The sequence below is a fragment of the Peromyscus leucopus genome, chromosome 15, assembly GCF_004664715.2.
Source record: "Peromyscus leucopus breed LL Stock chromosome 15, UCI_PerLeu_2.1, whole genome shotgun sequence".
Taxonomy (NCBI): Eukaryota; Metazoa; Chordata; class Mammalia; order Rodentia; family Cricetidae; genus Peromyscus; species Peromyscus leucopus.
In genome coordinates this window covers 60,229,361-60,373,539 of record NC_051076.1, presented here as the reverse complement: position 1 = coordinate 60,373,539, position 144,179 = coordinate 60,229,361, and the positions used below count along the sequence as shown (strand labels likewise).

The 144,179-nt window shown below is 45.7% G+C and overlaps 1 pseudogene; it reads right to left on the bottom strand.

The window, feature by feature from the left end:
* Window positions 1-72,028: 72,028 nt before the first annotated feature.
* On the bottom strand, window positions 72,029-72,128 carry LOC114696976 (annotated as a pseudogene).
* Window positions 72,129-144,179: the final 72,051 nt, after the last annotated feature.

The window sequence follows — 144,179 nt, the reverse complement described above, 5'->3', positions numbered from 1 at the left end:
TTCTCCGACTTAAGACAAAGCGGGCACAGCTTGAAAAGTACTATAAATGGATCCTGTCTTTCTTAGTCAAGGACCAGTCTTTCCAGTGTGCTCCTAGCAAAGCGAAACCCCTCTCCACCCCTCCTGGCACAGGTAACATGGAAAGACGGGCAGCACAGGTGGGAAGGTGCTACCCACTCTGACTGTGGCTAACGAAGCCCAAAGCTAGCCTCAGCTGCACTTCTGTCCCTGGGGAGCCACTGACGGAGCTTACCTGTAATTACAATCTGTACTTGAAACATAATTCTCAGGATTACCAAAACCTAAATTATGTCTCCAGACTGGCACCTGAGGCAAAGCCCTAACAGCCAGCGATTGTGAGGCGGTACATGTGACATTCTAGTCAGTTGGGATTAATAAACAAAAATAACATCACTCAGAATCTCAGAAGGGGCAAGTGCCCAAGAGGTCCCTTGACTTCTGTAGTGTGTCCTAATGACGTGTGCCCTGGGCTCTGCAATTTGCCCTGGCAATGCAGAATCAGCCCATAGCAGAGATGGCCACATCAACAGTTCGGGGATTTAAAGCAGCTTTCTGGGCCAGTAAGATGGCCCAGAGTGTAAAGGTGCTTGCCATCAAGGAGGACCTGAGTTCAACTCCAGGGACACACTTGGTAGAAGGAGAGAACCAACTTTAGAAAGTCAAGCTGTCCTGTGACTTCCTCACGGGCACGGTGGCATATGTGCACATGTGTACACACACACACACACACACACACACACACACATACACACTAAATACATGTTAAAAAATAAAGCTGCCTTCTTGGTGTGTGTGTGTGGGGGCATACACACAAACACACACACACACATACACACACACACAGACACACACACACACACACACACACATGCACACACACCAATGCATGCACACACACCAATGCACACACGCATATAGAGCCAGAGGTCAACCTCCAGTGTTGTTCTGCAGGTGCTGTCTATATAGTATCATCATCATCATCATCATCATCATCAACATCATTATCATTAATTAATTAATTTGGAGACAGGGTATCTCCCTAACCTGGAGGCTAGGCTGCCTGCTAGTGCACCCTATGGGTCTGTCTGCTACTTTCCAGTATTGAGATTCGAAGAGTGCACCACCACAGTTAGATTTCGTTTGTTTGTTTTGTTTCTCGAGACAGGGTTTCTGTATGTTACAGCTCTGGCTGTTCTGAAACTCACTTTGTAGATCAGGCTGCCCTCGAACTCACAAGATCTGCCTACCTCTGCCTTCTGAGTGCTGGTATTAAAGGCGCGTACCACCACTGCCCAATTGACACTTAGGATTTTTTTTTGCGCAGGTTCTGAGGTCTGAACTCATCTTCATGCTTGTAAGGCGATCACTGCACTGACTGGGATCTGATGCTACTTTCTTTTGTCTGTAGACCCTTTCGTCTAAATTGTAAGAAGGATTCAGCTCATGGCTTTTATTTTATTTTATTTTTTTTAAAGAAAATTATTGTTGGCCTGTAAAGTAAATAAATATTCTTCAGGGATGAGGGAGGGAAATGCCATTCCAAGTAATTTAAACGTTCAATAGATGATGACTATTTCTGCAGTTGTCTCTAGTTAACAGATAATTCATGGGTTAAGGAGTATATAACACAAGCCTCACGGAATCTGGGAATTAGGGAAATGTTTTTGACCCACGGAAATAATTGAAATAAACTGGGTGCACCTGTTCCTAGTCATGTCTTGGGAATACGTGAAACCCCAGCACAGGATGAAGGTCTGTGAGTGTCAGTCTAATAACAACAAAACAAAGTTGGCAATGGACTAGGGAAGTCCCTGGGGTGGGGGAGGGGGGAGCCACCATCCACAGTGGCTAACTGTGTGTTGATGCCTGTCCACCAGGAAAAGGAGGCTAAGGCTTCCAGATGACTTCCCCCCTCCCTCCTCACAAAGCTGTTGTGAAATAAAATACAAATCCTTCCTGAATATTTCCAGCTTTCCTTCCTGGAGGAAGCTTTCAGTCAATGGGAAACAAAGCCTTATTCAAAGGATTAAAGCCAGAGTCATTCCATTGTGTAAGGCTTCAATAACATGGCTTTCCTTCCACTGGCAGAATTTTCAATTCACAAATCATCTCAAAAACAGGAAATTTTGGGGAAACACGTGCTTATGATAACAAACAAGGACCTGTCCTGTGGTATGGAGGGCCGTGAGGAGGCGCTTCCAGTTGTGCTGAGGGTCTAGCACTGTGCTGCATTCTAGGAAGAACGTTCCTTAAAAGAAAAAGCCATATGGCTTGGAACATCAAACTTCTCCATTCCCACCCCACCCCCGAACTGCAAGGAGGAGAGGGGAGACGATCTTGGTCAATTTTTCATAGTCTCGCTCCAAGGCAGTACCACGGAGAGGTAACAAGAGGTTCTCTGAAATACTGTCTCTTGCTGCTCTCTCTGAGTCTCTGTTTACCCCTCACACCTCATCCAAACATCCCTGGTCATTATTTAATAGACAGAACGAGTCAGGCCAGCAGGCCTAGAGAGACTCCAGCAGGGTGTGTGTGTGTGTGTGTGTGTGTGTGTGTGTGTGTGTGTGTGTGTGTCATTGCCAGGTAAGGGGCGTAGGGAGCGATAGAAGGTTAAAGAGATTGTAGAAACAGACACCACGCTGCAAGCAAGGTTGATGGGCTATCAGGGTAGAGTGCCATGTCTGAACTGTGAGGAAACTCACTGTGCAGATCTGTACTAGCCGCTTCTGAAGAAACTCCTGGGTGGGGTGGGGAGGGTGGCCCAGGAGTCCAGAACGCTTGCTGATCAGAGGCCCAGAGTTTGGATCCCAGCTCCCATGTCCAGCTCCAAAGGATGCAACCCTGTTTTTGCTTTCTCCATGCACACAGGTGTAGGCACACAGACAGACAGACAGATAGACAGACAAATCTTTAAAAAGAAGTAAACATCTATGACCCCATGGAAGTTTTTGTATTGGATCCTCATCTTGATGACAGTCATTAATCTCTGATCTGTATGTTATAAGAACCATCTTTTAGAATTGAGGGCTTCTAGGAAAATAATTTTCTGTGTTCACAGTTCTTCAACATCATGTTTCCTCAGGTTCTTTAGTTTTGTTGCTGTTTCCAGAAAGGGTCTCATGTATCCTAGGCCTACAACTTGAAATGTAGCTGAGGGTGATGTTCGGGTCTGATTCCCCCCTCTGCCTCCCCAAAAGCTGGGATGACAGGTGTCTGCCACCACATCCAGTTTATGCAGTACTCTGTTCTCTTAGCCTGGAGAGTTTTTGCTCCATCTCAGCATGGCAGATTTCTTTTTACTCAACAGTGGCTTCAGCCTCATCACTCCACAGGAAGAGCCACCCCCATGGTGGTTTGAATGACACGTCCCCATCGTCCCGGTGTTTGAATACTTGCTCCCTAGTTGGTGGCTGTTTGGAGGCTTAGAAGATGGGACCTTGCTGGAGGACTATGTCACGGACGGTGGGCCATTTCACACTCCATCCCTGTTTCCTGTGTGTGGTTTAAGATGTAAGCTCCGGCTGTTCCTGCCGCTGCCTGGTGCTTGCTGCCATGTTTCCCTGCCATGATGGTGATGGACTCTTGCCTCTCTGGAACCATAAGCCCGAAGTAAACTCTTTCTCCTATAAGTTGCATAGGTCATGGTGTTTTATCCCAGCAACAGAACAGTAACAAACACAATCCTCAACTCGGCCTTTCTACCCCATCATTCTGTTTTCATTATTAATTAAACATTTGAGACAGGATCTCAATGTGTCCTAGGCTGTTCTCAGAATCACTCTGTAACTTGGAGTGGCCTTGAACATCAAATCTTTTTGTCTCTCCCTCCTTAGTGCTGGGACTATTAGAGGTGTGCTCCGCCATGCTCAGTGGTACCAGGGATGGAACACAGGATTCGTGAATCTCAGGCAAGAATTCTACCCATTGAGCTACATTCCCAGCCTTCGTTATCTGAAGTTATTTTATTAGTTCTTGTTGGCTTTGCTTTGTTTAGGGCTGTGTTTTCAGTGCCCAGAATAGTTTCTGGAATGTTCAAAAGTGCACAGTAAAATATTTACTGGACTAATGAATCAGGTTCTGGGGATTAGATTTAGGTTTTATGTGTGCTAGGCAAGCACTCTACCAACTGAGCTATCCAATCGGGTATGCAGCTCAGGCCAGGCTGGCTTCAAGTTCCCAGAGACTCTTCTGCCTCAGCCTCCCAGTTACTGATCTTACAGGGATGAGCTACCATACCCGGCTCAAAAGCAAATATTCTTTATTTGGTAAAACAGGTATGTCGCAGAGTATGGGCCTCAACAATGCATAGCAAGTATGGTCGTATATTTCTGTCACCCCAGCACTAGATACGGAGACAGAAGGACCAGAAGTTTAAGGTTATTGCCTACTAAGTGTCAGGTCACCCTGGATTATATGAGTCCTCATCTCAGAGGCAAACAGAAAAGAATGTATGCTTTATGTTTCTATTAACACACATACACTGTCTTTCCTGCTCCTTTGATAGTTCTCAGAATTAAGCCCAAGACCTTGCACATGCTAGATGAACGCTTTGCCACTAAGCCTACCGCCCGATCTCCACTATTTAACACACTCATAGGTTCGGGTCGGTGAGAGGGATTAGCTGATAAAGGCACTTGTCACCAAGACTGATGACTTGAGTTTGATACCTGTGACTCACACAGTGGAAAAGAGAGAAACAACTTCCAAAGATTGTCTTCTGACCTACACACACACACACACACACACACACACACACACACACACACACACGAAAAAATTAAAAAGAAAATAAATCTTGGTGATAGAGAGATGCCTCAACAGCTCAAAGCACTGGCTGCTCTTGTAGAGGATCTGGGTTCTATTCCCAGCACCCACCTGGTGGTTCACAACCATGTGTAACTCCAGTTCCAAAGGATCAGTGGATTTTTGGCCTCCATGGTCACTGCACACAGGTGTTACATGGACATACACACAGGCAAAACACCTACGCACATAAAATAGTAATAAGTAAGTCTTTTAAAAAAAAGAAAAGCCTTGAAACATATCTATAAATAGGTCCTATTCCTCTTACATATGTGATCGGTCTCAGAGTCAAAGGAAAATTTTACTACAGGGTCTCGTATATTCCAGCCTGGCTTTGAACTCACTATGTAGCTGAGGATGACCTTGAACTTCTGATCTTCCTGCCACTGCCTACCAAGTGCAGCAATCTTAGCACCACTACACCCAGTTTACCCAGTGCCTCCTTCACTCTACCAACTGAGCTACATCTTCAGCCCCTCTCTTTTAAAGAAATGATCTTATATATTTATACAGCTTATAAAGCTTCTTTTTTAAAAATATTATTTTCTTTATGCAAGAATACTTTGGCTAGGCTTGGTGGTGTATCCCTGCAGCACTCTGGAGGCAGAGGCAGGTGGATTTCTGTGAGTTCAAGGTCAGTCTGGTTTACATAGCGAGTTATAGGGTAGCCAGTGTCATGTAGAGAGACCCTGTCTCAAAAAAAAAATACTCTGTAATATAAAAAAAATTTCTAGCTTAGCTAGGCTTACTAATTTAAGGTGTGTGTGTGTGTGTGTGTGTGTGTGTGTGTGTGTGTGTGTGTGTGTGTACACATGTGGAGGCCAGAAGAAGGCATCAGATCCCCTGGAGCTGGAGGTTATGAGGCACTTGACCTGCTGGGAACTAAACTTGAGTCCTAACCACTGAGCAATCTCTCTTACCTGTGACCTTACTCTTTATGACAATGTCTTTAAGTTTTACTTGTTTCAAATCTAAGGTTACTTAGTCACCAAGTCCATTTTAGTTTCCAAATCCCAGCCTTCCCTTTTTACCATTAGCAAAAAATAAATAAATGAATGAATAAATAAATAATAAAAAAGTTAAAAAAAAATCTATGGTTAAGGTTTTTGTTTGTTTGTTTGTTTGTTTGTTTTCCGAGACAGGGTTTCTCTGTGTAGCCCTGGCTGACCTGGAACTCACCTTCTAGACCAGGCTTGCCTTGAACTCACAGAGATTTGCCTGCTGAGTGCTGGGACTAAAGGTGTGCATCACCACCACTGGCCCAGGTGTGGCCCGGGTTGGTCTCCAACTCATGACCCTTCCACCTCCTGCAGCAAATCCTACCAGCGTGCGCCACCACTACTGGCAATTAAGTTTTAACTTGCAGAAAATTTTATGAGCACAAGAATTTTTAAAGTCATTTTTATTGGCACATATAACTTGCACAAAATAATGAATTTAATCACGGAATTTTAGTGCGTGCACATAACAGACTTTGGTTTTATTCGTGTTTGCTTCCCTAAGAATTTTAATGCAAGCAACCGGTATGAGGGTAGTGACGACTCAGTACAATGCCCAGTGTCAACCCAGCCAAAAAAGTTCAATCCTAATTCGGCAAGAACACTCACTGACTCAGTGACATGCTGAACTGTATCTCAGCAAAATCCTAAGCTACAACTTGGTCAAAAGCCAACTATGACTACAAAATGTCAAACCAGGTTCAGCAAAAAAGTCTAATCCCTGGACAGTGGTGGCACACACCTTTAATCCAGCAATTTGGGAGGCAAAGGCAGGTGGAGCTCTGTGAGTTGGAAGCCAGCCTGGTTTACAGAGAAACACTGTCTCAAAAAACCAAAAAAAAAAAAAAAAAAGGCTAATCATGATTCAGCTAAACACCAAACTTCACCTCATGGCTTAACAAAACCCACCAAATGGTGGATCAGCAAAAAAGAGTAGGATTGAGTAAAAAGCCAACTGTGAGAAAACCAAAACAACCAAATAAACCAAAAAACAAACAAAAAAGCAAGGCTCAGCAAGAAGCCAAGCATGACTCAGCAAAATTCCCACCCATGACTCTGCATGATGTTCTCTGAACAGGGGAAAAAAAGCAGAAATCAAGCCACCATGACTTAGCTCTGTTAATAGAGGTGGTTAAATAAAAACTGGCTCAGGATCACAGAACCTATAAAAGAGCACATCTTCTCCATTTTATTAAAAAAAAAAAAAAAGAAATTCAAATACACAGCAAGATTAAGAAAGGACTTTGGCAGGGATGACCCTCATACCCCCGTCTGTGAGGCCGAGCCATGCTGCTCTTTGTTCCTGAAGCCAAGATCCAAAAGCTGATTATCTGCAACAAATATCTTGAGAGTCGATTGTCGATTGTCGTGGTCCCTTGGAATCTGTCATTCAGACCTTTAAGTGACTTTAGGGTCTCTGGCTGATCGAATGACTCGGGAGATCTTGCGGAGCTGACTCAGTCTGTCCACGGAGGCTAAGTTGGGGAGGCGTGAACTGTGTGGTTCCTAGAGGAAATCAACTCCTGTCTGGGAACAACAGCTGGAGTGAAATCCCAGAAGCCAGGAAAAACAGGCACACAATCACCGTGACAGGTGGCTGGTGTCAAAACAGAGCTCAGTCTGGCTGCTCAGCACCTGCTCTGCGGTCACAGCCGGTACTGTCACTCCGCCCGGTCCACTTCAGGTCACCCCGGCCACGCTGGAAGGAAGATGAACTACCTCTCAGAGCAAAGCTCAGTCACGGTAGCTTAGAGGACTCTCTGGTGGTCACCCTCATATTCCCTGACGCATAAGAAGAGAGAGCGAGAGAATTTGGAGGCTAGAAGGGACCTTGGCAATTAACTATTTCAACACCTCTTTTTGTAGCTGAGCAGGGCTAAGTCCAGGCAAATGAAGTAAAAAACTTACTCAAGAGCACAGGACCTATAAAAAAACACCCTCTATCCCCTTTTTTTGTGAGAAAATATTAAAACACACGGGAAAGTTAGGCAGGAATTCCCCTATACCGAATTCTTGGATTCTGTCGTGAACATCTTATAAATTCATTTAACTACATATCTGCTCATCCTTGTATCATTTGATGATGATTTGAATATAATTGGCCCCCATAATTTCATAGGGAGGAGTGCTTTTAGGAGGTGTGGCTTTGTTGGAGTGGGTATGGCCTTGTTGGAGAAAGTGTCACTGTCGGGGTAGGCTTTGAGGTTTCCCAGGCCTAGCATACCACCCGGTGTCTCAGTTGACTTCCTGTTGCCTGCAAGGTGTAGGACTCTCAGTTACTTCTCCAGCACCATGTCTGCCTGCACGCCGCCATGCTCCTCTGTCATGATGATAATGGACTGAACCTCTGAGACTGCAAACAAGCCACCCCAATTAAATGTTTTCTTTATAAGAGTTGCTGTGGTCATGGTGTCTCTTCACAGCAATAGTAACCCTAACTAAGACACATCCCATCTTAAAAAAAAAAGACTTACTCAAAATATTTAAATTATGTTTCTGAGTATGTGTTGTGTGGATATGTGCACATGAACGTAGATGCTCACAGAGGTGGGAAGAGGGTATCAGGAGCCCTGGAACTGGTGGTTAGCTGCCTGACCTGGATGCTGGGGACTGAACTCTGGTCCTCTGAAAGAGCAGTACATATTCCTCAATGCTGAGCCATCCCTCCAGATCCTTACGTTACTGTTCAGATGGCTGTCAGAGTGAACTGTTGACATTGGCTTCCTTTCCCTCAAAGCAGTTGTTTTTAATTTCTTCTCTTCCTCCCCAACGTCTTGTTTTTTAGTAAAGCCCTGGGTGGTCTGGAACTCTTAACAGAGATCCACCTGCCCCTGCCTCCCAAGTGCTGGGATTAGAGGTGTGTATCACCACACTCAGCCTGTTAGACTCTTTCTTTCTTTCTTTCTTTCTTTCTTTCTTTTTTTTTTTTTTTTTTTTTTTTTTTTTTTTTTTTTTTTTTTTTTTTTTTTTTTTTTTTTTTTCTTCTTTCTTTCTTTCTTTCTTTCTTTCTTTCTTTCTTTCTTTCCTTCCTTCCTTCCTTCCTTCCTTCCTTCCTTCCTTCCTTCCTTCCTTTCTTTCCTTCCTTCTTTCTGTCCTTTCTTCCTTTTGGTTTTTCTTTGTGTAGTCCCTGGCTGTCCTGGAACCCACTCTTTTTTTTTTTTAAAGATTTATTTATTTATACATAATATAAAAGTGCAGGTTTGCCTGCAAGTATGTCTGTGAAGTGCCAGATGCCCTGGAATTGGAGCTACAGACAATTGTGAGCTGGGAATCGAACCCAGGTCCTCTGGAAAGCAGCCAATGCTCTTAAACTCCTGAGCCATCTCTCCAGCCCCTACCTTAACGAGGGAGAATTTCAGAGACGTCAGGAATCCTGGCCAACAGGTGCTTCTGGTATTTGCCCCCTCTTCCTGGAAATATGTTCTTTGCCTTCCCACCCAACCGTTGACCTTCATTCCTCCAAGAATAATCTCAGATATCTACAAAGCCATGACTTCTCTTGTCATATGCTCCTGTTGTGAGATTAAAGGTTGTCAAGTTCTCTAAAATGCTACCTTCTTTCCAATGCCCCTGTGTCTTTTCTAACCTCAGACTTCTTGTTTGTTTGTTTGTTTTCTTATTTATTTATTTTTGTTTTTTGAGACAGGGTTTCTCTGTGTAACAGCTCTGGCTATCCTGGAGCTCTCTTTGTAGATCAGGCTGGCCTCAAACTCACAGAGATCCACCTGCTTCTGCCTCCTGAGTGCTGGGATTAAAAGCGTGTTCTACCACCACCTGGCTGGTTTTAATTTTTTTTTTTTATTAAATTTTTAGGTTATCATACAAAGTAATGGGGGTCATCATGGTGTCTTTTTGCTGTTATTTTGTTTTTTGTTTGTTTGTTTTTTTTGTTTTTTTGTTTTTTTTTTTGAGACAGGGTTTCTCTGTGTAGCTTTGGAGCCTGTCCTGGAACTCACTCTGTAGCCAAGGCTGGCCTCGAATTTACAGAGATCCACCTGCCTTTGCCTCCCGAGTGCTGAGATTAAAGGTGTGCGCCACTCCCCGGCAGCCATGGTGTCTTTAAACATGTGTGCCATTGTGCTTTCTTCTTATCTGTTCCCCGTTTTGTCTGCCTCCCCACTCTGCCCTGGTCCAGCTGGGCTCCATTCATCCAGTTCTCCCCGTCTTATGCTTTCTTATTACATCATACATTACATACCTCTCTATTTCCCACTCCCTTAGGATCACTTCCTTCTGTGACTAGAGAGATGTCTCAGCAGTTAAGAGCACTGACTGCTCTTCTAGAGGACCCAGGTTCAATTCCAGGCACCTACAGGGCAGCTCACAACTGTCTGTAACTCCAGTTCCAGGGGCCTGACACCCTCACACAGACATACATGCAGGCAAAACACCAATGCACATAAAAATAAATAAATGACTTGAAAATATCTCTTCTTTCCCTCTTATGATTCCCTTTTTAGTTTTATGACCTACACAGACACACACACACACACACACACACACACACACACACACACACACACACCTATGCTCATACACACACATAAATTTAAAACATGGTAAATTTCTTCCTGACAATTGTCTGGATTATTTCACTTAACACAATAACTTCTAGTTTGCACCCATTTTCCTGAAAATGCCATAATTTCATTTTTTTTCCTTTACAGCGGAATGAAATTCCATTAGCTATTATTACCACATTTTCTGCAGCCATTCATCTGTTGATGAACCTCCAGGCTGGTTCCGTTTCCTGCCTATTGAAAACAATGCAGCTGTTAATGTGGATGTGCAATGATTTCTGTGGTTGATTTAGAGTGCGTTGGGTATATCTTTACCAACCTTGCACTACCAACCTTCATTTATGTGAAGTCTTCATTTACTTGAAGATCCACAGCTCTGATTTGCCCCTTCTCCTTTTTCTCTTCTTTATTTGTATCCCAGGCTGACCTTGAACTCAATAAGTAGCTGAGGATGACCTCTACCTCTGGAGTGCTGCAATAACACTACCTCTGTGCACTGCTATGCCTGGTTTTATGCAGCACCGGGGATCGAACCCAGGGCTTCAGGAATGCTAGGCAAGTGCTCTACCAACTGAGCTGCATCCTCACCCCTCTGCCCTCTTTTTTTTTTTTTTAAAAAAAGGATTCTGTTAATTGTGTGTGTGTGTGTGTGTGTGTGTGTGTGTCTGTCTGTCTGTCTGTCTGTCTGTCTGTCTGTAGGTATGTGCACGAGAGTGCGGCTACCCTTGAAGGCCGGAAGGTATTGGAGGCTTGGAGCTGGAGTTACAGGACATTGTAAACTACATCACACAAGTTCCGGAAACCCAGTTGGGGTCCTCAGGAAGAGCAGCATTTGCTCTTAACTTCAGAGCCATCTTTAGAACCTGCTCTGTCTATCTCTTGAATGGATCCCAGATAAAGAAAGGTGTGGTGAACAAGGTGCGGTTCACAGTGGGGTGTGGCAATCAGGACATCCTCATCACGGGCTGCCTCCGACCACTCCTGCTGTTGCCACCAACCCCCAAGTTTCCCTTTGTCACTTCCTTCCTGCCACCACCAACTGCCAGCACCCTGTGCTCCTCACTTTCCAAGGCTGAGTCGGCTCCAGTGTCAAGGTCTTAAGGAAGAAACTGCCTAAGGGGCTGGCCAGTTGTGTCTGCCCTGGTCTCCATTCACAGTTCTGTGCCTCAGAGTGGAGGAGCATGCTCCCACTCTGGATTCTTAAGACGGTCTGCAAAGCTGGCTAGCAAGTTGGGCCCGTGGTTTGAAGTTCCGTCTACCTTTGATTTTACAATGAGCCCAAAGTGAAGTTGAGTAACAGGTCTCTTGCCCAAGCAATAAGGGTCACCACAAAGCATTCGAAAGGCAACTGGTGGTTGGTCCATCTTCAAGGTCAAGTATCTCTATGCAGGAAGTATGGGCTGCTGTTATCTATGCTGCCTGAACTTAGAAGAATGTGTGTGTGTGTGTGTGTGTGTGTGTGTGTGTGTGTGTGTTTGCATGTGCATGGGTGGGTACACACGTGCTTACATGCACATGTGCAAATGGAGGTCAATACCAAGTAGATTCCTCATCTCCAGCTTACTTTTTAAAAACAGACTTGCTTGGTGTGCTCGAGTGTGCGTGTGTGTGTACGCATGTGTGCAAGTGTGCACACATGTGCATGTGTGACGGAGTGCCCATGGTGGTCAGATACCTTGGAGCTGGAGTTACAAGTGTTTGTGAGCAGCCTGATATAGTTGTTGGCATCTGAACTCTAACAGTAAATGCCTTAACTGCTGAATCAGCTCTCTAGCTCAGTGGTTCTCAACCCGTGGGTCAAGACCCCTTTGGGGTCAAATATCAGATATCCTGCATACTACATGTTTACATTATGATTCATAATGTAGCAAAATTACAGTTATGAAGTAGAAAGGAAAATAATTTTATGCTTGGGGGTCGCCATAACATGAGGACTGTATTAAAGGGTCTCAGTGTGAGGAAAGTTGAGACCCACTGCTCTAGCTCAATCCAGATTATTCTGAGACAGTCCCTTAGTGAACCTGGAGCTCACAGATTTGACCAGCCTCACTGGTTAGCAAGTTCCAGAGGCTCTCCTGTCTGCGCCTCCTCAGCGCTAGAATTACAGGCACACATTATTGTGCTTGGCTTTTTCTAGGCGCGTGCTTGGGACTGAACTCTGCTCCTTCTGTTTGTGCTGTAAGCAGTTTCCTGACCCAGCCATCTCCCAGTCCTTCTCCACCTTAATCATTATTGTTGTTGTTATTATTTAGATTCGGATGTATGTGTACCACGTGCATGCCTGGTACCTTCGGGAGGTCAGAATAGGGCACTGGATCTCCTAGAACTGGAATTACAAGTGGATCACCATGTGGGTGTCGGGAATGAAACCTGGGTCTTCTGCAAGAGCAGCCAGTGCTCTTAACCTTTGAGCCGCCTCTCAAGCCCCGCCTTATTGTTTGACATCAGGTCTCTGACGGAACCTGAACCGATGGATTTGGTGAGGCCAGCTGGCTAGCAAGCTCCTGTCTCCACTCCCCGGAGCTGCTGTTATCTGATAACTTTTTCCTAAGGTTCTAGAGATGGAACCCATACTTTCCTGTCACGCTTTTGTGTGGCAAAGCACTCGACTGGACCATCTCTGAACCCTAGGACGTTTTTCAGACTCAGGAACTCACTTTGAATCAATCACCAAAAGGATGGTGTTAAGAACGACTAGGGACCCGAGAGCTGTTTATTAGGCATTAACTGCTTTATGTTTTGAGTACGGGATGGGTGAGATCAGCTTTTCTGAGTTACCCCCAGACTAACCGTTTACAGCTCGACAAAGATTTCTCTGTTGCAGTGGTTCTTAAACTTTAGCAGTTCTCAGCTTTCGCCCCAAAGGCTCAGATTTCTGAGCTAGGTACGCTGATACTTGCCTATAATCCTAGCACCCCACATGTAGAGGTAGGAAGGTGAGAAGTTCAAGGTTAGCCTCTGATACAGAGTGAGTTCCAGGCTGTCTGGGCTGCAGGAGACCATGTTTTGAGAAAATACAACACAACACAACAAAACAAAACACAACACAAATTCTCCACAGATACTTGGTTCTCACTCGGAGTTTTGAGTTTCTTGGTTAGTGAGGAGCCCAACCTGGACCATTTTAGATGAGTGGCTAGATGCTGCTGCTGCTGCTGCTGCTCCAATGAGAACGTCTGCTCAAGAGATGCAAAATGATAGTTCTTATAAGGCTACTTGCCAGGTCGCCTGCCTGTCTCCTTCTTCCACTGGGTAGCAGTGGTCCTCAGCCCTCGCTGCCCCTTAGAATTACACGTGAAGCTTTTAAACACAGGGTCTCAGTGGAATGGCCAGACCCTACCTTAGACCAAATTAGGTCCACAGCTGTGGGGATGGGCCGTGGGTCTATTTTAACAAAGATTCCCCAGATTGTGTTAATGAGTGGCCAGGATGAGCGAACCCCAGGCCTATTGCAAGCTCTGGCTCTGGTCGGCGTTAACATATGTTTTTCATTTGACAGATAGATGTTAAGCACTTAGTATATGTCTTGGTAAATGATAAAGTATATATGAGAGAAATGGTCCCTGACCTCAGGCAGGGAGAGTTCACGTACAGGAATATTTAAACAGAAAGCTGGTGTGCGATGAGCGCCAATTAGAGGAATAAACCATTATCGGAAACAGAAGGCTTGATGATCCAAGGTAAGTCAGCAAAGCGTCGGGTCCCCGCAGCATTGTTTATGATAAGTTATGTATGCCTCTGCCACGCATGAGGCATGTTCCTTTGGTGTGGGAAATTGCTCATTTGTTGGTTCATTGAGGACGCTGTGACTGATTCACCATGGTGGGTCTGATTGAACTGTGGAAATGATGGAACATTCAATCAATAGCTAGTCAGCTGGCCACTGTTCCTTTGCTAAGGATGCTATTAAGGCGGTTTGCAAAGTCCCGTGCTCAATAGGCTCCAATCTTTTCAACAGAGAAACACGACACAAATTAGGACTTTAATTTCTGGATTTTAGTAAACGTTCCTTAAATATGGAAAAAAAATCAAATTTACTTGTGACTCAAAAGACAAAAATGATTTGCAAAAATCAAGCGTATTTAATTCACTTTTATATTATATCCATTTTAAACAGGTAATTGCTTAATAATATACTTTTATAACTCAGTGGGTTTCACTGTGGTATTTCCATATGAGCCAACTAAAAGTATGTTCTTATTTGCATGCATTAGAATATAAAAAAAGTTAATGATTCTCTAGCAGCTGGCCTACAAAGGAGAGCGTTTCTAGGAAGGAGGAAATAGACTCTGGTGTTACTGCTATATTAAGGGCACTATTTAATTCACTGTGTTGTGTATTGGGTAACAACTTCTTTTGTTGTTGTTATTGTTGAGATTTTATCTTCATGCCAGGGAACTTTCTCAAGAATAAGAGACCCAGCAACAAAAAAGAAAATCATTTTGAAGAAAGCGAAATAAGTGCTTTAAAAATCGCGGCATTTATTTTCACTCAAAAACACTGGAGGCATCTTGTCAGCCGTCGAAGGGAAGAGATGAAAGGCAGAAGAAATGCAGCTTGGCAGCAGGGAAGGATGAAGTGCCCACTTGAAGCAGGATATTACACGTGCCTTTAGAGAGGAAAGCATTTGAGATGAGCTTCCAAAGAGCTAAAAGCAGAGCAGGTCAAGATTCTGAGAGCCCAGGATAAAACAGAGGACTGGAGTTCTGGTTCTGAGCATTACTGCGTGGCCAGTTTTCCAAGGCCAGCTGTTCCCAGTCAGATGCAGGCCCAAGATGAGGGGAGGCTCGATCAATAAAAAGATCAGGCCCACCCTTCCCCATTTGCTTGGAGATGCAGCTCAGGATCAATAGTTTCACAATCTCAATCTAGGGAACGAAGTCAGAATCACTCCAGTGGCACTTTAGTTCACATCTTACTAACACAATCTAGGTTGAGGGATTTTCTGCGTTAGCTAGGTGGCCACTGATATTTGATAAAAATTTAGCCTCGTTGTTTATCAAGTAAATAAAAATTAGACTAGTAACGAATTGTTAATCTCTTAAACCAATGATTTTAAATGACCAGCAAGGTGTGGGGGAGGTTTGGCGCACCAGGCTTCTGCCTGGAGCACGTTCCCTGGTTAGTTGTGACTGGAGGGCTGTGCATATTCCATAGCCTAGCGAGGCTTCCTCCAGAAACCATTCTGAAGACACAGTATGAATTCGCACAACCCTCCTCCCTCTCTTAAAAAGTGCTCCTAAAAGCTTTGCTTCTGATTGGGAAATGAGTAAAGATATAAACGCCCCAACCATAGAGTAATACATAAAGAGTGTTCTGTGCCAGCTTCCGAGTATACCATGGTTGTTGCACTCTTGACTGCAGAGCAACTGCAATTACCTGCACAAGACTGGGCCCTCCTATCCCATCCCCCCATGAGGATCTATGGACAGTTAGTGGTTGCTGGGGGCACGGGGAGAGATATTGTCTTTGCAGTATAGCATCTGGGTAGTTGCTCACACTCCTGTAAATAAACCCCTAAGGAGCCAAATGTAATTCATGGGTTGGGGAGAAGAAAAGGAAGGAAGGAAGGAAGGAAAGAAGGGAGGGAGGGAGGGAGAGAGGGAGGAGAGGGAGGGAGGAGGGAGGAGGGGGGAGGAGACATGAAGTAGAGGAGGAGCTAGTTGGGAAGAGGAAGGGCATCAGTATGAGGGACCAAGAAAGGGTAATGGAGATAAATATCAAAACACACTATATATGTGTATAAAAATGTCATAACAAAATCCATTTTAGCATAATCAATAACAAAAATAGTATTCAAAACATTGGAAGGAACAAAAAGAAACTGCCCAGTGACCTAGAAAAGCGTCTTCCTGAGTTTTTAGGTACGTCTGTCCTTTCCGTTCAGGTTGGCCTCCCCCTCCTCCATTTCCTGCTCTCCAGATGACCTGTGCTCTTGGCAGACAGGCTCACTTGCCGAGTGTGCCCTGTGTATGCACACCCCGAGTGTGCCCTGTGTGTGCAAACCCCATGTGTGTGTCCTTGCTTCCACGCCTTTCCTCACGTTTCCTCATCTGGACGCCTTTCCTCCACCTCTGACATCTTGCTTCTCCACGTCCACACTTGGTTGGTTTTTAAATGTCTGTGGGTGTTTTGCCTGCATGTGTGTCTATAGACGACACATGTGTCTGGTGCCCACAGAGGCTAGAAGAAGAGGACATCGTTCCCTGGAGCTGGATTCCAGGCAGGCTGGGAATCGAATCCCACTCCTGAGGAAGAGCAGCCTGTGCTCTAACTGCTGAGCCGTCTCTCCAGCCCCTGCCGTCTAGGTTCTGAGCCACTTTACATGTTATGTAGAGTTCCTCTCCTTCCTCCTCTCCTTCCTCAACCCACTCCTGTGTCCATCTAACAACTTACCTTCTCCGGTTTTCTCCTCTGTATAGAGTAGCCCGAGCCTATGTTCTATTTTCTCTTACCGGATTTTGAACATGTTTAGATCCATATATCTCATGGTTATAAAGCATGTGGGGTAGATGAAGTGAGTGGCTGGGATCGTCTGGTAGACTGGTGCCAGATGTTAATGCTCTCTGCAGATGCGGAATGAACGGGGCAAGCACCAAAGCAGCTTTGATTTTTGTGGCGTCTGGGGACTCAGGCTGAAACTTCCTATCTGATCACACGTGGAGATGCAGAGAGACCAGGAAGACCAGGACTGAGAAAGAAGGACCCTGAGACCAGGGTGGGTGGTACAGTGAGCTGCAGGGTTCCGTTCCTTCAGCCCTCACATCCCCAACAGCTAGTGGAAGGAGAAAAGTTAGATTAAAAAAAAAATGGAAACAGAGTCTCACATAGCTCAGGCTGGCCTCAAGCTCTCTATGTAGCTTGAATTTCTGATCCTCCTGCCTCCACCTCCTGAGGGTTGGGACTACTGGCATGTGCCATCACACCTGTTTTATGCAGTGCTGAGGAATGAACTCAGAGTTCCATGAATGCTCAGCAAATGCTCTATCAACTGAACTATATTCCCAGCCCCTTGGTTACTTTTATATATATATATATATATATATATATATATATTATATATTATATATATATATGTGTGTGTGTGTGTGTGTGTGTGTGTGTGTGTGTGTGTGTGTGTCCATATATGTGCATATCCACACACACATATATATAGTAGATGCTGTTTTAATGCAGTTATATGGCATGCACTCGTGAAATCAGTGCCTTAAGATTTCCATTTTGTTGATGTCTATATTTGGAGCCTGTGAGCATCTCCCTTCTACGTCATGAATCATGTAATAGATTATTGTGACTATAGCCATGATGCAATGGAACACTAGAACTTATTTCTTCTAGATCAATTGGAATTCTAATCATGAAGTGGGCTCGATGGGGGCTGAGGGCAGCACTCAGTTGGTTTTGTGCCTGCCTGGCATGCATGAAGCCTGGGGTTCAATCTCCAGCACTGTGGAATCCGGGTCTGGTGGTGCATGGTTGTACTTAGAATTTAGGAAGTGAAAGCAGGAGGATCAGAAGGTCAGGGTCAATCTTGTCTGCACTGCGGTTTGGAGGCCAGCCTTGGTTACATGACACTCTAACTCAAAAACAACAGGAAAACATAAAAATAAGGGGGGAAACCAGGAAGAAGTGGACTCGATGGAGCTCACTGAGAAAAGAGCGTGCACATGTGAGTAGCTTCAGGCTTTAAAAGGACTCAACGACATGTGTTTCAAACAGTGGGCCCGAAAGACAGAATATCTGTCCATACCAAAGAGATGAGAATGATCTTTAGGGAGCAAAATCAGAGTATGAAGGCCTTCAAGATGGCCCAGTGGGTAAAGATGCCACCAAACCTGAGGATCTGAGTTCGATCCCAGAGATCCACCTGGTAGAAGGACAGAACTGAATCTTGTCTGACTTTCACATACATGCCACAGCACGTGCCCACATAGATAGATGGACACACAGGTGCAATTTGTTTTTAATGCAAGTAAGTTTGTTCTTTTGTGGGCACGTGTGGTGAGTATGTATGCGCACTTGTATATTCAGATGCCCGTGGATGAGAACGCAGAGGCCAGAGCAGGACATCGGGTATCTTCTTCTATTACTCTCTGACCTTTAGACAAGTCTCTCACTGAACTAACTGGACACTTTCCTTTTTGCCTAGGCTGGTTAGCCAGTGAGCCTGTCTGGGTGTTGACTGTCTCCAACTCTCAATGCTGGGGTTATAGGCACGCATGGCTATGGCTGGCATTTACCTGAGTGCTGGGGATTCAAACTCACGTCTTCAGGCTTGCACAAGTGTTCTTACTAAGCCATCTCCCCAGCTCAAGAAAGATGCTTTCAGTGAAGAAGAAGCAACTGTGACCAGTTTAACAATGCACCCGGATCTATATGTTGCTTGAGTCGATACGAAGCACCCAACTCCATTTGTGTTGATGGCCTTGATATTCTCATCGAGGTTGTTATTAAGCTGAGCAGCTGGACTAACTGTTCAAAATCATCAAGCTTAAGTCTTGCTAAGGCTTGTTTTGTCCCCATCTAGCACAATCTGTACCTATGTGTCTTACGTACTCAGCAATGCACCTGCTATGGTCCCTGGTCCTTCAGGAAATGCCTCTCCTTCCTGAAAAAAAAAAAAATGCAACAAACTTCAACACAAAATACCACTACAGCTGGCTAATTCCAGAATGAACTTTGGCTCCTATTCTGACAGAGTTAGGTTCTTAGTAATTATGAACACCCTCACAAAAGAAGTTCTTATGCAAATATGAAGAATATGTGTGATACGGATTCTACTGTATGTACGAATCCTTTTACGTGGGTTGAAGAGATGGTTCTGTGAAGGGCCTGCCACTCAAGCGTAAGGACCTGGGTTCAGATCTCCAGCACCCTCAGAAAGAGTCTAGTGTAGTATGCACGCCTGGAACCCCAGCACTGGGGAGCCAGAGACATGCAGGGTCCTGGAGCTTCCTGGCTAGCCAGTCCAGCTGACTCTATGAGGTAGAGAGTGACTGTGGATGACACCAGTGTCAGTCTGTGGCTGCCACATACGTGCTCGTGCACCTGCACACAATGCACACAATACGAACATGTACAAATGCCACACAGACAAATCCGTTTCTTCTTCTTCTTCTTCTTCTTCTTCTTCTTCTTCTTCTTCTTCTTCTTCTTCTTCTTCTTCTTTTCTCTTCTTCCTCCTCCTCCTCCTCCTTCTTCTTTTCTTTTCTTCTTCTTCATTTTTCTTCTAGATAGGATTTCTCTGTGTAGCTTTGGAGCCTGTCCTGGAACTTGCTCTCTAGACCAGGCTGGCCTTGAACTCACAGAGATCCACCTGCCTCTGCTTCCCCGGTGCTGGGATTAGAGGCGTGCACCACCACCGCCCGGCAGACAAATCCTTTTATGTATGCATAATTTTTACTTTTTTTTGAAAAAAGTTCCTCACTGCGGTAAGATAAAACCTCATTGGAAACATTTGGAAAGAAACAACAACAACAAAAAACCCCTTTTCACCAAAGTCCCTCTTTCCTTCTGCCAAGTAGCAGTCACTTACAGACCCAACTGGGAGTGAATAGGAAATACTACACTCCAGATACGGGTAATGAATAACCTCTGAGGGCCTGAACTTCTCTCTGTTCCCACAGACTGCTATCCATAGGAGGAGGGTGCTCCAACCCCGAAGGGGAAGGATCTGCCCCGGTTTGGAAGGAAGTGGAATAAATAGCAGCACAAGTGGCAAGGTCACCTTTAATATCGGACCAACAGCTTCTCAACAAGCTTCACAATTGCCTTGTTTCTTCCTGCCCCCGGCGCTATAACAGGCGGAGTGGGGGCAGACTCTCGGAGCACACACCGCGAGCAGAGGAAGCTCCCAGAGCCCCGAGGAAGGGGAGGCAGCAGGGCTCCCTGGGCCGGGGGAGGGGGGGACCACAATTGTGTTATGGTGCTGTGGCCAGAAGGGAAAACCGCTTGTTTGGAAAGGAAGGAGTTATATTGTCTTAAATTCCTGTGTATAAAATATAGGACAAACAAACTCCGGTGGGGATCTTCTATTGGGCTCTGTGGAATATTGTCTTTCCCCTCGGCTTGTCTCCTGGTATCACACGGTGCTTATACACACAAAAGCGAGACTTGAAAAAGCCCTTCTGGGGACTCTGTTCAGCCGCTGTCGCGAACACAGGGTGGCCTCAGGCCTGGGCTTCTGCAGCAGAGAGGCGTCCTCCCTTTCCACTTTTCTTTCTTTTCCTCTTCTTCTCACTGTCCCTCATCCCTTTCTTGTTCTCACTCTTCCTCCCCCGCTTCTCTTTTGGCAGGGTCTCTAGCCCAGGTTGGCCTCAAATTCCATAGGTCGCTGCAGATGACCTTGAATCTCCCAATCCCCTGCTTTCACTTCCCACAATCCCACAACCCCGAAGATGGATGACAGACCCATACCCCTTTAGCTCATTCGGTGCTGGAAATGGAACCCAAGGTCTGGTGCTTGTCAGACAACCGCTCTCTCCTCACTGAGCTACATCTCATCTCTAGCCCCGCCCCCTCCTCTTATTCTCTTTCTCTTTCTTGGCTCCTTCAACCTATAAGTCCCTACCTCTCCTTACGCTGTGCTTCCTCTTTAAATGTCTCCTCGTTGAAGGGAGCAACGATAAGCTAGGAAATATACAAAAGACTTTCAACCTTTCTAATGCTTCGACCCTTTAGTTCCTCGTGTTGTGGGTGACCCTCCCAACCATAAAATTATTATCATTGCTACTCCACAACTGTAATTTTGCTACTCCTATGAGTCTTAATGTAAATATCTGATATGCAGGCTGTCTGATATGTGGCTCCCGTGAAAAGGTCAGTCAAGCCAGAAGGGTCGAGACCCACAGGTTGAGAACCACTGCTCCAAGCAGTCTGGATGCCAAAGAGTTGGGCAGCAGGTCTGGAATTTCAGTGCCCTGGCTTTCAGGAATTCTTAGAAAAGTCCAGTGTCTCTTTCTCTCATCTTGGAAGGCCATTTGAAAATAGCACTATTATTAAAAAGAACTGCATAATTTAGACTGGGTTTTCAGTTTGAGAGAGCTGGCCTCATATGGGCAAGATACAGGTAATCAGACATGTAAACAGGCAAAGTCAAATTGGATTTTGTAAATCCATATTGATTCCCTATACCCAGCAAAGGTGTTAGACCCTTATTGTTTATTAACTTTTTTTTTTTTTTTTTTTTAGTTTTTTGAGACAGGGTTTCTCTTGTGTAGCTTTGCGCCTTTCCTGGATCTCACTCTGTAGCCCAGGCTGGCCTCGAACTCACAGAGATCCGCCTGCCTCTGCCTCCCGAGTGCTGGGATTAAAGGCGTCTGCCGCCGCCGGCGCCACCGCGCCCACCACCGCCTGGCTCTTATTATTTATTAACTTCTGTTTGCTGTGCTAGAGATTGAACCCAGGGCATTACACATGCCAGGAAGTGCTCTACCATTGAGCTATAACCCCAGCTCCCTGGTACTTCTTTTCTTACTTATTTATTTTCCTGATGAGATCCAATGTATCCCAGGCTGGTCTCGACTTCTCTATGTAGCCAAGGATGACTTTGAAACTTATTATTTATTTTAGTGTTAATGTATGTGAGAGACACTGTACCTCATTAAGTAGTCCCTCTCTCTCTCTCTCTCTCAAGATGTTTATTTTTATTCCATGTGTATGAGTGCTTTGTCTACAGGTGTGTATTGTATCATGTGAGAAGGCCAGAATTGGGCATTGGATCCCCTGGAACTGGAGTTACAGATGACTGTGAGCTGCTATGTTGGGTACTAGGAGCTGAAACCAGGTCCTCTGCAAGAGCAAGTGCTCTTAACATTAACTCTGAGCCGTCTCTCCAGCCCCAGGGTCTCTGTTTTTGCCACAGTTTGTACTCCAGGATAGCTTGCCCTTGAACTTCTGGGCTATTCTACTCCCCACCCCCATCTCACTATAGAGTGCAAGGATTGCAGAGGTATGCCACCACCCTGGGATTTGACCTTGAGTTCCTGATCCTCCTGCCTTTACCTCCTAAGCACTGGAATTACAGGCATATGCTACCAAGCCTGGCTTTTCTGCAGTGCTGGGGATCGAACCCAGGGCTTTGTGCATGCTTAGGCAAGCCCTCTACGAACTGAGCTACATCAGTTATTTACAATTGCAAAATGGTATACATTCTTAGCATGGCCTATGATGGGTTGGAGTGAGCTCCAGTGGAAGCTGCTAGATGGAGCCAGTGCTGTTTAGTGGCCAGCTATTTGGATCAGTAGATAACATGTCATACATATCAAGAGATTCCGATCTCTGTCTGGCAAGTGTGTTAAATTAAGAGTCTGGGGAGCAGACATTGTGGATTAGTCTAAAAGTTCTAACAGATGTGATCTACCAGAGTGCTGTGTTAGCGTGGATCTGATGTTAGGCTGGGTAGACTCCACTGTGCCTCCTGCCGAGCAATAGCTGGAGGACATTTCCCCCAACAGTGAGAAGGGTGTGGTGGGCAGAGAATGAGCTCCTGCCTTTGTTCTCTGGTCACCTAGAAGAGTATGGCTCATTTGCTTTATGGAGCAACAAGGAGTCTCACAATGTATCGGCCCTGAGGTTGAATGCACACAGACACACAGGCACAGGCACATTCAGTGTATACCCACTTCAGAGCTGACATTTTCTTCACATTTAAAAATTGTGAAAATATGGTCTGGGGAGCTATGCAAAACATAGCTAGGTCATTCTCGTGCTTGCCTTGCAAGTCGAAGGACCCGAGCTTGCTTCCCAGAACCCACCAAAAAAGCCGAGTGTGGTGATGAGTGCTTGTAATCTCAGGATCCAGAAGGTGAGGAAAGACAGATGCTTAGGCTTGCTGGCCACCTAGCCTAGCCTACTTGAAAAGCTTCAAGCCAGTGAGAGACTATCTCAAAAACAAGGTAGATGCCCCTGCCTGGGGAATCAGACCCAAAGTTGTCCTCTGACCTGTGCATGCATGCATGCATGCATACATACATACAACAAGCAAGCAAGCAGCTAATACCAACTGAGAAATTTGCCACATTATCCAGTCCAATCCAATATTCTGTTTCCTCCAAGGACAGCAGGACCCCATCCAAAGGCATCAGCTGCACAGTTGGACTTTCATTTCTTTTCTGACATAGCTACTTGACCTCTATTGATGATGAACCCTGGCTTTTCCCCCCTCCTTCTTCTTCCCTTTTCCATTGTAGTTCTGTGTCTGCAAAGATTCTAACACCACTTGCTTCTTGGTCAAAACCTGCCCCAAGTCTATGCTATGTGATTGCATGAGCTCGATCCTCTGTTCATTAAGACAGCCCCATGAAACAGAATGGATGAGTGCTCAGGGGCCATTTGCAGCATTTGCGATCCACAGGCATCAGAGCTTGATGCATGACCCTCATCTCCGTGGCCTCCTGCACAATGATGCTCATCTGTCTTAGTTAGAAAGTCAATTAATCTTGACCTTGGCCCCTGGGGTGTGGTTCTCCAGCCTCTCACACGTCTTCAACTCTCTTTCTTCGCAGAAGCGCTTCTTGTTCGAGTCCATGCTCCCCCAATTTCAATCACACCCAGCCATTTGTCTTCAAATTATATTGCTTTGATTTTATACAAAATCTATATTTCTAGTGTTGTATATTCCCGGAAGTTCTCATTCTGAGCTGTAATTTAATTATAAGGATCATTAAGGCTCTGACGAGTGCTAGCGGGCAGAAAGGGAGTCAATAGCACGTAAGTTATTAGGGATTACACATCGCGGGGCATTTCGACATCTCTCCTAGGATGTGGGCACTTTGTTGAAAGAGGGTTTGTTTTGAACAGTGACAGTGCAGAAGACACTCTTCTTTCTGGTTTGATTTTTGTCCTTGCGGTGTGCATCACGATCATCAATTACATTAGCTAGGCAACAGATTTAGCAAAACTATTGGCTGGGCATGGTACACGCCTTTAATGTCAGCACCTGAGAGGCAGAGGCAGGTGGATTTCTGTGAATTCCAGGCCAGCTAGGACTGCATAGTGAGACCCCGTCTCGAAACAAAACCAAACAAAAGCTATCAGTAGAAAACTCAATGTATCAGGCAACCATTTCAGTCCCGCCACTCACCTGTACGTATTTCATTTATGCTTTCTCTGGATGTAAAGGTAATTGATAGTTCACAATGAAAGCAAAATTTCTAGGAAGGAATGCTTTTTAAAAGTTGTGTGTGTGTGTACTAGAGAGATGGCTCAGTGGGTTAAGAGCATGTATTGCTCTTGCAGAGGACCTGAGTTCAATTCCCAGCACCCACCATCAAGTGACTACCAACCACCTAAAACTGGAGCTTCAGGGGATCCAATGGCCTCTTTTAGCCTCCAAGGGCTGCACATATGTAGCACATATGTGGCACACATACGTATGTGCAGGCAACACACCCTCTTACACAACATGAAAAAAAACCTTTAATTAAAAAACAAGGTAGTTGGCGTTCAAGGCTCCCTTTATCCTTCACACACAGGCACACACATATGCATATAATACAGACAGGTCCGCGCGCGCGCGCGCGCGCACACACACACCACACACACACACACACACACACACACACACACACACAGCTGGCACCCCAAGGGCGTTCCTACACAGTGTGCCCTAATATAACCAACTTCATCTAGGGCACTTCATGGGAAGATGCTGGCCAGGAAGGAAGGAACAGTCCCCAGCCTTCACACTAGCCATTAGTTCCACTGGATACTGTTACAAATGAGTCTATGTCAAAACAATGGATTTGTGGAGATCATTAATATTGAGTTGCAAGTCATGACTAGTACTATCCAGGCAATGACTGAGTTCTATGCTAACGAATTACAGAGAGGAAAGGATGCACATACACGTAATGACATCTAGGGGCGCTATTACAGGCCTGGGGAAGGCTCAGAAAGGGCTTGCTGTGAGGACTGGAGTTTGGATCCCAGCACCCATGCACATGCTGGGCACAAATAGTGACCCATCTCTAATCCCAGTGTTCAGGAGGCGGAGCCAGAAGATCCCTGGGGCAAGCTGGATGTCTAGACTCACCACATCAGCCAACTCTGGGTTCAGCAAGAGACTCTGCTTTAATATATAAGGCGGAGAGTACACATACATGCCACACACATATAGGAGAAGAACATATATTTTGTTTTTACAAGTATTAATGGTTTTGTACCCTCTGGGTACATGATAGGGGGGAAACAGGGTCAATGGGGATGGGAGACAAGGCAGGCAGGGAGGAATCCAGAAGGAGAGCAAACTGGGCAAAGTGGGAGATGTGAGGAAGAGGAGGGAAGAAAGACATTACCAAATGCCAAGGGGTAAGTGGGACCGGGAAGAAGAGCATGCCTGCCATCCCCCTCTCCCTGCCTTGCTTTCTGTGCCCCACCCCTTGCCCCTGGATTTCAGGTATCCCTGGGCTGACCTTGAATTTGCTGTGTAGGTGAGGATGGTCTTGAACTTCTGATCCTCCTGCCTTTGGAGTGCTGGGATTATAGGTGTGTGCCACCATGCCCACGTTTTGCAGTGCTGAGGCTGGAACCCAGAGCTTCCTGTGCAGGCTAGACAAGCACCCTAACAACTGAGCTACTTCCTCAATAGGAGAAATGCTTTTCTTTTTAATTAGAAAAATCAGGTCCCTCCTAAGTATGAAAGAAATAAGAAAGAGAAAAGAAAACACATCAAAAGATTGAAAGAGCCAGGCATCGGTGGTACACGCCTTTAATCCCAGCACTCAGGAGGCAGAGGCAGGTGGATATCTGTGAGTTTGAGGCCAGCCTGGTCTACAGAGCGAGTTCCAGGACAAGCTCCAAAGATACACAGAGAAACCCTGTCTTGAGAAACAAAAAAAAACACAAAACAAAACAAAAGTTGAAAGAGGCAAAGTGAATACAGCCCATGTCAAGTGACTTTGAAAAATTCCTTTCACTGACTAATGCGCATGTGTGCTTGAGTAGTGAGAGGACAGCTTGTAGGAGTTGGCTCTCTGCTTCCTCCATGTGGGCCCTGGGGATCGAACTCAGGTAGTCAGGCTTGGCAACAAGCCCCTTTACCCACTGATCCAGTGTGCCAGCCTTGAAGTAACTTTTAATTGAGTGAAAGCTTTCATTTATTTTACTTATAACTTATCTCATAGAAAAAGGTCTCTGCTGTATCGATTCAGTGACGGAAGAGCTAATTGAAGACAGTTTCCCTCTGAGAAGGCACAAATTAAACACTGTCTTCTTTCCAACTGAACTGGTCTGATCCAGCCATTTAAAACTGCACCAGAGGACTATGCAATTTCCCCCCAAATTCAAAGTCCTGTTGAACTACTTTGAGGAACCGAGAGCATAATTTTTATGAAGTCTATGAACTAGGGTAATTTGTGGAGCCCTGCGAGGGAGATGTGAGTTGGATGGCATCTCAGCTGGAAACACACAGAGCAGAGCAAGAAGCCACAATCATAATCTCTCAGTCATTAAAGGAAGTCACACCACTTGAAAGACCCCGATGTATGTGGGGACTGGAGGAGACAGGTCCTTCCCTCCAGAGAAGAAAGATAGAGGGAGGGTCAAGACGGAAAACAGTTCTGTGTATGGTGCTCAGTGACTGTCTCATTGCGTCTTCAGTTCTGAGCTTAGAGGCCATTGATAACCCCAATCCCAAATCCTCTGACTCCATTCAATTGTTGAAGCCAGAGCTTGATTCCTGCATGGAGCTCACAGTGAAGGTTCCTGCTACCAAGACTCACAAGAGCAAGCAGGGGGAGGAGGTGAGATCGACACTGACCCACAGGGAACCACTGTGTTGCTTCCTGGTCAATGGCTCAGATCTTCCAAGGGAGATCTTCCCCACCACCAAGTACTCACTCCTGCTTGTGGCTCTTGCTTTGGTTTGCAGCCAATTGTTCCCTCTCTGCTTCCTCAAATCCTGCATACAGGTGCAGGCCATCTCACCCAGTTGATGTGGTACTAGGAACCAAACCCAGGGCTTCACGACTTCTAAGTAAGCACTCTACTTAACTGAGTTATATTATCAGCCCAACAAATTCATTGTAAACACTGACTATGTTCCCGGATCTTGCTAAATGCTGGGTATGGATTGCAGACCACAGGGAGGTAGGTAGTCTCTACCTTTTGGGAGTTGACTGGTGGAGATTGTTATAAAGCAATTTATCAAAGAAAAAAGTTACCGTTGACAACTTATCTTAAGAGTTATGAAGGGAAAGAATCTTTGGCTTTCCTGAAGTCCCAGATCTCATTATATGGAAAAAAAAATACTCAAGGCAAAAGAGAATGTGTACATGTGCTCCTCCTATTATGTTTAATAAATAAGAAGAGTGCTCAGGCTAGAGGTATCTGCAAAGCTGACGAGCTGCTGATTCCTGTTATGCCTGAGCACATAATGTTCTCTGATATCGGAGAGTGGTTAGCCCATTCAGTTAGCTAATGAGGTCAAGGTCAGAGGTCAGCATGGGTCAGTGAGCGTTCTTCCTTTGTCTGGTTATCTTGCACTCTCAACCTCAACTATCTTACAGATGTGTGTGCTCACAGGAAGAAGACAGTGTGGACAGAGGGCAGGTTCCAAACCTGCCCCAGACAAGAGCATCACTGATCACAGGCCTCCCCTGGCGTCTTTGCATACTCATGGCAGAATGCAGTGTGTTGTCCTGTCTTAGTAGGGGGACCCTCCTCGCAGTTTTGGCCAATGTGGCCATTGCTCTGTACAGTTATATTTTTTTCTGTTTGAAAATATGGAAATCAGTAGTCAGGGAGATGGGTCAGCTGGTAAAAGCTAGGTGCAAGCAAGAAGACCTGAGTTTAATCCCCAGAAACCACATTAAAGGCTGGGCATGGTGCACCTGTAATTCCATCCCCGGGTAGGTAAAGACAGATCTCTGGGCTCACTGACCAGCCAACCTAGGCTAAATTGATGAACCCCTCATTCAGTGAGAGGCCCTGTCTCAAAAAACCTGGTGGAGAGCCATCGAGGCATCCACTTAGCCTTTGGTGTTCACATGTGCATGAGCATATGTACCTGCACACACACACACACACACACACACACACACACACACACCCCAAATCTTAGTTGCCCAAGGGCACAACTTGCTAGAACTATCTACTGTTTAAGGCACTTCATTGTTTTCAAGCTCTCCACAAAAGCTTCTACCCCCTTTTAAGTAGTAGGGAGAGTATAAAGGAAAATTCAACAAACTTTCATTTTGGAATATGCATGAAATGCTCCGAGAGATGGACCTAATTCCATGTGGTGCAGACCTGTAGCAGACTGTAGCTCAGCTGATAGGATTCTTGCTTAGCCTGCACGAAGTCCTAGCTACCATCCTTAGCACTGCACAAACTGGGTGTGGTGGCATATTCATACAACCCCAGAACCTGGGAAGTGCATGCGGGAGGATTCTATGTTTTTTTTTTTTTTTTTTTTTTTTTTTTTTGGCTTTTCGAGAGGTTTTCTGTGTAGTTTGCGTTTTGAGCTATTGGTAGCAGGCTCCCGCCCGGACCGCCTCCTCCCCCGTCTGATAAGCGTCCCCCACCCCCTTCTATGGTATTCTTGGTATATAGTGAGTTGAAAACCTGCCTGAACTACGCAAGACTGTCACACGTACACACACACACACACACACACACACACACACACACACACACACACCTCAAAATGCAACACAAACTGTCCTCAGAGCACAGAAAACCTGTCCTTTTTATGGAGGATCTTTTAGTTTTATCTTCAACCTATTCTCCCATGTGCAATGAGTGCAGAAGAAACCATTTGTGTCTTCTTGTATTTATTTCTTCAGTAACAAAGGAACTCCTCCTCCTGCTGCCCAGCAGAGACCTAGTCTCCTGGGACACGTCTGTGGAACTTGTATTGATCCTCAGATGATCACAAGCTTGGGACTGCCAGAGACACGGCTTCTCTGCAGACATTCCGTAGTGTGAGATGATGAGAGTCAAAACCTCCCCTATTGCCAGGATTCTTATAGGAAAAGACGCTAACAATGTGGCGATCTTCACTGCTCAGAGAGAAGAGGCCTTTCTGTGGCCATAGAGCACACTGGGAAGCATGCTCAACAACAACAAAAAAAATGCTTCAGTTCCTTTTTTCTTCAAGTCCTTTGGTCGGGTCTGTATCATAATGTTTGGCTGTTTAGATGATTAGTGTAATTAACAGACATATGCAAGCACAGGGAACCACATGGGTTCCTTTTTACCTCCTTTCTGGTTCTTCTACGAAATATAGGTCACTTTACTAAATGAGACTATATTTATTGAGACTTGTGAACAAGAGTCCACCATTAGAGTGCAATTTTGAATACTGAATATACATATGTGTATCCCAGCCCTTTTCATTACATACATTTTTTATCATATATTATACATAACAGTGTGTTTCATTAGGACAGTTTCATACATGTGTATAATGTGTTTTCATCATAGTCACCCACATTTATCTTTTCTTGTCCCCTCCCTGCTCCTGTGGATTCCCCTCTTTCCAGCTAGCTTCCTACCTTCATATTGTGTGTGTGTGTGCGTGTGCATGCGTGCATGCGTGCATGCGTGTGTGTGTGTGTGTGTGTGTGTGTGTGTGTGTGTGTGTCCCAGTGAGCTTCGTTGGAGTTGCTCCCGAGAGCACAGGTGAGGAGGTTTTGTGGGTGACTTTCCAGTGGCCACACCATTGAAGAAAATGTCTCTCCCTTCCCCAGCAACCTTTAACTGGTCTTGGTAAGACCTTACATCCAAGTTAGAGACAGGGCCAGGACACAAACCCAAGTTTCCTACTTTTCCCAGATGCGCCTTCCTGCTTCAGATGCTTTTAGGAAGTCACTGGAGCAGAAGCCAAAGACATAAATCTGAAGAACAATGTAGGGTCTGCACGTAGATTTATTCCTCAGTTTATTGAAGTAGTCAGTCAATCAATGAATACTCAATTAGCTTCTCCTGTGTACCTAGCACTGTTTTACATAATGTAAAGTAATTTAATATTTACTCATTGGTTTAGAGTTTTTTGTCAGTGAACTGCTCAGGGGTGAGCTGGGTGCTTCGTGCTGTGGAGTTAACCCTTGCAGGTTCGCTTGAGAACGTTTACTTTTTAGATGAAATTAGTTATGGTTAGGGTTAGTGTTCAGGGTGGTATGGCTTCTGACAGAGCTCTTATTTATTTATTTTCAAGTTCTGGGGTGGGATGGGGTCAGAGAGACAGAGACAGCACTCAGGTACATTTGTGCCCCGGTGCACATGTGGAAGCCAGAGAGCCATCTTAGCATTGGTCCTTGCTCTTCACCTTCTTTGAGACAGGTTGCTTCTTGTTTGTGGCTGCTGTACACCAGTCTACCTGGCCCTCGAGCTTTCAGGAATTCTCCTGTCTCCACCTCTCGTCTCACCATAGGAGCATTGGGAGTACACACGCCCGCTACTGAGTCTGGCTTTATGTAGGTTCCGGGGATCTGAACTCAGGACCTCAAGCTTGTGTGCAAGAGTCTTACCTATGAGTCACCTTCCTCGCTCCTCGAGAACTTTCGCTTGTGACAAACTCTGCCCATTGGAACTCTCCGATTCTTCTGCCTCTCTTGTCTCACATCCTCCATATTGAGTCGTGGCCATGACTCTTTCCCAAGAGCCTCTTACATCACTTTTCTTTCCTCATTTGCGCGGTGAAGGCCCCATTTCCTAACTGCCACCTTTGGTCTGTGGTTGAGACTCGGGCCCCTTCCACAAGGGATTCCCCAACAACGCTGACATGCCCCTCTCCCCTTTTCTGAAAAGCACAGTTATTCTGTTTTGCTCCTTTAAGTTTTCTAGGCAACTGCCATCACCATCCTTTGACCTTTCTAGAATCTCTTGGCCTAGATTCTTTCCAACCTCTCCTGATCAGTGGGTTTTTGTTTTTGTTTTTGTTTGTTTGTTTTAGGTTTTTGGTTTTTTAGAGGCAGGGTTTCTCTGTGTAACCTTGGCTATCCTGGAACTTGCTCTGTAGCCCAGGCTGGCCTTTGACTCACAGAGATCTGCCTGCCTCTGCCTCTTGAGTGCTGGGATTAAACGCATAGGCCACCACCCCCTGGCTTGTTTTTTCTTTTCCTTTTTCCTCTTTGACAGGGTCTCGTGGATGCAGGCAGGCCTCTGGGGGATGATCTTCACCTGATCCTCCTCCTCCTTTCAACTCCGACCTTCAACTGGGATTACAGATGTACCCCCTATGCCCACTTTACGCCAGCGCTGAAGGTGAAACCCAGGGCTTTGTGCATGCTACTAGGCAGGCAAGCACTCTGCCAACTAAGCCACATCTCTAGAACCCCTAATTGTTTTGATTGCAGCTTTTCTTCACTTTATCTGCCTTACTCACGGCTGCTAAGTCTTTTTCTAGGCCACCTGTAGCATCCACTATCTTACATGCAACTGTCCCTCAAATCCTCCAGGCAATTAATACATGCCTCATTTGTCTTTTCATCTGTCTTACTGGCACAGATGAAGTCAGGTGTGGTGGGCATACCTGTAATCCCAACCTTTGGGAGCTTGAGGCAGAAACACTTGAGTTTGAGGCTAGTCTGAGCTACAATACAGTGAGGCATTGTCTCAAAAAAAGAAGTTGGATGCTGGAGAGATGGCTCAGTGGTTAAGAGCACATGCTGCTCTTGCAGAGGGCCAGAGCTGTGTTCTCATTACCCCCATCAGGAGGCTCACAACTGTCTGAAAATCCAGCTCCAGGGCATCTTCTGGCCTTCATGGTCACATACACGGCACACACCTCTGGCTTTCCCCAACACACATGGCATATACTTACAGATGCACATGCATACACATACACAGAACTGAAAACAAGCCTTTTAAAAAAGCTGAACAAAGATGTCTCTAAAATAACTCTTTTAGTTTCCACATAGGCAAAATGGGGATACTGATTTCCTGGGGTGGTTGTGTGAAAGTTTCGCAATTAATGAGAAAAATTCTAAGCTATATATTATTTGATTTTCATCTAGTATTTAATCATCATTTAATGCATGGTGGCTTTAAATTATTTTTTAGCCAAATAGTAAATAACCATGAGGAAAAGCCAATATTTTGGGCTTCCCTTCCAGCTCTACCCACCTGCCTAGCATGGGCTGGGATCCCTCCAGGATCATAGCAGTATCCTGGCTCACTCTCAGCATTGGGTGGGACCACTTCCAATGGCAGTGCATCTTCACAGATGGGTGAATGCTTTGCCACACGATGGACAAATATTTGGACATCATACCTACTTGACTGATACAGCAACTGCTGTTTGAAGTAGACCAGTTAAAAAGCTAAATGGCTAGAGAGATTGCTCTCTTGATAACACGCTTTCCTTGAAGCAAGCTCGAGGACCCATGTTCAAGGTCCAAAACCCACGTATCGAAAGCTGGGTGTGGGGTTCAGAGCCTGTGATCCCCACACTAGGGAGGCAGCAACAGGCAGATCCACGGGGTGTGATGGCCAGCCAGCCTAGTTCACGAGGTGAACTCCAAGCTAGTGAGGGACTCTGTCACAAAGCAAAGTGGGTGGCATCTAAGGAAGGACAGCTGAGGTTGTCCTCTGGCCCCCACAAACACACACATATGTGTTCACAAGCATGCACACTCATGCACAATTAAAACAGATAAAAGACCTCTCTCTCCTCTCTCTCTCTCTGCCTCCTTCATTACAAATGCTTCATTAAGCTACAGTCCCACAGTTTGAATTCTTTTTGTAACTTACATTGCTTTCTTGTGCTTCAGGTTTTAACAGCATCTAGTGGGAGGGCGGTGGGGATAACGGGAGAAACAGAGATGGCTGGGAGGTTGCCCACCCACGGTAAACTTGAATTTCTGCACTGCCACTAAATGTTGAGACACCAGCCAACGCCGGCGCTCCCACTCCTGGGCTGTGTGTTGAACCCACGTTTTTCTCACTAATAACACTATTGAAGGTGACAGTGAGCTTAATGTTATCTTCACACCCTCATCCCTCAGCAAATAAGGATTATTAATTGAAGGATGTAGCAACACTTTAATCCATGTTCAAGAAAAACTCACACATTGGGGTGTTCTTTCTTTAGAGGGAGGAAGGACCCTTTCCAGTTTTTATACTCAATGGCTTCTTGGTGTGAGTTAAAAATTTCTTTTCCCGGAATCCAAACAAGACGCTGAACACTGAATCACAGAGTGGAGAGAGATGGGTTAAATGTAACTCGAGGGTGGAGAACAGGGAAGCGACGGAGATACAGTCTTCACCCTGTGAGTTTGAGGGGTGGGCTGACACCAGAGAAAACCTTTCAGTCCTCCACGAGTTCCATGGCAACCGCAGCCTTGGAAACTTGAGAGGCATGGGGGCGGGGAAGGAGACTCGGCTGGGATAGAGATAAGATGACTGAACCTGCTGGCATTTGATGCATCGCTCTTGGGTTGAGAGTGAAGGGCGCGGGTGGGGGAGGACTGCCCACATCAGCCACAAGAGTGACCTCATACCAGCCAAAAGGCTAGCCAGGAGCCTGGCAACCAGCTGGCGGATGGACCGGGTAGAGAGGCAGGGGTGCTGGGGGAGCTCGCTGGCGCTGGGGGGGAGCTCGGCCAGAGGAGTCATGGTCCTTCCTGGGGGGAGAAAAACCGCATCTCTATCCACAAAAGCTCTGGGTCCAAATAATGGCCATGCATGCAATGCAACGCAAGCGCGGTTACTACACTGTGTCAGGAACAGCCTTTTGTGTGAGCGACAACAATGGAGGGGGAGAAATCAGGACACGGTTGGTTCCCAGGGCAGACTGGCTGGTGCGGATGTGTCTCCAGGCTGGCTGCAAAGTGAGCTGTAAGCTTAAGCCGGGTCGTTGCCGGGCAACCAGACGCTACGCGCTTGCGCCTGCGGAGCGCACTGAAAGCTTGAGGCTCCGGGAAAGCCAGAATACAGCGTTCACAGGACAGGCTAGGGTACCAGGAAACAAAGCGTAGGGGCTGAGGCAGCGGCTACGTGAGGCTAGGGAAGGTCTGGTATCCTAAAGGGGAGGTCATTAGGAACTCGCTTTCCTCCACGGTCTGAGTCAGGACCCTGCTCAGGGCCTGCGTGTAGACTCCTTGCCCAAGCACTTCCTCTGCTTGAAGCTTACAGCCCAGATGTTGCATTCAATTGTTTGCCTATTGTGTGAACCGCGTCAGCAGCCCCAAACAAACAACAAAAACAAACCCTCTTCAAGTGGCCAGCTGAAACTCATTTATTCAGGCCGGAATATTTTCCAAAGTAGGGCTATCCTGCAACCTTCCCTCGCACGAGTCCTGTAGAAACCTCATGGGTGTTCGGCGAACAGTGCTCCTGTGCGCGGAGAACAGCCAAGCGCAGAGACGCCGTCCCGCGACGCCCGAGTACGCGGAACGGAGACCCACATGTACAACGAAACTAGACCGTCGGAGCGCCGACGGCGCACAAAGGCTCAAACAATACTGCATTGAGTCCAATGCGCGCTGTCCTTCTCCCTCCAAATGGTACTCTTTTAGTATGTTTTACATGTGTAGATGGCACACAATTGTAAAGTACAGCTATGCTGTCGTTCATCTAATGTGGCTTATTCTTCATTTAGCTGTTGCTGGGGATTAGGGCGCTTATCCTAGAAAAGACGGTTTTTTCCTTCAGTGTCTTACTTTCCTGAAGCTTTTCATCCAGGTTAAGCATTGGTGAGTTTCCCCTACTAGTTTGCCTTTCTTGATCTGCAAAATGAAAGAATGTACTTTAAAACATGTACATTTGTATATGTATATTTGTTTCCCCTTTGTTTAAAAAAAAAAAAGAATAGGAAGCTGGGTTGTGATGGCACACCTTTAATCTCAGGTCAGTTCTGAATTTCAGGACAGAGGACTACAGGGAGAGATCCTATCTCAAAACCACTGAAGAGGCTTGGGTGTGGGAGGCTTGGATTGACTAGTTTTTTTTTTGTCGTTTTTAGTTTTTTATTTAAGGTGTTATACCACCACTGCCTAGCAATTTGTAGTTTTAGAAGTAGGAATCTTGACAGGTAAAGATTATTTTGACTTGCTCTCCAGATCTCTTTGGAATAAAGTTTTAGAAGCTGAAAGTAGAGCAAAAGAGAAATGCTTATTAAGTCTCTTACGGTGTGTATTAATTAGTATATGTTAAATCTGCCAAGGTATTGGGTAGTTTGGTATATTTCTGTGTCAGCTACTCTCCAGGGTCTGTTATAGAAAATCAGGGGTCTTGTAGTTTTTGAAATTATGTGAGCCTAAGAAGACAGTGTTTCCTGCAACTTCCAAAAAGCAGTGAGATGATGTTCCCCTTAGGTGGGTAGTTGGATAGATCTTTATTCTGTTTGTGTTTTATCTATTAGGTCCAGGATTTCATATTGCCCAGCATAGCCTTGACCAAAACAAAAAAAAAAAAAAAAAAAACCTTAGATATCCACCTGCCTCTTACCTTCTGAGCTCAGAGGATTTAAGCGCATGTGGCCACTACTCCCGCCTTTGTGCGTGTTCCTACCCCCCCCATATGGTTTTGAGACAAGTTCCTGAACTCACTCTGTAGACCAGGGTGGACTCAAACTCGAGATCCTCCTCCCTTGCCTCCCCAGTGCTGAGTGCTGGATTAAAGGCATGGGCCACCATCAACTGGCCTCTTTTTTTTTTAAATGTAGAATTGATTTAGGTAACTAAATGCCATTCTGCATGGTTGCAGTTATATTGAATTTAGTAAAGTTCATCAGCTTGAATTTTGCAATTGAAGCTTTAATATTGATCACAGATGTTTCCCCTAAACAGAAAAGAACTGAGCAGATAATAGTTCATTTAGGTTCCAGGAGGGAGAGTTCTTGGATGTCTTCTTACTAATATTGGTTGGTTCAGTAGTAGGTTTACTGCCTACTGATTTTTTCTGTTTGAATCTGTTTTGAATCTGTATTTCGAAAAAGTATGGAGTTTGCAGATGCTGTGAACTGTCCTGTGTGAGTGCTGGTAACAAGCACAGCCCTTTGGAAGAGCAGCGAGTGTTGACCACTGAGCCACCTCTTCAGTCTTTTTTATTTTAAAACTTTTAAAGGGAGTTTACCTTTCAATCATTTGAGCTTAACTAGACTATCAGAAGTACTTGTATTCTATATAGTGTTAGTGTTGTCCTTTCAGTGTTAAGTATTTAATTTTAAGTTAGGCTTAAAATTAAAGCTAACTTAAAGTTCTGTGCATTTCTCTAGCTTCAAAAATAGGCCCTTTAGCCGAGTGTCGATGGCCCACACTTTAATCCCACACTCAAGAGGCAGAGCCAGACAGATCTCTGAGTTTGAGGCCAGGATCTACAGAGTGAATCCAAGACAGGCAGCAAAACAACATGGATAAACCCTGCTCAAACCAAAAGGAGTGTGGAGGCAATTTAACAATTTAATTTATAAGTATTTAAGAGTGTTATGTCATTTTAATAGGAGTGATACATTTTAGGTTTAACATTACTTGCAGTCTCAGAAGTACTACTGATTTTTAAAAATGTAAATGTTAGTGCAATTAAAAGATACAGAATGATTTAAGGCCAATCTGGTCTACAGAGGGAGTTTCAGGGCAAGCCAGAGTGTTGAAACAGAGAACCTTCAGGAGAAAAAAAAGATACAAAATGACTACATTAAAGCATAAAGTTCTAGTTTGCATTCTCTTAGCTATTCATGCATATGTATGTGTTATGAACTTTGCTTAGAAGATGTCTTAGCACATTGTGGATCACTCCTTTAATCTTTAACACTCTCCAAGCACGGTCTACCATGGTAATTCCAGAACAGGAAGGGCTATATAGAGAGTCTCTAAAAAAAAAAAAAAAAAAAAAAAAAAAAAATAAAAAAAAAAAAAAAAAAAAAAAAAAAACTATTTGAAAACCCAATTTGGGCTGAGTGTTGGTTTGCACACCTTTAATCCTAGACCAGAGCAGAGGCAGGCAGATCTGAGTCCGAGCTAACCTGGTCTACAGAGAGCGATCTCAGACAACCAAGGCCATACAGAGAAACCCTATCTTGAAAAAACCAAAAAAAAAAAAAAGAAAACCCAATTTGATTGATGTATGCCTATAATCTCAGCACTTGGCAGGAGAGGCAAGATCAGGAGTTTATTAGATTCAAGACTGCCTTGGGATCTATTGAAAAAGACAGAAAAAATAAGACTTGGTTGGATATAGAACTCAGTGAGTAGAGTGCTTGCTTAACATGCATGGTAAGGCCCTCCATTCCCTAGTACCACAAATTTTTATCTTTGTGTGCTACTGTAGAGCAGTGTCAACTATTTCAGTGAAGTGTAGGTCCCTTTTTGTTTATGTCATGATAAAGTAATGATAGTGCCTCTTCTGGAGTTTTGTTTTTGAGACAAAATCTTAAACAGTATACACTAGCTAACATAAATTCACTTGCCTGTGCATGTATCACAATTCCTGGCCCAGCTCAAATCTTTTAAGCATTAAATCCTGAGGAGTCGCCTTGTTTTAACTATGGTAGAATCAGATTCAATTTTTTTTTCTCTCTCTGCTCCTCTCTGTTATGGGGACTGAAATCAGGACCATAAATATACTAGGAAGGTAAAGCTTCACTTCCATTTAAAGCTGGGTGTGGTTTGTCGCATTTCTCCATTCTTCTCGTGTCTGTGATGGACATTTGGATGCTTCTACACTAGTTATTGTAAGTGATATTAGCCTGAGCATTGCTGTAGAACTATCTTTTCAAGACCCTGCTCCAGTTCTTGATTTTTGTTTTGTTTTGAGAAATACTGCTGTTTTCAAAAGCAGTTTTACATTGTACTACCAAGAGTGTACACAAGGATTTGGGTTGGTCACCTCATAGTTTCTGTATAATAGTAGCCATCCCATGGTATGAGATGGGTGGTATCTTGTAATGTAATTTATACTTTTTGATGATGACTAATTTAGCATCTTTTTATGTGCTTATATCTATTGAAAATTTCTAAGACTTGGCAAGTTTTGTGCCTTCTTTTTTTGTTTTGTTTTTTTTTTCAGCTGTCTGTAGCTTTGGCTGTCTTAGAACTTGCTTTGTAGACTAGGTTGGCCTCAGACTTTTCTGATCCACCTGTTTCTGCCTGGAGTGAAGGGGTGAAGGGCATGCACCCCACATCCGGCTCCCATAAATTTTTTTTTTTTTTTAAGTTAAAAAAGAGGAGGACTGGGTATATATAACTCGGTGAAGAACAGTTGCCTCATAGGTTGTTTTAAGGTCAGTGTTCAAACCTCAGTGGCCACAAAACAATTCGATTGATGATAAATTTTACCTAGAACTTAGTGGCAAGATAATGAATTAGAATTTATACTTAGTGGTTGGAATAAGTGAGACAACTTGAAATTATCCATCAGATAAAAATCAAGTAAATTAAAAAAAATTATGCAAGTAACCTAGTGGAGAGGGTGAGGTTCCACATATTATACTGACATATTAGCGTCCTCTGACTCTGACAGCAGCAGTGCTTGTTACCTTCACTTGCGTGAATGATAAAGTTAACCGAGGGGCGACATCCGAAGACTTTTATATATTATTACATTTTATAAAAGTTGAACTCTTGTCCTAGAGAGATAACACTCTAGTGGGAGAAAAACTCTGCTCTCGACACTCTGAGAATGAGCCTTAGGTCGTAGGTAGTTAGTTTCTAGAAATGAGATCAGCTAGGAAATAACCTCCAAGCTCAAACCAGTTCATGACGATCAATATCTATGGTTAATACTCGTCAATGTAATTAAAATATTACAGAGGGTACAATATGGAGTGATCAGGTTTTGACTGTGGAGTTCTGTGCATAATATTATTGTTGTAGAGATGTGGATGTGTGGAATATAACCAGACATTTGGTTTCGTATGTTACACATACAAGTGCGAGTCGCATTGGATATCTAGAGACCGATCATACATGAGCGAGGTTGCACGAATTATTCTCTCAGAGGTAGCCTTTTTCCTAGAGAATATGTTCTGCCGCAATCTCTACATAAGCTCGTCCCAGTGATCTGTTTATTAACACGCTAGATAGGCCTGTACATATTCAAGTAGATACGTTATAACTACAGAAGGAAATGACCTAACAGCGGTGCTCTATGTATATATGTGAAATAACATTTCAGAGACAATCTCACTATTTAATATAAGCACAATCACAGGTGGAAGATAGAGCAAATTAAAATACTCTTTATAGGATTTCCATCATAGACCGCACCATTGATGCGACGACTCTCCCATGTCTCAGTTTAAGGGTAACACATAATCAAGAAAATAGCACCTATATGGTCTTATGAGCAATCAGACACACCCCTCACAGAGCTCAGCTAGAGAAACAGTGCAGCCTGTGCGTCATGTGTGAAGTGAGAATAACCTTATGTTGAGCTCAGCTCTCTTGATGGAACCTCGTGGTGCAAGTGTCTCTCGTGCATACATCAATAGACTAACGCCATAGAGTGAAGCACCATCTGCCCGCGACAGTCCCAGGATGTCTGGAGTCACTATGACACCCACAAGAGAACTCCCACCAGCCAGACAACACACACGCCCTGTCGATACTTCGCAACGGTAGTAGATATATAATTACAAGAACATAAACAAATAGTATAACACAAAATAGACCGATAGCGAGATTCGTAATCTTGTACGGACAGTTGCACAATCTCCTCCTCTCAATCTCAGCTCCTCCGTCATTATCAAATTTGCAATCAACTCAACGTCATTATCATGACATAACACTCTACTGTGCACTAGACGTGTAATATACTCTGTAGCCTCCTATAAAATGATATAGCATAACTTTGCAATTACAGATTATAGATGAATAGCATAACGTTATGTGTATACTTCACTTCTAGATGATATGGAATAATAAAGATCTCATAAACAGCAGGACACTAGACTAAAATTAAAGAAATAAATTTCTCCACAAGTTGGTGTTGTTTGGTGGCGCAACACCTTTTTCCATGCGCTTGGTGGAAGGCTGACATTGATCCTATAGGTGAGTTTATCCCTGACTGTCTCAAGCATATATATGTAGGTCGAGATAGCTAGGGATTAGGAATCCAGCGCAACAGTGCACCAAAATCATCTCACAGTGAAACCTGCCTCTCAAGACGCAGTTAAGTACACTACTATAATCCCATATGTATGTGTGGCTAGTGCATGGGGGTAATTAAGTTGTATGAGTGGTTAAGTTTGTGTAAGAACGTACAAACTAGTATACGGGAATCATGATGGATAAGAGAATCTTAAGTTGGGGGTGGGAGTGCTGGCTCGGAAATAGAGAGATGAGGTGCATGCTAGCAAGCGTAAGGCGGCCAGCTCCGGTGGGAAAAACAAGAAGAATTCAGTCATCCGTGAAACAAGGAGGGGAGGCAGTGAAACAGAGACGCTAGTAATAAGAGAAGGGACGGAAAAAAACACATTGATGATAGAATGGTAGTAATGTAGAAGAAGAGGACGGACTAAAAGAGGAAGTTCAGAGAATAGGTGAGAATTCTCCACCACGCGGAAAGTAGATAGCCAAGGCAAAGAGGGAGGAGGAAGAGAAGTAAGACGCGGTAGTTTGCGACTGGAGAACAGAATGATAGATTCGAGAGTAGGAATGATGAGATGGAGTACGAGATATATACTTAGTCGAGTGCTCGACTCGCTCATGAAGTTAGTTCGCTTGACAAACAAATTCTTTGTATGCTAACCAGAAATATTAATAAAAAGTAAATACAGTTAGAATCGGAAAAGAGAGCATATGAATAAAAAGTTCTTTAGGTGGGATGCTTGGGAAGGGACTTGTGGGAAGACAAGTCAGTCAGAGTTTGGTGTGGTATGTGTGTGCCACAGACACAAAGGGTGTTTCTTCTTAGCCTTGTTGACATATGGTACCAAGACCTCCCAAATGAAACTCTCCACTACACCATCCCCTCCACTTTGGTAATTAAGCAATTAACATCACACAGTCTGGAAACAACATTCCGAGAACACAGAACTCTTTGACCCTGAGGGCTGGGTGGAAGAACGTTCTCAGCTTTTATTAAACAAGGAAACACCAGAGCAAAGAATCAAAACCATTTTGTCCTAGTAGGGAACTCGAAAATTCTCGATCAGCTTATGTTTAACCACACACCCATATTTGTGGACACACACATACACTCCCTCTTCCTTTCCTGGTCTAACATCTAGACCAAACAGGGCACATGGGAAACTTTGATTTACAGACTAGCATGGGTCGCTTCCCTGAGTTTACTGGTTGTACAAATAGTGATGTTTCTTTGTATTTGTCTGAAAGGACTATAATACTTCAGGCAAGGCCCGACAGGTCATTAAGAAAAGATACGGCAGGGGAGGGTGGGGAGGGTGTAGCTCAGTTGGTCGAGTGCATGCCTAGAACAAACTGAAACCCCGAGTTCCATTACCACTTGTGACCCCAACATTCAAGAAGTTGAGGCAGGGGAACCAGACCTTCAAAGTCACCTCTAGTCACCTACATCATAGCAAGTTCTAGACCAGCCTAGGGTAGACATGTCCCTGTCTTAAGAAGGAAAGGAAGAGAAAAAAAGAGAACAGATAAGGAGTAAGTTCTAGAAGTCTGTTGCATGATATGAGACCTACTTAGCAATACTGTATCACATATACATTGATATTTATGTATGTATATATTTATTTATAGACAGAGTTTTCCTATGTAGCACAGGCTGGTCTAAAACTGGCTATTTTCCTACCTCAGACTCTAGAGTACTGGAATTACAGGTGTGCTTTACCACACCTGTCTAAAATAAATTAAGAGGACAGAGCTCATGTTAAGTGTTCTTGGAGAAAGGGGGGGAAACAATGAAATGCTTGGAGATGAGGGCTGTCTTTACTACCCTCTCTGTGGTGATATATGCTTACCTGTTAGCTACTGTTCGGTAGCTGTGACAAACACCTGCTGAGAAGCAACGTAAGGAAGAAGGGTTTATTTTGTCCTGCAGTATGAGGGTACAGTCCGCCAGAGGGGAGAAGTGATGGCCATGAGAGTGGGAGGCACCTGGTCCCGTTGCCTCCGCAGTCAGGAAGCAGAGAGACAAAGGCTGTGTTCAGCTCACTTCCTCCTTTTCGTTCAGGCCCGAACCCCAGAGCATGGAATGGGGTCACCCACCTTCAGGAACTCCCTCCTCAGTTAGACCTTTCTGGAAATACCTTCACAGATGTGCCCAAAGGTGGTGTCTCCATGGTGACTCTAAACACTGTCAAGTTGACTATCAAGATTAACCATCACAGCTTATGTCCAAACTCATGAAAATGTCCACATTCCTATGTATCTGAGCGAGGGAGCCTACTTTTCGTCACTCTGCTTCTTCTCTTTATGTTCTTTGTAAACCAGGCATACGGAGGGAAGACGTCAAAGGATGGCAGCAGGTAAGGAAGGGCTTCTCAGGCTGGCTGGACCAGTCTACTTCCAGGTGCAAGCAGCTGGGCGATCCCTACCTTTTGATTAGAACAGGGATCCAAGCCTTGTGATTTATAACCAAGGGGAGATGTGAGGTGTGATAACCCCCCGCCCCCAAGACAGGATTTCAAGTAATCCAGGCTAGCCTCAAACTTGTTATGTTGTGTGTGTGTGTGTGTGTGTGTGTGTGTGTAACCTTGAACTTCTGATCTGTCTGTCTCCACCTGCAAAGCGCTAGAATTATGAGCTTCCACCACCATGACCAGTTTATTTGGTGTTGGGAATTGAACCCAGGGCTTTGTGCATGCAAGGTTAGCACTGTAGCAACCGAGCCACATGTCCAGTCCTACCTGTGGTACTTCTGGAAAACAGGCAATGGTGCATTCAGGGGATAGAGAAGAGGTAGGTAAGTCTAGTTTTCTTTTTGCTGCTGTGATAAACACCATGACCAAAACCTGTGGGTGGAAAGGGCTTATTTGGCTTACAGTTCCACATCACAGCCTGTCATTGAGGGAGGCCAGGAAAGAACTCAAGCAGAAACTGAGAGGCAGGATTTGAAGCAGAGACCATGGAGGAACACGGCTTTCTGGCTTGTTCTTTCAGCTACTGTTCTCCTTTTCTCTTCTTTGTTTTTTCTTTTTTACTCATTTATTTCGGTTTTTCGAGACAGGGCTTCCCTGCGTACCCTTGAGTGTTCTGGAACTCACTCTGTAGACCAGGCTGACTCAAACTCATCACTGAACTCTGCCTGCCTCTGCCTACCACGTGCTGGGATTAAAGGCCTGTGCCACCATGCTCAGTTCAGTTACCTTTCTTATACAGCTCAGGCCCACCTACCTAGGAACGGTACTGCCCACAGTGGGCTGGCCCTTCCTACATCAATTAGAAATTGAGAAACATGACCTCGTTCACCCGCATGCCCGTAGGCCAGTCTGGTAAGGCAATTCTCCTGCTGAGGGTCCCACTTCCCAAGTGTCCAAGTTGACAACCAAGATTAGCCATAGATTTGGAAGGAGAATGTGTCCTCTGCTTACCTACTTGGGCTGCGATGGCATCCTCCATCAGCATTTCTGTCTTCATCTCATTGTTCCTTTTCCTGGACTTCAGCAGGTGACCTTGTCATTATAAGACAGATTTTTCTGAAGACAAGCCATCGAGGCCAAGCTTATCTTCTTTCCCATGACTTCATGTTCCCTTCCTAATTGATCCAATTCTTTGACTACCCAATTTCAGGAATGACACGTTTTGCCTGGTTAAGTGTATTTAAGTTGTATATAGGTAGCTGGGACAGCTCATCTACACACACACACACACACACACACACACACACACACACACACACACCACTCAAATCTCTGAAGAGCTGCAGAGACCATTATCTGGGTTGTTTTTCTTTACCAGCTGGAAAAACAAGTCAATTAATGAAAAACAGTTGAAGTCACTTGAAAAGTTGGCACTCACCATTTGGCTCCTGGAGGAGACCAACATTTGCTTTGGGCTAAAAGTAACCCTTTATGTCTTTCAGTAGGAAGTCATGGAGCAAAGGAGATGTGTTGAAGCATAGAAAAGTATCGGAATACACACACACACACACACACACACCCTACTCCTTCCTAATCCAGATCTACCCCTGTCGTTTCCACAGAGCAGCTGCACAAACATCTAACCCTCATCCAGAGAACTTTAACTTTAGAGTTAGTAATATGTTAAGGAGGATAATTTTTACTATCAGTGGTTGTTCTGTTCTTATAGGATATTATTTGCATTGTGCTAAATCCAACTGAGCTACCTGGCCCTCCTTGTAGGCTATGTAGCAATGCCCCTGGCCTCGATGTACCACTAGACGCCAGTATCAATCTCTCCACTCCTGTCAAACCGTCTTCAGAGGGGCCAGGGCGACAGCTCAGAGAGTAAAGCGCTTGCTCTGCAAGCCTGAGGACCGGAGTTCAGATCCCCAGAACCCGTGTTTACAAAGCTAGACGTGGTGTCTTTATAATTCCAGTACTGGGGAACTCGAGGCAGAGACCCCTGGGCTCAGTGACCAGCTAGCCTAGGTAAGTTGGTGAGCTCCAGGTTCATTGAGAGACCCTGTCTCGAAAAATAAGGTGGAGGACTGGAGGGCTGGCTCAGCCCTAACTGTTCTTCTAGAAGACTCAAGTTCAGTTCCCAGCACCCAAGGCAAGCAGCTCCCAAGCACTTGTAACTCAGGCTCCAGGGGGTTCCAATGCCTCTAGCCTCTGTGGGCATCTGCACTCATGTGCACATAATCATACACACACACACACACACACACACACACACACACACACACGAGCATACCTATAATTAAATAAATAAATCTTTTTTTTCAAAGGTGGAGACACTGGAACTGACCTCAGACCTCCATTCTCACATGCACACACCACCATGTACACACACACACACACACACACACACACACACACACACACACGTGCACCCCACACATGAACACACAAAAAGTTTTCTGATGTTGCCAAAAGCCTCATGAGGATGGATAAGGTCACCCGTGTTGAAAAGAACTATTGTAGTAGAATTGTTTACCATGTTAATCAATTAGGCGGGATCCAAAGTGTTTATGGGCAGGCTGGGAGGGCAGGAGGCTTCAGTGGCCACACACTTGTGGCTGGAAGCTTTCACAGACAAGTCAGGCTGAACTCAACAAGGAGCAAAGTTTCACCCAAGGAACGTGACAGTCAAAGCCGCAAGCTGACAGTGGATGCCCTCAAATCCTTTTGGATAGGCTAACCCGAGAACGGAACATACAATACTGTTCCGTGAACAGAATATACGACCGTCCTCTGCTTTCAGAAGTGACTTCAAAGTTGCTGCTGTTTCTTTTGTCTCTTTCTTTCCCCTTCTGAGACTTTATGTGGTTGTCATCCTCAGGCAGAGAGCTGAAATTCTTCACAGTTCACTGGAATCCCAGAGAAAACTTTTTTCTTCAGGAGTCTGTGGGGCTCAAATGACGATCTACTGAGAGCACAGAATGGAGATGTTCATCTCAACTTCTTCTAACTTGTGGTACCGAGTTTTACCCGGAGCCACAGACTCTACTCCAGGTTCCATCAATGTCATGGTGAGAGTTAAGTATAGGCTGGTGTGTGTGTGTGTGTGTGTGTGTGTGTGTGTGTGTGTGTGTGTGTGTGTGAAGGCAGGGGCAGATAACCGGTGTCTTCTGTTGTCTCTCTCCACATTACATAGTTGTTTGCTTATAGCCCTACTGGGGATTGAACCAAGGACTTCATGTGTGAGGGGCAAGTGTTCCACCACGGGCTCCAGCCCCAGCCCTTCCACCCTACATTCTGAGACAGGGTCTCTCACTGATTTAGGACCTCATCTATTTGGCTGGACTGCTTCCTAGGGCCGGGATCACGGGCATTCGCCATCTTGCCTGGCGTTTTACACCGGTGCTCGGGATTGAACTCAGGTCCTCAGGCTTACCAGGCAAGAATTTTGCTGACTTAGCCTTTCCCTCAGCCCCTGGACTGGTACTTGCTTCTGTAGGAAGTTCCCATGGTTCAGGGCGGGTCCCTGTGCTGATGTTGGAGGAAATCTAGGCTGCCTTCTCCCTACTGTGTTATGACTTTCCTTTGCTCTTATCAGGGTGGTCCTGCCCTTTAGCACAATAAGACCCAAACAATGAGAAAGCAGTGGTGAGATTTAGACCCTACAAATCACAAAGGAAGGAAATTCTGAGTTGCTCCTTTCACTTGGGGTCTCATTCAATGGGTCCTGGCATTATCAAAAGATCAGGGAATCGCTATACGTTCCACAATGTATAATTACCAACAAGGTTGTCATTGTAGGCTTAGATTCCTAAAATAACGGCACCTTTGGACTTTCAGGTGGGAAGAAATCACAGAGCATTAGCTAGGGTGTCTTAGAGCTTTTGGAAATAAATTGTGAGAACACTTCTAATTACATATAACAATACAGTTAGATTGGTGGCTGCGATGTCCTTAGTCAGGGACCAAGTTAAATTTGGTCCAGCTAGTACCTAAAGCTTGCTTAGATATCCTGACCTCTTCCCATTTTTATTTATGTATCACTTATTAGTTATTTAAAAATTATTGCAATTATGATATGTGTCGGTCTGTGGGTAGGTATGCACATGAGAGTTCATGTGCCCACAGAGGCCAGAGGCTTTGGAACTCCTTGGAGCTGGAGTTAGAGCTGCCAGGCATGGGTGCTGGGAACTGAACTCAGGTCCTCTGCAAGAGCGATATGTACTTTTAATCACTGAGCCATCTCTCCAACGCCCCCCTCCACCATTTTTAAAAGATGGGGTTGAACGTATCCCAGGCTGGCCTTGAACTCAGTATGTAGTGGAGGATGATCTTTAACTTCTGATCTTCCTGCTCCACCTTCTCAGTGCTAGGATTACCTCGGTGTGCCAGCATGCCTGTATGTGGTGTTAGACGCTGAACCTAGGGCTCCATGCGCACTAGGCAAATACTTTACTAACTGAGCTACACCCCCAACCCTCTTTTTATTTTTATATTATATTGCAGCTGGATATGCAAGGCTGTATGAGATAATCAAGTTGCTCTTATTTTTTCAATATTAGCATTAGTCTATTAGTCTCTTTTTTTCTCTATCTCTCTTCTCCTTCTGTAGCTCAGGTTGGCCTTAAGCTCTTGATCCTCCTGCCTCAGCTACCTGAGTGCTGGAATTGAAATTACAAGTACATGCTACCAGCATCTGTCTGTGTCTCTCCCTTCCCCAGCTACATTTTATTTTTTGTGTGTATGTGTGTGGACATGCACGTGCCATGATTGAATGTATGGTGATCAAAAGACAATTTGTGTAAGTCAGTTTTGTCCTCTTACAATGTGGGTTCTGGGGAAGGAACTCAGGCCCCCAGGCTTGGCAGCAAGTGCTTTTAACTTCTGAGCCATCCATCTCTCCAGCCCCAATTCCATGTGTTTTCTTTTTGTAAATCAGTTGTAACGTGAGTGTAGTTTAACACTGCAGGGTTTACTTTGGCAGGTGAGATAGTCATAGTAACATTCCATTTCCAACTCTCTAGGACAAAATCTACGGTTTGAGTTTCCCTAACTCTGCAGGTTTGTGGCTTAGCTGGAAAATTACATTTCACCCAGACACTCTCTAATGCTCGGAGGTATTGCAATAAATGAGTGCGAAATGCGGAGCACACATCCCATCCCAGCTCTTCTTATTAGGCGTGTAACATTCCTGAATGAAAGTAATATTGCAGAGTAATTTGGTTATTAAGGCAGTAATTGCATATCTTGTCCTGGTTATAAAGTTACCTTTTGCAAACAGTCCACCCCCACCATTTTAATAGCCATATCGAGAAAGATGCATAATGAATTTTCTTTGAAGAAATTGCCTGAACTACATTTGTTCTTCTATCTGATTTTACCATTATGCTAAAGGATTGATAGTAAAGTCTTAATCCTTGGGGCTTATGACCCCCAAAATTTCACATAAATATTTGATAAACTGAGTCTTCTTAAGTCATATCTAGGAGGACATATTCTAAGTACCATTCTGTAGGTGGTATGGTTATAGTTGATTAAATAAAAATTTCCCTTAGGGACTGGATGTATAATTTAGTAGTAGAGGGCTTGTCTAGCATGTATAGGCCTTAAATTTGATTCCCAGCACTACAGAAATACGTATTTTCTTTGTACTACCTTTTAAATTTTTTTCAGAACTAATATATATTATTGTGTATTTTTTTTTTTTTTTCAGTTTTTTGAGGCAGGGCTTCTCTGTGTAGCCCTGGCTGTTCTGGAACTTGCTCTGTAGATCAGGCTGGCCCTCGAACTCAGAGATCTGCCTGCCTCTGCCTCCTGAGCACTGGGCATTATTGTATAATTTGAAAGCATTATCATGAGAAGATGAATGGATTCAGCCTCCTAGCTATTTCAATCTAGTCTATCACAGAAATCTAGCTTTTTTTTTTTTTTTTGGTCCCATGAAAGCATGTAAAATTTTTATCTTGGCCTGGTAATATAGTTTTATGGTATCAATGAGAAAGTAACAGTGGTCAGAATACATAATGGCCGGGTCACCATGTCCATCTTTCTAAAACTGTCTTTATCCTGTTCTTTCCCTCTTGTCTGCTTTCATTTCATGTATATGTGTATGCTGTGGTCACTTGGGTATTGTCCAACTTTTTTGAGGTACTATCTGTCAGTGTTTCCATTGCTGTGATGAAACACCATGACCAAAAAGCAGAGGAAAGAGTTTGTCTTACACTTTCATATTGCTGTTCATCATTGAGGGAGGTCAGGACAGGCACTCAAACAGGGCAGGAGCCTGGAGGCCACAGCTAATGAAGAAACCATGGAGAGGTGCTGCTTACTGGCTTGCTTCCCCTGGCTTGCTCAGCCTGCTTTCTTATAGAACCCAGGACCACCAGCCCAGCGATGACACCACCTGCAATAGGTTGGACCCTCTCCCATCGATAACTAATTAAGAAAATGCCTTACAGCTGGATCTTAGGGAGGCATTTTCTCATCTGAGTTTCCTTCCTTTCAGATAATTCTAGTTTGTGTGTCAAGTTGACATAAGACTGGCCTGCATAGTATCTCATACTGGCCTGGAATTCATGGCAGTAGGTTGGGCTGGATGGCCAGCAAGTCCCAGGGACCTGCTTGTCTCCATCTCTCCAGCACTGGGATTACAAGTGTGAAGCACCATGCTTGGCTTTTAACATGGGTTCTGGAGATGGGACTCAGCCCCTCATGCTTGCTCAGTGTCCTGCTAGTTTCATATCAGCTTGACACAAGCTAGAGTCATCTAAGAGGGGGGAACCTCACTGAGAAAATGCCTCAATAAGATCCAGCTGTAGAGCAATTTCTCAATTAGTGATTGATGGGACGGGAACAATCCATTGTGGGTGCTGCTATCCCTGCGCTGGTGGCCCTGGGTTCTATAAAAAAGCAGACTGAGCAAGCCATGGGGAAGCAAGCCAATAAGCAGCACCCTTCCATGGCCTCTGCATCAGCTCCTGCCTCCAGGTTCCTGCCCTGCTTGAGTTCCTGTCCTGACTTCCTTCGATGATGGACTACAATATGAAATGTAAGCCAGATCATCCCTTTCCTCCACAGCTTGCTTTTGGTCATTGTGCTCATCATAGCGACAGAAACCCTGCCTAGGACACGCTGTAAACACTTTACCAACTGAGCCATTTCCTGAACACTGTCCTTTCCCCTCTGGAAGACTTTTAGTTGTTCTCCATCCTGTCTAGACAGGATGCTCTGGGCAGCCCTCCTTGTTCTAATCTCTCTGGATTGCTGTAATAACTCAACAGAATCTTGGAGTTCTTGCAAATCCAGGCACCTGAGAGTGGTGCTGTCTATGTGCTGGTTAAAGATGACGTAGGCTTCTCAATTGGTTCTTTGATTGCATGCCGAGCTTCCGAAGGAACTTTGAAAGAGCCAACAATATTAAGTCATTTATTTCACTCCTCCCAAGGAGGGGGGGATGAGGGGGATGAGAAATAATGTGAGAGACAGAGGAAGGGATGGGATGCTGTGGAGCATCATCTTCTGGGCACGACGTGGCTGTGACACTTGGGAACGGAAGTAGTGATGACCTGTACAAGAGTGATCCATCAGCAATCCGTCCCCGGGGGAAGGGGCCAATAAGGCCATTTCCCGAGGATCTAGAGGCAGTTAACGGTTGGTGGGAAAGAGGATTTCTTCAGTGGAGTAGCCACTGGCAAGGTGCCCACGCTCCTCTAAGTAACTCTAATTAAACACACACAAGAAACCCCACAAAGTACAATGGGAACTAGGTAGGAAGAGGAAGGGGATCAGTGGGAGGAGGAGGGAGACAAGAGAGGTTGATAGGGAGTATACATGAGAAAAATACATTATATGGCACATGGAATGTCACAATGTTAATTATAATTGACATATGCTCATAAAATTTTTCCTGATTACTTATCTTGTTTTTGTCTGGACTCAGACTTAGAAGCAGATGCTCTCAGTGAGGCCAGCTTACATCTCTTGACAATCTATCTGTTCCTGACGTTTTCCTGTGGATTCTAAAGTTTGGCCAACCTTCTATTCACTTTTCTTAGTGCATTATACCTTCAGAGAAATACGTCCACATTTGTGTTTCAGGATACATGGGATGAAAGCTGCCAAGTAGTGGTGCTTTGGTCCTGGACTTCTTCCCTTCCTTGTCTAAGGGCTTTCTAACAACATACGGATGGACATCAACTTCTTTAGAGATATTGAAAAGCTTTTGGATTCTGCTAGCTCATTAGGGCCCCAACTGCCTCTGCACAGGAGTTTCTGTTAGCCCAGGAATAACCTTCTCTCCTTTTAAATTAAAAAAAAATTTTTTTTACTATAACAAGCTGAGAGCACTCAGATCGGCACCCACAATGCATCCATGAATAGACTTGCACTTCTTTCTCCAGATTTTTCTCCTTGATCTGTAACAAAAATGCCCCTTATATAACAGCAGACACTCTGCTGTGGGTCAAAATGTCTTACTTCATGAAAAAAAAAAAAAACCTGTTTGTCATCCCCCCAATGATTTGGACCACACAATCCCTCCACTCCTCACCCAGAACTCCAGCAATCACTTCTGTGGCCACGATTCAATAGAAAGAGGCTTTTGTTCATTGTCCACTTCCGTTTCTCACAGCCAGGGACGGGGAAGGTGATGTTCAGCTTCATCTTGACATGGCTGACTGTCTAGGAGGTGACACACACACACACACGCACACACAAAAAGAGCTAAAAATGTTTTGAAAGGGAAAATATTAAGAGTGAATGTATGCTCAATATCAATATCCAAAGAGGTCCACATTGCCCTGCCTTTGATAAACTCCCAAGTTTTAGGAGAAAGGATCTATACACAGCAGGATTAATGCTAAGCACACTGGTACTCATTCCAAATGGTTTGCACAGTAGTAGGTACTGGATTTGGGTCTCCAGTGTTGTTCTTCAGTAGATGCTGCTGTTGGGAGGGCCAAGAACTTTCAGGAGGGGGTGCTGATTAGAAGGAAGCTGAGGTTCCCTGGGGTACAGCCCTGATGGGGATAATAGGTCCCTGGCCCCTCTTTGCCACCCGACCATTATGAAGTGAACACCCCTGCCCCCCCTCACCATGATGCCTTTGCTCACCGAGTCACACTCATCCACACTCGAACAGAGCCAAGACGCTGTGGACTCAAACTGTGACTCAAACAAACCTTTCTCCTTTAGCTGCATTTTGTCCAGATGAACAGCATAAGGCCAAACCAGTGTGGGCTCAAGTGAACAATCTGTGTTACTTACTAAGTACATGTGAAATATATTAATCTTTCCCCCTTCCTTTCCAGTGGAATGAAATGGACTTAAGACACAATTTAGTTGGGGCCAGAGATACAGCTCAGCCAGTAAAGTGCGTGCCACATAAGCATAAAGGCCTGAGTTTGGATCCCAGACCCACATGAAAGCCAGGTGCAGCCAGCCCAACTATAATTCCAGCACTGGGAAGGGGACACAGGAGCCTCCCTCGGGCTCACTAGCTAGCAAGCTTAGCGGAATCGGTGAGCTCCGGGTTCAGTGAGAGATTTTGTCTCAAAAATGAAGGTAGAAAGTGATCGAAGGAGACACAGTATTGACCTTTCTCCTTCACGTGTATACACACGAGTCTCTCTCTCTCTCTCTCTCTCTCTCTCTCTCTCTCTCTCTCTCTCTCTCTCTCTCTCTCTCTCACACACACACACACACACACACACTCATGCATTAAAAAAAGAAGTGTTGAGTCAGATGGCTTAGCATGAAAGCATTTGCTGTACAAGCAGCAAGGTGTGGGGACCAGAGTTCATATCCCAGAATCCACATAAGTGCTTGTTGGGCATTGAGGCACACAATCCCTCAAATGTGCTCAAAAGGCACAGGCAGGGGTCCTGGGAACAAGCTGCTAACAAAGACTAGTTGTATTAGTGAGCTCTGGGTTCAACCGAGGGACCCTGCCGCAGTGAATAAGGCAGAGGGTGACAGAGAAGGCTCCTTTATCAGCTATGCACACACCCACACACGCATGCATACACGCATGCACACATGCATGCACCCCACATAAGAAAAAAAAAGTTAAAAAGAAAGAAAGACATCTAAAAACAAGCACCACTTTCTTAATCTTTTATCTACTGAGCTCGTGTGTAAAACATTCATCTTCCACTCTTCATTCTCTATGTCATGGAATAGGCTTACAACACAATTAAGTTTACAGTGTTTAGAGGCTGAAATGTGGTAAATTCAGGGTGAGCCGTCCCTGGGACGAGAAGCCCCTAGCGAAGAGGTCATCAGCCCATCTCCAGGTGCAAAGGTGGACGGGCTTATGATGGATGAGGAATGAACAAAGGCCCACGTGCCCCGCGTCTACGTGCAGTCACCGAGGGGGAGGTCCCGTGCTATTCAGGCGGCGTCTGAAACGATGGGTTATCTTGGCTTGTTTTCATCTTTTAGAGCCCTGAAAAGACACTCTTGTTTGAAACAGCTGCAAAATAACTAGATTTTTAGAGCACAATCAAGATTCTGCTGGCACCTCCTTGTTCTCATCAAATAGCATGTTTCAGCCCAGATGCTCGGGGAAATACTCATAAATAGTGCAATTTCTGTTTCCAGCAGGCCACATTTGCAAGGCCAGGCTCTTAGAGAGGGTGGATACAAAGTAGCTTTTTTGTAGAAATATAGTGTATTGTCTTTTGATTAAGGAGACAGTGCTCTCGACCTTCAGCCGTTTATTTCAAGGATCTTCTCCTTCAGGTGCTCTTACCCTGCTTCCTTCAGAACTAAACATCCATGTCTCCCTCCCCCCTTTCCTTTCCCTTTTCTCTCCCCTCCCCCACTTCCTCTTTTTTTTATTTTTTTTTTCCTTGAGACAAGATCGCTTCAAAAGTAGCTAAGGTTGACTTTGAACTTAGATTCCCTCTGATTCCATTTCCCTTGAACTTTTCCTCTTCCTACCTCAAGCTCCCGCGTGCTGGGATTACAGGTATGCTCCGCCATCCGAGGTTTATTTGGTGCTGGACATGGAACCCAGGGTCTAATGGGTGCTAGGTAAGCATTCTATCGGCTGAGCTACACCTCAGCCCTGGAATATACATTTTCCGAAGGAACAATTCACAGAACAAAAAATGATACAATGAGATGTGTATTTATCACTAACTGTTTTAGAATGTCAGTAGTCTATGCTAGACAGTGGAACTAAACAAAAAAGATGGTTAGATTGAAAAAAAAAAAGACTTCATTTGTCCCAGGGCAACATAAATGCATTATATAAAATTCAAAATTTCCTGAATCTTGGTGTATATACCTAGGAAAGATTTTCCTGAGGTATAATTAATATACAAAACACTGCTAATACTTAAATGTACAATTTGAATTATTTCTGTTGAGAGAGGGGTCTCTTGTATCCATGTCTGGGCCTTGAATTTGCTGTGTAGCTGAGGATGACCTTGATCTTCTGATTCTCCTGCCTCGGACTCCTCAATGCTGGGATTACAGGCCTGCACCATTACACCCAGTTTCTGTAGTTCTGGGGGTGGAGCCCAGGGTGTCATGCATGCGAGGCAAGCACTCTATCACCTGAGATACATCCCAGCCCCCGTTTTGATATTTGGACACACATATATGTATCTATATATGTACATATATACATATATATGTACACATACAGTTATACACACACGTGTGCACATTACCACAGTGAAGACAATGAGCATATCCGTTACAACCAGGCTCCCCTATTCCCCTCCCTCACCCTTACTGCCCATCCCCTCCTGCAGTCTCTCTCCCTACATAATCCTTAGGCAAGACCCAAGAATTTTTTTTTTGTCTCTAGAATCATTTGCTAGGATTTTACATAAATGTTAGCATCCATGCCCCCATGTTTGGTTGGGCTTTGCAGGATTCATTTCAGATTCACTCAGATCATAGCATTTGTCTGTTTGTCCAACGCTCCTGCTGAGGAACATTCCATTGTATAAATATACGACAACTGTTCATCCATGCATGTGCCAAAGGACACTGGATTGCTTACAGATTTTTTGCTATTAAAAATAGAGGTGTTGGGGAAATGTCTCAGTGGGTAAAGTGCCTGCTGTGTAAGCACAAGGAACTGGGTTAAGATCTCCAGCAGAGAGAAGCTTCCTCCTGCAGCAGACGGGAACAAATACAGAGACCTGAGGCCACACGTTACACAGAGAGCGAGACCTTGGAACACATAGCTCTAAATAAAGATATCTCTATCAAATCCCTCCCATCAGAGCTCAGGGAACCCACAGAAGAGGAGGTGGAACGAATGGAAGACTCAGGAGGAGGATGGAGGACACCAGGAGAACAAATCCTTCTAAACCAAGCGAGCAAAGCTCGTGTGATCTCCCAGAGACTGAAGCAGCAAGTGCAGGGCCATCACGGGTCTGCACCAGGTCCTCTGTGTGTACATATTATAGTTTTCAGTTTAGTACTTTGATGGGACTCCTGAATGTGTCAACGAGTGGGTCTCTGACTCGTGTGACTTCTCTTGGGGCGCTTTTCCTTCTGTTGGTTTGCCTTGTCTGACTTTGCTGTGGTAGTTTTTGTTTTATCTTATTATGTTTTATTTTGTTAAAAAATAAAATAACTTTTTTTACAAAAAAAAAAAAAAAATCCCTGGCACGCACATTAAAGTCAGACATGACTGCATGCACCTGCAATCTCAGTGACGAGGAGGTAAGGACGGACGGGTCTTGTGAGTTCTCTGGCTGGTCAATCTATTGGAAATAGCAGACTCCAGCTTTAGAGAGACCCTGCTTCAAAAATTAAGGTTGAAGGCCTTTGAGATGCCTCAGAGGTAAAAGTACTTCCTGGGTAAGCCAGGCAATACGAATTTGGTCCTCAGAACCCATGATGGAAGGAGAGAACCAGTTATTCCAAACACACACACACACACACACACACACACACACACACACACACACACACCCCAAATTTGTTGGACATAATGGAGTATACTTTGATCTTAACACTGGGGAGGCAAAGGTAGGTGGATCTCTGTGAGTTCAAGGCCAGCCTATCTACATAGCTAGTTCTAGGCCAGCCAGGACTAAATAGTGAGACCTGTTGACCTGTCTCAGAAGAAAAAAAATTTGAGGAGCAGTTGATGGGAATATCTTGATATCAACCTTTGGTTTCTACTTGTGCCTGCATGGGGCTAGTAAATCCATATCTATACATCCACACATGTGCTCTCTCTCTCTCTCTCTCTCTCTCTCTCTCTCTCTCTCTCTCTCTCTCTCTCACACACACACACACACACACACACAATTTACATGTAAGAATTATAAATACTTCATTTCTCTCGAATATTACTAAGGGCCAGCCTTAGTAATCTTCTTCCCAGGGACCCAGAAGAGAAGCTATGAATGGTGAGAATTATTTTTCAGAAAAGAATCTAAGTACACCGAGCTCTTAGTCCGTCTACTTTATTCCTCTGGGATAAAATTCTATCTACACAGCTTCAGTTCTGTTCTCGTGCCTAGCTCCTTTCTTGCCTGATTTCTCTCTACCTTTATCTGCTGTTCCCTCTAAGTTCTATCTTAATTCTCTCATCTTGGTCTTTCTCATCTCATTCTTCCCCATCTGGCTCTTCCTCATCTTCCATCTCATTCTTCTAGTTCTCCATCTAGTTCTCCAGTCAAAATCCTCTCTAAGTCTCTGAGGTTCACAGTTATATATCCATGCAATAGTAGTGCTCTAACTCAAGCAAGGTCACCACGCTTGAATTCCTACAGGGTCGTAAAGCCACACAAGAGTTTTCCTCAGGCAGTGATTGTCAGGCTTTCTTTTACAACCCAAAAAGGGAGTGGTAAAGGAGGGGGTCAACTATGAGCTAAAATCAGTTAATATATCAGAAAAAGGGAATTTATGTGCTCAAACTACATTCCTAGAGGTGGTTAGGTAAATGTTAGGAGTCTATAATGTTAGCATAAATACCACTAAGGCTGTATAAGAAAGGAGGGTCTGAGCTTAATTTGCTTTAATTCAGGAGATCGTTTTTTTTTGGCCTTGGAGGTTTTCAGGTATTTCAGATAAAATACACTGTTAGGAGTTCTTGGAAGCATACATAGCATACAAGAAAATCATTGCAGGAATTGGCATATATATATATATATATATAAGCTAAAATATCACCAGAACTTCTTAAGCCATGGCTTGACCTTCGGAAAAGTCCTTGTGATAGTGCCTGGATTCCATTACATTTTCTTGCAGCTTGCAGCACATTTCTCTGGGTAAATACTCAGAGATGAAATTGGTCGATTCTATTGTGGACCCCTGTCTAATTTTGAATTAGGCAAATCTATAGAGCCAGAGGGCAGATCAATGGTTCTTGAGAATGGTTGGGAAGATTGTGGGGTATGGCAGAAGGATGTGGACAACGAACGTCCTGAAACTGACTATGTGATGGAGGCACTGTTCTGTAACTGTAGGAAGAGCCATGGAACCATACATTTAAATGAGTGAACTGTGTGGTATGTGAGTTATAGCTCAGTAAATTTCTTTTTAAAAAAATGTGTATGTGTGTGTGTGTGTGTAGATGTGCATATGAGTGCAGTGCCTGTGGAGGCCAGAAGAGGGTGTCCGATTCCCTAGAAAATGGTTCTGAACCTGTGAGTTGTGACCCCTTTGGGATTGAATGACCTTTTCACAGGGGTCACATATCAGATCTCCTGCGTATCAGATATTTACATTATGATTCACAACAGTAGCCAAATTATAGTTATTAAGTAGCAACAAAAATAATTTTATAGTTGGGGGTCACCACAACATGAGGAGCTGTGTTAAAGGGTCACAGCATAGGAAGGTTGAGAACCACTGCTGTAGAGATGGAGTGAACAGGTGGTTATAAGCCTCCCCAAATGAGTGCTGGGAACTAAACCCAGAGCCTCTGCTAGAGCAGAATATACTCTTTTTTTTTTTGGTTTTTTTGAGACAGGGTTTCTCTGTGTAGCTTTGCGCCTTTCCTGGAACTCACTTGGTAGCCCAGGCTGGCCTCGAACTCACAGAGATCCGCTTGGCTCTGCCTCCCGAGTGCTGGGATTAAAGGCGTGCACCACCACCGCCCGGCCAGAATATACTCTTAACTGCTGTGCCACTGCTTTGAGTTCTGTCAGTAAAGCTGTTTTATAAATCACAATTAAGATTCAAAAGAGAAATACATAATATATAAAACAGTGTATACAAATAATGTTGATAATGTAAGACTGAAAAATATCAAGATAGTAAAGATATTTTCTAGGCAAGAAGAAAATTTCTCAGGTTATTACAAATATGCTTGTGGATTTTAAGCAGTTAGATTTTAGCTAGATAAATGCAACTATTTTTCTTTTTATGTTTTTTTAAATTAGTTCATTTTTTAAATTGAAGATAATTTTTTCACATACTATATTCTGATTATGACTTCCCCTCCCTCATCTCCACCCATCCAACTCTAAGCCTTCTTTCTCTTTAGACAACAAAAAGGCCAACAAAAAACAAACAAACCAGAATAAAACTAAGCAAACAGACAAACAGAGGAAAAACCAAACAAAACCAAACCAACCAAACAAGCAAAAGCAACAGCAAAAGCACAAGAGGCACACACACACACACACACACACACACACACACACACACTCACCCTCATATACTCACAAAACCCACAAAAACACACAATTGAAAACCATACTGCATAAACAAAAGACAAGGAAGAAAAAGAAAAGCCAAACAAAGCAATATGAGATAAAAAAAAAATCTACAAAAAACACCATTGAGTTTGTTTTCTATTGGCCATTGTCTTAGTTAGGGTTTCTATTGCTGTGAAGAGACACCATGACCACGGCAACTCTTATAAAGGAAAACATTTAACTGAGGTGGTGGCTTACAGTCCAGAGGTTCCATTTCATCATGATAGGAAACATGGCAGCACACAGGCAGACATGGTGCTGGAGAGGTAGCTGAGAGTTCTACACCTCGCAGGCAACAGGAAGTGGACTGTCTCACTGAGTGTGGCTTGAGCATATATGAGACCTCAAAGCCTGTCTCCACAGTGATACCCTTCCTCCAACAAGACCACACCTCCTAATAGTGCCACTCCCTTTGGGAGCCATTTTTTTCCCCCAAACCTCTACAGCCATCTACTGCTGGACATGGGGTCTCCTTTGAATGTGGTTTGTGTACCCACTGAGACTCTACTGGAGAAAACTAACTTTTCCTTTGTATGCAGCTGTCAGTTGGAGATAGCTTCTGGGTTAGGGATGGAGACTCCTATCTACTTCCTGTCTCCATGTTGGGACCCCATCAGGGTTGGGCCTGTACAGTCCTTGCGCATGCTGCCAGAGTTCTGTGAGTTCATATCTTCGTCAGCCCTGCTGTGTCTGGAAGGCTGTTTCTCTGGTGTCTGCCATTCCTCCCCACTGGCTCTTACAATTTTTCTCTGTCTCCTCTTCAGCAGAGTTCTCTGAGCCCTGAGTGGAGGGGTTTAATGAAGACATCTCATTTGAGACGGGGTGTTCCAAGGTCTCTCACTTTCTGCACATTGTCCAGTTGTAAGACTCAGTTCCCACCAACTGCAGGAGGAAGCTTCTCTGATGATGCCTCAGGAGACACTGATCTATGGATGCAGCAGAATGAATGTTGTTGCTAAGAGTTATTTTATCACAATGTTCTGTTAGCAGAACAATAGTATTTGGCTTTCTCCTAGGTCCATGACCTATCTAGTTTCAGGTTCTTGGCCACCCAGCAGTATCTGGTTCCATCTCATAGAGTGGGCCTTAAATCCAATCAGAGAGTTGTTGGCTAGTCCCACAACTTTTGTATCACTATCACACCAGCACATCCTGCAAACGGGTCACTATTGTAGATGGAAGGGTTGTGTAGCTGGCTTAGTGTTTAGCTTTCTCTTCTGGTAGTGTGCAGAGTCCTGTCCAGTACCCTGGACACCAGTCGGCAGGCACGAGGGTTCTAGATAGGCACCAGCTTGACTCCTCCGTGTTCACTGAGATATGTAGGTGTTGTCTTTAGCAATAGGGCCTTACCATCAGTGTGTGGAGAGAAATCGATAGCCTTGCAACAGTCTGAGTTGTTTGGGGGTTCCCACAGGGCCCGTTTGGACAACAACTCAAGTAGATGCAACCCACTGCTGGCACTGGAGGTTTCACTGGGTGGCAAGAGGTGTCTAGTTTGGGCTTGTCTCCCCTGCTGTCTAGTAATTTGGTTTAGATTTTTTCCCACATATGTTTACATTTTAAGAAGCTTCTATTGTAATCTGTTTCCATGTGGTCCTTCAAAAGGCCCCTTAGTGTTAGCGGGCCTCTCTGTTTAATCCTCCCACTCCTGTTTCCCTCCAAAGCTCCGTATAATGACAGAGGTTAGGGTAGAGGAAGGGACCATAGGAGGATGGGAAGGAACTCCCCAGCTATGGGAAATAGATTGCAAAATTATAGAGACATGGGTGGAATGAGTCTTTTTCTGTCCCACCGGCCAGCTCCCAAATAATGACATGGAGATTTCTTATTAATTATGAAAGCCCTGCCTATAGCTTAGGCTTGTGCCTAACTAGCTCTTATAACTTAAATTAACCCACTTATATACTAGTTCTTATAACTTAAATTAACCCATTTATATTATATATATATATTTTTTTTTTTTTTTTTTCGACAGTTTTCTGTTAGCTTTGCGTTTCTGGATCACTTGGTGAGCTTACTCATCCTGCTCTGTCCATCTTGCGTCCCACCGCCCCTTTATTTTTTTTTCACATGTGTTCTTCTTCCATCTCGTACCTCCTGTTTCCTCTCCACGTGGCTGGCAACTCCATCCTTCTTCCCAGAGTTCTCTCTATGCCCGGAAGTTTCACATATACCTCCTGCTGAGCTATTGGCCTTTCAGTTTTTTATTACACTAATCACAGCAATACAATTTCACACAGTGTACAAATATCCCACAACATATGGGGACATTGTTACCTGCTTTATATCCACAAAGTCTGGATCAATTGGTTATTTAAAATGTTGTACATCTATGTTTGTATTATTATTATTATGATATAGATGAGTCCAAGGAATGATGAATTTAGCATTCTTTCTCTTATTGTAATTAGTAGAGTACTGTGTATTTTAGATTCTTGTAAAAATTACATGCATGTGATGGTTAGCTTTAATTGTCAACTTGACACCACCTAGAAATATCTGGGAAGAGTCTTAATGAGGGACTGTCTACTTCTGGGATCATGTAGGGGATTGTCTTAATTAAATTAACTAATATGGAAAGACTCAGCCCCCTGTAGATGGCATCATTCCCTAGGCAAGGGATCCTGAACTGTATGGAAGTGGAGAAATAGATCTGAGCACAAGCTGCAAGCAACTGAGCATGCGTTTATTTCTCTGCTCTTGACTGTAGATGTGATGTGGCTAGATGTTTCAAGTTCCTGACTTGGTTTCCCTACAATTCTGGGCTGGAGTTGTAAGCTGAAGTAAGCTCCTTACTTCCTGAAGTTGCTTTTCTTAGGGAACTTTATCAGAACAAAGAAGTTAAACTAGTATGGACAGTCATGTGCCCACATTCACGTGGGTGAGCGTGGAGGTCAGAGGACAACTCTCAGGAGTTGGTGCCCTCCTTCCGCCTTTCACCACGTGGGTTCCGGGGCTCACACTCAGGTCATCAGGTTGTCAGTAAGTACCCTTACCCCGCTGGACCATTTTGTTGCCTGTGTTTTCACTTTTTAATATGACAAATGTTCCCAGGTCTCTCTGGGCCTCCCTTAACTGCCATTTCTGTAGAGAAGCTTCCTTGACTTCCAAGACTAGGTTACATACCTTCATCATTCATTCTTGTGGTCCCTACATGTCTCCATCGCAATACTTCTGAGCTGGTTAATTTTTATTGCCAACCTGACATGATCTAGGGCAGTGGTTCTCAACCCTCCTAATGCTGTAGCCCTTTAATACAGCTCCTCGTGTCGTGGTGACCCCCAACCATAAAATTGTTTTCAGTGCTACTTCATGACTGTAATTTTGCTACTCTTGTGAGCCATAATGTGACCCACAGGTTGAGAACCACTGATCTAGAGTCTCCTGGGAAGAGGAAACCTCAATTCAGGAATTGTCTGAATCAGATGGGCTCATGGCCCTGTCTGTGAGGTATTGTCTTGCTTGATGATTGATGTAGGAAGGCTTCGCCCATGGTGGATAGCACCATCCCTATGCAGGTGGGTCTGGGCTGTATAAAAAAGTTCATTGAGCATGAGCTCCTGAACAAGACGGTAAGCAGCTCTTCTTACCTGCTTCCAGGTTCCTGTTTTGAGTTCCTACCCCGACTTCCCTTAAAGAGGGATTGTGACCTGGAAGTGTAGGATGACATAAACTCTCTCCTCCTCCTCGGAGTTGCTGATGGTCAGAGTGTTTTATGGAAGCAATGGGAAAAAGCAAGCCGGGACAGAATTTAGTCCTGGGAGTGGAGCGCTGCTGCGACAAACCTGACCATGTGGCCTTTTGTGCCTTTGGACTATTTGGGGAAGGTTGTGGAGTGCTTGGGAACTTGGAGTTGAAAAAGTCAACCCGTGTTCAGAACCTAATGAGCCATTCTTGTGTAAGCTTTGATGACCATTGTGTTGAGAGAAGTGTGGACCATGGAGGCCTGGCTTGTCAACTTTCAGAGTCAAAGGAGGACGGTCTGGGACATTCCTGTGATATTTGGGAGTCAGAATTTATGGTTGGCAGTCAGCTGGGGTGCAAGCGTATGCTGTGATTAGCAGGAGACCAGCATCACTGAAGTTAAACTTCTGCTTCCCTGAGAAAAGGGGTACTGGCCAGTCGGGGCTGAGGAGCTGGCTGTGGTTAAGGAGATCAGCATCACAGAGGTGAAAGCTGGAAGGTGTTTCCCCAGGCTCAGCACATAGGAGCTCCGGTTGTATTTCTTACAGTCGATTGTGTGTGGGTTTTGTTTGTTGGTCTTTTTGGTGCTGGGGATGGAATCAGTGGTAAGCGCATACTCTACTGCTGGGCTACACCCCCACCTTTAATTACGAGGCTGCTATTGAAGCCCTAGCTTCCTTACTAGAAACGCTTGCGTTGCCTTGTTCTGTGAACAGCCCCTCCACACAATAGATGCTTAACAACATTTATTGACTCTCTAACGCTGTCACTGGGCTGCCACTAAGCATGTTGATCGAACGGCAGAAGGCCAATGAAAGAAGCAGCTTGCTCCATTTGCAGGTCGCCCTTCCTGATTCCCTCATTTCTTTCCTCTGTTCCTAATATTTATAGTGTGTGTGTGTGTGTGTGTGTGTGTGTGTGTGTGTGTGTGTGTGCCTGAGTGTAGGTGCATATGTGTGTATGCATGTGGGAGCCAGAGTCAATGCTGGCTAGCATTTCTCAGGCATACCATCTACCCTGATTCCCACCCCCACCCCCGACATGGTCTCTTATTGGCCTGAAGCTCACTTATCTGGCTAGACTCGCTGGCCAGTGAGGCCCAGAAATCTACCTGCCTCCACCTCCCCAGTGCTGGGATTACAGGCACACACCACCAGATTCAGCTTCTTTGCATGGGTTCTGGGGATCAAACTCAGCTCCTGCTTGTGTGGGCATCATTTTAGAAGCTGAGCCATTTTTCCAGCTCCATCTGATTTTTTTCAGGATTTTTTTTTTGCACGTGTATGTGTGATGCATGTGTGCATATTCATGTTTACATGTGTATGGATATAAGTATGTGCAAACAGATGTGAATGTACATGTGTACAAACTCAAGACCGTGGTTGGTATCTTCCACCACTGTCTATTTCCTGAGGCTGGGTTTCTCAGGTGAACTCAGAGCTCTCTGATTGGCTAGTCTAGCTAGCTGGCTTCCCTTGGGGATGCTCTCTGCTTCCCAAATGCCATGGTCCCAGCAGCTGCTGCACCTGCTCGGCTTTTCCGTGGGAACTCTGGTTCTCACACTTGCATGGCAAGTGCCTTATTCTCAGCATCCATTTCCTCAGTCCTGTCTAAACGCTTGCAATTCTTGACATAAAGCAATCCTCTCCCTAAACTTGGTTTTCTTCTTTTCACTTTTTGGAAAAAATAGCTGAAGTTCGCCCGGATCTAATGAAGTCTGGCTCCAAATAGGAAACTCAGTCTGGGCTTGTCCTCATACCCTCTCCTGTTGTAGCTGACAGGCATGCTCCAGAATGAAGAAACCTTCTCCAACATTTCCTTGAAATGTCTGGGCAGGGACCTGACGATAAGGAAATTCTGTCCATCCCGGACTGGCCCACACTTTCCTGAAGCGGCCTGACTTCCTGACTCAGATAGACTCACAAAGGGATAGTGCCTCTGACCAAAAATAAGTTTTAAAAATAAAAATATCGAGAGTTACAGATGCCTGTAAGGGAAACCCATGGGAAAAGGCAATATGATGATATAGGAAGCAGTAAAAAGACACTTTAAATTTTTCATGGATTTTGTTTATTGACTGTGTTTTATTTAAAAATATGGTCATGTATCTCTTCTTCCTCTTTATTATTAATGGGTGGGAACATGATACTGTGTTTGCAGGTGTGTGTGCAGGTGAGTGTGTGTTTATGTGTGTAGTCTGGAGGACAATCGTGGGTATCAGGCTTAGGAACACTGTCCAGCTTCTTTGAGACAGGGTCTATCACTGGCCTGGAACTTGCCAAATAGGCCAGATTCAAAGGCCATTGACCCCAAGATCCACCAGTCCCAGCCTCCTCAGCACTGGGATTACAAGCATGTAATACCACACCAGACATTTTTATAAGGGTCCTGGGAATCGAACTCAGGTCTTAAGATAAGCACTTTACCAACTGAACCATTTTTGCAGCCCTGGTCTGGGCCTTTATTTTTTATTTCTTATTTTTTGGTATGGGTGTGTGCACATTCATGTCTGTGAATGCAGATACATGGATGCCACAATATGTGTGGAGGTCAGAGAACAGCCTGAGGGTGCCAGTTCTTGCTTTGTGCCTTGTTTGAGACAGGTTCTCTTTGTCGTTTTACTGATGTCTGCACAATGCTGGCTCATCAATGAGCTTCTGGGGGTTCTCCTGTCCCTGCCGTCTGTCTCATTGTAGGGGCGTTATCATTACAAAGGCTTACAGTACTGTGTCTGCTTCCACAGAGGTTCTTCATGCCTGGATGGCAAGCACTTTACTCACTGAGGTATCTCCTCAGACCCAGAGGAAGGCTTTTGAAAGTTCATGAAACTAAAAAAAAAACTTTCTTCTGATATATTTTTAAATAAATTTTTCATATAATATATTTGATCATATTCTTTTTCTTCTCTCAACTTCACCCAGATTCTCCCCACTTTCCTACCTACATGTTCTTTCTCTCAAAAAAAAAAAAAAACCCTCCAACCTCCCCAAACAAAAAATCAAAACAAACAATCCCAAGAAGACAAAAACCAAACCAAAACAAAAAGTTCATAAACTCAATAAAATCCTGCAGTCTATTTTATCTGCAGGCTAACTACTCCTGGACGCGGGGCCCACCTTAGAGTGTGGTTGACCTACCCAGTGACGTTCCATTGGAGAAAAAGGATTTTCCCTTTCCCAGCAGCTATCAATTGAAAATAGCTTCTTCATTAGGAGTGGCTTTGTGTCCATGTCCCTTTCTCCATGCAGGACTTTTGTCTTGTTCAAAGAAATCTCTTCAAAACCCACAACCTATTTGGACATGTACTTTATTTTCAGTTAATTCTTACAGGTTCATTTTATACACTAGTTTTGGTAAAAAAAAAAAAAAAAAAATGTCCTGCCTCCTTATGTCTTCACTCACAGCCTAGTGCATGTAGACTGTCGACGAAGAACGTGTTGAGAGCTGGTCCTCTCCCCTTGGGCCTTATTTAGACACACATTGAAAACTTTTTATCTTCGTTCATCAAGTCACTTCCACAATTTGGACTGTTCAGACAAAACCACCCTTTAGTTAAAAAAAAAAAAAAAAGAAAAAAAAAAAAAAGGCTGTGTTCTAACCTATCCTCATAATCAAACATGACTTTTAGGTGGTCTTGCTTTGTCAGCCATGACCAAAGAAGTTCTTTTTGAGTTTTCCCATAATAAGAAGAGGGCCAAGCTAGATAACTGGAGACAAGAATGAAAAAAATGTTTCCTTGGGAGACAACTTGGTTGGTAATGAGGACCTGAGTTCAGATCTCCAGCACCCATACATAAGCCAACCTTGGTGGTGTGTGCCTATAAACCTAGCCCTGGGGAGGCAGAGACAGCAGGCTCCCTGGAACTTGAAAATCAGCTCCTCTTGCTGCATGGGTGGGCTCTTGTGGGCTCAGGAAATAAGGTGGGGAATGGTAGAGGGAAACATTCTCCATTGACCTTTGGCTTCCACGCATGCTCACATGCACACTCACACAAACACATACTGTGGTGGTATTGTGTTCCCCAAAATATTGTGTACCTTAATAAATTTATCTGGGGTCAGAGAACAGACAGCCACTAGATACAAAGGCTAGAAAATGGTGTACTCACACTTTAATCTAGCATTCCAGAGATAGAAATCCTCTGGATCTCTGTGAGTTCAAGCACATTGGAAACAGCCAAGCATGTGACACGCCTTTAATCAGAAAGCCAGCTTTAATCCAGGATGTGGTAGAAAAAAAAAGATATATAAGGCGTGAGGCAGAACTAGAGATTTTGGCTGTTAAGCATCAGGTTTGAGCAGTAATTAGCTGAGACCATTCCGGATGAGACAGAGCTCCAGTCTGAGGAGACAAGACACTGAGATCGCGAGGAGATAGCTGTGGCTTGTTCTGTCTCTCTGACTTCAGTGTTCACCCAATAATGCCTTGGTTGATTTATTAATAAGAACTTTTAAGATTCCTGCTACAACATACACACTAGAAACAAAATAAAAACAACAAGAAAGTTACCCACTGTGGCCAGTACTTCAGATTCATCTATTTCCCTAATAATGGCTCTCTAACCCTGTGATCTGGGGTTCCTAACTTAGCTTTGCATTTCAAGATCTGACGCACAATTTCCTGGAATTTAATTGACATGTTAACTTTGAACCTTCAAAGAAAAACAGCTTTCACTCCCGCATGGTCACATATGCCTGAACAGCTTGCCTCTTCCACACGGAACAGGCTTGGCCACCTTTGCAGAAAATGAAATAACATCTTTTTCCCGGAAGCGCTGAACATCAAAAGGACCAACCACCTCCTGAGTAGTGTTCAAAGACCAGCTTTAAAAACCAAGAGAGGAATGAAAGCCATGGTTTGGGCACAGCAAATGGTTGCAAGAAACTTCGGTTGTCATGGAGTACAAACTCCACTTCAGTTTCACGTTGTGGGCACCCTGGGCTGAGTCTTCCCATGGCTTCTTTTATTCATGTGGTCAGTTGGAGTTGTCTCTGGCCCTGGGGGAAGTGGAGTTAGCTTAGGCCACTCTGATGAGATATTCAGTAACAATGTCCTACGCTGATGCCAGGGAAGAGGCATGGCGCTCCTGTGAGAAGAACCCGGTGACCCTGTGTGGTTGGGAGTGTGGAATGTTTTCCACGGAGCAGAACGGAGTCGCAGGAGCCTCTCGGATTAGTCCAGCCTTTGTCACCCATTAAAACCTCCGTCTCCCATGACCCACTCTCCGTTTCCCATTGGTTCTGGCCTGAGATGGGAGCTGGCTTGGACCTCAATCCTCCCCCGCCGTGCTTCCTGCTTCCCTCTCTTGCTGAAGTGCCAAGTCTTCATCCCGACACCTGTCTGCATCCATCAAATACAGTCCTCTCCTGCTTTGTGTTTTTCTTCTTCGTTTCTCTTGCTCTCTCTCTCTCTCCTTACCCATTCTCTCCAGTCCTGGGAGGAAGCAAAAGTATCTATGGAAACATCCTATCTTTTATTCCTGTGAGACATGAACGCTTCCAGTTTATAACAAGACAGATAGTCTAGAAAAATTGAGGCAAAGGCTGTGAAGATGATGTATTGCAAGCATGACAACTTGAGTTGGATTCCCGGAATCCATGTTTTAAAAAAAGCTAGCAGTGGGCCAGCGGCTCTCTGTCTGTAAGGTGGCTGCAGGCAAGCCTTACACCTAGGTGATCCCTGGGATTCACTTGGTGAGAGAGCTCAGCTCCTCCATGCTGTCCTCTGATCTCCACGCATGCACTGTGGCACACATGTGTACACCCACCCCAAATAAATAAAAATACATAGACAAATGAGTGTGTGTGTATGTGTGTGTGTGTGTGTGTGTGTGTGTGTGTGTGTGTTTAAAGATGGCATGCTAGTGCATGCTTGTAATCCCCATGCTAGGGAGGTAGAGAGAGGAGGCTCATAGGCCACCAGCACAACCATATCCATGAGTTCTAGGCCAGTGAGAAGCCCTGTCTCAAAAAACTAGGTGGATAATACCTCTGGGACCACATCTGAGGCTGTCCTTGGGCCTTCACACACATGTGTGTATATATATCCTGCACACACACATGCATCCACACATATGACTATGTACACACATGCACACACATATGTACAAGTATTGGAAGCAGATGCATTTGGTTAAGTGAGAGAACAGACATGATGCTAAGAGTGATCCAGGGCCTTAGACCCCATGTCTCAGTGCCTGAGCACTCTGTACCCACACAGTCATGTTGAAGAGGCAGCTCTGCATGGCTAGGCTTTGTGCCAGGGGACCTTTTTCCTCCAAGCATAACTGATGGAACTAAGACAAGAGACTCCAGGTAGCACATGTCCTGAGGTATGGCCTCCCGGACACAGATGAGCAAGGTTAACTATATTCTCTCCCTGAGAGATTTCAACAGGGACCAAATGAGAATGTCTAGTGGGAGGTGAAGCCGAAAGGCTGCCAGATTAAGGGAAGTGTAGGATGCATTAAGTAGGTCATCTTTATGGGGAGTGGGAGCTATGAGGCAGAGGAAAGATACACAGGAGAGCAGAACAGTGAAGACCTGGCCACTAAGGGTCTATTGCTGCCTTGGCAAGAACCACTGTTCAGGTCAGCCTCTGTGGGGCCCATGTTCTTAAAAGTTCATGACAAATTCTGAGCTGGGGAGGTGGCTCAGTGGGTAAGAGTTCTTCCCATGAAAGTGTGAAGACCTGGGGTTGGATTCTTACTACTCATGTAAAAAGCTGGGTTTAATGCTGGGGTGGTGGTGGCGCACACCTTTAATCCCAGCACTCGGGAGGCAGAGTCACGCAGATCTCTGTGAGTTCGAGGCCAGCTCCCAGTAGTGTGGCAGTTTGAATGAAAATGGCACCCATAGACTCACAGGGAGTGGTGTTATAGGAGGTGTGGCCTTGGAGTATTTGTGGTCTTGTTGAAGGAAGTCTGTCACAGGGGGTGAGATTTCAGAAACTCAAGTCAGCCCCGGTGGCTCACTCTCTCTTCCTGCTGCCTGCGGATCCAGATGTAGAACTCTCAGCTCCTTCTCCAGCACCATGTCTGCCTGCATGCCGCCATGCTTCCTGCCATGACGTCAAGGGACGAAACCTCTGAACTATAAGCCAGCCCCAGTTAAATGTTTTCCTTTGTAAGAATTGCTGTGGTCATGACGTCTCTTTACAGCAATAGAAACCCTAAGTAAGACAAGGCACATGAGCGAAGGTTTGTTTCCAGGAGCATAGACACCCGTGTCTACACTACTGAAGAGCATACCTCTCCCTCCCTCAGCAACTATTAACTGCATATCAGTACCCAGCGATGCGTAGAGCCCCAATACGGTAGCTTTTATTTATTTATCAGCCAGGAGGAAAGTGTTCTTTTGAGGGAAAGCTCCTGGAAAGCATTCCCTTATGTCTTGGTTAGGTCTGGATCTGATGCGAGTCAACAAAAAGCAAGATGGGAATTAGTTCTTTCCCATAGATGCATTGTGATTCATGACACTGGGATGCTGTTAGCAAGAAGAAGGTAGCAAAGCTCTTGTGCAGGCAGCCAATGGTCACACACAGGCTAGGTCTAGAAACAGATTATTATCTTTTTTGTAAGTTTAAAAAGATTTATTTTTACTAATGTATATGTGTGACTATTTGTGTGTATGCCACATGTGTGTGAGTGTCTTTGGAGGCCAGTAGAGAGCATTGGACCCCCTGGAGCTGGAGTTAAAAGGTGGTTGTAAGCCGCCCTATGTGAGTACTGGGTACCAAACTCTGGTCCCCTGAAAGAGCAGCAAGTTATCTTAACTATGGCGTCATCTCACTAGCCCCCCTTTTTACAATTAAATAAAAAAAAATTAAACAGAGGGTTTTATGTAGCTCAGGTTGGGCTTTGACTTTCTATGCGGATGAAAGTGAGCCTGAACACCTTGTCTTTTTGTCCTGACCTCTCAAATGCTAGGATACCAGGCAAGCACCACCATATCTGCCTCTAGAAAATAGATTCTAAGATGGATCTTTAGATGCAAGATACTACATAGGATCAAATCCTGTGGGAGGACCAATTGCCTAGAGAAACAGGATGACTAGAAGCTATGTGGGGGCCATGATGCAATCCCTAAGCAGGAAAAGGAAGTAGCTGAGTACTAAGGAAATCTAATCACAACTAGACTAGTTGGTAGCAGTATGTTGGTTCATAACTTGTACCGAGCAATAAGGTTGGGGATGCGGCTGAGCTGCTGGAGGACTTGGCGAGTGTGCACGAAGCTCAGGCTCTGATCTTCCAGCATGGCATAAAGCATACATGCTGATACACTCCTGTAATCCCAGCTCCAGGAAGGTGAAGACAGAAGCATCAGAAACTCAAGGCCAACAAAAACCTTGGCCAGCCCTCTGGGACTCTCTGGAGAGTATTGCCCACCTTTATTTCCTATGCCAAACCAGGCTGTCCTAGCTTGCAGCCTACTGCCTTTCACAGCCAGTAAATGCAGATCATGCCGAGAATGCACAACCTTGGCAGAGTGGTCCTTTCTACTCAAGGGTGACCATGAGAATGCGGACAGCTGGCAGCCATCTGCTGGCTACAGTTCTTACATCTGGAAAGCAAGTTTCTCCGTGGCAGGGGATCTGAGAGGTGTCAGTTTCTGCACATCATACTCATAGGTCTTTCTCTATGATCTCTGTGATGCACGGGGATGAGACTTAGGTCCATCTTAAGAAGGGACGTACTGCCTCAGCTGCTTCAGGGGAAGCCATTCTGACACTGGAAAGGCAGAGAGGTAGGGCTTTGGGGGGAAAGCTTGGGTAACTCCCTGCCAGCTACCAAAAACTTGTCATAGTCATGGGGTGCCGGTGAGTATAGGCATGACGTAAGAATTTCCAAGAACTACTCTACAAGGGTCACAGATGAAGACTATTTATGAATTGCCTTTATTATAAAATTAGACACTCTAGTTGGTTGTTTGAAACCATAAATACACTGTTTCTGTGTTCAGAAATAGTGACAGGGTTCTTAGTAAATGCATGGAAGACCACAATCTATCAGAAGTAATGTATTTCAAAGTTATCAATTACCCTTTTTTCTTTTCCTTATTTATTTGTTCTTTTACTTATCAGAGTAGCAGGGATTGAACTCAGGGCCTTGTGCACACTAGGTAAGCACCCTACCACTGGGCTGCATCCCCAGCCCTCAATTGCTCATTTTTCTATTTTTCTTTTTAGAAGAATGCTTTTACTATCTAGGGTCCTTCATTTCTTGTTGTACATTAAGTCATGAACTCATAGGGAATGGGCACCAGGATCTCAGGCTCCCTCCTCTTAGTTCCGACAAAATGTGATTCTCTGGGTGGAGCAGACTGGCGCTTCATTTGAACCCAGGTGCCTTTTTCTTTGGCTTCCTTCTTCTGGTTATTTTCTATCACCCATTTCAGGAAGCCGTCTTGGCTTTGAGAGTGTTCAATGCGCTCAATATGTACATTAATTCTCTTGGTAGGAATCTTGCTCTTAACTTCCTTGTTGTGGGATAATCTTTCTGTACACTGTAAAGATGTGTCTCTGCCTAAGGTGCCTTCTGATTGGCTTAATAAAGAGCTGAATGGCCAATAGCTAGACAGGAGAGGATAGGAAGGATTTCAGGGGTGAGGAATTCAGGAAGAATCTGAGGTGCGCAGGATTGACCAGCCAGACACAGAGGGAGTTGGACATACAGAATGGAGGAGAAGTAAAACAAAACAAAACAAAACAAAACACACACATGGCAGAACATAGATTAATAGAAACAGGTTAATCTAAGTTACAAGAGCTAGTTGGGAACAAGCCTAAGCTAAGGCCAAGATTTCATAATTAATAAGAAGTTCCCATGTCATTATTTGGGCACTGGTGGTCCAATGAAAGTCTGACTACACTTGCTTGTTTACAATGATACCCACAGCAGGCTGAGTGATGTTGTAGACTCTTCCAGTTTTTCCATGGAGATTTTGCAACACCTCATGAATTTGCTTGTCATCCTTGCATGGGGATCATGCTAATCTTCTCAGTCTTGTTCTAATATTAGTGAGCACTTAACTGTTCTTTATAAAAGCATTTCTTCCTAGAAGACGTGAAGGTGTGTGCATCCCAGTGTACATGATCTGGGATGGATCTGCTCAGGAGCAACCAACACCTCATCTCTTTATTTCATAAGAGAATCAAATAATTTAGCCCTGGATTCCAGCCCAGAGTGGTTGCTTTCTTAATACCATTTAGGGCATTGTTCTGTTCTGTCAAAAGATGGGTCTTTAATAAAGATCCACAAAGAATCAAGACTCTCTCCTCCCAAAGGCAGAAAAATAAAGATATAAAAACACTCTAGTTTTAGAAGGTTTTTATTTTAAAAGAGGTGTGTTTCTTCTCTGTGTGCACATGTGTGTTTGGGCAAATGTGTGCAGTTTCCTGCAGAGGCCAGAAGAGGACATGAGACCACTGGAGCTGGAATTCCAGATGGTTGTGAGCCACTGATTGTGGGTGCTGGGAATTGAACTCAGGTCCTCTGCAAGAGCAGGATTAGCTCTTAGCTCCTGAGCTGTCTATCTCTCCAGAATCTAGAGCCATTAAAAAATCATCTCTGAAGTCATAAAGAAGGAAGTAAAACCAAATCAAGTTCAGCAACACATGTTAAGGTCTCAAGGACACTCAGTGGCACACAGCACAAGACTAGTAACTAATGAATTTTTTTTTTCCTGGCTGATCTTGACAATAGCCTTTACACTTTGTAAAATTTAAATAGCATATGCATTTTAATTTTCTGAAGCATGTCAGCTCTTTCCAGATCCCCTGCCCGCAACATGTTGGACAAAGGTAGGGAATCATATTCTGAACCAGTCTTGGGATGTATTTCTACATTGAAACTATGACCTAGATAACTGTTGGTATGGTCTATTCAAATCTCAGCCAGAAGTTCCTTTAGTTTAAAAACAATGCTTCCTGCTCTTCCAGAGGACCTGAGTTCAGTTCCTAGCATTCATGTTGTCCCACTCCAGATTCATGGGTTTAGGGGATCTAGTGCCCTCTTCTGACTCTGAGGATACCTGCACAAATGTGCCAGCCAATTACACACACACACACACACACACACACACACACACACACACACACACACACCAAACAAATAAATAAATAAAAACAAGTCGTAAAAAATATTAAAAGCTAAGTGCCTGTTTTCTAGCAGAAAGGTGGCTATGTTGGCTAAAAAGATGGCTCCGTGGAGTGCTTATCTTGCACATATGAGAACTTGAGCTCAGCTTCCCAGAACCCACATCAAAAGCTTGGCATGAGGGTGCTCCCCTGGAGTTCTAACACTATGAGATAGGTGGAGGCAGGAGATCTTTCTGAAAGCTTTTGGGTCAGTTAGCCTAGCATCCATGTTGAAGCTCAGGCCAATGAGAAACCACGTCTCAAACAAAAGGTGTAGAACACCCGAGGCATGGCACTAAGGCGGTCTTCTGGCCACATGCACACCGAGTTTCCCTCCTCCCCCACGTGCACAGTTTCACTCTGCCACAAATACAAACTCAAACCCATGTGCGACATCCAGCCTGGCTTCAGGGATGGACCTGCCTGGGGTGGTAAGGGAAGGAAGAAAATGCAGACCTACAGACTCCCACAGACAGAAGCTGGAATTGGGCGATCTGGACTCCCTGCTGGAGAAGCCACAGCTCTCCACAAGCACAGGCTGTTTATCATATAGATTTGGACAGAGAGGCGGGGTTACTGCATACCGCTTGCCAAGGAGGTGGGGTTATGACGTGCAGATAAACATGGAGGCAGCTGGATCAAGGAGACAGGTTTATCTATGTAGACAAATTTCTAAATGGTCTTATTAAATAAAAAACACGGAGCCAGATACAGGGGTGAAAACCCAAGAGATCAGGGAAATAGGGAAAGCCGCAGCTAACCTCACCTCACCAACTCCACAGCTTTCAAAGCGAGCTACTTCCTGTCTACCCACGCCTATAAGCCTTGCTGTTCTGTTTTCTCATTTGCTCTCTCAGTCCAGCTACATCACTTCCTCTTCCTGCCCAGCTCTGTCACTTCCTGTCTATCCGTACAGACCTCCAGACCTCCATGGTTAACTAGTGTTAGAATTTAAGCATGTGCCACCACACCTGGCTCTGTTCCCAGTGTGGCCTTGAACTCACAGAGATCCAGACAGATCTCTGCCTGCCAAGTGATAGGATTAAAGGCATGTGCTGCCATTGCCTGACTTCTATGTTAATATAGTGGCTGGCTTTTTCCTCTGACCCTCCGGTAAATTTGATTGGGAGACACAGTATACTGGAGGACACAATACATCACCATATAGCTAATCTCCATCGACAAAGCAGTCTCTGCGGGAGAGCTGTCTTCAGGCCTTAAACATGGCAGGAGAGCTATGGTGGACATTTTTTTTTTTTTTTTTTTTGCAAACACTGTCAATACTAACACTGGGTCCTCTGAGAAGGCTTTGCCATGCTTCTAAACCTTACCTCAGGGGGAAGGTGTGGCCATTTAACATGGCCAGCTCCCGTCAACAAACGTTCACTCAGGACTTCACTCACTCAGAGCTCTCTCCACTCCCTGTACACACACACACACACACACACACACACACACACACACACACACACACACACACACAATCAAAAGAGAAAATGAGAAAGAGAAGTGGTACTGTCTATATTATTCAAGAAAAACCAACTCTCTGTCCTTAACATTGTTTCAGCTGTCTGACACAAAAATCCCCAGTGCTACCTGCCTCCTTTCGGTTTCTTGGCAAACTCAATGTGGTCTAACACGCATGCAGAAGGCTAGTGTCAGGCTGACCCAGCTTTCAGCTTTAGCCATATCACCAACCAGCTATGAGTCTAGTCAACAAATATGAAATGCACATTTCTGAACTTCCCAGTCTCTCTCTCTCTCTCTCTCTCTCTCTCTCTCTCTCTCTCTCTCTCTCTCTCTCTCTCCTTTGTCAAATGAAGCAGTATTTCCTGGTGTCAGGTATTAGTGCTCAGCTCTCCCTTGAGTCATTTCAAAGTCTTTCCTGCCTCCTTCTCCATCTTGCCTGGATGCCGTAAAGACCCATATGACTTAGCCTCCCTTGAGATGAGACCTGGCTCCTGTGACCTAAGGGCCACAAACAAGCAAGGGTTTCACGGAAGGGCTGTTTTTATAAATAATGTGAAGATACGGGAAAGAAGCCTGTTCCTGCTGTCTGCTCTCTGCCTTGAAACCAACTGTGAGGGAGTTGGCTGGAACTGGGATGGCTATCTCAACTCCATAAATGACCAGGTGTGAGAAGGCAAAGTCAGTGGCATTCTGAGGAGTACAGCACCCGGAGTCTGTGGGAACCCGGCCCCTCCACTACACAGCATCCAGAGTCTGGGAGAGCCTGGCCCCTCCACCACACAGCACCCGGAGTCTGTGAGAGCCTGGCCCCTCCACCACACAGCACCCGGAGTCTGGGAGAGCCCTGGCCCCTCCACCACACAGCCTGGGAGAGCCTGGCCCCTCCACCACACAGCACCGGAGTCTGGAGCCTGGCCCCTCCACCACACAGCACCTGGAGCTGTAGACCCTGGCCCCCCCACCACACAGCACCCGGAGTCTGGGAGACCCTGGCCCTCCACCACACAGCACCCGGAGTCTGTGGGAGCCTGGCCCCTCCACCACACAGCATGGATTCCCTTGCTGCTCACCCATGACTCTGGCTATGCAAAGGAACTGGCGATTGGGTTTTCTCTTTTCTTTCTCTTTTCTCTTCCCTTCTCCATTCTCCCCTTTCTTTCCTCTTCTCTCCTTCCCTCCTTTCCTTCTCTTTTCTTCTTTCCTCTTCCTCTTTCTCTCTTCTCCTCTATTTATTTATTTATTTATTTATTTATTTATTTTTTTTTGAGACAGAGTTTCTCTGTATAACAGCTCTGGCTGTCCTGGAACTCAGACCAGGCTGGCCTCGAACTCACAGACATCCGCCTGGCTCTGCCTCCTGAGTGCTGGGATTAAAGGCGTGCACCACCGCCGCCGCCGCCGCCACCACCACCGCACAGCCAATAATGTATTTTTTTTTTTTAAAGGATCTTTCTAAAGTGGCTTTAGGGACCATCATTCTGTTAAGATGCTACCACCACCGGGCATATAATAATATGTAATACCAGCACTCGGAAGGCAGAGCCAGGCAGATCTCTGTGAGTTTGAGGCCAGCCTGGTCTACAGAGCGAGATCCAGGACAGGCTCCAAAAACTACACATAGAAACCCTGTCTTGAAAAAAAAAAAAAAAAAAAAGTTTGTGTGTATGTGTTGGGCATGTGTGAGTCTCAGTGCAGGGCAGAAGTCAGCTTGGGTGAGTCAGCTCTCTCTTTCCATCATGTGGGTTCTGGGAATGGAACTCAGGTCATCAGGCTTGGCAGCAAGCACCTTACCTCCTGAGTCATCTCACCATCCCTAATAGACGTTTTCTATTAATATTGACCAGATTAAATATTTTCCTTATGGTGTCCTTAGGGGCCTTGTTTCCTGTCCTGTATTCTCTAGCGGAGGTGTTAATGAATAGTGAAAAAACAATAACGTTGATGAATAGGAGAAAACTTCAGGAAACTACAATTTCAGAATAACTCATATTTTGATGAAGTTTGGGCACATTCAGGATGCTATGACCATAGACATGACTCACCTTTTGGTACTCAGACGGTAATCATGAGGACAGTACACTGAGAGCAGGTCACTGGGGTGGGGTGGTCTCCATTTTCCATCTCATCTTAGAACCTTGAGGAGTCACTACATGAACAGGAGTGTCCTGAGAACTCAGCAAGCCTGAGATGCTGCCCCTCTCTCAGGCAGTTAATGGCTGCCTGGGACAGGGACAGACTTTTTCTTCAGTGGTGTAGACATTGTGAGTTGTACACACTCCTGTAAATAAGCCCTCACATTCCAGGAATGTGGCGGCTCTCGACAACGCCCAGAACCGAGCTGGAGAGGCTGTGCAGGCCACTGTCTGAAGCCATTTTTGAGCTACCCAATTTTATTCTGGCAAACAGTGTTCAACATCATCAAATCCGACGAAGGGCTTCTGGATAACGCCATTGTGCCCCACTGTCCACTGGCCTCGCTCTCTTTGAGTTGCTGTAAATAATGGGGCTTTCCATAAATACACCACGACCACAGATCCCTGTTTGACTAACAGCTCTCTCTTCTGGATATGTGTTCTGTCAGTTGCTTCTCCTCTTACTCAGTGTGCCTTGAAGACTCAAAGCTGTGTAGCTCTCCTCACTGATTTTTTTTTTTTTTTTTTTTTTTTTATGACATTGTCTCTTGTAGTCCAGGCTGACTTCAATATGTAGCCAAGCATGGTTTTGATCTTCTGATCTTCTGATCTTCTGATCTTCCTGTGTCTGTCTCTTCATTGCTGGAATTGCAGGCCTGGTTCACCACAGCCAGTTTATATGGTGCTCGGAAGGGAGCCCGGGGCTTCCCGCATGCTTGGCCAGTCCTCTCTCAACTGAGCCACAGCCTCACCTCTCCACCAAATGTATTTTTGACTCATGGTTTTTAGGTAATAATTTAAAAAAATTAGATAAGATAGTCGATGACATAGATCAAACGAGATTCCATCAAATTAGTATTTCTCTCCTTGCTCTTGTATTGCGTTCTTTTTAGTCTCACATACACAGGTGGATGTAAATCCCTTCTCTCTGGTGGCCTAGATCTCAGTTCTCACATTTTTCTACACCCAAGTCAGAGAAGAAATGGCAGTTGCTCTTGAGCTTCGTACAGATGTAGAAATTCAAGCCAGAGAAACCACCAGCCAAGGAACTGACCCTCAGGGGCAATTCTCACATCTCGGGCTTTTTTTTTTTAATCTGTGAAATAGGACAACTGCCCCCAAATGGTCTTATGCTCCTAATTCTGCTAGGCAAAAGCTTTTGATTATATATGTACACACACACACACACACACACACACACACACACACACACCTCATCTGAAAATCATTTTCAGGTAGTGAATCCCTTGTAATTTTGGGTACTTGCTCCTCCACCATAATGTGTTCTTAAGGCAAGGAGCATCTTGAACAACTCTGCTGTCTTCCACTGATGTTGTTATATTAAAATAGTGAAGCATGCTATTGTATATGACATGAAATCATACTTAGGATACCACTGAAGCCAAATTCTTCATTTTGAAAAATTTTTTTTTTTTTTTTTTTTTTTTTTTTTTGTTTTTCAAGACAGGGTTTCTCTGTGTAGCTTGCGCCTTTCCTGGAACTCACTTTGTAGACCAGGCTGGCCTCGAACTCACAGAGATCCGCCTGCCTCTGCCTCCCGAGTGCTGGGATTAAAGACGTGTGCACCACAATGCCCCGGCCATTTTGAAAAGTTTTATCATTCATTATTTTATTATAAAAAAACTCCATATCCTTGTAGGAATCAGAAGTAGTGGCAGGGATAACCATCAGCTGGAACATGGTAGGAACTTATTCCATCTTATTTTATTTTAGAGATAGTGTCTCATGTAGCCCAGGCTGATCTTTAACTCAGTATGTACCTGAGACTGACCTTGAACTCCTGATCTTCCTGCCTTCACCTCTTGAATGATGGGATCAAACCCCATTCATTTTGGATAAGTTCTTTACCAGCTGAATGATACCGCAGTTCCAGGAATTTTAAAATCATGCTTTAATATGTATAGGGAAACAGAAATTTGTTTCAAATAGAGATACAACACAAAATTGTTTTTAGATTTTTCTCACCTATCATTGTCAATTGGTAGAACATATTGGAGTGGTGCAATTTATGAAACTCATGCTGGCTTGTAGCTGAGGAGTCAAGAATTCTTTAAACTGCTATTAAAAACTACTATTAAGACATAAGTTTTGGCTGGGTGGTGGTGGCACACACTAATCCCAGCACTCTGGAGGCAGAGGCAGGCGGATCTCTGTGAGTTCGAGGCCAGCCTGGACTACAGAGTGAGTTCCAGGAAAGGCGCAAAGCTACACAAAAAAAACCCTGTCTCGAAAAACCAAAAAAAAAAAAGACTTAAGTTTTGAAGCTGAGGCTGGAGCTACATGCCTGTCATCTGGTATTCAGGCAACAGAGGCAAGAAGTCCCCAGTTCAAGGTCATCCTTGGTTACATAGTGAGTTTGAGGCTAGCCTGTGCTACATAGACCCTGACTCAAAAGAAAAAAAACCCTATCCTTGTAGTAAGTACTTCACAGAACACAAAGGAAGCTACTTCGTGATGGCCGGCCGGGGGGTGACTGTGAAAGTGTCTGTGTTAATCAAGTGCCTGCCATGTTTCAGCTGATGGTCATACCTGACATTGCTTCCGATCTCAACAAAGATGTGAGGAAAATGTCATCAGCCCCATTTCACAGGTCAAGGAACTGCGACTCAGACATGCCATGGGGACACTGGCATTTGAGTACGGGTCTGCTGGAGTCCTTTTTGCCCATGATGCCCGGCCGAGAGGCATTTCTGATCATTGCTTTTGAAAAAAAAAAGTCACCATTGTATTTAAAGGTGGACACAAAGGGTGCGCGAGGCCAAAAGATCGGGTGTCTGTGTAAAAGCTTCATGTGAGTGAAAAATAAAAAAGAAGAGGGGTGTGACACGGACCAAACGGCTAAGGCTGTAGAGGGTATAATAGGAGCTTGATGCAGAGCAACAGTTTAAAGTTGCAGCGACTTCATAGGGTAGGGGCTGTCATGACCACCTTGACTTTCCAGATTAAGAAGCAGCCGTGGGCTGGGGGGAAGTGCCTGCTGCGCAGCCATGAGGACCTGAGTTCCCCAAATCCATGTAAAGAGGCTGAGCATGGAAGTGTGCCTGCCCCCCACTCTGCATCCCGGTTTCTCTCTCTCCATCTCTCTCTCTCTCTCTCTCTCTCTCTCTCTCTCTCTCTCTCTCTGTCTCTCTTTCTCACCACGTATGTTCACGTGTATGTGGAGGTTGAAGGACAACCTTGAGTATCATTCTTCAGGCACCGCTTTTTTTTTTTTTTTTTTTTTTTTTTTTTTTTTTTTTTTTGTTTTTCGAGACAGGTTTCTCTGTGTAGCTTTGAGCCTTTCCTGGAGCTCACTTGTAGCAGGCTGGCCTCGACTCACAGAGATCCGCCTGGCTCTGCTCCGATGCTGGGATTAAAGGCGTGCGCCACCAACGCCCGGCTTAGGCACCGCTTTTTGGTTGAGACAAGATCTCTCACTGACCTGGAACTTCGCCGAATAGGCTAGGCTAGCTGACCAGCAAGCTCCAGGGATCTGTCGGTCCTCTTACCTCAGTATCCCCGGGATTACAGGTCTGTGCTAACACACCTGGCCTTCTACAAAGTAAGTGCTTTAACTGATGGAGCCATCTCCCCAGCTCTTCCAGTGAGGTGTGTGTGTGTGTGTGTGTGTGTGTGTGTGTGTGTGTTATATGGATAGTATATGTATGATGTATGTGAAGGCAAGAGCATACAAGTCACAGTATGCATTGGAAGTCAGAGGACTACTTTTGGGAACCAGTTCTTTCCATCTACCTTGGGATTTAGGCTTTGAACTCAGGTTGTCAGGCTTGTGCAGCTGAGACATCTTGCTGGCCCACCCCTCAGTGAGACTTTCTTAAAAAAATATGTATACATGTTTGCCTGTGTGTATGTCTGTACACCACATGTGTGCCGAGAGCCTGTGGAGGCCAGAAGAGGACACTGGATCCCCTGGGACTGGAGTTATAGATGGCTGTGAGCCATCATGTGGATGCTGTGAATCGAGCCTGGGACCCCTCAGAGAAGCCAATGCTCTTAGTCGCCGAGCCATCTCTCCAGCCCCGTCAGTGAGTCTCACAGTGGTTATCAGGTACACATGCACACAAGCTGTTATCCTTGCCCTTTGGAAGTCAGAGAAGCAAAGGGAGAGGGCACGTCAGGAAATTACACACTGTTGGGGGATTCAGAGCGAGGGATCGGAATGGGCTTTCAGTTCTGGAGATGAACTAAGCTGCCATGAAGGATGGTTGCTGTTTGGCCTGGCCAGTTGGACTGGAAGAGTGGCCAGAGCGATGTAGCAGGAAGGGAGGGCAGAGAGGCAGCGACTGTATCCCCGTATCCGCCTGGCTTGTGGATGAGTGCCGCGATGGACCCTCGGTGGAGTTGCGGTCTCTCTTTGGTTTTTAGAGATGGAAGGCTGGCTAACTCATTCCTGCATGCCAAATGGGCAATCTGGACCTCGGGCAGCACTTGTCTTCTGGGGAATTCTCTGTGGAGAGATGAGAACTGTATCTGGAGAAAGCCAAGGCAAAGGAGTAGTTACAATACAACCAAATGTTGACACAATGGGACAGTTTGAAACCTTCCATTCAGTAGTTACATCGAGGAAGTCAAGGGCTACAGGGGCAGTGAACACGCCCAGCAGTACTATGACTCCCTCACAGAAACACACAGACCAGGAAGTTTTACAGACACATTTTTCTCTTCTGTAAAATGGGGACAATGACTTAGCGGGGGAAGTGCTTGCCGTGCAAGCTGGGTTTGGATATTCAAGACTCATGTAAAAGCCAGGCATGGCATATGTCTGCAATCTTAGCACTGGGGAGTCAGAGACCGGAGGACCATCAGCTATACTCACCAGCCAGCAGTTTGGCTGAAACAGTCAGCTCCAGGTCCAGGGAGAGACTCAGTCTCAAAAACACAAAGTGGAGAGTAACTGAGGAAGACACCCAAAGTCCACCTCTGGTCTCCACATGTGCACGCACAGCTAAGTGCATCACCAACTTATTACACACACACACACACACACACACACACACACACACACACACACACACACAAATGGAAATGATAATTTAATCTATCCAAATTAGGGCGCTGTAGAGATGAAATGGCTTAATATATGCATGAAGTGTGCAGGGAGATTCCTTTTGACTTACATGACTTGAAGTGAGAGACACTCTTGTGGGGAGACACTCTTGTGGGGAGGTGCTGGCTAGCGTCAGAAGTGACACAGGCCACAAGTGAGCAACATCTGTTGAAAGAGGTGAAGTGCAGAAATGGGCCCCAGAGCAGCTGTAAAACAAGCATCCTTCCACAGGAAGGGACCCGGGAGCAGACTTGATTCTGTCACACCGTGGAGTCTATAGGAAATAAAGTTGGCTGACTTCACATCTTCAAAGAGGCAGATGTTTACTAGCTTTACTGTATTTAACATCAAGGCCTACCCAGAAGTTTACACACATACACACAGCCACCTCCAGCACGATGACTAAGTAGCAATAGCTCTTATTTTTGAAAATGATTGGCATTTCACAGAGGGAAGGTGGGGGACACGAGACCAAAGTATCAAAAAGCAGCTTTTGCCTTATCTCCACCCCACTCCACGTCGGTCCTTTTTCTTTCTTTCTCTCTTTCTTTCTTTCTCTCTCTCTTTCTTTCTTTCTCTCTCTCTTTCTTTCTTTCTTTCTCTCTCTCTCTCTTTCTTTCTTTCTTTCTTTCTTTCTTTCTTTCTTTCTTTCTTTCTTTCTTTCTTTCTTTCTTTTTTGAGATAATATTCGTGTAGCTCAGGCTGAGCTTGAACTTGACCCAGAGCCAAGGATCATCTTGCACTTCTTTCCTCCTGGCTCAGCCTCCAGAGTGCTGAGGTTGCCTGCACACATCACCACACCAGCTTTATGAGGTCCTAGGGATCGAATCCAAGGCCCTGTGCACCCTAGGCTAGCACTCCAATAACTGAGCTACAGCCCCAGACCTCTCTTCTTCTTTCTCCTCTCCTCCCCTCCTCTCATTCCTTACCCCCTGTTTTCCTCTCTCTCACTCCTCTCTAGAAGGGTTTTATGTAGCCCAGGCTAACCTGAACTTCTCCATCCCCCTGCCTCAGCCTCCTGACTGCTTCAGGACAGCCGTGATCACACCTGGTTATCATGTTTTTTTAAAGGACTTGGAGAAAAAAGTAGGCACAACTTATTTCATCGGGTCATTATTGAGTTATTCTTTTTTTATTATTTTACAGGTTTGAAAATTTTCATTTTTCACCTAAAGAGATATAGTCTTCACATTTTCCTCTCACCATAGAACTAATTTTGCATTGTGCTCTGGTGCCCACACCTACTTTGGTTCCACAGCTCTCTCCATCCTTGCTAGAAACAGTATACTTTGCATCTTTCTCTTTGGGGATTTCCACTGCAGCCTGCCCACTTTCAGTAAATGCTAGCCCCATTTCCCCCTTCACCTCAGCCAAGCTGCTGGGTAGCAACTGATCACGGGGTGTCTTTCTGGTGGGGGGGCGGGTCACAAGTGTGCGACACGCAAAGCCTAGTGAAAACGAAATTTCTAAGGTGACTTTGCTCAGCGTGAGTGCCAGCTCACGGGACAGGAGCAGACAGAAGTACTATGGATGAGGCCAAGCCGTCAGAGGAAATGGGTGATGAAAACGGCAGCAAGGGTAGAGGGCTGGCAGCGGCCCCTTGGCAACCAGATGCAGTTGACCCTGTTGCCTTGATGACAGGCAGCTGAGGCTGGAGGCAGCGTACTGATTGGCTAAGAGCGGCTGAGAGCTTGTTAATGCAGCTGGCTTTCCACCTGAAACTGACTTGCTGCAACTTGTAGTCTAGCTTGTCGGTTTCTGTAAAGAAATGAGGTCCCCTGAGTTGCAGCCAAAGGGGACTATTTTACTCTGCTGGCAAATCCAAGCATTGAACCAGAACACAGGAGGTCCTGCCCAAAGCTTGTTGATTGGCTAGATGGCTGTCTTTGTCTGTTTTGTGCTGTTACAGCAGAATGCCAGACTGGGTAATTCATTTTTTCCCTCCAAATTAGTATCTATCTATCTATCTATCTATCTATCTATCTATCTATCTATCTATCTATCTATCTATCTATCTATCTATCCATCCATCCATCCATCCATCCATCCATCCATCCATCCATCCATCTATCCATCTTTCTATCTTTCTACCTACCTACCTACCTACCTACCTACCTACTTATCTATCTGACAGGGTCTTATGTGGCTCAGGCTTGCCTCCAACTCAATATATAGCTGAGCATGACCTTGCACTTCTGCTGCTCCTGCTTTTACCACCAAGTGCTGAGGATGCAGGTGTATAATACTCCACTGGGTTTATGCATGCATCACCACACCAGGCTTTATGCAATGGTGGGGATGGACCCCAAGGCCCTGTGCATGCTGGGCAAGTACTCTACCAGCTGAGGAGTAGCCCCAGCTCTGCACTGAGTAAGTTATGATGAACAAAGATTTGTTGGCTGTAGTTCTGGATACTGGGAAGTTCAGGTGAGGGGTTGACATCTGGTAAATGCCTTCTTGCTCCGGCATCTTGTGGCAGGACAGACGGAGAGAGAAAGGAAGGACAGAGGAGCATACTAAGAAAGCAAGACACATTTCTCATGGCGATGAGTTTGTGTGTGTGTGTGTGTGTGTGTGTGTGTGTGTGTGTGTGTGTGTGTGAGAGAGAGAGAGAGAGAGAGAGAGAGAGAGAGAGAGAGAGAGAGAGAGAACAACCTCGGGAAGTCGATGCTCTCCTTCCACCAAGCAGGGCCTGGGCGTGAACTCAGCTCACCAGGCTTGGGGGCACGCGTTCTTACCCTACTGAGCCTTTCACCATCCATTTGCTCCCTAACGAGGTGCCATCTCTAGCAACAACAGTGTTAACATACTCGTGAGTTTCAGAGAGCTCCTGGTCCAACCATCTCTTAAAAGTTCTTCTCCTTACTGTGCTTGCAGTGGTGACTAAACTTTCATACCAAGTCTGGGAGGGACAAGCATTCAGACCCCAGCAGCGGCCGTTCCAATACTGCTGCTACCCATACGTACTAGATAGCCTTTCAGTCCAGAGAGACTCCCTGGTGTCCCTCTCCCCGACTAGTGCTGAGTGGTGAGAGAGTGTGCTCCCCAGTTGAATGCAGAATGAGTGAGGGTAAACTCTAGCATGGGTGTCCAACCTACAGTCCGCAGGCCACATGGACCCCAGGATGGGTAAGAATGTGGCCCAACACAGAATTGTAAGCTTACTCAAAAAGTTATTACTTTTTTTTTCAATGTGTGTGTGTGTGCGCAAGTGTGGGGGTACACATGCGTGTATGTGGGTGTGAAGGCCAGAGGACAACTGTGGGTGTCGGTCCATAGGCACCAGCTACCTTTTTTTGTCTTTCAGGCAGTCTCTCACCTCCCTGAAGCTCACTAGGTAGGCCTGGCTGGCTGGTCGGTGAGCACCAGGGGTCTGCCTGTCTTTATCTCTCCAGATCTGGGATTACAAGTGTGGCCATCACATCTGGTTCTTTTATATGGGACCTGGGGATTGACTTCAGTTCCTCAGGACTGCAAGCCAAGCACATCTGTGTGTGTGGTGTGTGTGTGTATGTGTGGTGTGTGTACTTGCATGCACGCGAGTGTGTATAAACTTGATTTCACTGTTCTTAAGCATGCCCCTTAGTCTAGAGAAGCCAAAAGATTGGATACCCCAGCACTTCCTTAGCAGGCCGGTTTCCCAAGGCAACAGGACGAAAGTTCTCTAAACTGCCAGGACCTGGGGGCTTTCTACATGAATACCTCTCTAAACTGCCAGGACCTGTGGGCTTTCAACAAAGTAGTTTGATGAGTTCCAGTTGGCTGGCAGATACGGAAAACAGCTGTGATTTCCAGAGAGCAGATCCTGTGGCTGTCGAAATCTGTTATCTTTGCCTCTGCTTGTCTTTTATCTCTTCCCTGAGATAACAGTCTTCACCGGCTTGCATTTTACAGTCAAATAAACTCATTAAAGATCACCCGTTGACTGCCCTGTACACCATTTGAGCTGCTCCTTTAAGCAGTTTGTGACCAGGGTTTTAATTAGGAATCTCAAACACATCTTCAAGTTGCTTGAGAAAGTTGAAAAGGCTCCTTTTTTTTTTAAACAAAACAAAACAAAACACCCCCCCCTCCCATGTAGGAATTGTGACTTACTGATTTGCTCTTTTATCCAATAAACATACAAGGAGTTCCCCTAGAACCACTGCTTACAAATCTCTCTCCTCCTTAGGTTCCTACTCTATAAAATAGAACCCATGATAGGACTTGCCCTCCCAGGTTGCCGTAGACATTACATGCTTAACATAAAAGAATTGCCCTCAAGAATGTGGCCATTGTTTTAGGGATGTGGCTCTGTCAGTAGAGTGCTTGCCTGGTACACAGGAGGCTGTGGGGTTGGTCCCCAGCTCTGACTAAACTGGGCGTAGTGGCTTGTGCCTGTAATCCCAGCACTTGGAAAGCAGAGGGAGGAGGGTTGCAAGTTCAAGGTTATCCTTGGCTACATAGTGAACTTGAAGCCAGCCCAGGTTATACTAGACCCTGTCTCAAAAAAAAAAAAACAAAAATCTGTACCACTTTACCACTCTATGTATGTATGTATGTATGTATGTATGTATCTATCTATCTATCTATCTATCTATTTATCTTTAGCAAAGCTCCAGACCTTAGCACAACTGACTCCATGACAGAAGTACCATTCAGGCTGTAAAACTCAACATGTAGACACCACCACCTGCCAAAAATGAAAGCAAAGGCCTATTCTATCAAAGTCCATAGCTATGGAAAAGTCTCCAAGTGTATTAACCTTGCTTTTTGGCTTCTGTAGTTCTGCGTCTGGCTAACTGTTCTTGTTAACTGAAGTATGTCAACCCAGAACATGTTTTTTTTGTGCTTAAAATCTCACCCTGAGGAAGACTCTGGACTATGCTGGGCAGCCTCACTGGCTGACTAGTAAAGGCTTTCTATTGGCTTAAACCCATATCCGAGCAGTCTTCTCTGGTAAATGCCCCACAGCACTATCTATCCATCCGTCCATCTGTCTGTCTGTGTTCTTCATTCAGTCCTATCTCAAAAGCTCTCACTCCAGTCCTCCCTTTGCTCTCAGGCCAGGCTGAGCCTGTCAGGGCTCCCCTGGTTGAGCTCCCAGCTCTGCCTTTCACTTCTGCTGAGGCTGTAGCCCTAACCAAGGCCCTAGCTCTGAAGCTGGTGATGTCTACCTTCCCCTCACTTCTCCAAGACAAGAGCCTTCTTCCTTCTCATTGGACTTAAGGCCTGTCTGGTGAGACAGTCCTCCTGGGTCGCCACAGGCCAAATTCTTGACTATTATCTCTGCAAACCGGCAAACAGCTCCAGAGGAGGCAGCGGGTGACTTAGCCGGTGGGGTATGACCCTGAAGGGGTGAGGCGGGGAGAGGGAGACATACAGACAGAGACAGGGAGATGTGGAGAGACGAGACAGAGATTGTAGTGCTACACAAAGAGGGTGCCATTACTTCTACGGTAGGCAAAAGATAATTGGCTTTTGACATCGGACAGAAAGTAGTCCCCTTGCCGGGTAGTGGTGGCACATGTCTTTAATCCCAACACTCGGGAGGCAGAGGCAGGTGGATCTCTGTGAGTTCGAAGCTAGCATGGGCTACAGAGTGAGTTCCAGGACAGGCTCCAAAGCTACACAGAGAAAACCTGTCTCGAACCCCCCACTCAGGAAAAAAAAAGAAAGAAAAGAAAGTAGTCCCTTTTATGGTCTAAATTTATTTAACCTAAGTGAATCTCAGCCTTGTCTTTCTGTCTTCCCTTTGAGGTTACAGGATTCACCTAGTTAGCCCTTTAAAGCCAAACAACACTTCTGTCTCCTCCGCCTGGCAGTCATCTTACTTCCTGTGGTATTCCTAAACCTATTTCCAATCATCTTTAATAGGAACCCTGGGGCATCGAGACTGCGTTTTATTGCTTGCTGCAATGTGGTTTCTGCTGCCTCCTGAAACTCACGAACCGGTCTGTGGGATGACAGAGGTTGAGTGAGTTTCTTATCTCTGTGAAGCACTGGAAAGATAACTGAGTGGCAGGTGCAACCTGAAATGTAAAATGTGTGTGGCTCTGGTTTTTTTTTTCCAGAGGCCTTCAGAGAGGGTATGTGTTTTCCAGTGCCTGGGCTTGGGTGACATGGGTCTGTCACTCAGCGAGCTCTGAAACAAACTATACTCTTCCTATGTTTCTCAATCAGGGTCCCATGTAGCCCAGGCTGGCCTCAAGGCTAGCCAAAGCCCTTTAATATTTGATTCTCTGATGCTGGGATTATAGGCCTGTGGTTGGTTGTTTTTTTTTTTTTTTTTTGGTTTGTTTGTTTTTTTTTTGAAATAGGATCTTACTGTGTAGCACCCGCTGGCCTCAAACTCACAGATTCCCTTGCATCTGCCTCCTGACTAATGGAATGAAAGGTGTTCCTTGCCTTGGCCAGCTCCACACTGGGTTTATAGGATGCCGGGGATGGAACCAAGGGATCTGTGAGTGCCAAAGCACTGTACCAACTGAGCCGCACCCCCAGTTCCTTTTCCCACTTATCAAACAGACAAAAATAAGCTCGTTCCTGCCCTCGCTGTAGCCATCCAAAATAGAGATAATGTACACATCTAAAGGTCCCAGGAATGGGAAGGAGGTCGCCCGTCCTGGGAAAGAGAGAGGGACTGAATCTTTCCATTGCTAACTCCCCTATCCCAAATATGGGCAAACTCTGGTTAAGACAAACAGCAAGTGAACAGAAGTCTCAAAAAGGAAATGAATTGAGAAGAATGGGGTGAAGGCTCCTATCCCCAGCCGCCTGGGAGGCAGGGCGGAGGGAGGGAGGGAGGGAGGGAGGGAGGGAAGGTCGAAGCCAGCATGTAAGTAGTTACTTCTTCCTTTCCTTCAGACCTCCATGTGAGGTCTGGACTCAGGACTCTCAACTTCACATATTTTGACAGGGTGTGTCTTTCAAAGGCATAGGGCTGCGTTGTAGCAGCGCTGGGAGAAAGTTGAGCTCACGGACGTATTTTGAGACGCATCGGAAGAGCACACAAGATGACTCGCAGGCCTGGAGACCATTTCCACTGGCCCTGTAGACGCTGCTCCTGCCGCCGCCAAGCCTTTCCTGTCTCTCGGAGCCGAACAGCTCCTGTGTACCTTTATAGTAGTGATTCGTAACTCCAGCCCTGAGTGTGCTTGTGGTCAAGGGGGGCTTAGCTATTTCATGCAGGGGCTTGTACGCAAATTAGTGCTCCCTCTTCAAATCCTAAACCTGTCTAGTGCCAGCAGTATTCCTGTGCCTCTGTATGTCTGAAACAGTGCTCAGCAGGGTGAAAACAGAGTTACAGTGTTAATTCATTTTAGATATGACAGCATCAAGGGCAGCTGGGATGGCTGGGCAGGTGAGAACATTTGCTGGCGGAGCAGTGGTTTTGAACCCCTTTAATACCAGAACTCTGAGGGCAGAGGCAGGTGGATCTCTGAGTTCAAGGTCAGTCTGGTCTACAGAAGTGAGTTCCAGGACTGTAGAGAGCCAGGGTGACACAGAGAAACCCTGTCTTGAAAAACCAAAAACAAGCAAACAAAACAAAAACAAAAGAGCATTTGCTGTTCTTGCAGAAGACCCAGGTTCCGTTCCCAGCTGTCATGTCCTATGGCTCACAGCAGCCTGTAACTCCAGCTCCAGTTTTAGGGTTGGGGAGAAGTTGGCTCAGTCAGGAAAGTGCTCGCCTTCTGAGCACAAGGACCTGAGTTCGGTCTCCAGAATCCATGTAAATAAAAAGCGAGGTGTAGCAGTATATATTTGTTATCCTGGGGATGAGGATACTGAATCAGGCAGGTTCCTCGGACTTGCTGGCCAGCCATCCTAGCCTATTTAGTAAGAAATCAGGCTGCCGAGAACCCTGTCTCAAAAACCAGGGTGAATGGTGTCTGAGGAAGGATATTTGAGGTTGTTTTCTGACCTACACATGTGTTCATACAGATACACATGTACTTACACATGCATGCGCACAGACACACACACACACAGACACACACACACACACACACACACAGAGAGAGAGAGAGAGAGAGAGAGAGAGAGAGAGCACAATATGCCATTCCTTGAGAAATGAACAGGTCCCAAAGAGCAGAGAGCCATGTGTGGGGACTGAGCCCCACAGAGAGATGCTAGGCCTGTGAGAATTCCATTGTCGGTGTAGCTACAGATCTGAAAGGGATAACTACACTCGGTGAGCATCTCCCTTTCCAGGTAGCTCATCCTCTTAGCTAGTAGCTATGGACACATTCTCTCCTCAGGCTGTCAACAGCTTTCCCTCCTGTGTGTCTTCAGATGAGCACCTCTCTTATTTCTTGGTAAGACAGAAACCCCTAGAAGACCATCCCTGTCAGCCCCCACCACCCTAACCGCAGAGCCATCTCTCCAGCCCCCACGACCTGGACTCCTCCTTCACCCCTCTGTTCTAGCCACGGCCACCTTTTCAGCTCTCTTGTAGTAAGAGACAAATGGAATGGAAATCCCAGGGAAGTCATCCCCTCTCCACGTCACACTTGCCTTCCCGAGCATTACCATGTTGCTATTTTCTCTCTTATGATGTGTTTATCTAATTATTCTTTATCAATAAAAAAAATTGAGAGTCAGATATTGGGTAAGAACCCAAAAGATCAGAGAAGCAGGGGAGCAGCCACCAGTAACTTCCTACCTCTTCTGTTCCTTCCTCCAAAAGGGCTGAGACCCTCTCTCAGCCCCGCCTTACCACTTCCTGTCTCCTGTCTGTCTACAGTCCTCCAGACCTCTATGGTTAATTTTGGTCAGCTAGTGGCTGGCCTCGCTCTCTGACTCCAAGCAAGCTTTATTTGTCAGAACACAATAAAAATATCACACAACACTCTTATTCTCATCAGCCTGCAAATCGGAACCTTCTGCGCTCCGTGTCTCCTTCCAGCTACACCTTTGGTGCCCCCTTTTTACAGCAGGACTTCCAAAAGAGTGTGTTTTGTTCCTTCATCTCTTTTCCTCCCATCTGCCTCTTGAACTCTTTAAACAAGACTTACTCCTTACCATCCAACAAGAAACTCCCTTCCCGTGCCCCTTTTCCTCTCTGTGTGTGCACACGTGCATGCGTGCACACTCGTGTTTGTGTGTGCGTGCACAAGAGCTTGCATGCATGCGTATGTATGTGTGTAGGAACTCTAGGGTTACAGACACGTACTATCACATCTCCCTTTACCTGGATTCTGGGCATCCACACTCAGGCACTCACACTTGTGTTTGCAAGCGTTTTAACCATGGAGCCATCTCTCCAGCTCCTATTTTTTTAATAGAATATATTTTCTTTATTTTTTGATAATTTCATATATATATACATACATACGTATGTATGTGTAATGTATACATACACATATGTACATACCTGTATTCTCACCCCAAATCTCCCCTCCCACCTCCCCGAGTAGCTCCCACAACCTCCCTCTCCCACCTTCACAGCCTTCCTTCCTTTTATGTCTGCTTTTGTAACCTGCTGAGTCCAATGAGTCCTGCCTGCAGGAACGCTGACTGACCTTGCTGGCTTGACCTTGTGCAGGTCTGCTGCAGGAAAGCATAGCTGCAGGGATGCATAGCTGCAGCGAGTTCCCGAGTGCATGGCCTGGCCATTTCCAGGAGGCATCATTTCACAGCGCTCCTCCCCATCCTCCAGCTCTTCGGGTCTTTCCTTGATGGGGGGTGGGGTGGGGTGGTACTGACACAGACGTCCTGTTTAGGGCTAAGCACGCAATCCTTCTCTGTGTAACAGCCCTGGCTGTCCTGGAACTCAGACCAGGCTGGCCTCGAACTCAAAGAGATCCTCCTGCCTCTCCCTCCCGAGTGTTGGGATTAAAGGTGTGTGCCATCACTGCCCCTGGCTTTATTTTTATTTTAAGACAGGTTCTCTGGTAGCTCAGGCTGGCCTGGAGCTTGATGTGTATCTGAGAATGACCTTGAACTCCTGATCCTCTGGCCTCTACCTCTCAAGTGTTGAGATTCAGGCATGTGCCACCATACCCAGCCTGAAACACTTTGCTCCTCCCTAAAACGGGCTCTTTATTGGAGTCCCTGAGCCCTAAGGGCTGGTGAGCTCAGACATCTAGCCTTGGCCTCTCTCTATATCTCCAAAAATACTAAATCACAAGCTGATGTCATCCAGTTTTATGACCTCAGAGACTATTTATAGATGGATAATTCTCCACTCGAGAGCTCCCCTCCTGATGTCTGTACACCCTCGGCTGAAAGTCCTCCTCCTCCTCGTCATCTCTGCTTAGATGCAGAATAAACATCACAAATAAACATCGGCCGAAACCAATCCCTGACTGCTCACTGCCTCCCTTTGTCGAGTTCTCATCATTCATGATGGCTTTCCCTGCTTCTGTGTTAGCCTTTCTATCATGGTCTCCGCTCCACAACTCAAGTGATTTTTTTTCTCATTTTTTGTGTTTGTGTGTGTGTGTGTGTGTGTGTGTGTGTGTGTTATGCGTGTTATATGTGTTTGCATGTGCACATGCATGTGGGCGCATAGGTGTGGGCACCTACGGAGGCAGGAGGTTGGCATCAAGTATCTTCTCGATTACTCACCATTTTATTTAATGGTGTCTTTATGTACAGGTCTCAGGCTGAACCTGGAGCTCATCAGTTCCAGCTAGTCTGCCTAGCCAGAGCCCTGGGGATCCTCGGTCTCTGCCTCTCCTATAGTGAGATTTCTGCGGGCCACCATGCCTGTTTGGTGTTTACGTGTGTTCTGGGGCTCTGGATTCTGATCCTCACATTTTCATAGCAGTAACTTTGCCCACTGAGCCATCCCGCAGCCCTGGAGTGATCTTCTCAGAACTGAGCAGGCTGTGTTCTTCCTCTGTGTAGATGCTCTGTCCGCCTCCTTTCCATTTCTTTTTTCTTTTTTTTTTTTTTTTTTTTTTGGTTTTCGAGACAGGGTTTCTCTGTATAGCTTTGCGCCTTTTCCTGGAACTCACTCGGTAGCCCAGGCTGGCCTCGAACTCACAGAGATCCATCTGCCCCTGCCTCCCGAGTGCTGGGATTAAAGGCGTGTGCTACCACCGCCCCGCTCCTCCTTTCCATTTCTTTCAGAACAGATTCTCAGGTTCTTATGATCTGTCTTGAATGACTCTTCTGGCACTGGCTACAGCCTGCTTTTCTCTGTTCTTACTGTATTGCCATACATTGGACCTCTTGCTGTCACCTCAGGACCTTTGCACCTGCTGCTTGGCCTGTCATAGTGCCCTCTGTCCACAGCCACAGGAGTCACTCCTTGGTTCACCTGTACCCTGCTCAAATGTTGCCCCCCTTGTTTTTTGTTTTTTTTGTTTTTTTGTTTTTTTTTTTTGAGACAGGGTTTCCCTGTGTAGCCCTCGCTGTCTTGGAACTCGCTCTGTAGATCAGGCTGGCTTTGAACTCACCTAGATCCGCCTGCCTCTGCCTCCCGAGTGCTGGGAGTAAAGGTGTGCGCCACCACTGCCTGACTTAAATGCTTGTTAGAGATCTCTTCCTTGACTTCCATCTCCTGGATACTAAATAGCCTCTTCTCCTTACGTCCCCTCATTTCCATCCACTACCCTGATTTGTTTTTATAGCTTTCATCATTGTACATTGGTTTGAGACAGGATCGTGGTAGAAAGTAGATGATATCCTCATTGTAGGGTGATTTCATGAATAAACTCTTTTCAAGGATCTGGGCAGAATTAAGAGAACCAATCAAGAACGGGAGACATCCAGGGTTTGGCATCCGTGGGGAAAATGGGTCTCATCTCTTCTGACCTGGTTCCCTCTCTACCATATACCCTATGTCACATATTCATTTGTTTTTATTGTTTATGGAATAGAATTTTTCTTTTAGCTACCTCTTTCATAGAGCTTAGTGAGGGGAAAAGATCCTCACTGGTAAGCAGCTAAAGAGCACATGTTGGTGTCCATGGCTACCACAGTACTGTTCACAATAGCCAGGATCAGACATCAGCCTGGATGTCCAGCAACAGGCAAATGGATAAAGAAAATGTAATTGATAGATGGGTGATAGATTTCTATGAAATGCAGATATAAATCAGAGAGGTGATAGATATAAAATAGAAATACATATTATAGACAATTTTATTTTAATTTGAGACAGGGTCTCATGCTGTTCAGCCTGGCCTTGGACTCCCCATGTAACTGAGGATGACCTTGAATTTCTGATTCTCCCGCCTGACCTTCATTATGCTGGGATGGTAGGAGTGAGCCGCCACTTCAGTTTATACGCAGTGTTGGGGATGGAAACCCGGGGTTTCATGAGGGCCAGGCGAGCACGCTACCAACTACACTACATCGTCAGCCAAGGGAAGCGGTTTTCTCAGTCGGTAAATCTGTCCTGCTAATGAGGATCTGAATCTCAACCCAGTACTCACGCAAAGCCGTGTGGCAGTGCACATCTGTAACCCACGAGCAGCTGTGGGAGGGGAGGCGGAAATAAGAGGGTTCCTGGAGCTCTGGGCTCAGTGGGAGGAGCCTGTTTCAAGAGAATAATCGGAGAAGATGCCCAATGAAAACGTCTGGCCTCTGCATGCGTACACACATATGTGCATGCAACACACACACACACACACACACACACACACACACACACACACGCCACACGCACACACACACACACACACGCTCGCACGCGCGCACACACATGCACACACGCACACACATGCACACACGCACACACATACACACACACACACACCTAGATGACTTGACGTGACAGGAAAGTGGAACTGATACAGGAAAGCAGACACAGTGAAGCCATGGCAGAGAAGGATTTATCACATGACCTCTGCCAGTAACCACCTGGTGGAGGGACGCCATTCTGACCTCTGTCACCCACTGATGTTCCCCAGAAGACAGAGATCAGGGAGTCATGGGTGACAGATACATCAAGGTTGGTCTCCATGGGCTCTGAGCAACATAGAAAAGAGCAAACCTAGAATGCAGAAGGCGCCTGGCACACTTCCGTTTTATTGATGTTTTTAGTCATGTTATTTTCACACGTGTGTATCACTGTCCTCGGCTCTCATTCACGCCTCCTGGTACTTTTCCCTGTCTCCTTCTTCCCCATTTCTGCTCCCCCCACCCTCTCTATACAAACAGTCCCCTTTCTGTTTTCATGTCTTTGTGTGTCTGTGGTGTCTCATGTGCATGCAGCATACATCCATGTTTGTGTGTGTGTGTGTGTGTGTGCGCGTGCGTGCGTGCACACGTGCACACATTTGTGTGGAGGCTAGAGGCCGATAGTGGCTGCCTTCCTCCATCAGTCTCCACTTGCTAACTGAGATGAAGTCTCTTACTAAACCGGGAGCTCCCCAGTTCAGCGAGGCGGCTGCTCAGTTTCCCCAAGGGATCTGCTTGTTCGTCTCCAGGGCTGTTCTCACACACACAGCCGGACCCCGCCTTTGAAGCCGGTCCGTAGGGTCTGCACCCCAGTTCTCATGTTTACAGGACAAGTGTTTTTACTGACAGGGCTGTCAGTCCAGCCCGAAGTATTTTCAGTTCCAGGCTGAACATGAGAAAGAAAGCGTGCACTATTTTTCTTTGTGAGTCCGGCTTGATTTGCTTAACGTAATGGTCTCTAATTCCATCCACCTTTCTGGAAATGACATATTTTCATTCTTCTCTATGGATGTGTGTGAATAGAGATACCTGTACCTATCTTATATCTATCTATCATCTATCTAATTTGTGTCTATCTAATTTATATCTATCATCTAGTTACCAATCTACCTATCATCTATCTATCTATCTATCTATCTATCTATCTATCTATCTATCTATCTACCTATATCTATCAATCTATCTATCTACCTATTTATCTATCTATGATCTATCAATCATCTATTTATCTATTACATTTTCTTTATCTATCTATCTGTTGCTGGACATCCAGGCTGACTCTCCATCCTGGCTATTGTGAATAGTACTGTGGTAGCCATGGACACCAGCATTATGTTCTTTATCTGTTTACCAGTGGGGATCTTTTCCCCTCACTAGATTGTAAGCCTCGTGGAAATGGGAACAAAAACAAAAGTTCTACCCCATAAACAATAAAAATGAATGATTCTATGACATAGGATGCATGGTAGAGAAGGAACCAGGTGAGAAAAAGATGAGTCCCACAAGATTAGGAGGCTGAGAGCACATGGCTGAAGATCACTTCTTTAAGCTCTTTAGCTTGGAAGGCTGGCAACGGTCTTGTGGGAGAAAGCTGATCTCGTGTGCATGAGGCAATGGGTTTGATTCTCAGTCCCATAGAAAGGAGAGGAGAAATTTAATAGCCATCTTCAGGGACAAATGGTCAAAAATAGACACAAAGCCCAGCCCAGAGTAGCTTCACAAAGGAAACAGCCAAGTTCAGCGTTCCATAGGACACACAAATCTGCTGAGGCTGTAAGAAGCCTCCAGCTGCAGCAGCACAGGCATGGCAGAAAAATAATTGCTGTCAGAAAGGGAATGTTCTTGCATTATAATGACTAGACATTGGGAAACAAGGAGAGTCTCCGAGAGCCCTGCAGCCACCCAGACAAACTACGGTGAAGAATGAGAACAGAGATGGAATAGAATTGGGGCACAGTCACGGTGGTGGGGTCCAGGTCTCTCTGGTCTTGTGAGGTTCATGCTGTTGCTGTCATAACAGCTGGTAGGCAGACATTTGCCTTTTGACCTAATCAGACTTACGCTTTGTGAAGTTTCAAGTTGAATATAATATTTTTTATTCTTTGATAATTTCACACATGCATACATTGTATTATGATCACATTCACTCTCCAGTCCTCTCCTGAATTCCTCCCAGATCCACTCCCTTATCCCCTGCCCCTCCCAACTTTAAATCCTTGGCTTTTTGTTTTTGTTTTTTAAAAACTCACTAAGTCCAATTTACTCGGTCCATATACTCCTGTGTATGTGTGGCCATCCACTGGAGTGCCGTTGATCTACCGGGGAACCAAGCCCTCGAAGAAGTCTGACTCCTCCTTCCCCCAGGAGCCACCAGGGAGAGAGCTCCCGAGTCCTTAGCCCTTTCGTCTGGAATGTTGCTTGGCTTGACTTGGTGCTAGGTTCGTGCAGGGAACCACAGCTGCCCCGAGTTCTTGAGTACAGCGGTCCTGTCATGCCCAGGTCCTAATTCCCTCTGGTTCTCCCCAGCCTCCGGCTCTTACAATCTCCCCCCTCCCTCTTTTGCAATGGTCCCTGAAGCTTGTGGCGATGGAGTGTGGGTAGCATGATGCCTTATTTGTAGACGAACGCTCTGGAGATTCTCTCTCCCTGTTGGGAGTTTTTGCGTTCACTGCTATCCGTTGCACAAAGAGACTTCTCTGATGAGATCTGAAAGCTGCATGAATCTGTGGTTGGAGAGATGGAAATGCAGAGGGTAGCTTGGACTCCTTTTAGCAAATATTAATAGTAGGTTTATCCCTGGGGCCCATGAGCCATCCATGGGTTCTTGGCTAGGTTAATACTGTCAGGCATGTGTTTCTTTATTTTGGAGTGGGCCTTAAATCAGATTAAAAAAAAGCAATTAGTTGCCCCCATAACATTCATGCCACTGTTTCACTCATTGGGTGCCTGTCCACACCAGTCATTTAGCTCATAGCTAATAGATGGGTGAGATTGTTGATGACTTTTGCCCCTGGCAGCCTGCATAACACCTTTCAATACTAGGAAAGCAAGCCTGGCCTGGTGGCACACACCTTTCATCCCAGCACTTGAGAGGCAGAGGCAGGTAGATCTCTGTGAGTTCAAGGCTAACCTGGTCTACAGAGTGAGTTCCAGGGCAGTCAAGGTTACCTGGTGAGATCCTGTCTCAAACAACCACATATCAGTGGTAGCAAAGCTAGCCCGCAGGATGGAAGCCTCTTGTCAGTACTAACTTGATTTCTCCATGTCCTGTCACCAAAGAATGCGGTGGCTTTAACCATATGGTCCTACCATCAGGTCCTGGTGGGCAACCAAGAGCAATGTCAATATCCTGTATTGTTTTGGAGGTCTCTGGGACACCCCTGAGCAACAACTCAGGAAAGATATCCCATACTTTGTTCTGGGCATTTTATTTGGCAACATTTGTTTTCTGAAAGGAGCATAATCCTCCTGTAGGAAAACTCATATATATATGTGTGTATACACACACACACACACACACACACACACATATATAGACATACACATACATATATATGTGTGTGTGTGTGAATTATTTGGATATTTTATAAGCTATATATATATATATACACATATGAATATACACACATACATGAAGCTTATAAAATTAAAAGTTTCCATATGGCCTTTTCACACACCCTTAGTGCTGGTCATCCTTCTGTCACCTCCTCTTCTACCCTCCCCTCTCCCCACTTAACCCCTTCCCCGTTATTCCCCATATTTGCTCTTTTGGGGAGATAGTTTCTCACTCAGTAGCTGAGGTTGGTTTTGAATTTTAATGTTCTCGCCTCTATCTTTTGATTAAGAGTGTGGATTACAAGTATTCACCACTGTTCTTAGTCAAATTAAAAAGAAAAAAGTCATCTGTGGTGGGCTGGGGAGTTGGGTCATCTGTAAAGAGCTTGCTGTACAAGTGTGAGGACCCGAGTTCGATCCCCAGTGCCCACGTGAAAAGCTGGGTTTGGTGGCATGCACCTGTGATCCTTGTACCTCAAAGGCAGAGTCAGCAGGATCCTCGGGGCTCCACGGCCAACCAGCCTAGCCAGATTAGTATCCTCCAGGTTCAATGAGAGACCTCGTCTAAAAACAAACAGCCGGGCGGTGGTGGCACACACCTTTAATCCCAGCACTCAGGAGGCAGAGTCAGGTGGATCTCTGTGAGTTCGAGGCCAGCCTGGGCTACAGAGTAAGTTCCAGCAGGCCTCTAAGCTACACAGAGAAACCCTGTCTAAAAACAAAAAATAAAAAAAAAAAAAAAAAAAAAAACAACCAAAAAAACAGCCCAAAAACAAAAACAAAAACAAAACCCCCAAAAACAAGCAAACAAAATCATAATAGGAAGTGGAGAGTGGATGAGGAAGACACTTATCGCGGATTCCCAGCCTCCACGTGTAAGTGCATACATGTGCATGTGCAGCCATTCACCCACACACATGTGTGCACACACAAGAACACACACAAACAGATTGGAGTAGACAAGAAGGTCATTTATTTGCTATACAACATAGCAACAACTCCCCTCCCCTCCAACTCGCCCACATTTCCCCATCAGACAGCTTGGCTTTCCAGTGCGTCAGAGAACACTGACAGCTGCCAGAGGGATCCTCAAAGATTCTCTTTTAAAACTGAAAGATGTAAATAAGGTATTTTCTCCAAGTACTTGCATAGTCTTCCTCACAGGAACTCTCTTGGCATCTTCTCGAACCCATACACTCCTGACAGTCACCTGGACTGCAGTCATCAACACAAGTGTAGGTCATCTGCTTTCTTTTGGTCCTTTGCACTAAAAGGCGTTGGTGCATCTTTGAGTGTGTTTGAGCACTTGTGTGTATGTGTGTGTGTGTGTGTGTGTACACGCACATGCACTCACATGTGGGTGTGCACTAGTAAAGATCTATAAAGGTCAGAGGAGAGCCTCAGGAGCTTCCCATGTTTTTGTTTGAGACAGGGCTTCTTCTTGGTCGAGAACCTCAAGTAGGTTAGGCTAACTGGTCAGTGAGTTTCCAGGGATTCCCTGTCTCTGGCTCTCATCTCCGCAGAGTTGGAGTTAGTTAGAAACATGGATCAAGGAGCTTGGCTTCTATTTTTTTTTTTTTTTTTTTTTTTTTTTTTTTTTTTTAGGAATAGAAGAGGAGCAGATTCATTCAGATGTTGTGAGCCACCATGTGGGTGCTGGGAATTGAACTCAGGACCTCTGGAAGAGCGTCAGTGCTCTTAACCGCTGAGCCATCTCTCCAGCCCCAAGTTGACTTCTTTAAATGGGTTCTCAGGATCTCTCTTATACTTGCAGGGCAAGTGTTTTATCCACCGAGTTTATCTCCCTATCCCTAATGCTTATGCTTTTAGAATCTAGAGTTAGGGAAGGCTCTCAGATACCATCACACAGACATTCCAAACTGAGCGGACTGAACTCACCACCCACCACTGATGGCCAGATGGATAGAGGCAGGATGGCTCTGACCTACGGTGCCTGCTTTCCAGAGGCTGCACGTGCTCAGATGCAAGATGGGTTATACTGTGCCTGGAACTGGGAACAGAGCAAGACGCCTCATCTCGCTTTTCCCTCTTGGAAGAGACTTTAGCCTCTCTTCAGTATCATCATGGAGGTAGAAGGTGAGTCGGGGGCAAGGGAGGCTATGTGTGTAAGAAGGAACAGGCTGGAGAAGCCTCTTGGAACTCGTGAGTAGCAGTGATACAAGGTGCAGTTTCTGGGGATGGAGATACGGCTGGTAGAGTGCTTGCCTGGTGTGTATAAGGCCCTGTGTTTGATCCCTGGCACACTGTTTAAACTACCCGCAATTCCAGCACTTGACAGGTGGAGGCAGGAAGAGCAGAAAAAAGTTCAAGGTCAATTTTGGCTACTTAGAAAGTTTGAGGCCAGCTTAACCGCAGAAGACCCGGTCCAAAAATAAATAAATAAATAACAAATAAAATAAAAAGTTAGATTTTTTTCTCTTCCTCCCACCCTCGTGAGGCTAGTATGAGAAAACAGCAGCCGGGCGGTGGTGGCGCACGCCTTAATCCAGCACTGGAGGCAGAGCCAGCGGATCTCTGTGAGCGAGCAGCCTGGCTACCAAGTGAGTCAGAAAGCGCAAAGCTATGCAGAGAAAGTCGAAAAAAACAAAACAAAACAACAAAAAAACAAGAGAGAGAGAGAGAGAGAGAGAGAGAGAGAGAGAGAGAGAGAGAGAGAGAGAACAGCATCTATGGACTAGGAATTAAGCCACCACGAGACACTGAACCTCTGGCACTCTGATCATAGACTTACGGGGCCCCTGAACAGGGAGAGAGAAATTCCCGTTGTTTATAAGACACCACGTCTCTATGGTTTGAGTATGGCCTGCTGCCGCCAAACTCGGGAGGCGTGGCTGTTGAGGGTTGCTAGTTTTTAAGAGGGAAGCTGAGCCTGGTGGGATGGGTTGGTGCTGAATTCTATTTGCTTGTTTGTTTATTTACGCAGGGTTTCATGGACCTCAGGTGGGTCTCAAACTTGCTCTATAGCTGAGGATGCCCCTCATCCCCCTGCTTCTATCTCCTGAGTGCTGGAAGGACAGCCATGCGCCGGGTTCACATGCTGCACTTGCCTTGAAGCGACCGATTAGTCACTAAGAAGCCAGACTGTGATAAAGTGGGTTTGGTTTCAGATTGCTGCCCGTCACGGGCACCCTGCTTGCCTCTCCCAGGTGTTAAAGCTGTAGAGTGCCCTTATTGGAAGGTAGGCAGACGGCAGCACCTTTCCAGCCTCCAGAACAGAGTCAAACAAGCCTTTTTACGGTAAAAATGATCCACTCTCGGGTGTTCTTCAACAGTGACAGACAGCAGATTGAGATGTCATCTACAGTATTTGGTCAGGGAGGTGGCCACTGAATGAGACAGAGACAGGGCTCTGTCTAGATCAGTGCTTCCCAACCTGGGGGTCATGACCCCTTAGGGGGCAGAACACCCTTTCACAGGGGTCACCTAAGACCACGGGAAGCACAGATGTTTGCATTATGATTCCTAACAGTAGCAAAATGACAGTTATGAAGTAACAATGAAAATAATTTTATGGTTGGGATCACCACAGCATGAGGGACTCTATTGAAGGGTCGCAGCATTAGGAAGATTGAGAACCACTACACTGGATGCACATGGGCCACACAGAGAGCCAGACTGGTGAGTTCATGGGAGCCAAGTCCCCTTAAGACACAATGCTTTTTTTATTCCTTCCTTCCTTCTTTCCTTCCTTCCTTCCTTCCTTCCTTCCTTCCTTCCTTCCTTCCTTCTTTTAGTTTTTCAATACAGATACGATGCTTTATTCTCCTAACAGAAGTGGCTAGTCTGACTTTGGCCTGGGAGTCATGTTCTCATTACATTTCAGTGAACTCCTTTGATCTGTTCGGGAATGTCAGAGGCCGCTGGACAGTCACTAAGTAGATTGAATTGGTTGTGAGAAATTTCAGACTCTGCCCTGCACACAACTGCTCAGCACAGCCCAGCTGCTTTGGATAGGAGAAAGTAATAATAACAGTAATTAAACACCATAAAGTCCTTTGTGTTTGAGCTTCTTTTCTGCTCCTGGTCCAACTTGGCTCCCACTGGAATGTGGCACTCAGGGGCAGTTCTTTGAGTTTCTGCTTTGTTTAAGGTTCCTTTGAAGCCAGACCCAGCTTAAGCCAGGCCAGGTTATTGGGCAGGTTGTTGCTTGGTCTCCATTCATTTTTTTTTTTTTTTTTAAAAAAGGATCTCATGTATTGCAGGCTGGACTCCAGCTCTCTTTGTAGCCAAGAGTGATTTCTGATCCTCCTGACCCTAACTCTCCAGCGCCAGGATTACAGGCCTGGGGCCAACATTCTTGGTTTATGTGGTGCTTGAACCTGGGACTTTGTGCATGCTAGGCAAGCGCTCTACCAACTGAGCTGCATTCCCAGACCTTTTCCATTCAGATTCACGAAAGAAAGCCAAGGGCTGGACGGATAGCTCATGTGTTAAGTGCTTGCACTCAAAGTGTGAAGACACCATTCATTTCCCAGCATCTGTGACCCCACTGCGGGGGGTGGGGTGCAGACACAGGCAGTTCCTTAGGGCTGGCTGCTCAGTCACATTAGCCTACTCAGCAAGTTCCAGTGTCCAGTGAGAGAGAGACCCTGTCTGGAACAGACAAGGTGGAAAGGTGTCTGGAGAGCACACCCAAGTGTGACAACCTTGGGCTTGTCCACATATGTGCACCTACTGCATACACATCCTCACAGACACACTAAAGAAGAAAGAATGAAGGGATGAATGAGAAAAGGAAGAAAGAAGGAAGGAAGGAAGGAAGGGAAGGAAGGAAGGGAAGGAGGGAAGGAAGGAAGGAAGGAAGGAAAGGAAGGAAGGAAGGAAGAAAAGGCAGGTATAGAAGCCTCCCAGCATCTAGGTGACCCAAAGGTTGCCTTTGCTGCACTTGACCAATTCCTGGAAGCCATCTTCCTCCTCCTCTCCCTCACTGCTTTCTATTCTCTTTGCCTGCATTTTCTACATCAGTCCCGAATGCTGTTATTCCTCTAGGTGGGATTTATTTAAACAGTCCCTTCATCCTCCCCAGCTGCTGATTTCAGATGCAGAACGGGGAGATTTAAAAAACAAAAAACCCAAATTGCCAGGAGGACAAAAAATGTCCCAGCAACAGTTGAATGGAGAGACCCACAATTTTGCTCGGCTCCAGCCTGCCACACATCTGGCTTATAATTAAAGGCGTAAGAAATGTGTGTTGCTCACCCAACCCCCCTCCTTCAGACTCTGTTTTTCCTTTTCGTAAAAACATCTGAGTCCTGTCTTTGGAGGGATCTTGCCTTATTTTGCTGGCCTGGCCACAATAGCCACCTATGTGGGGACTGCCGAGGGAAGCCAGGCATCCCCTGCCAGAGAAAACGCATTCTGGAACCTGACATCTGGGTCCTGCAGCTGGAAGGAGGGAGGAAACCACAAAGTACCAGCCCCTGGTGTCATCAAAGGCGGCTGATGGTGCCAAGTGAGTATGGAAATTACACACAGAGCAGATGCCATCTCTAGCATTAGATGGATAATGCAGCTATTTAGGAAAAACAAAGATGTGCTTAGAGTTTTATCATCCATGGTACGTGCAGTGAAAACATTCAGAGCTTCCAGTGTGACGAGGATGGGCCCCATGCTTGTCCCTATGTGGTTCGCCTTCCTTAAATTTTATTATTTATCTAGTTGAATTAATTAATATGTATATGTGTGCACAAGTATTTGTATGCATTCTTGTGTGTGTGTGTGTGTGTGTGTGTGTGTGTGTGTGTGTGTGTACATGCAGAGGCCAGAGGTCTGTCTCTTTGTTCGCCACATTTTTTAAAAAGATTTACTTTATTTTTAATCGTGTATATGTATGTGTCTGTGTGTAGAAATGTGTACATGAGAGTACAGGTGCCAGAGGAGGTCAGAAGCAGGCCTTGGATACACGGGAGCTGGAGTTACAGGAGTTGTAAGTCATACAGGGTGGGTGCTGGGAACCAAACTCAGGTCTTCTGGGATAGCAGCAAGCACTTTTAACCGCTTAGGCATCTTCCCAGCTTCCTCCACCTAGTTTCTAACTAGAGTTTGTCACTGGATCTGGAGTTCACTGGTTTGGCTACTGCCTCTGCCCTCCAAGCCCCAGGGATCCCCATGTCTCAGCCTCCTTGGCTCTGGGATTACAAGCATACACTGACACCCCACATTTCATGTGGGTGCCGGTGATTGTGGAGCAAGCATTTTAACAACCAGACCATCTCCCCAGCATCCAAATGGTTCACATTCCTTTTTGTGACTCTAAAGAGGAAGATGGAGGAAGTCAGGCTCCTTCTCCCGTTATGGAAACTGGAGGGAGCAGTAACTTGAGATGAAAACACGCTGTATGGATATTTAAGATTTTTTCAGGTTCGTGACATCTTCCATCTAAGCAGCATCTGGAGTGCTTTGTGTGATGGACAAGAGAATATGAAAGCAAGAAAGCACGCCCAGTTATCTACAAGCCACAATCGATCACAAAGAATTAGCTCATTGTGGGGAGAGAAAGAGGGAGGAGGAAGAGGGTGGAAGAGGAAATTGAAAATGCTAATGAGCGTGAAAGCACCTTGGCCCCCTTTCCCTTTCTTTCCTGGCTCAGATCTTCTCAAGATTAGGGCTGTGCAGTGCGCGCCTGCCGCATAAGCACTCAAGTTGGAGGTGCAGGATCGCAGACATTCTGCAGGAAGTACGGGTTAAGCACCAGCTTCAAGGCCTGCAAACTGTGTTTCACAAAAGAACTCTTATCTTTTGCTCTTTGCAAAGCCCACAGTCAGGAGAAAGGTTTTTTTTTTTTTTCTCCCTCTCCTGTCAAAGTGTCTTTTCTTTAGGGGAAGTCTGGAGAATATAGGATTCCTCTCCTCTAAAAGCTGACTCAGGGCTGGGGAGATGGCTTATCTGGTACAGTTTGCCTAGCATGCGGGATGCCCTGGGTTTGACCTCCAGTATCACATAATCCAAGAATGGGGCTACAGACTTCTAATCCCAGCACTCTGGAGGTGGACGTAAGAATATCAGTAGTTCAAGGCCATCCTTAGCCATTTAATGAATCTGATGCCAGCTTGGGCTACATGAGACCCTGACCCTTCTCACCCCCTCCCAAGATAAAGGAGATGGCTTGGGCTGGAGAGATGGCTCAGTGATTAAGTGCTTACTTTTCTTGCAAAGGACTGGAGTTTGGTTCTCAGAACACAAACACACACACACACACACACACACACACACACACACACACACGCACGCACGCACACGCACATGCACACGCGCGCACACACACACACCAACCCAAACAACAACCACAGACATCAGGCTGCTCACAGCTGCCTGTAACCCCGGTTCCAGAGGATCCCACACCCTCTTCTTTGCTCTGCAAGTAGCTATATGTGTGTGGTGCACATAGTAGGCATACACATAGAATGGGAAATAAATTTTTTTTCTTTAAGAGAGGCGACTTAATAATGGGAATCTCATGTTTCCGTTGGAACAGCGTGTTTGGGGGGCACCAGGGAGATGATTTAGTGGTAAAGCACTTGCCACACAAATATGAGGACCTGAGTCTGTGTCCCCAGAACTCACACACACACACAGATGTGGTAGTATGTGTCTATAGTCCCAGTGCTCCAGTGGTGAGATGGGAGAGACAGAGACAGGGGTGTGCCCAGCAGCTCATAAAACAGCAGCTCATAAAACAGCTAACGGTGTGCACAGTGATGGATCATACATAATAGGGACACCCTCTCTCAAGCAAGGTAGGGCCAAAGACCTGCACCCAAGGGTGTCCTCTGACCTTCATACATGCAGCATGGCATGTGTGTACTTACACTCACACACATGAGCATAGACACACAGATGATTTTTCTAACGCTCCCGTTTTTAACTACTCCTTTTATAGAAAGTTCTGTTTGCTGATATTTATAGGAAGACACAGCTTGAATCTGACTGCGACCATAACCTAGAACTTCTGGGTGCTGAGATGTACATCTCCTCCATGGATGCTCCGGAAATTTTAGTATCGGGTGCTGAGAGGTGGCTATTTCTAGGATGGTAGTAACTGAGGGACTTAGCTTGGAGCCATGTTTACATATGAACACTGTTGTCATTTAGATTGTATAATTGTTTGTAGCGTTTTGGTGAACTGTTAGAACTATAGAACTATAGTCCTCTATCTCACTGACACTGGGAAAACTGTTGAGAGCCCAAGTTTCTCTCCATGCCTCTGTCTTTCTGTGTCTGTCTCTCTGTCTCCCTCCCGTGTGTGGATGGATGTGACTAGGTGTGTGTGTGTGTGTGTGTGTGTGTGTGTGTGTGTGTGTGTATGTGCCTTTGTGTGTGTGTATGTGTGTGTGTGTGTGTGTGTGTGTGTGTATGTGTTAATGTGCCTGCATGTGTGTGTGTGTGTGTGGATGTGCCTTTGTGTGTGTGTATGTGTAGGTGTGTATGTGTCTCTGTGTGTGCGTGTGTGCATGTGTGTGCGCGTGTGTAGGTGTGAATGTGCCTACATGAGTGTGTGCATGTGTGTGTGTGGATGTGCCTGCATATGTGTGTATGTGTATGGATGTGCCTCTGTGTGTGTGTGCATGTGTAGATATGAATGTGCCTACATGTGTGTGGGTATGTGCATATGTGGGTGTAGATGTGCCTCTGTGTGTGTGTGTGTGTGTGTAGGTGTGGGTGTGCCTACATGAGTGTGTGCATATGTGGGTGTGGATGTGCCTGCAGATGTGTGTGTGTGTGTGTGTGTGTGTGTGTGTGTGTGTGTGCATGTGTGGGTATGGATGTGCCTGTGTGTGTGTGCATGTGTAGATGTGGATGTGCCTCTGTGTGTGTGTGTGTGTGTGTGTGTGTGTGTGTGTGTAGGTATGAATGTGCCTACATGTGTGTGATTATGTGCATGTGTGGGTGTGGATGTGTCTGCGTGTGTGGAGGCCAGAGGATGACATTGGATGTCTTCCTCTATCTATCTCCACTGTACTTTCTGAGGTAAGTTCTCTCACTTACCCTGGGGCTTCCTGATTTGGCCAGACTAGCTGGCTAGGGAAGTCTGGGGGATCCTGCCTGTCTTCACTTCCCCTGTGCAGGTGAGGCCACGCCTAGCCTTTTTACACGGGTGCTGAGGATCCTGCACTCAGTTCCTCAAGCTTGAGCAGCGAGTGATTTATACAGTGTGCCGTCTTCTCAGCCCAAGCCTCTGCTTTGTCTTTTGAAAACTTATTTATTTCACTTATATGTCTGTGTGTGTTCCTGCGTGGGTTTGTGTGCACCACGCATGTCCAGGTGCTCGCAGAGACCGTAGGAAGGCATTGGACTCCCCAGAACTGGGTGTTAGAAACCAAACCGGATTCTCTCCAAGAGCGGTCAGTGCTTTGACTGCCATCCCCATGGCCTGTGTCTGTGCTGCGTGGTGCCAGCCCTGGGAGTGAGCCCTTCTTCTTCATGTGGAGCTACGGGTGTTGTGAAGCTTCCAGTGTCCCTGGCCTTGCTTTCATTGACTGCCAGAAAACAAGTGATTGTGATGGGAAAAAAAAATCAGCCGTGCTTCCCAATGTCCTTGCTTGAGAGCTCTTGGGTCTGCACCAACCCTTGGACAGGTGCTGCTGTTTTAGCGTTCACTGTAATTCCAGCACCCTACTAAGCTCTGCTTACAGAACGCCAGGGCTATTCTAGCCTACAGAATCTTCCACATTCTTCCTGGAAAAACAGATCCAAAGGCCTATGAACCCCACGGTCAGGTTTATCCCAGTAAGAACCCCATTCCTGGTACCATTTGCTATATTAGGTACTCTTCTCAACTCTATGATCAGATACCTGATGAGAAGCTCAAAGGGATTAAGGTTTATTTGGGCTCATGGTTTTCAGGAATACGGTCCACTGTGGCGGGAAGACGCAGTAACTGGCGGCTCTCTGGCAGCAGGAGCTTGAGGTGGTTTGTTCACATCTCAGCAAACTAGGAAACAGAGGCTGGCTTGGAAGTAGGGCTGGATTGTAGCCTTCAAGGCTTGCCACCAGAGACTCACTTACTCCAGCTGGATCTACCTCCTGGAGGACCAACACCCTCTTTGTGGGTAGCAGTTTACCCTAAACTGAGACATTCTCTCCAGGAAGGGGGCGGATAGTTTATGAAATGCAGTAGGTAAACAAATGTCACCTATCTGGGAAAGCTGAGACTTGGAAAGTTCTCCAAAGCTGCCCCCCAGTTTCCTATAAAAGCACTGGAAAACTGCTAGAGGAGAAGTCTCTGATGAGCCTTGCTGTGAGAGGAGATCTCTTGGACCTGTTGAGCTGCCTACAAGTTGGGCAGAGAACTCCAGGGATTCAGCTTCTGTGAGCTTTCAGCCAGTCTGGGGTGGGCTTTTCAGGAATGCAGCTGCCTTCTAGTCATCCCTGAGTCTGTAATTAACCCCTCACTCATACTCCTGTTAGTAACCTCAAGAAAAACTCAGTGGTTCACCGAGTTGGGCTTTGGTGAACTGGTTTGGTCTGTCATGGGTTCCCTATCTGGGGAGAGTAGGTGTGCATGTTGAATCTCTCCAGGAAAAGTCTTCCACAGCACTCCAAAAACAGCACTGCAAGTCGGAACCCAAATATTCATACTCATGAACTTGTGTGGTTCAAACCATAACATGTAGGAATCCACTTACGTGAGCTACGTGAAGTAGTCAAATTCATAGAAACAGAAAGTAGGAAGGTGGTTTCCAGGGACCATGGAGAAGAGAAAAAGGGTGAGTCATTGTTTAATGAGGCTGGAGTTTCAGATTTTCAAGATGAGAAAGTTCTAGAAATCCTATCATGGGCTCAGGTCTACTAACTGTAGACTTGAGGATGGATGTGATGGTATTTTATTTACCTTGTGTGGAAATGAAAAACATGATAGAAACAGAGGTGCTTGCTGCGGTTTGGGCACGGTCAGTCCCACAAGGGCTTATGTCCCGGAACTCGGTTCTCGGTGTGGCCGAGTTAAAGTGGTGGAACCTTTGAAGATCTGGTAAGAGATGTTTAGATTATCGGGATGTGCAGCCCTGAGAGTGGACTGTTACAATAGAGCGAACCTGACCCCTCAGTGGCTTCCTGGCCTCCTGTTCTGTCGGGTAATCTCTCTTTCTTGTCACGATGTCACCTTCTATGACGTGAGCCAGCCAGGGAGACTCTCACCAGAGGCTGAATCAGCGGGACTGCCCAGTCTTGGATATTTAGCTTTCCAAATTGCAAGCTAAATAAACCTCAACCTCATTCTTTCTCTGTCTCTCTGTCTCTGTCTCTGTCTCTGTGTGTGTGTGTGTGTGTGTGTGTGTGTGTGTGTGTGTGTGTGAAAGAGAGAGAGAGAGAGAGAGAGAGAGAGAGAGAGACAGACAGACAGACAGACAGACAACGGACAGACAGGCAGTGTCTACTGTGGTTTTTGAGACCACATTTCTCACTGGCCTGGAACTTAACAAGCACGCTGGGTGTGTTTGCCCACGAGCCCAGGGATCTGCCTGTCTCTGCTTCCTCATGCTATAATTATAAACCCACACCGCCATATACGGCTTTTTTTTTTTTTTTTTTTTTTTTTACACAGGTTTCTCAAGCTTGCCAGGCAAGCGCTTCCCTGCCTGCGCCATCTGCCGTCTCCCAGGCCTGCTTCTGTGTCCCGGAAGCAGTTTGCCTTTCAGCTGTAGCTCTAATCCCTGTGCACTGCAGCTAAGTGCAAAGCCTGCCTCAGACCCACTTTCCACTTGGACATCTCTGTGTGGTCAAGATGTTCAGAACCGGCCTCCTAGAGTTTATCTCTTGGGCAACTTCTCTATCTACCTTGTTACTATCAATTTCTAGTCACGGTGTTCTCAGTTTGAGACCTGACTCATTCTCTGCTGTCCACACCCCTCTTCTAAATTAGTCACCGAATCCTCTTTCGTCTTAATCTGTGAGAACCCTTGAGTTCATTCTTAGAGCTTCCCCCTGCCACTTCCCAGCCTCCCTTATAACCTGGGGTTTGGTATATGACTTTTAAAAAATTACGGTATGTGTGTATGTGTGTACATACGTATGTCTGCATGTGTATATGTGGGCACGCATGCGCCACAGCGCTCATCTGGAGGCCAGAGAACAATCTTCAGGAGTTGGTTCTCTCCTTCCACTAAATGGGTTCTGGGGATTGAACTCGGGTCTCCAGGTTTGGTGGTAAATACTTTCACCCGATAAGCTCCCTCACTGGCCTCACAGATGAGATTTTGTGGGAACCATTTGTCTACCACACTGGGGCCAGGCATCAACCCAGGGATTAGGGAAGATGTAATCTGCCATCCTTTTTGTTATTATAATGAAATACTAGAGACGGGCTAGCTTCATAGGAGACAAGGCGTCTGGATCTCGTTGTCTCAGGGGCTCGAAGATGCGGCCCTTGTGTCTGCTGGGTTCTGGTGAAGGCTGTCTGGTATCAGCTTGGCTCTGTGAGAGCTCTTTGGCTGTGTTTCAGTGTGGGAGACAGCATCCAGAGGAGCCTGGTGGGGAAACAAGTGGACCCCTCGTCAGACAGGAGGCCAGAGAGCTTGGTGATCAGTGTTTATAACCACCTTCTGTTGAGACGGGGTGGTGAGTATCCTGAGAATTATTGTCGCCGGGGCTGGGCTTTAGCTGGGTTGGCTTGGTAGCATATGCCAGGAGGCTGAGGAGTTCAAGATTATCTTCAGCTACAGAGCGTGTTCTTTAAGGCCAAGCTGGGATTAAGAAATAATGATAATAAAATAAAAATAAAAATAAGGAAGGAAAGGGAGGAAAAAAGGCCCGCGAGTCGGTTCATCTGGTAAAAAGCTGCTTGGCGCCAAGCCTGACAACCTGAGTTTGATTCTAGGAGCCCACAAGGTAGAAGGAGAGAATTGACTCCCCAAAGTTGTCCATGGGTGTAAGAAGCACGCACACACACACACACACACACACACACACACACACACACACACACACCCTATTCCTCACAAATGAATGTTAAAATAAACATCAGAGCAAACGAACAAAAACCCCACCCAAATCTCCGAAAGACACTACCCCTCCGGACCAGAACAGCCGGATCCCTGTTCTCCTAGGAAAGTGGGCTCTGGGTGTTTGTTTGTTTGTTTATTGTTGCTTTGGGAACGCTTCCCTGCATCATTTCATTGAATACATTTTCAGGTGTACGAAAAGGTTGAAAGCCTTGTGCCGTGAACGCTCACATACACAAACTATCTAATTTCTTCAACTGACACTTTACTGTATTTGCTTTATAGCCTATTTCTCCATCTGCAGTTGAGGCCATTGGTACAGGCCACTACACTGAGGTACCCTATGTCATGTTAGTTGTTGTTGAGACGAAGTTTATGGAGGCTGAGACTGGCCTTGAACTCCCTATGTAGGAAAGGATGACCTTGGATCTCTGTCCTCGCCTCTACCTCCCAAATGCCGAGATTTCAGATGTCCACCACATCTGGTTTTATGCGGTGCTGGGATTTTGGATACCTAGTGACCTTGCACTCTCCCAGGGAGAAGCCGCTGTCTGGGGGAATGTGTTTCCTCCGAAGCTGAGTGAAGAGCATGCCCTGGGCCTGGGCCTCGGCAGCATCTCTGCTGTCCACACTGGGTCACTGTGTTTGAAGCCCGCTGAATTCACTTTTCATTGTGCGGGGAGCAGGCACCCACACCTCTTTCCCTTCGCAGCCCTGCAGGAGGCCCCTGTGTTCCCCTTTGACAGCTCGGCTCCCTGAAGCCAGGGAGAATTGGGCCATTGTTTCATGGGGTTTCCTTTAGGCTGGTCTGAGGAGTGTGAAAGGACCCATTTAAAGGGTCTGATGAATAAGGACAAAATAAAGATCAAACTCAGGCACAATCAAAAGCCAGTTGTTAACAGACAAGTTGTGCTTCAAAGCCTTTATCGGGAGCAAGGGGGACTTATCTGGAAGCGCTGTGTGGAGAAGTGGGCGGGCCTGGGAACATTCATTTGAAGTTCTGAGCAGACCCCGGCTGGCCTGGCAGCTGGGGCTTGGACTTATCAGCCAGGCTCTGGGAGTTAAGTGGGCAGCTCTAGCCGATGAGAGTCTGTCAAAAAGAACAAGTCACCCAGTAGTAGGTAATGTTTACTGGAGACGCCTCCAGATCCCTCTTGTCCTTTTATCTCCGCCTCCCTAACCCCCACAAGATGGAGGCGCACACACGCCAAGTTAGAGAATCTCTTCCCTTAATCTGGATCTCGGCTTCCAGAGGCTCGAGTTATCGTGGTGTCATAGAAACCATGGATAGCCGCTTCTCAGATGATAAATCAGTCTGAGAGGCAGACTCCCTTAAGCCTCCACCCTAAGTGAGGGATTCTATTGCCTCCAAGGCTGGTTTCTCTAATGTCTGCTGTTCATGATAATAGGTGACACTCATGACTTGACTATCGTATGCCAGGCTGGCAGCGTGTCCTCTTTTGATCCTCACCACACCCTCCAGTCTTATCAAGCCCAGTTAACCCATGTAGGAACGGAGAACCTGAGAGGTTGGTGTAACTCTCTTATGCTCTTCCAGCAAAAATGCGGAAAAACTGGGAATCGAATCCCTCGTGGCTTGCTACATCTGAAACCTGTGCTCTGAATCACGTATCTTTCCATACTTCCTATAGATCCTGGGGGCTGCGTCACCTTTTCCTTAGGAACACTGAACTGAGGAGCTGGAGATGCAGCTCAGTGGGTAGAGTGCGTGCCTAGCACACAGCCCTGGGTTTGATCCGAGGCATTGCATGGTCTGGATTTGGCGGTACATACTTGTAATCCTAGCAGGTGGGACGTGGAAGGAGAAGGATCAGACGTTCAAGGTCAGGCCAGGAATCTAGTTCAGTAGATAGAGCACTTGTCGTGTAACGGTGAGGAACTGATTGGAGTTTGGATCCCCAGAATCCATGTGAAAGCCATAAAAGCTGGGTAGGCGTGGCAGTTACCTGGGAGGCAGAGGAGGGAGATCCTTAGGACAAGTTAGCCAGACCAACCAGAATTGTTTAGTTCTGAGTTCAGCGAGAGACTGTACCCCACAAAATAAAGTGAAGACTGACTGAGGAAGACACCAGAAGTCAGTTTCAGCCCTCCACAGCACATGAACACATGCATATGAGTCCCACATGTGTGCATCCACACACATGCAAATATGGACACATATACACAGGCAAAAACAAAGACCCAACCTTGAGAGCGGCAACAAAGTTCAAACATAGTGATTCCAAGGGCAAACTGGACTACCCCAGACTTTGATTCTAAAGAGGATGGGAATGAAGGGTTCTCGCCCCGGATTTCAGTCCTAGATAGAGGTACAGAGATTCAAGTGACTCACCCAGAAGTGTTCATGGAACTGGACATAAGGGAAGGACTCTCTCTCTCTCTCTCTCCCTCCCCATCTCTCTCTCATTTACATTGATTTATGTCAGAGGAAGACCTGCAAGAGTTGGTTCACTTCCCACACCACATGGATCCTGGTGATGGAACTCAGGTTGTCAGGCTTGGCGGCAAGCACCTTCAGCCACTGAGTCATCTTGCTGGCCTGAATTTTTTTTCTTATTATAAAACAAAAGCTTGAGTAAACACCAGCATATTTAAAGATGGGGGTGGATAGTGGTGTGTGGGAGCCCGTTCTCGGGTTCCTCGTGGCTTTACCCAGCAGGTCCGTGTACAGGATGATTAGGACCTCGGGCCTGAGTGCAGGTGTCTGAGATGGTCTGCACTTGGCTGTGCTGGGGGAGGAGATCTTTTGCTCCACCCCTTGGCGTCTCTATTAAAACCCTGAGGCAGAGACAGTTGCGTTGGAAAAGGTTCCAGGCCTCTCGAGGCTGTCCTTTATTTTTTATCTGTTTATCTCCGCAAGATTCTCCACAATAAATCCTTCTATCTAATATTTCCTGCTGCTCACACTCAAGAAAACTCTGGGGAGCTGTGGGGTTGGTGGGTAAATGCCCCACAATGGTGGCAGGAACCTGTGACCCAGAGTTACCCAGGAGTGATCTGAGTGGGCCCATGTCATTGTCTCCTGCCCATACTCAAGTGCATGTTACCAACACTCTAATAGCAGACACAGATCACTCCCATCATGATAGAGTATCTTGTTGGATGGTACTTCTGCAAAACTTCCCTGTGAGGCCACAGACACACCTCAGCTGATAGAGTGCTTGACTGGCATGTATGAGGACTTGAATACACCTTAAAAAGCTGACATGATTTATGTTTGTAATTCCTTTGCTGAGGGCAGGGATGAGAACCCCTGGAGCTTGCTGGGCAGTCAACTAGTCCACTGGGCATGCTCCTGTCTCAGAAAACAAGCTGGACTGTGCACAAAGAAACAAACCCAGAGCTTGCACGCACACATGCATGCACTCAGGCTTTCCAAGACCCAAGCTCTCTGGCAGTGATTAGACTGTATCTCTGCTGTTCTTTATAGCAAACTGCTGTGGGATGTCTTTCTGTATGCTGTGAATGTGTGTTGCTCTGACTGGTTAATAAAGAAGCAGCTCTGGCCTATGGCAAGTCAGGTTATAGCCAGGCAGGAAATCCAGGAGAGAGACAGGAAGAGGAAGGGCAGAGTCAGGGGTCAACAGCAAGACACAGAGGAAGCAAGATGACGAGGCAGAACTGAGAAAAGGTACCAAGCCACGTGGCTAAACATAGATAAGAATTATGGGTTAATTTAAGTGTAAGAGCTAGTCAGTAATAAGCCTGAGCTAATGGCCGAGCAGTTATAATTCATATAAGCTTCTGAGTGGTTATTCTATAAACAGCTGCAGATGGCGGTCTGGGCAGGTCCCGAGAAAACATTTGACTACAGCAAACCTCCTAAGAACCACCTCTGCTCTAGTCTCCATCTTTTTATGCTCCTTTCCATCCTCATTTGGGCTTTTCCCATCAGCCACCTACTGAATTCTCTCCTTCCATAGTCACCAATGATCCACCTTTTGCTGAGTTCTCACCCTCCAAGTTCTCTTTGCCTTACTCGATGCTGTAGCTACGCTCACCTTCTGCAGACTTTTGTCTGAGCTTCATGAGAACTCGGCAGTCTCCTGTACAACCTTCTCCTCTTCACAAGGATTCTTAGTCCTGGACTTCGTCCTCAGACTGTTTTTCTCAGTTCCCTGCGTTCTCTCCACAGATGACCCAACATCCCAGAAGGAGACGCGTAGAGCATGTCTCTTGGGTTTGAAGGTCTCTGATGTCTTTGCACCAGGCTTTGGATAAAATCCTAACTTCCTGCTACAACCTTCAAGGCCCTGCAAGTGTTATCACTGGCCTAGCTCTTTCTCCCTCTCTCTGGGGTAGTTTTATTTTTAATCAGTCAGTTGTCTATTAGTGAATCATCAACTAATCGTTTCAATCAAATAACTTTAAAATCTAATACTTAATGTTAAAAAACAAAGCAAAAAACAAAACAAGGTCTCACTATGTATCTGTGGCTGTCCTGGAACTCACTATGTGGACCAGATTTGCCTCAAACTCACAGAGATCCACCCGCCTCTGTCTCCCAAGTGCTGCTGGGACTAAAGATGTGCAAAGTCTAAGAATTAACTTTTAAAGAGGTTTATTTATTTGTGTGTGTACACGCACCATACACCTGCATGCCATTGCCCGTAGTGGCCAAAGGAGGGTGTTGTATTCCTCTGCATTGAAGTTACAGATGGTAAGTCACCCTGTGTCGGGGTTGGGAACTGAACTTGGACCTTCAATTGCTGAGCCATTCCTCCAGTTCATAACGAAATAATTTTTACAAATCTCTGTCCTGTGGCTCACAGTTTTTGGACTGGACCGCACCCCTCCACATCCCTGGTCATCACTTTGGTCTCACACGAAGCATCATCTCTGCAGAGGAGTCCTGTTGACCCTCAGCCCATGCTCCCATTGTTTATTTTATTCTCTCTCTCCTCATCTGTGTTCTCGCAGATCTGGGAGGCAAGGCCTCTGTCTCTTTGGCTCACTCCTCTGTCCCCAGTGCTTAACTAAGTAGTCGGGTTTAAATAGGGGCTCAGGTAGAAATTGATAATAACTTTTACGCTTGTTGATTTAATATGTGTGGGGGCACACACGGAGCTCAGAGGACAACTTGCCGGTGCTTGTTCTCTCCTTCACCACGTGGGTCCCAGGGATCACTGCCAGGCAACGGGGGCAAGTGCTTTACCCACTGAGTCATCCTACCAGCCCTTATAGTCCGTTAAAGAACCCCCAGGTTACCGCTCTTTCAAGAGTGAAACTGACTGTTAAATTGTAAATTTAAACCCACAGAAAACAAATTTTGTAGATTATTTTATTCTAGAAAAAGGAATAGCTCAAAACTTGAAAGGTTTATTCACAACCATGTCCGTCCACCTCAGTAGATTTATTAATAATAAAAAAGTTATAAGACATGTAGTCACTTTTTAAAAAGGCAAATAAATTAGGAAACTTATCCATGTTTGTTTGAATATCAGAAAATATATTTGACCATTGGGGTAGAAATTACAAGAACTATTAGAAATGCAATTTCAAAAAAATGGAATTTTAAATAATTCAGTCCTATTTATAATCTCAATGTGTGTGAAATGCATATTTACAAGAAGGGAAAGCTGGAGGGAATACACCAAAATGTAACTTGCAATTATCTCTTGGTCGTCCACTTGGTCTATTTTTACTTTATAGTTGACGTTATTTTTCAGCGGTTGTATGATTCTTCCTGAGGAAAGGTGAATAAATGTCTGCTTACCCCAGATAGGGCACCGAACAACAGACCAAAGAACGATTTCAGTCAAGTCTCGTGCTGTGAGCCAACGAGGTTCTTGGGATTACTGTGAAGAGTGGGTGACTCAAAGGCAGCTGGACCATACCACCAGGGGCAACAAGTCACCAAAGCTACATCCCCAGTGCTACTACCTCCTGGTGGAGTTTGTTATTTTCTCAGCTCCCAGAGTCTGAGTGTTAGGAGCCCCATCTTCCCTCAGAGGGAATGTTTCAACTGGGAGGAAATAGCTACACGACACCAGGTAATCTTCATTGGCTTCCACAACAACCAGCCATTTACACACGGGAGCAAGAAAGGATTCCGATGCTATGAACTCAGAGCACAATTTGGGTCAACAAATACTGACTACTTTGTATGAACTGGACACTGGCATAAACTGAGGATAAACACATACAAGCCAGGCAAAGTCTGGCTTCAGAGACAGACTGAAAGCTGAAAATAAATCATGGAGGTGAATTCTATGCACCATGGGACACCAGGAAGAAGTAGGTATCGGGTGGGGAGGGGAATGCTTGGGGCACGGTGCCTTCAGAACTGTTCTTTGCAGGTACCTTATGCAGGAAGGCAGGAATGGATGGAACATCGAGATTAATGTAGGAAAGAGGAGGTGGACTGAAAGCCTTTACCGGGGCGTTTCCTATGGAACCGAGCGTGCTCAGCCTAGGATATGCAACCTTGGCAGATGTGTTTTGCAAATGTCTTAGTCATAGTCCTGTGGCCCAGCACTCTTTGGGGTCTTTCCTCAGCCAATTCCCATTCTTGGGAATGTCTTCTTCCTTCTTAATAAGCCGTCTCTGTATTCTTACCCACCCTTTATTGAAACAGATTCTTTCCTCACATAATACATCCGGATCATAGTTCCCCTCCCTCCACTCCTCCTAGTCCCCCCCCCCATCTCCCCTCCCATCCACTCCTTTTCTGTTTCTTATGAGAAAAGAACAGACTTCTAAGAGATAACAACAAAGTGTAACAAAATAAAATAATAATAAGATAAAACAAAAACCACCACATGGAAGTTAGACAAGGCAAAGCAACAGAGGAATCAGAGACCCACTTGTCTACATCACCAGGAGCCCCGTAAAAATGCTAAACTGGGAGCCGTCATGTACACATACACAGAGGACCTGGTGCAGACCCGTGATGGCCCTGCGCTTGCTGCTTCAGTCTCTGGGAGATCACACGAGCTTTGCTCGCTTGGTTTAGAAGGACTTATTCTCCTGGTGTCCTCCATCCCCCTCTGAGTCTTCCATTCGTTCCGCCTCCTCTTCTGTGGGTTCCCTGAGCTCTGATGGGAGGGATTTGATGGCACCATCTTCATTTAGAGCTGTGTGTGCTGGGGGAAGTGACTGTGCTGATGGCTGAATAAGGCATTGAGCTATGGATACGCTGTCTCTATTTCTAGTCCCTGGTGCAGTCCTTTGCCCTGGGAACAAGAGCCTGGAATTCGGTGCCCTCTGAACTCAGATCTGTAGCTTGGCGCTCCTAAGCGTGGTTTCCCCCACTCTCTGGGCTGTTACTCTGACCTCTGCGCCTACCTTAGACGTTTGCCTTTCCCCTATCTCCTCCCCTGGTAGTAGCAAGGCCCTTCAGCTCCCCTTTCCTATTATTTTTCTCTCAAGGTTCAATAAAATTGCCTGTTAGCTTTATTTGAGTCCATTTGTTTGTTGTGCAGTCCTGGCTGTCCTGGAACTCGCTCTGTAGACCAGGTTGGCTTCGAACTCAGAAATCTACCTCCCTCTGCCTCCCAAGTGCTGGAATTAAACCTGTGCTTCACCACTGCCCAGTCTGAATCCATTTTTAACTTTATTTTATCAATGCGACTGAGAATCTAAAAGAGGGAGCCCCAGTTTCCCTGGTCACACCTGGGTCACACTGACTAGCCTGTAACCCTGGGCCGGACATTTCGTTTCTCATCTCGACAGCACATCTGTAAAAGGCAAACACCGCACGGGCTCTCTGCGAAGCCAAGCTGTAGTTTGTGAAGGCTGTGCTGAGAAAGCAAAAAGAAACTTTGTGCACTCGAGACAAGCCGTTAGGGGCATATGGAAATAACCTACAGAGAGCAGAAGAAGCCCGTAGAGAAAGCTTGTTTAATGATTCCCAGAGGGCTGAGGCCCAGGGCCAGCTGGAGGACAGTCTGCTACTGTCTTGGGTGAGGTTGCCCCCTTCCCCTTCCTTCCAGTGATGTGTGAGGTGTTCTTACTGAAAAGAAGACAGAAAGCTGATCAGAGATAAAACCCTGCGGGACTCTTGAGCTTTGGCAGCCTAGGGCCACCTTCTGCTTCTCCTTTTTTACTTCAGCTCTGAGGTGACTCTCTGGAACCATCATGTTTGACCACCCAGAGGAAACCTCCCTGTTGCTCTGAAATAAGCAAGTTTGTGTACCATCTGGTGTTAAGTAGGGATGTAATGGGACTGCTGGCATGGATGCTTGGCTTGTGGCTGTTCCTGATCTCTCTCTCTCTCTCTCTCTCTCTCTCTCTCTCTCTCTCTCTCTCTCTCTCTCTCTCTCTGTGTGTGTGTGTGTGTAAGTGTCACAGAGTGTTTCAGTGAATGTGGATGTTGGAGTTGGCTCTCTCTTTGCACCATGTGGGTCCTGGGGATCCAACTCAGGTCTTTAGGCTTGGCGCCTCTCCCCAGTGAGTTGTGCCGCTGGCCTTCAGCCTTATCTTTTGAGACATTTTGTCTCATTGAATCCAGAGCTCATTGATTGGCTAGACATTGGTTGGCCTGACTCTGCACATAGATAGGCAAGTCCACTCCCAGTTTCCATGTGGGTGCTGTAGATCCAAACTCAGGTCCTCAGGATTATAAAGCAAGTACTTTTCAGACTGAGCCGTCCTATAGCAAATCATAAGAATTTGCTGACTGACAGAGTCAACTGAACAGAAGCAGAAGTACCTTGGTGTCCATCTGAGTATGAGGACAAAGCACTAGTGGCCCCATTCTCCAGGAGGGAAGATTGAGGCAAAGCCCATGAACGGTTTGGCCCAGCCTTTCCTCCAAAATCTGGCAAGTTTCTCTTCTAAGTTTTGGCTCCGCGGTGAGTTCTGTCTTGGCAAAGCAGGTCCCATCATGTCTGCCACATGGCTGCTCCCCTGCCGAGCCACAGGATGAGGCTTTTTGGAGACAATCACCTTCTGTCTCTAGGCTCTGACATCTGGGAGGTGGATGGCCAACAGACCTTGGCTGGGCCTCCTGGTTCTTAGCTTGCCACGTGTTTGTTGGGGGTTGGTTTTCAAGCAAAAGCCATGACGATGAAGGTCACCTTCTGGACAAATCATTCTGGTCCAGGGGCACCAGATGCAACTGGGAGTCTGAGGCGATGGACTAACGGCTTTGTCTTAAAAGAGGATTTCGACAGAATTGCAACTATCCTTCGCTCAATAGTGCTGGCATTGTCGAGAGCAGTGACCGAGGGTGGCTTGGTTGCAATCCAATTTTAGTAATTAGTTCTATTCACAATAAGACATGTTAATAGGTCCCACGTTGAGCACGAAGAATCCCCTGTCTCAGGTGCCAAGTGCCAATTAATAGAGTCAACATTAGTGTCCCACAGGTAAGCAATCATTCTACACCCATTGTCTTAGAGCTATAGACAGATGTGCTTCCGTTAGCAGTGGTTTAACCGGTAGATCTTGATCATAGACAATAGATTGTAGCTTCCAGGAAGATGGGCTTTGTGTCTAGGCTCTCTCTCTCTCTCTCTCTCTCTCTCTCTCTCTCTCTCTCTCTCTCTCTCTCACTGATCTCTTCTCAGAGCTTAGCTCTCGCCTGGGTATCTGTGTTGGGTTGGAAAAGCCCCAGTAATTCTTCCCTTCCTTCTGTGCTCAGCCTTTGCTCTTGAGCTCTGTAGTTCCTGGCCTGTGACTTGTTTTGGCCACAGAAATTCACAGAAGGGGTGTGATGTCAGCTTCGAGCCTAGACTTTGGTTCTGCAACACTGTATGTGAATGAAGTTAGGCTAGTATGTAGAGGCTGAGAGACACAGACTGCTCACCTTCGCCTCCCCCAGAGGTGCTGTGCCTGCGTGCCTAGTGGCAGGCCGCAGGTACATGAGTGAGACCAGAGAAACTATCTAGCTGGGTCCACCCTCACAGACCATCTAAAGAATTGCTGACTAGCTGGTTGTGGTGATGCACACCTTTAATCCCAGCAGGAGGCAGGTGGATCTCTGTGAGTTCAATTCTGGCTTGATCTACAAAGGGAGTTCCAGGCCAGCCATGGCTGGGCTCAGTTGATGGTGAATACCTGTAACTCCATCATTGTGGGAGGTAGAGGTAGGAGGATCGGAAGTTCAATGTTATCCTGGGCTACAAAGCACGTTTGAGGCTAACCTGGGCTACATGAGACCCTATCTCCAAAGAAGGAGGAAAAAAGAGGAGGAGGAGGAAGGATGAAGAGGAGGATAAGATGATGACTGTTTTAAGTTATTAAATTTGGGGCAGCTCATTGCTACACAAATTCACTGATTAAGTACCCGCTATGTATTTCCTGAAGAATGGATGTGTTATCAGCGAGATGTCACACCATCGTCAGCAGCTTGCCGGTCACTCCCAAGAAATGTTCTTGTTTGTTGGATTGTTGGGGTCTGTTTATTGAAGGCTAGCTTTCTATGCAGTCTGGTGGAAGACCTTCCCGCTCATTCGTTTCCAAATTCACCCAGCTGGCCGGCAGACGGCTCAGTAGGTGCAGAGCTGGTGGTGTAAACACGAGGTCCCGGATTCTATGCCCAGAACCGACAGAGAAAGCCAGAGTGGTGGTACACACTTGTGTATCAGCGCTAGGGAGGCCAAGCCAGGAGGGCCCCTGGGGTTCACTGACCAGTCAGTTTAGTGAAAACGGCCAACGAGAGACCAGTTCTCAAAACACAAGATGGGAGGTGCCTGAGGAACAGGCACTTAGGAAAATCTGAAAAGTGTGGAGTCTTCAATGGGGACAGTTTTATCTTTTACTTATCTATTTTAAATCTCTCTCTCTCTCTGCCCACGCACCCGAGTTCATGTGTGTGAGAATAGGTGCATGCATGCCAAAGCCTGCCTGCGGTCAGAGGACAAGCTCAGGTGTGGGCCTTTTTCTTTTACCTTTTTTGAGACAGGCTCTTTCTTGTTATTCGCCCCGGGGTATACCAGGACGGCTGTCTCCAGGGCTTTGAGGATTCATCTGTCTCTCGTCTTCCTTCTCTCCATAGACCTTCTGGGATCATAAGCATGTGCACGTCCGCATCCATCTTTTACATGCTGTCCTACCGAGGGTTTCTACAGCTGTGATAAAACACCATGACCAGTGGCAACGTAGGGAGGAAAGGGTTTATTTCACTTTACAAACTCTCAGGTCACGCTCCATCACTGAGAGAAATCAGAGCTGGAACCCTAGGCAGGAACCTGGAGGCAGGAACTGAAACAGAGGTGATGGGGAAATGCTGCTTACTGGTTCTTCCTCATAGTTGCTCAGCCTGCTTTCTTGTACCACCCAGGATCACCTGCCCATGGACGGGACTGCCCACAGTGGCCTGGGCCCTCCCACATCAATCGTTCTCACTGTTAACAAGGCAAGAACTTTACCATCCGAGCCCTTTCCCAGCCTCTATCTCAGCTTCATTTTTGAACAATGTTTTCATATTTCGTATTGGGGCTTAGATTGGAGCCTTATTGGAAAGTGGCCGAACAAATGATACATTTCTTTTTTGCCTTTGGTCAGGAACTCCATTATCTAAGGTCTGTTAGAAGCAGGGGATGGCCCTGACATTTCCAGAAAGCGTTTGTACGCTTTGTATCCACTGCTCTCTACTTTTAAGGCTGACAGAAACCCGGGAGTTAAAGGAATGGGCAGCTTTCTCCCGTAGACATTTTGGCTTTGTCACAGATTAGGACAGACATTTTCATTTCAGGAAGGAAGTGAGGGAGTGGAAAGAACCTTCCTCTCTGTTACTCAGATTACCCTCTCAGGGACTGGGGACGCAGAGTGCTTGCCTGGCATGCATGAAGCCCTGGGTTCTATCCTAGCATGGTGTAAAGCGGATATGGATGTGTGTTCATAGTCCTAGGTAGAGGTAGAGGTAGAGGGCGGAGTGGTGGTGGTGGTGGTGGTGGTGGTGGTGGTGGTGGTGGCTCTGACTACAAGCCAAATATGGCTGTCTAGGAGCCTAGCATCTAGAAAACCCTCATGGGGAGGGTTTCAGCTGGATCTTTTAAATCCCCTTTTAAGATAATGTGTACCAGTTCTATGGGGAATGTGTTTTTACCATTATCTCTCTTTCCCATCCACCTTTCCATGTATGGCTTGCACACAGGTTCTTTACTTTACTGTCTCTAAGGCTATTTCTTTGCCTTTCAAATCAGTCCATCAGGGCACTGACTTCAAGGTGTGTGGGGGTGTGCTATGGGATGGTCTATATGTCAAATGTGTTGCTCTGATTGGTCAATAAATAAAACACTGATTGGCCAGTGGCCAGGCAGGAAGTATAGGTGGGACTAACAGAGAGGAGAATTGAGAGAACAGGAAGGCGGAGGGAGACACTGCCAGCTGCCGCCATGATAAGCAGCATGTGAAGATGCCGGTAAGCCACGAGCCACGTGGCAAGGTATAGATTTATAGAAATGGATTAATTTAAGATGTAAGAACTAGATAGCTAGAAGCCTGAGCCATTAGGCCAAACAGTTTAAATAATATAAGCGTCTGTGTGTTTATTTTATAAGTGGGCTGTCGGACTGCCGGGGCTTGGCGGGACCGGAGAGAAAACTCTCCAGCAAACAGGGGGGTGGATAAATGAAAAGAAAGGAATCCAGGGGATGGTCCACATGTAGCTCTTCCCGTCAGGGTGTTCACTGAAGCAGACTTATTAAGCTGACTTCTGCGTGATCTACTCTGGACTCCAAATTTATCAATGAGATATATCATGCCTTCATGTGTTTCCACCAGACTCAGATTCTCCTGCAGGTGAGCTGGAAGGAGCAAGTCACACATTCGAGTCGTTTCCCACACTCTTCTCATGCGTTTAGTCAATTGCTACTTGTTTTCAATGGCCTTATAAGCTGAGTGCAGTTCTCCTAGTGTGTGCACACTAATGAACACTCGTGTGCACAAGTGAGCCCAAGGACAAACTAAAGGTTTCTCAGGCACCATCCACCTTGGTTTTTGAGGCAGTACCTCTCAGTAGCCTGGAGCTCACCAATTCAGCTAGGCCAGCAGGCCAGTGAGCCTCGGGATCCACCTGTCTACCTTGCCAGCATTGACATCACAAATGTGTGCCAAAACTCTGGTTTTGTGTGTGGTGTGTGTGTGTGTCTGTGTGTGTGTGTGTGTGTGTGTGTTTAAAGATTTATCTGTATTTTTAAAAAGACAGAGAGACAGAGAGACAGTGTGTGTGTGCGTGTGCGTGTGCGTGTGCGTGTGCGTGTGCGTGTGCGTGTGCGTGTGCGTGTGCGTGTGTGTGTGTGTGTGTGTGTGGTTTATGCACTTGAGTACTGGTGCCCTCAGAGGCCAGAAGAGGGCATTTGGATCTCCTGGAGTTGGGGTAACAGATGGTCTGAGCTGCCTAATCTGGGTGCTGGACCTGAGCTCCAGCCCTCTGTTAGAGCGGTATGTGCTCGGAACCGCTGAGCTGTCTCTCCAGCCCCAACACTTGACTTTTTAATACGGGCTGTAACTCACGAACTCACGCTTGCACAGCCAACACCTTACTGGCTGAGCTGTCTCCCTAGACCCTCGGAGCCCATTTTTATCAAGGTCTCGGTCTAGAAAATCCTTATAGGTGTGGGCGGCATCTTGAAGCTAATTCTTCCCCTCTGGGCAGCACACCAGCCTCAGCTCCACACCTGCTCCTGTCTCTGCTCCAAGCCTCCCTCTCTCGAAGCTGGAAGATGACACCCCTAAAACCTGAGGATAAAGCATCACTCGTAGATGACAGGGGCCTCAGCAGGAGGATATTAACACTCATTAGGCTACTGTTTCCTGATCACAGATAATGATGCTTCTCTTTGTTCAGCATCCCCAGTCAGTCCATTCACTGCAGATTTCCAGACTCAGAACCAGATCTGAGCATCTGTAGGAACTGCTGCGAAGGCTGAATTAAGCATTTCAATTATGGAAAGGGGGGGGGCTGACTGAGTGTCTCTGTTCCCCCATCATCTGTGATAACTGCTTTTGAGGGGCTGTATGAAGCTGTTCTGCGAGGAAGCAGCATTAACGGTGACACAACCTATTAAGCCAAAGTTATGAGCTTGGGAAGGGCAGGGACACACACAAGGATGTTAAATTGACACTTCATATTTCCCCCCACTCCCCGCATTGGCTCTGTGCTGGCCTAATTCCACCTTTATCTTGCTTTTAAATAAACATTTATGGATGGCAGCTGAGGTCCTATGCAGGGTCTTTGTGATTTGGGATTATGATTCTCCAGTGCCCAAGTACCTCATTAGTGTGTGCACACTCGCCACTTGTGGGAAGTCAGGGGATGAGGAGAATCCAGGGAGAAAGATGAAATGGGGGTGGGGGAGGGCAGAACAAAGAACAGATGTTTTAAGATAATAATAATAACAACAATAATAATAACAACAGGATAATAATAATTGTGGCGGTTAGTTTTTATTTTTATGCTTTTTTTCTTTTATATGTGAGTTTTTTTCTGTGTGTGTGTGTGTGTGTGTACCACTTGCATGCTTGGTACTGGTGAAGGTCAGAAGAAGACATCAGGGGCTGGAGAGATGGCTCAGTGGTGAAGAGCACTGGCTACTCTTTCAGAGGATCCTGGTTCCATTCTCAGCACCCACAGGGCAGCTCACAGATGTCTGCAGCTCCAGTTCCAGAGGATCTGACTTCCTTTCCTGGCTTCCATGGACACTGTACACACGTGGTGCACAGAGGTCCATGCAGCAAAACACTCATGCACACAAAAATAAATAAAATTGCAAAAAAAATTTTTTCTTCTGTGGTTTTTCAAGACAAGGTTTCTATGTGTATCCCTGTCTTGAAACTCACTCTGTTGACCAGGCTGGCCTTGAACTCAGAGATCTGCCTGCCTCTGCCTCCCAAATGCTAGGATTAAAGGCATGAGCCACCACTTTCTGGCTTAAAAAAAAAATTGAAAGAAGAGAACATCAGATTCTTTGGAACTGAAGTTACTGAATAGTTGTGAGCCACTGTGTAGGTGCTGGAAACCAAACCTGGGTTTTCTGCGAGACTAGCATGTTTGTAAGCATTCCTGCTCCGATAGAAAAGTATTCTGGCAGTCGGGAGCTAAGGAAAACCACAAGTCACAGTAACCGTAGCAGCTCACAGCCCTGCCGCAGGGAAAGGTTTCCCCAGTGACGTTGTTACAGCTCTGCTCAGGTCCCCGGGAGTGCAACAATTCGGCTCTGCAGGTTTCTCTGCTCAGACTCTGTCTCTGCTCCAGGGCGAAGAAGGTCTCACCAAACCTCACTCAAGAGATTTTATTGGCAGAGAAGAATCCAGGAGGGTGGCTGACTCTGCCAGGGAGGAGAAAGGCAGCCACAACCTGAACAGGTGAGGGCTTATATAGGACTTCTTAGGGGCGGAGTTTTTCCAGGGAGAAGATTTTCAGCGTGGGAATTGGTCAGATTTCAGTCCTTGAGCTCAGATTGGCTTGATTTTGTGCTCAGGGATTGGTTGGTTTTCTGCTCAGGGATTGGTTCGTTTTTCCTGCTCACAGATTGGTTACTTTTTGCTTATTTGGTCAGAGGCAGATTTGGCTCTGGTTTCAGGGCAAAAGTGTGTTTCTTTCACCAGCCCTATTTAGCCTTTTGGCTCTTATTTCAGGGCCAGGGTATATTTCTTTCGCGGGCTCTGATTCTAGGGCCAAAGTGTGTTTCTTTGTCACTGGTTTCAGGGTCAGGGTGTGTTTCTCTGGTTCTGGGTTCAGAGCTGAATTGTTTTCTTTCACTGGCTCGGGTCTCGGGGCCAGGGTGTGTTTCTTTCACTGGCTCTGGTTTCAGGGCCAGGGTGGGTTTCTTTGGCTGGCCCTCTTACCCTATAATGTTCACTTAACTGCGGAGCCATCTCTCCAGTTCCTAACGATTAATTTTAATTGCCAACTTGCCACAACCTAGAATCACTTGTTATGGTGGTTTGAATGAAAACGGGGCCCCCTATAAGCTCATAGGGAGTGTCACTGTTATTAGGAGGTGTGGCTTTGTTGGAGGAGGTGTGTCACTGGTGGGCTTTGAGGTTTCAGATGCTCTCCCTGGCCCAGTGTCTCATTCTCTTCCTGCTGCCTGCTGATCCAGATGTGGAATTCTTGGCTCTAGCACCATGTCTGCTTGCCTACTGCCATGCTTCCCGCCATGACGATAATGGGCTGAACCGTAAGCCAGCCCTAATTCAATGCTTTCCTGTAGAAGAGTTGCCGTGGTCATAGTGTCTCTTCACAGCAGTAGAAACTCTGGCTAAGACACCTGTTAAGGGAATCACAGTTGAGGAGTCATCTAGATCAGCTTGGCCTGGGGGCGTAGGCTGTTACCTCAGGGACAGGGCCCTGGACTGTTTGAGAGTGGAGAAAGCTGACCGACCATAAGCAGCAAGCAACAAGAAGCTAGGATGTGCCTTTTCTGTCTTTGCTCTTGACTGTGCCTGTGATGTGACCAACTGCCTACTGGAGTTCCTGCCTTGACTTCCCCAAATGATGCATTGTAACAGAATCGCAAGCCAAATTAACCCTTTCTTACCCTGCATTGCTGTGTTAGGGAATTTTATTATAGCAATGGAGATGAGGTTAGAACAATAATGGTTATTATTATTATTATTATTATTATTATTATTATTATCAGTAGCAGCAGTAGTGCAGTACTGGAGTTTGAGCCTAAGGCCTCACACATGCAAGAAAAGCACTCTGCCATTGAACTACAGCCCTAACCCCAATGGTTATTACAAGTATTGAATTCGTATCGTTTTACTGGAGTGACTGAAAGGTTTTCTTTAAGAATCAAGGATTATATATGCTACTTCAAGAACAGAAGGATAAGAATCTTGCTCCAAATTTAAATCCATCTTGAAAATAGAGATTTGGACACTAAATTAAAATCCCAAATCTCATATTTTTATTATCTATCTATCTATCTGTCTATCTATCCATTCATCCACCAATCCATCCATACATTCTTATGTAGCCCAGGCTGGCCTCAAACTATGTAGATGAAGATGGCTTTGGACTTCTAATTCTCCTGCTCCCACCTGCCAGGTGCTGGCATTATAGGCATGCATTACTGCACCAAGTTCTTTGTGGTGCCAGGGATGCAGCCTGGGACCTTTTGTATGCTAGGAATATAATAAATAAATGAGCAAATAAAAATAGAAAGTTTAAGCTCAGGGGGCCTAGAGATAGCCCAGCATGTGAAGTACTTGCTGCCCATGACTGTCAGCCTAAGTTCAAACCCCGGAGCCTGCATAAAGATAACAGGGGAGAAGTTACCTCACAGAGCTGTCACACACCCTGTGGCATGTGCATGCCCTCCCACACATTATATATACATCATTACACACACACACACACACACACACACACACACACACACACACACACAACTAAGAAGGAAAGAGAAGCCAGACGTGATGCTTTTAATCCCAGCATTCAGGAGGCAGAGGCAAGCAGATCTCTCTGAGTTTGAGGCTAGCCTGATCTACCTATCAAGTTCCATGCTAGCCAGGGCTACATAGTGAGATTCTGTCTCAAAATAAATAAATAAACAAACAAACAAATAAAAAAAGAGAGTTTGAGGCCAGCCTGGTATACATGAAACCCTGTTTGGGAAAAAAGAACAAGACAAAAGACTTCCCTGGAAACCAGACAGGTTTGGTGGGCAGGGGAGCACTGTTTTCAGTGTCTGCCTCCTGGTCCTCCCGAGTGCCTCATTAGCCTGTTGCACAATGTACCATCCTTCCTGCCAGCTCTTGGCTGACATAAGACCACACATTTCTTGGCTTTCTTCCTACTTCCTTGGTTTTCTCCCTAGTCTATGTAAGCTTATCTTTCTTTGCTCAATCTCAAAGTGTTGGAGGTCTTCAGGTTCAAATCCTTGGCCCAATTTAATCTCACCCCACCACTGCATGGAGATAAACACGTCTTGCTTCATTTAACCCCTGAGCTCCGCACACACATCGTCCTGTCTATCTACTGGTCATCTCCACTTGGACATTCTGGAGGGGTGAGACTTGAGAATTTTCCTTCCACTCATCTCTCCTTTGGTACCAAACACTTCCCGCTGTCATATTCGATAACACCCTTTCTAATATTAAAATTTAATTCTAATACTAAAATTTAGCCTGGCGTTTGTCTGCTCATCCAAAGTCTTCGTTTTAGTTCTCTGCTCCATTTAGGTTGGGTCACGTGGCCTTCCTCTCGACTAAAGAGGTGTTAACAGGAGATATGTAGGTAAGTTTGAGGAGATGGCCCTAAAATTTTGTTCTACTTGCTCTCTGGGGTGTTGAAACCTAATAGTTCACTTCAATCCAAATGTAGGGATCTTGTCTCTCTGTCTCTGTCTCTGTGTGTCTGTGTGTCTGTGTGTGTGTGTGTCTCTCTCTCTCTGTCTCTCTGTCTCTGTCTCTGTCTCTCTCTCTCTCTCTCTCTCTCTCTCGTGTGTGTGTGTGTGTGTGTGTGTGTGTGTGTGTGTGTGTGTGTGTTACTGAGGATGAAACCCAAGGCCTTAGGTAAGCTAGACAAACGCCAAGCCTGTGTCCCCAGTCCTTGGAACTTTGTTCTCTGATGGCAAAACCATCTTACCAGCCCCAGGCTTTCTATCTATGGCTTATTCTGTGAAAAAGGAATGTCTCTGTCTTCATTGAGTTCATTGCTTTGGGAACATTTAGTATAGCACTTGGCAGAATGGAATGTTCGAGGCCCTGGTTTTTGATAAAACTGGGTGAGATGACACACATGTGCAATCTGAGCGTTGGGAGGTAGGCAGGAGGTGGAATCTCAAGGTCATCTTTCACTACATAGCAAATTGGAGTCTGTCTATCTATCTGTCTATCTGTCTGTCTATCTATCTATCTATCTATCTATCTATCTATCTATCTATCATCTATATCTCCTCATACACTCTGTCTTCCACATCTCAGTAAAAGTCATATTCATTTACCTAATTTTTAATGTTTATTTTGTTTTTATTTATGTGTATGTGTGGATCTGTGTGTGAGTTTGCACATCTGAGTGCCATGCTTTAGGAGGCTGGAAGAGGGTGTCAGGTCTTTCAGAGCTAGAATTACAGGTGATTGTGAGCTGCCCAGTATGCGTGTTGGTAATTGGACTCTGGTCCTCTGCAAGAGCAGCAAGCACTCTTAACCTCCGAGCCATTGTTCCAGACTGCCACCTAATTTCTTAAGTCAGGAACCTGTTTGTCTCCACATCCTGCCAGTTCTACCTAAAAGGTCTACCTCACAAACACCCACAAGCCAAATGCAGATAAAGTTAGTGGGTTATCTCTGATGGACATCTTTAGTCTGGTTTTGACCCCACCCAGTCTTGTCCTGACCACAGACAGAAACTTTAACACATCATGCTGCGTCTCTTTTTAGGATAGTCCCCACCATCCTAAACTAGGTCCTCCAGGACCCAGTCCCACTCTCTGCCTCAGCCTCGTCTCACATCACTCTCTCCTATCGTAGTCTCCAAATCTGTTCCCTTCTTCTTCGCCACGTTGGCTCCAGTTCATCCTTCTGCCATCAGCTCAGCCTCCTCTTCCTCAGCTTTCTAATTTTATTTCACAGCAACCTAGTCTTTTATTTTTAATATAAAATTAAGAATGTTATTCTTTGTGAAATTCATACTGTAAACTTGTCTTTCGAACGTACTTACTTCCCAACTCGCCCTCTAACTCCTCCGGGATGTGTCCCACACACCCTTTCATGTCCTTTCTTTTTTCTTTTTTGATAACTCACTGAGTTCAGTTTGTGTTGCCTATACACATGGGTGTGGGGCTTTCACTGGAGCGTAGTTGACCAGCCAGGGGTCATTAAAGAAAACCATCACTCCACTAGAAATCATCCATTGTCAATAGTTCCTCGGCTATGAGTCCCTTCCTGTTCCATGCTGGGTTGCTAACTGGCTTGATGATGTGCAGGTCTTGTGCAAACAATCGTGCACAGCTTCTGTGAGTTCATGAAGGCAATGGTCCTATCATGTCCAGAAGACACTGTAACTCTCTGTGTGTGTGTGTGTGTGTGTGTGTTGTTTGAGACAAGGTCTCCTATAGCCCAGACTGGCCTGTACTTTGCTATGAGGCTGGAGATGACCTTGAATGTCTTACCTTACCGTCTCCACCTCTCCAGTGTTGGATTATAGCTCTTTGCCACCATGCCTGACATAGGCCGTGCTGGGGATCGAACTCAGGGCTTTGGGCATGCTTGGCAGGCGCTCTACCAACTGAACTGCATCGCCAGCCCCGCTAGTCCCACAGAAGACTTTATTTGAAGAGTGGCAGCGTTACTATCAGTTTTTTGTTTCGTTTTGTTTTGAAACCTCTCATTTTCTGATTAGGAAACTGTAGCCAAGTAAAGAACAGGACAGTGGGGCTGGGGAATTAGTTCAGTGGGCAAAGAGCGCTTGTTTGGCCAACATGAAGACTGTAGTTCAAAATCCCAGCATGGACATAAAAGGCTGGGCCTGGGTGTCCTGTAAGGCCAGCACTGCGGGTGGAGACAAACAGATCCCAGAGCTTGGGGTGAAGAGCAGTGGAGGACCGCGCACAGCCATCTTGTCCTGTTCTGGCCTCTGCCAGGGCACACATTGCTGGGCTGTGGCCACACCTGCGTGTCACACACACACACACACACACACACACACACACACACACACACACACACACTGGAGGAGCAGGACACAAGCACATTTGTACATCAATTTGAGAATGTGGAGACAGGAAAGCTGAGGCGCATAGGCAACTTTCACAAAGGAGAAGTTCACACCTTATGAAACACAGTGAGGAAATATGCTTCATGTCTGTCTGTTCCTACCAGCTTCAGCTCCGGTGGACAGAGCCTGTGTGTGTCTGGGGCACACACAGTCCCTATCCCTGGGGCAGGGACATGGAATGAAGTCAAAGGAACTAAGTAATCTGCATAGATTCTTCCTACCTGGCTCATTTGGCTGGGGTAGACCTCGAAAGGACAGAGAATTGCCACTAGGGACTTCCAGGTGTCACACCAAAAGTTCAAGAAGGTGTGATGGATAGGAGAAGGTGTTTGGATCTGTTTTGATATACTGGGTCTGAATGACAGGAAGAAAGGAAACTTCAGCAAGTTAATCTGGAGAAATTAAGTTCTTTTATGTGTCTGTTTTATAGCCCACGTGACATTTGACTTTTTAAAAATCTTTTTCTTTTTTAATTTTTGAGACAGGGTCTCATGTATTCAGGCTGAATTTGAACTCTCTGTGTAGTTGGTGATAACCTTGAGGGCTGATCATCCTGCCGGTACCTACTGAGTGCTGGGATTACCAGCATGGGCCGCCACACTGACATTAGTTTTCATTTCAGTATCGAGGACATCTCTTATGTTTCAGTGTCTTCCTCAGAGTGCCTATCTTGAAACAGGCATCGTGGAAGCAATGTTGAGAGGATGGGGATGAGGCTCAGTTTGACAGAGTTCTTGCCTAGCATGTATTAAGCCCTGGCTTCCACCCCCAGTACCAAACAAACCATCTCCCCAACACTGGGGAGCTGGAGGCTAGAGGATCAGACATTTAAAGTCATCCTTGGCTACATACAGAGTTGCAGATCAGCCATGACCATGACTCTGTCTCAAAAACCAAACACATGGACAAATAAACAAACAGAAATGTTGACTTGTGGGGACCTTCATCTTTTATAGACTCCACACTCTCTTGCTTATAAATCTTTTCCTGTGTACCTAGGCTCCTAATTTTTTTCTTCACATTTTTTTTTCTAGACAGGGTTTCTCTGTGTAGCTTTGGAGCCTGTCCTGAATCTCGTCGCTTTGTACACCAGGGTGGCCTCGAATCACAGAGATCTGCCTGACTCTGCCTCTCAAGTGCTGTCTTGTTCATCCTGCTTAAACACTTGATGTTATTCTTCATTTTTCAAACATTTTGGTGTATGGTTGTTTTGTCTGCATGTATACCTGAGTACCACCTGTGTACCTGATTACCTGGAGCTGGATACAGACGGTTGTGAGCTACGAAGTAGGTGCTGGGAATCGAACCTGAGTCCTCTGGGAAAGCAGCCAGTGCTCTTACCCACTCAACTCTCCAGCCCCATCCTTAAAGTAAAGCTCAGAGAGCCCAGGGTGGGCCTTAGTGCATCTCCTGGGTGCTGCTCAGTATCCTGTCAAGAAAGAACTCCCACGAGTTCATTTGGCTTGAAGACCTCAAGACAGTAAGACACATTATACAGGCAAGCTTTGGGTTATTGGGAGACCTTGCCTTGAAAAATAAGGTGGAAGGGCCATGGAGGATGATCCTTGCTATCAAGCTTATGTCTCTACATGTACATTTGCACATGTGTACACCCCTCAACATGTGTTCACACACACACACACACACACACACACACACACACACACACACACGGAAACATTCATACAGGTCTGTATGCATAGCACACCACCCCCTACATATATACTGGAAAGAAATAATAAAGCAAAAGCTCAAATAAGAACTGTTTAGTGTGTTTTATGCTGTTATACTAATAGAAATAGGACTAAAATACAATATGAAAAATAAAACTATACTGACCAAAAGAATGAATACCTTTCTTCAGCTCTCTCGTTTATAGTCAAAATGTTCAGTGAGTGTACCTAAAAACCTGACAAGAAGGATTAGAGCAAAGTTCTTAGTGACCCCGGGTTTGGTAGTGCTCATCTAACAAGGTTATTCATCCTAAGGACACAGATTTTCACAATAGAAAAGACCACATATCTACAACAGCAGCGTAGATTTCAGATCTAAATCAAACTACATGATATCCGTACCATTAAAACATATGTGTTTGTGTGCGTGTGGATGCATGTGCATGCAGGGCCAGAGGATAACCTTTGTATCATTCCTTGGGCGCTATCCACCTTGATTTTTTGGACCAGGTCTCTCACTGGCCTGCAACTCACCATCAAACCCAGGTATCCTCCTGCCTCCACCTCCCAGGAGCTGGGGTTGAAAATGCGCTCCAGCACACCCAGCCTTTTTAATGCAGGTTCTGAGGCTCGAACTCTGGTCCTCACACTTGTACTGTGAGCATGTTACTGACTGAGACATGCCTCCAGCCCATATACTGTGTATTGACAGTCAGATCACCTGCAACCCAGAATGATGATTAAAATTAATAAGTTATTTGTCAGTATACTCATTTAGTTTTGACCGTAGGAGGAAAATGCTAATTTTCTTCTCTCATCTTCGTTTTTTCCTATGATGCCCAAGGTTGCAATATCTCCTCTATGAGGGTGAACATTGGTCTTCTCGGCTGGTGTTTCCCACCCCGGAGCCTGCATTGTGTGGCCTGCTAGGCCACCATTGTTGCATGCTGCTGTAGTTGAGGGGGGCTTATTGGAATGAAGGAAGTTTCCCCCCAACATGCCATTTCCTTTCTAATACAATACAACCGTGGAATATTTAGAGTTGCCCACTTACACGCTGTCCCGGATTCAGGCCCTGCCTGGACAATTGCTGTTGCCTGTGAATGCCTAGCCCATTCAGAGATTTCCTTTATGGTTTCTATAGTATGTTTACTTCCCGATGGATTTAGGAAGTCCAGACCTCTATGTAGAGGCTTCTCAGCGATCTCAGATCTGCATTGCCTTCACAAAATCCTAACCTCGCTGGTCTTATAGACCTGGTGCCCCAATCGATCGGTTCAGAACGGGCAACCCTGTTAGGAGCCCAGCCTGCAGCTGCTGTCATGTAGCTCTGAGCTTCATTCTCTTGTGCTGGGTGATTCTTGTGGTTCTTTCCCTAAGATCCAGGGCTGGAGCAGCGCTGTGTCTGCAGGTGGTGGATTCTGTCTCAAGATTCTGAATACCCTGAGGGTGATCTGTATGTCTCGTGTTTTCTTCCTTAAATATCCTACAAATGGGGCTGGAGAGATGGCTCAGCAGTTAAGAGCACTGGCTGCTTTCCCAGAGGACCGGGGTTCAATTCCCAGCACCCACATGGCAGCTCAAAAACTGTTTGTAACTCCAGTTCCAGGGCATCTGACCCCTTCACACCAATGCACACAAAATAAATAAATTAAAAAAGAAAGAAAACATCCTATAAATGTCCATTTCAGCTTGACAGTCATTTAGCTAGTGTCTTCTCTGGTCCTCCCTCAGTTTACATAAAAACGAGCTCTGGATTCAGGGAGAGATTTTTGTCTCAAAAGATGAAGAGGAAAGCGATAGAGGAAGACATTCAACATTAACCTCTGGCCTCTATACATGTGCACACACATACATGCATGCACGCTATCACACATGTTCACAAAAAACATCACACACACACACAGAACGCACACACACACACACACACACACACCAATGAAAATAAAAACCCAGAAGAAATAAAGTGACTTCTCATCTTGGAGAACTGTAGGGTAGAAACCAGCTTACTGGTTTTCAAACATTTTCCCTCCCCACCCCAAACCTGTTAAAATAAGCCAAATTATCTTTTCCTGTCTTATTTCAGCACGTTTGGAAATGTAGATAAAAATTTAAAATGTAATAACCCTAGATCTGTCCCTCAAACAGCCCCTGGAGTCACTTTATCTTCTTCTAGAGCAAATACACGCAGGGGCTGGAGTGGCAGCGGTTGGTAGAATGTCTGCCTTGCGTGCGTGAAGCCCTGGCTTTGATCCCCAGAAACTCATAAACCAGGTGTGGGGGTGCACACCTGTAATCCCAACACTTGGGACACAGAGGCAGGAAGATTAGAAGTTCGAGGCCATCCTCGGTGTCTTAGTTAGGGCGTCTGTTGCTGTGATGAAACACCATGACTTGGAGAGAGAGGAAAGGATTGATTTCGCTTCTACTTTCATATCACAGTTCATCACCAGAAGGCAGTCAGATAGGACAGGGACTCAGACAGGCAGCCAGTGGAGACAGGAGCTGAGGCAGAGGCCACGGAGGGGTGCTGCTAACTGGCTTGCTTCCCAGTGGCTTCTTGGGGTCAGAGGGGCAATGGAGGCATCAGGCAGTTGCCTCTGGCTTTGTTGGGAATTGACCAGCTTCGGTCTGCTCATTGTGCTCGCTGGTGTGTGAGACACTGTACCCTGCCCTTGTGGCCATTGCTTCTCTGAAAATGTTTGCAGTTTTGACCCACGAGACGTCGCATGTTGTGGTTTTGAATTTTATTAATTTGGTTGCTAGTGAGGTCGAACATTTCTTCCTGGTTTTGTTTATCAATTTTATTTCCTCTTTTGTGAATCTTCTCTCTGTATATTTTCCTATGATGTGTGTGTGTGTGTGTGTATGCTCACATGCACACACAGATACATATTTGCTTGTGTGAAGGACAGAGGTTGACATCAAGTGTCTTCCTCAACTGTTCTCTGCCTTATTTTTTGAGGTGGGTTTCTCACTGAACCCGAAGCATGCCGGGTTGACTAGCCTAGCTGGCCAATAAGCTCCAGGGCCCCTGCGATCTTTGCCTTCTCAGTACCAGGGTTAGAGACATGTGCCACCATGTCCGGCTTTTACGTGGGTGCCGGGAATCAGAATTCAGATCCTCACGCACTTTACCTATTGACCGTCTCCTCCGCCCCGAACCTGTTTTATGGTGTCCACACCTGCCTCCTCTTTTTCACTCCTTACGAGTGATAAAGTGACTCAGACTGTTAGCCCAGGTGGCAGTGGCTAGCCTTTTTCTGCTGTGGGCTGTGGTCACTGAGCTTACCTTTTCCCCCTGTGTCGTAGAGATACACCAGAGGACCCAGTGATGCAGGCTACACTTTATCATTTCTTCAGCCTCTTCTCCAGTCTTTTCTCCTTGGGAAGAATGTTGTCCAGGTAAATAAAGTTTGCCTGGAGACGCTGTTAGGAAGAGACACCATCGTGGCAGTCCTTTGGAGGTTAATTCTGACATTCCTACGAGGCATTGAAAGCTAAAAGGAAATAGAATTATTCTCCCCCCACCTCCCAAAACACTGGAGTCAGATCCAAAAGTTCTGTCTGCACCATTGCCTCTGCCTGGGCTTTCGGGGCTCAGCTGTGGCTGGGAAACACTATTCATCCCCAGGGATTATGGCTTTTCCTTTTGTCTTCCTTACTGACCGTCTGGGGCGTCTCTGCCAAAAGTTGTGACTGGTGATTATCACCATGGAGGAGCCAAGCTTGTGGATTAGCCGGAGATGGTTAGGTAGTGTGCCCTGTGGCTTTCTATTAGGGACGGCAGGGTACCTTCACCAGCACTTTGAGAAATGGGAGAGATGGGGCTGCACAGAGGTGGACGAAAAGCCAACTATCTTAGTGCAGACCACCGTGGCAAAGTGGTTCAGAGACCCACCTTGAGGGTCTCTCTGGAGAATCACTGTGGAATGGTAAAGTGTGTGTGTGTGTGTGTGTGTGTACCTAAGTATGTGTTCCAGTGTGTGGGTGTCCATGTGTGAGTGTGTATACAGAAATATGTGTTCCAGTGTGTGTGTGTATGTGTGTGTGTGTGTGTGTGTGTGTGTGTGTGTGTGTGTGCATGTATGTATGGAGGCCAGAAGTCAACCTCAGCATCATTCTTCAGGAGCTGACTGAGTCTGTCACTGGCCAGGAACTCATCAAGTTGTCTAAAGTGGCCTGTTCTTCCTCCCTAGTATAAGGATTACAAGTACAGGCTACCAAGCCTTGATTTTTTTTTTTTTTTTTTAACGTAGGTTCTGGGGATCTAACTCAGGTCCTCCACTGGTGTGGCAAATACTTTACCAATGGCGCTATCTCCTGACACTAAGGTGCTTTATAAATGGGAAGTCATTATTTTTCTGGGGTCTTGAGAAGCTTAAAGAATAAACTCACATTTCCAGTTATACTTCTTTGTCTGACTGTATTGAATTTCTGTTGCTTGTTAAAGTACGATCTAAACCATGAATCAGTATACGATAGTGTTCTGATTAGAGCCTGAGATCAAGGAATGGCTTTTACACTTAAAAAATCAATCAAACAGCAATCAGCCAATGGATTTGTGTGTGTGCACGGACATGTCTGTGGGTACAGACTGGGCCTGTGCATTTGGATGGCTGACACTGAGTGTCTTCCTCTGCTGTTCTTCAACTCTTCAGGGTCTCCCTCTGAGTGTGGCACTCACCAGTTGGCTAGACTGACTGGCCAGCAAGTCCAGGGGCCCCTCCTGTGTCTCCCTCTTGGTGCTGGAATTATAAGCACATGTCGTTGCAAATGGCTTTTCGTGTAGCTGCTGGAGAGCCAAATTCAGCCCCCTTGTGTGTGTGTGTGTGTGTGTGTGTGTGTGTGTGTGTGTGTGTGTGTAGCAAACACTTTACCAACTAAGTCCCCTGCCCAAGCCCTGTTTTTATATTTTTTAAGTTTTTAAAGACAAAGGCAAAAAAAAAAAAAAAAGTAAAAAGAAAAACACTTTATGACAAGAAAATTCTATGAAACTCAAGTTTCCGCCTCCATAAACAAGGTTTTATAGGAACAGGGCCACGCTCAATTACTTACGTGTCGTGGGTAGATGTTTTCTTGTCACAACAGCAGAGGCTGGCCATCATTGGCACAGCATTATGAAAGCTCATTGTATTAATTAACGATGTCAGGCTGTAAAGGTCTTAGCGCTTAGGACACAGAATTAGTTGAAAAGTAAAATTCATTAAAAAAAAAAAAAAATCATGGTGTCCTGCAATAGCTGCTTTTCACTTTGCCAAAGCCTTTTGTTCGCATGAGCTTACGTATCCCAGACTTCATCTGTTAAGAATTTAACATGGAAAAGCTTACTCAGACTGATAGACCCCAAAGGAAGTGGGCTGTGGCCCAAAGTGATGGTCTCCATTTCCTTCTTCAGTCCCTGGGCCTAACAAGTTGCCTCCTGTGGACAGAAGGCTGAAAAACTGCCTTAAGGGCATGTTCCCATATCCCAGGATCTGGCACAATTCCTGCTCTTATCTTCAAGGCGTGATTAGCTTTCCCAGGACTGGTTAAGTAGAAAGGAAACAGGATTGGGATCAGGTTGTCTCATTCTATCTTGTGAGGAGGCCTGGATCCACGCCCTTTCGATAGGATGAGCAGAAGACTGAGAAGGTATTAAGCCTAGTCTTCCCTGATGAACAGGAGTTTGGCTTCAGGATGGATAGCCTAATCCATGGATCCTCAAGTCTCTTACATAAATTGATATAGTACTTGTTTTTAACTTACACACATCTGCTCTTCTACTATAAATCATCTTGGGGTTCCTTATAACACATCATTTAATAGAAATACTATGTACATGAATGTTAGACTTTATTATTTTGGGGAATACTTAATTTATTATTACATTAATTTATTAATTTTTATGTATATATGTAACATGTGCAGGTCAGAGGGCGACTTGTAAGAACTAGTAATCACCTTCTGTTAAGTGGGTTCTGGGGACTGAACCCAGATTGTTGGGCTTGGCAGTAATCATCTTTACCCAACATTTACCTCACTAGGCTGGTTGAATATTTAAAATGCACAGTTGCTGGAGTCTTTGGATATGGGTCTGATAGATATGGAAGAATACCGTCATGCCCATGGTCTAGTGGTTAGGATCCAGAGGGCAGACTGTAGTGGGAAATTTGAAAGGCTGGTGTATTCATTTCTTGTTTCACTGATGCGACAAAAATACCTGGTAAAAGCAACTGAAGGAAGGAAGGAAGGATTTATTTTGGCTTACAGTTTGAGGGTGTAGTTAGTCATGGTGAGGAAGGCATGGACCTTGAGGCCATTGACCACACGGCATCCACAGTCAGGAAGCAGAGAGGTGAATGTAGGTGCTCAGATCACTTTCTCCTTTTTATGAAGCCCAGGACCCCAGCCCATGGGATGGTGCTGCCCACGTTTAGGGAGGGTCTTCCCACCTCAGTCAACCCAATGTAGCAGTTTGTCTCCTAATGAGCTTAGGTTTTGTCAAGTTGGCAATCAGTATAAACCATCACAACTGGATGGAAGCTTCATTTCTGAAAATGTTGAAGGTAGGGCAGTTTGAGAGTCCTTTAGAGAACTCCCCAGCGTGTCCAGGTGGGTGGCTAAAAGGCATCCTTTCCACTGGGAACATCTTTCACGTTTGTCTCATTGAGAGTGTTGTTCAAAGACTGCTCAATAAATGAATGATTAGGAAAGATGACTGATGGGAAGAACTCAGATCACACAAGCAAGCATTAATCACTGCTTGGAGAATGGTGTGCTCTCACAAGCAGAAATCTATTGCGATCATTCACACACTCATTGGCTAACACGTCATTGAGCCATAGGCCAGGCGCAGTGCACCAGGCTAACTTGAAGCCCATTGCCTTACAAGAAGCAATAGTGAAAATCTTTCTAAGATGTTAGCATCCGCTTTGTTGCTTTAAAACCTAAAACTAGAGGCTGCAGAGATGGCTCAGCAGTTAAGAGCACTGGCTGCTCCTCCAGACGACCTGGGTTCAATTCTTAGCATCCATGTGGTGGTTCACAACTGTCCCAGGGGAGCTGAACCCCTATTCTGGCCTCTGAGAGCAGTGTGTGCATGTTGTGCACAGACATATAAGCAGGCAAGACACTAGTACACATAAAATAAAATAAGATAAAATAAAATAAAATAAGAAGTGCAAGACCAGCTAGATGTCTACTGTTTAAACCTGAAGAGTATCAAAGAACATGAATGATCTGTTATTTTTTATTGTTTTGAGACAGGATCTCGTGTAGCCTGGTCTGGTCTTGAACACCTGATCCTCTTGCCTCCTCTGAAGTGCCGGGGTTACATATGTGCCCCGCCCACCAAACTTTTAGCTCTATAAAAGATCTATTTGATCTCATGGTTAGTTCCTTGAATACTGAATGACATCAGGAAAAATAACCAAGTCCCCAAAATGATGAAGAGGGCTCACTGTGGGTTTGACTGCCTTGACCAAATCCATGTTCTAGCATTCATTATATTTGTGACATTGGGCCGGCTTTAGACAGAGTTCTATGATTTTGCTTCTCTGTTTATATAACAGTAATAATACCTACTTGTATAGAGCTTCTGTAAAGATGGAATAATCAAAGTCCCTTGGTGTCTGTTGTTGGCAAGTGGTAGTAACTGTTATTGTTAATGTCTGGGATTGGAGGGATATAGAAAAGGTAGGTTAATTTGGATTAATAAGGCTAGGATGTGGTTCAGTCAGGAGAGTGCTTGCCTAGCGTGCACAAAGCCCTGGGTTTGGGTCCCAGCTCATACACTTGGGGCATAGTGGTTCAAATGTATAATCCCCAAACTTAGGAGGTAGAGCTCAGCCTTGACTGGTTTGAGGCTAGACTGGGTTACCTGTGACCGTATCTCAAAGCACACAAGTGTGTGTGTGTGTGTGTGTGTGTGTGTGTGTGTGTGTGAGAGAGAGAGAGAGAGAGAGAGAGAGAGAGAGAGAGAGAGAGAGAGAGAGAGAAACAGAGATAGACAGACAGACAGAGAGACAGAGAGAGTCAGACATAGACAGAGAAACAGTGAATGAGAACTTGAGACTGTGCCGCATCTTTACTATACAGACTAGAAAGAGAATAGCCTTTTATTTGTAGATAATGCCTCTTGTCGTGTCCTCTCCTGAAAATGGCGATGGTGCTATCTCCCTGGTGGGGCTCTTGTATCCTGAGTCAGAGGGCACCTGGGATTCAGTGGCTCTCAATATGTATGACTTTCTTTCTGACGGGGTCCCATATGAGGAAGTCATCTTCTTTAATGAAGAGTGTTGATGAGTTGGGTTCTGGTTAGTTGAACTGCAGTATGTAAATCAACCCTAATCATACACTGGCTCTGTCAGATAAACACTGAGCACCTGGCATAGTTGTTTGTTTGGTTTTGAAAAATTCCTTCTCCTTAGGTGGCTTCTTCACAGAGCAGATCCCTCAACTTAGTCTGCAGCTAGCAGGCATTTTCAGTTGAAAAGTTTTTTTCTTTCTTTCTGTCTTTTTGTTTTTGTTTTGTTTTGTTTCCCCAGAAGGATTACAAGTTTTTAACTGCCAGACTTAACAGGATTGGTTTAAATGATCTGAATCCATGGCAGTCAGGGGAAGAATGGGCTGGTTCTTTATCATTCCTTGTTTGTTTGTTTTTGTTTTTCAAGACAGGGTTTCTCTCTGTGGTTTTGGAGCCTGTCCTGGATCACACTCTGTAGACCAGGTTGGCCTCGAACTCACAGAGATCCGCCTGGCTCTTCCCCCTGAGTGCTGGGATTAAAGGCATGTGCTGCCACCACCCGGATCCGGTTTGTTTTAATAAAAGAAAACAAACAAACAACACACTAGAAAGTGTTCTAAACTGAGTCAGGAGTGAGGGAGTCAACATTGCCGGCTTAGAGGAGCCAATACTAGACAGGAATTACAGGATCCCCAGAGGTTCCATTTCACTGGGCACTGTCCTCCATATGTCCACCCTTGCGTGGACTGCACTCACCCTCCAGGAGCTGAGAAGTAATGGCAGAGTCCCCTGGCCTGGATATGAAGATTATCTAAAGAGAGAAGAAAATGGGCTGAAAAGAGGCACATGGGAAGAGGCTAAGGGTGGAGAGGACTGTGTGAGGTGAGCAGGTGAGGAGGAGCACACTGCCCTCAAGTGAAGTCCAGCAGACAAGGTTGAAGGAAGATGTTGGCCTCCCACTTGAATCCCACCCAGTGATGCTCTTCCGCTGAGCGGCGGTAAAAACAAATACTCGGTTGACTCCTTAGCAACCACAGAGATATATTTCTCTGGAGGCTGGGAAAGTGGAGATCAAGGCCTCACAGATTCACTGTCTGGTGAGGGCCTGCTTTGTGACTCATAGCTGGTGGCTTTGAGCTGTCCTTAGGAGGTCTGAAAGGCTGGCTGGGTTTCTAGGGCACTGACCCTGGTCAGGAATCCCATCTCCTATGACCCCATCTCTTCCCAGAGGTCTCCCTTCAAGGCCATCCCCTCGAAGTGGTGGGATTTTAACTGATAAATTTTGGCATGGCAAGGCATTCAAATAGAACATATCAGGGCCTTTGTGGAGTCATGTTATTTCATAGAATTATTCTGGTTTTAGGCTAGCAAGATGGCTGAGTAGGTAAAGGCACCTGTACCCAAACAGACAATCTCAGTTTGATTCCAGGGACCCACAAGATGAGAGAACCAACTCGTTTAAGTTGTCCTCTGACTTCCACACATGTGCTTTGGCACACACACACACACACACACACACACACACACACACACACTCACGCATGCACACACAAAATAAAAAATTCATTTACATAAAAAAGAAATACTGGTTGTCTATATCCTTATTTTCATAAGCATTATAACCTCAAAAAGGGATTGTGTGTATGTGTGTGTGTGTGTATGATGAGTATTCATGTGTGACTGTGTAGGTGCCCGTGTGTGTGTGTGTGTGTGTGTGCAGATGTTCATGTGTGTGTGCATGTGTGTGCATTAGTGTGTCTTAGGGTATCTATTGCTGTGAAGAGACACACGACCAGGGCAACTCTTATAAAGGAAAACGTTTAATTGGGGCTGGCTTACAGTTTGAGAGGTCAGTCTGTCATCATCATGGTGGGAAGCATGGCAGTACACAGGCTCCAACATGGTGCTGGAGAGGGAGCTGAGAGTTCTACATCCAGATCAGCAGGCAACAGGAAGAGAGCCGTGAGCCACACTGGGCCTGGCTTGAGCATCTGACACCTCAAAGCCCCGCCCCCAGTGACACATCTACTTCAACAAGGCCACACCTTCCAAGAGTGCCAGTCCCTATAAGCCTATGGGGCTATTTTCATTCAAACTACCAGTGTGTATGTGTGTATGAATGTGCAGGTGATCATGTGTGTGTGTGTGTAGGACAACCATGACTGTGTCATTCTTCAGGTGCCATCTACATTTTTTTGTTGTTTATTTTGAGGCAGGGTCTCTCCTAGGCCTAAACTCATCAAGTAGGTTGGAATGGCCATCAAGCCCAGTGGATTGGTCTGTCTCCACCTCCTCCCTTGTACATACTTTACTGATGGAGTTATCTCCCTTTAAAAGGCAGTTTCTTTTATATACTACCACTGATATTCTGGGTCAGCCAGTTCTTTGTGGCAGGTGATTTTGTGGGCATTATAGGATCTGAAGCAACATCTCTGGTCTTTCGCCCTCATCTCCTGCTCCCTTCAATAGGATCACTCAAAAATATTTCCAGGACCTACCAGAATGTTACCTGGAGGGAGACAGGGCTCCCAGCTAAGGACCACTGCCTTTAAAGAATCCATTTTCATTACTTTTGGCCCCAGAACACTACTATTCCTTGTAAGTTGTACTCTT